The sequence below is a fragment of the Cicer arietinum genome, chromosome 4 (genome assembly GCF_000331145.2).
Source record: "Cicer arietinum cultivar CDC Frontier isolate Library 1 chromosome 4, Cicar.CDCFrontier_v2.0, whole genome shotgun sequence".
Lineage (NCBI taxonomy): Eukaryota > Viridiplantae > Streptophyta > Magnoliopsida > Fabales > Fabaceae > Cicer > Cicer arietinum.
Window position 1 is genome coordinate 11,228,954 of NC_021163.2, and position 106,031 is coordinate 11,334,984.

Consider the following 106,031-nt stretch of genomic DNA (forward strand, 5'->3'; position numbering starts at 1 on the left):
GATTAAAACCAAATGTTGTTTAAATTTTATGAGATTTTACACAAATAATCAATGTCAAATATAAATATATGTGTGCGTGTATCAAACAAAACAATTGCACGACAAAATATAACCTCAATTCACTCAGTTAAAATTCAGCAAAACTTAAAAGGGAAAGAAAGAAGAGAGAGGGAGAAATCTGAGAGAATCTGACCAGCTGACTTCTGAAATGTCACAATCTTCTCCACAGATCCATGGGGAGAAAAAACTTGATATAGTACATCCACCGTTATGGGATAGAGCACATGATGAATTGTAACTAAGAGAATCCGGTTTGGCTGTGCATCCAGAGGGTTCCAAACAGCAGGACAGCATTGACAAAGAGAAGAGATAGAGAGAAAGGAGAATAAATAGAGAAGTACATGGTAGAGAGAAAAGGATAACTATAGAATATCAATTTTACACACTGAACCCACTGAAATGTAACCGCCTTAGATAGCAATACAGAGATGTAGGGGGGTCTATCACGTAAAAAGTTAATAAGTACAAATGCCGAAAAAATGGTTCATCAATTCTCTCTGCTTTTGTAAGCAATCGACAAGATGAAGCATGCACTTTCGGTTCCAAAATATAAACAAAAAAAATCCAACCTCATCTCCCCGTCCTTGACTTTGATCTACTGTTGTTAGCTCTTGATGAGAGGAAAACTGGACATAAACATTCCTCCCCCTAAAATAAAATAAAAAAGATGATTAGCTTGTTCAGGAAACTTTACTAGTCATGGACAAAGATCAAGATATCAAAACAATAAATAGTCATGGAAAAAATGTAAAACAAGCTAACTGTACCTTATGCTAGGCTGAGTGTTTGCATAAAACTGTAAAGCACTAATTGCAGAAGGAACATCTTGCATTTGGATAAGTGCCTGCAAATACGGCACACCAATTGTAATATTGTACAACAGAAAAATGATGAAATGAAGCAAGCACCTTTAAATCTAGGGAAAACAAATAGTTTAATTTAACGGTGAGTAAGAAAAAACCTGATTTTTTGCACGCAACATCACAAGCTTTGTTATGGCTCCAAAACGTTGAAATAGCAGAAATAAATCCTTCTGCAATCAAAGAGGCAAAAGTTATAAATCTTTCAGGAATTTCTGCAACAAGGAGCTAAAAAAGCATTTTAGTGTAACAATGTAAAATTTAAAACAGACGATAATTGTAAATGAAACATGGTTCATGCTCTGCTAATCGCTAAGGCAACACGCTAAAATCTAAAGTCTAAACTTATGAATTTAAATACTAATTTTAACTTCAGTCTTATCCAGTCATGTGGACAGAAATCTGCAAAGGAGTAAAATAAATGGCAATCATGGTCTACGAGAAATGTTCAAATAAAATAAGCACATGCAATGAGATAAACCGGCTTGGTCCATTCAGCGAAAGGACCATGCATCTAGACATAAACTAAAAGCCATAAAAATATCATGTCACCAAAACAAATATGTACAAACAACACAGACATCAAACAATGGAGAAAAAAGGCAAACAAGAGAGAGCCAAGGGAGTACTTCAGATATTTCGTGCCCGACATTTCGAACGTGAATGACCTTGGAAGGTTCAGTCATGATAAATTAACCTGTAAACATCAGATAAAAGATTAACAGTAGTTTAAAGTAAACTAATAAGTAACAATAACAATAATAATACTAAATCACTTCAACTCTTTCTTCTTAATTGTTCAATTTATTGATATCATTATCATCAAACCCCGTAATTCTCAAATCTAAACCAATCTAAAAGTATGCAACTGAACTGAAGTTAAAAAAACAGCCATTTGGCATGCTTGAAAATCTCACTCTAAAACTGAATAAAATAAAAACCCAAAACCTAAATAAAAAAAAAGGATCACTATTTCTGATTTTCTTTCAAAACCAAATTGGACTAAATCACGATGCAAATAAAATTACAATGCCAATAGATAAATATTGAGGCTTCTTCACATACGAAGTATAGTAATTAAAGTAAAATGAAATTTTTATCTCAGACTCAATCAAACTCAAATGATACTCACACACCCAATGGAAAACCTAATCTATGCAAATCAATGAGCAGTTAAAAAATAAAAATAGGGCATGTCGAAATTTCAGCTCAGAGCTCCAAAATCGCTGTAAATTGTGTGTGTGTGTGTGTGTGTGAGAGAGAGAGAGAGAGAGAGAGAGAGAGAGTGAGAAAGAATCTCAGAGAGAGAGAGAGAGAGAGTAATTAGAGAGAAATGTGGCACACACGATGCGTGAATCTGTTAACCCTAGTTAGGTTTGTTAATGAGATATGAGTGAAATAGACAGATAGATAACCTTTGAATTTAAGGCTCAAAAGTTTGAAGGTTTGTCCCTACTTTTGGTACCATCATTTCACCATCATATACTAATAATAATCCACTAATACTTATCCATTTTTTTTTTATATATTCATTGACAAACATGCCACCAACAAATTATATTTATAACCATTTGATCAAAGTAGATATCTAGAATAGAGTTATTAAGAATAAAATTTATTTAAAGAGAGAGAGTAATTAGAGAGAAATGTGGCACACACGATGCGTGAATCTGTTAACCCTAGTTAGGTTTGTTAATGAGATATGAGTGAAATAGACAGATAGATAACCTTTGAATTTAAGGCTCAAAAGTTTGAAGGTTTGTCCCTACTTTTGGTACCATCATTTCACCATCATATACTAATAATAATCCACTAATACTTATCCATTTTTTTTTTATATATTCATTGACAAACATGCCACCAACAAATTATATTTATAACCATTTGATCAAAGTAGATATCTAGAATAGAGTTATTAAGAATAAAATTTATTTAAAGATTGCGGTTGAATGCGAAAAATATGAAAGGATTTATAATTGTATATTTGCAGATACTAAAAAGTTCGAGCTCATAAATGATCCAAAAAAGTAATAAATAATGATGTTAACCTTGTGATAAAGTTTTTAGGTTTGACTTTTAATAATTTTATTTGTAATATTGTGATTGAAAATAGTTGTTTAAATCGATTAACTACTGTTGAACTCAGTTGTCTTTTATGCACATGATCAATTAATCAATCATATTATTGAAATTAACTCTAAGTAAGATTGAACTCGTAAGTCACAGAACGACTTCTTATTAGATTGAAATTGTTTGTTTTGACATAAACGATCATTTGTGTGATGAATCTCTTAGAAGATACCATATATCTATTAGATTTTGCATTATTTGTTATCTTCAAGGGTGAATTAGGCGATGCAGAGATTTCATGAAGTGTGTTAGATTTTAATTTGAAAATAAATGGCTTCACCTTTTCCAAATGTGAGCAATGGAAGGCATGTATGTTAATGTGATTTTTATTTTTTTTTATTATTTTTTCTTTTTCTTTAAATTGTACATACTCATTTTACAAATATTGTATACGGTGTCGATAAATATATATTTAAATAATACAATTCAATTAAAAAATATTAATTTTAGGAGAATTGAAATGGTAAAAATATCGTATGTTCAATTTATTTCTATTAAATTAACAACTATTTAAATATATTGACTATTTAAAAAATATCAATTTTAACTTTTTTAACATCAAACAAGTCAGAATTCTCTTAAAAAAACAAAACTAATATATAATTTATATATTTATATATTTTTTATTAAACATATAATTTATACTGTTTACTATGTATTTTTTATGAATATTATTTGTTTACTATGTTATATTGGTCCAACATAAATTCATTTTTTACACAAACAATGAAAAATGTAATTTAATTTTTTATGTATATATATGGGATCCATTGAGACCTTTGTGTCAAACTTTATGCCATGATATATCTAATAATTATTTATTTTATTATAAAATTTAACATTTAGATTGAATTCTAATATTGGATAGATCATATTTATAAAAGTGTATATCAATTTTAAATTATTTGATATATTATTTATATAATTTTAAATTTATAAAAATATATTAAGGATCAAAAATATATTATTAAAGAGATGTAGTAGATCAAATTTTGTTGACATTTTTAATAATTAAAAATTAGTTTATACAAATCTATTTTTTTTAACTACTAAATTTTTTAGAGTTTAATTGTTATGTTTTGCCGGTATAAAAGATTTTACATTATCAACACATCGCAAATATCCATAAGTATGACTTTAAAAGTAATTATGATAAAAGACAAATTATTTTATTAATGTATCGATTATGATTAATTGACAGTATAAAATATATTTATATTGTATATAAATTAAATTTAAATTTTTATATTATTAATACAAATTTCTTAACTACAAGGACAAAATATATATATAATTATTAAAATACACTTAAAGAAAACACATTATTTAAGATACCAACATTGATAAAGATAAATATTTGATTTGGATATTAGACGATCTATTTTAAAATAACGGTAAACTATATCTCAAATCAATAAAGATTAAATTTATTAATTTAGTTCAAACTCAAACCCATAAAAAATATCAAACTCATTTAAAAAATTGTGGTTAATTTTTTGAATCATATAATTATTTGATTTAACTTTTATATTTATTGATAAAACTCACAACTCACATCTTCGAAATTTATATAGAAAATTTTAGTTAAATTTATAGTTATAGTAGCTGATGTATTTGGTTTTGCGGCCACCGTCTATCCCCAAAAAAACTCCACTGTGGTATTGTGAATCCATTGTTGAGAAATAAAAAAAAAAAAATGCATCCGGAGAGCCTTTTGATAGTTTGGACGATTTTAAATTCATTTAAAAAAATACTTTCAAAATTAAAAATATATTAGTAATAACTATTTTGATCTCATTCCAAGCACCATTCATAAAAAATGAGAAAAAAGTTCAAAAAACTAAATAAATAATGAGAAAAAATTATATATTTCTATTCCTCGGATTCCCTCTCAAGTCCTCCCTTTTTTCATCATAAATTCCGTACAAACTTTTAGAGAATTTAATGTTTCCATCTCCCATTGATTTCTTCCTTCTGGCTAAAATCTCCTCCAAAATCTTGAAGAACGGTCACATTCTCTTTTTTTTCAACAGAAAACGATCACATTATTGAAATCCAAGTAACTGGCCTTTTCCGTTATAACTTTTTTAGATTTTAAAAATCCATCTCAAAGTTAAGAAGGAAAGGACTTGCATCTAAAGACTATAATTGATTGTCTCGTATTTAGGAACCTCGTTCTATTACTGAAACAACTCTGTTTAGCTTTTACTTCCATCTCAAATCGATGTTGCTGATGGTTTTTATATGTAAAAGATTGTCGAACCTTCAAGTTAGAAAAACACATAATTAAATAAAACTACGCAACCAACCGCAAATAATATGACTAAAGAAAATAAAAATTGGTGAGATAAATTTTTTACCATGTCAAAAAAATTAAAACAATTTTTGTTCAACTCACTTTAAAACATAACCAATTCTTACAAGTAGAATTTTTGGATTAGTGTTACTAAAGAACCAAACAAAAATTGCATGTTCGGATGAGTGTTTCTATTTTGTTATTCCCTCGCCAAAATTAGAGTTTCCAAGAATGTTGCTTCCAAGTTCCAATGGCTTGATCGAAAGCACTCACTAGATTGTGACTTCCAAATACCACTTAGGCAATCAGTATATTGCAAAACTGAACATGCAACAGGTAACCACCCAATAGTAACATATTATTCCGGAGTAAATAAGAATTGCCCAATATGAGCTGTGAAAAAGTGATTTGTTTGAAAAGGTTACCAAAATCTATAAAAAGCATTTTAAACCTGTAAGAAGTTTTCCTACGCTTGTTAATAATAAATGTCAGAATCTTTCGAATGTAAATTTTATCTTATAACAAATAAAACCCCTGCACAAAAATATAATTAAATATAATCAAATAATTTACGGAAAGGGAATCATATATCAAAATTGGAAGTATTATAGGTGCAACTCAATCCAAAATGAAAAAAAGTACTGCAAAAATAACCCATGAGTATGCACGGATTACCAAAATAGCTAATGGAAGACACCACTACAGAGTTTAAAAGGATGGCAACAAAAATAACATAAATAACGAGTTCCAACATTTCAAAGCAGCAGCCATAACTAAGCTTTGAGGCGTCCATAGAACTTCTGTTTCTCTTGTGTTGTCTGGAAGCGACCATGCCCAAACTTTGAAGAGGTATCGATAAACTTAAGTTTGATATCCTCCAAAGCATTGCGAGAAGTCTGCTTGAGTAGAGACTGACGCAAAGTAATAACCCTTTTCTTGGGACCAACAACACCTCCCTTGATCATCAGATAATCCTCCTTCACAACACCATAGTGGGGGAATCCACCCATTGGGGTGATGTCTTTCTCAGTCCTGATAACAAAATAGTTGGATTAGTTTGACTTTTAACTTAATGTAATTAACCAACCAAATCATTTCTTCCTTATCTGTAATTCACTGCATGCAACAAATAATCAGTGTTTACTCACCTATCATAATCAGTTTGGGCATCATGGGTCTCTTCTCCAGACTTGCCAAGCTTGTAAATTTTCTTGTTCAGCTCAGTACGGTGATGGTATCCATTCTGACCAGCTCTGGCAACAGTGAAAGAAACCCTAGCAGGATGCCATGCACCAATACATGCCACCTTCCTCAAACCCCTGTGAGTCTTACGGGGAAGACGTGTAACACCCCAACGAGTCACAACACCTTCATAACCCTTACCTTTGGTGACTCCAATGATGTCAATCATTTCATCCTTCTGGAAAACAGCATCAATAGGAACCTGTTTCTCAAAAAAGCTGTAAGCAAAGTCCACCTTCTGAGCAATAGTACCACCATTAACCTGAATCTCCATAATGTGGGCTTTCTTCTGCTTCAATCCCTTCATCTTCTTGATCTGTACGATGAAAGTAGAGAGATACTTATGTTACAAAACTGAATCACATTTAATACTACTGATTATGAATTAGAAGTCAAGTAAAAACTGAATATAAATTACAACTAAAACAAGTTAACATGATACCACAAAACCTTTTTAAAACCTACTACGAAAATTGAAAATAAAACCAACAAAGAGTCAGAAATCTCGTGTGGATGTGCCGCTCATAGCATCTAATTAGAGCTGCGTTTGCACAGGAATTTCATCATTCTCATCACACAGGCAAACAGAAGCAATAATAAAAAAAAGGGACAGTAATTTATAAGATATACTGTTCACATTAAAAAAAAACATATATTGAATTGCAGAAGAGTAAGGAATGGATCACCACATATGGCTGGTACCTGAGTGTGAGCCAGAACACGGATAACAGTTGCATACTTCTTCAGTTTCTCAAGCTGGGTCTGAATGTTCTTCTTTCCTTCATCAGTTTCATACTGCTTTGAATACTTAGTGAAAGCCTTCTTCTTGGACTTGCACCAATTCTTGTAGAACCTACGCTTGATTTCTTCACTCAAATGCTGAGTCCAAACAGTATTCAAAGTTCGAAGACCGCGGGGAGTTTTCACATAACCAACAACACCAACAACAATCATTGGAGGGGTCTCAATGATCGTAACTGGCTCACAGGTCTCCTTCTTGTGAAGCTCTGAGGTAATAAAATTAATCTTTCAACATTTATTTCAAAATATTATGAATACATAATAATATGCACCACAGCAAGAAAGCAATATATATATATATATAGATATATATTTAATATTCATTGATTAAGCAAATGAAAAGCTCCATCAGCATTAGTAATTACAAAACGTAGTTTTGCATGCTTCTTAATACAATCAATTACAATAAAAAATTTATCTACAGTGACAACATATAAATGAATAAAAGCAGGACTGGAATAATGCAATTTTTAATACATGACAATCTTAAAAATAACATATGAGACTGATATCAAGAGGTATAATTACTATCAAATAATTGAATCCTACAAACGATTGCACAATTTTTGGGGAAATTTTACCGTGACAACAATTTGGGAAAACCCACAGGTTACAGTCATGCAATTGAAGATCAATAATTAATTGACTGCAACGTTGACTTCATATTATAAAATCATTTATCAAATCTTATTATTATCAAATATAAAACAAAGTTGAACAATAATGCTACTCACTGGATCCTGGTTTCTCGACTTCTCTGACAATGTGTGTCATACCAGCCTTGTAACCCAAGAAGGCAGTAAGCTTGGGTGCCTTTGTTGGGTCATCCTTAGGGAATGCCTTCACTGCATGAGTCAAAATTAAACAAATAAACAAGTTAAAACTGATGAAAAGCCAATTCAACAATAAAAATTAAAATCTACATATTCATATCCCTAAACGCTAATTTTAGAACAACATGTATACAAATTTGTAAGACGATTAATTGAAGACAAAATGAAACCCCGCTAAAATGACCGTATGACGCTGAATAATACAGGAGTCAACAACATCATTTAAGGGTTTAGGTTATTAATAATAATCATAATCAGGATTTAACATGGGAAATAATATTCTTAGATCAACAAAGCAAAACAATTCTCAAAGCAGTATTCTTATCGATTGAATAGAATAAACAATTGAAAAAATATACCTTTTCCTCTGTGACGAGCAGCACGCTTCCTTGGGAGAAATCCCAATGATCCGTGCCTTGGGTGCTCGAACTTCCTGTGAGACATTTTTCTCCTCCTACAATAACAAATCACAAACAATACATCAATTAGAAAATCAGCGAGTAAACCCTAAAATGAGAACAAAACGTATATGTTGTATTTGACACAATGCTTCCAAAATGAATCATTGTTCTAGCTGCAGTGATTATAATTATCGTTTAAAGTATGAGAAATCGAACAAAGTATCGTAGATTTATGAAGTTTGAAACAAAATGAAGCTAAATAGAGAGAAGAACAACGGAATTGATGGTTGAAAGGGTGAGAAAGAGAGAACCTGAGACTAGTTGATGCCGCTGCTACGCGAGTGAAGAGTGTACTCTGACCCTAATAAAACCCTAATTGCACACACTGTATTTTATAGAGGAGGGCCACGAGGGCTTTTACTCTTTCTATGGGTCTAACTTCTTTTTATGATGGGCCTTTTAATCTAAGTTTCGGCTGTAACCCATATAAGCCCACTTCATTTGTATTTTTTTCCTACCCTCAAAATATTTTCTTTCACACTAATGTCTTTGTTTTTTTTTAATTATATTTTATTATGTTTTTGTGAATTTTTAATTATGAATTATTATTTGTTTATTTATATTTTTTGAAAAATTATTTTTAGTATTTGATTTCAAAAAAAAAAAGTTAGTGTAGATGGGTTTATATTTTTTTTTATATTGACAATAGCTAAAGAGATGGAAAAAAAAAAGTACTACTATGTGAAAATAATTGTTTTTTGATATATTGGTCAATGAATTTTGAAGTCGGAGATAATTAGTATTTGGCTTTTAAATAATTAAATTGATGTTAAAAGGGTAAAATTAGAAGGTGAAAAAGTCAAACCAAGAAATTTTATTGTATTTATCTATTGTTGTAGATATCTATTTTTGTGTGTGTTATCTACATTATGTTTTAAGCTTTCAATAAGTCCAACTAATCATATGTATAGCTTTAGAAGTAAATGTCATTTATAATAAAAAATTGAAGCGGTTGCATTCGAACATTTTTTACAATATCACGTTTTTTTATTTATTAAATGACTATATGGTTAACTAATTGGAATTGAAATATGCTTTTACTTTTGTTATTTGATGTTCTCTTATTGAATTATATAAATGAAACTCCTTTAGCATCTAATCAATAGGGAGAAGACAATTTCATTGCCTTTCCTTTTTCAAGGAATAACTACAATCACTAAAGAATATTTACATTTACAGTGTGTATAAGTTTATATTACTTGTTTGATAACTATTACATAATCAACTTTCATCAGAAGAGAATGTTGGTAGGTGTGTGATTTTTAGAGGAGAGTCCCAACCATGTATTGAAGGTGTGGACACATTGAAGCGATGAATTATTTATTCTTTGAATATCCTATATTTTTCAAAAGTTTGATTTAATTCAACAAGTAGTTGGGATTGCATGTGGTGTTTCAAAACAATAGAAGAAGTCATAGGGGAAGTATTGGAAAAAAGTACAAACACATTGATTTGCTAGTGTTTGTTCTATTTGAGACCATTGTTTAACGTACAAAGATGTTAAGTTGAAATTGGTTACGTGTAAAAATTAACGGTTAATAACTCACTCGCTAGCCTATGTGTCTCTATATAACCCGACGTTGAATGGTGCAATATAAAAGTCCAAATTATGCATGTTTAGAGATATACAAGGCCAATAAATCAAGGGAAATTGCAAAGTTTTGTTTTGTAAAGAGACGCTCCTTGTATATGGACGACTGCAATAGTTTTTGATAGGAAGGATGATTGAGTTATTCATAAAGGGGTGGGACAAAATATATAATTGACTTAAGTATGGTTGTTGTGTGTGTATTTTGCATAAATAGGAATATATATAGTGAGCTCAATAAGTGATATATATGCTCTCATAATGAAGAAACACAATGCAAGTGTTGATTTATAAGCTGTGAAATTGCCAAATCCACAAACAATTAAGAAATCGAACGTGAAACATGAATGTGTACCACTCCAAAGGGTGGATCCATACATTTTTATTGGTGGGATCAACATTATATACTATAATTGGGAAATGCTAACTGAAGATATAATTTTTTATATTAAAAGTGCATTAGAAGTTATGTTTTCAAAGGTTTTTTTTCAAGATAAAATTACGACATTATTAGTATGATCCTAAATATTTTTTTAAAAAATATACCAATGCAAAAGGAATAAAATTACGATATTGTTATCATTTATAAACAACAAATTTAAAATTATAAAAATATCATTGTATATCTAAAAATTTGAAGACACGTCAACATTTACAAGAATAATAATTACTTTATCACACAGTTGCACTTATAGTTTTCACAAATAAGAAGTATTCAATTACTTTTTGTGGATATAATTATTCAATGTGTTAGAACAAAATAAATAATTTAGTGACGGCAACTACCCTAAACAGTTATAAATTGGATTCATCACAAATGTTTAAAGATAATTTGTAATTTACCTTTAAAAGAATAAAAGAAATATACTATATGTATAAAACTGTTTTATACTGACGGAGTCAACAACAACTTACCACAACAACAACCGATAAATAATTTTTAAATTACACAAATATGATGTAACAAATTAAATGATTAAAATATAATTATAATGTAAAATTAACTTACACTATACTATCGTCAAACTCTTAAAATGACAAGATTGAAAGACAACTCACAATTATAAAAATTAAATTAAATATGTTAGTAATAACCAATATGGTTTATGTTAAAATGAGCAATAATAATTTATTATAGTGTTATATTTATCACATATGTGCCTCAAAAAACACATTATCACATGACTCAACCTTCTTCTAAAACAACAAAATAATTTGGGTTAGTGGATTCACTCAAAGCCCGCATCAGGTCGTTTTTTTTTTACTTAACTTGAGTTGAGCCCGAGAGTATACAAAAAAAAAAAGGAGTTGAGCCGAAATAAGATTGAGTTCAAAATTTTGCAATTCAACATATTGGACTGAGGATTGATTATACTATGAATTATGGGGTTATATTACCGGCGGCCGGTCCATTTGGACAATATTTTGAAGGTAGTTCATTTTCTCAACTACAACGTGGTCAAAAATTCTGAAAATATATATTTAGATTGATCAAATTAAATATATTTTTTGGTCAAAATACACACTCAGATCGATCAGTTTAGAGAACATTAAACGTGAAAGAAAAAATTATCTATTATGAAATTCGATCTTAAATGTTGTTTTTCTTCGGCCTTGCTTCTAAAAATTTATAATGGACATTTGAAACGTAGCAATGGTTCATAAATATGCACCCGCATAACAAATTTTGACGATGTTTTAGATGAATACGTTCAAACCGACGTTGAGTGTGGTAAAATTAATGGATGACTAATTAAGCCAAACTAATCAATTTACTTGAGTAGACTTCCAAATATAATTTCGATTTTTAGAAATGTTAGGTGAGGGGGGAAGAAATTCTCTAATAATATACAATCATTAAATTTTTATCATATAATTTATAAATTTTAGTAATAACTATGCATAATATACTACATTATACTCATAATAAAAGTGTAAACATTTAAGGCTGCCCCTGAATTTGTTAAAGAAACATATAGTGCCGACCCTAAATTTGTTATAGAAAGAGGCTTTACCTTCTCTCTAACCTTTTCTCTTTGTCAACCATGTTTTGTCCCTCTAGATCTATAGAGTTTCACTCTCTCTTTCATGGAGGTTAGCTTCTCCAACGTGGAGGCTTTTCTCTATTATATGAAGGCTTATTTTATCTCTCTAGAGGCCACATCGTTCGACCACAAACGCAATGAACCTACCTCCTCCTCCACCTACACAACCACCATGTTTGTTGGAGCCGTAACGCTTGATTTTTAACATGAATAAAACAAAAATGTACACAATGCAGATGAAATTGAAATTTTTAATTTATAAATATCTAAATACTTGCAAACTTTAAAACAACTTTTAAGTGATACTTAATTAAACTATGACTCTAATCTAGACTCAAGACGTGATTCGACTCCGACTCTTGACATTAAAGGACTAGTGAACAAATTCGGATACCCCTTAAACTTCAACGTTTACCTGTTACCTGAAAAATATCACCCTCAACACAATGAGCATAAAACTCAGTAATATAGATTTAATAAAAACAATTATTGATCTTTCTCAGTCATGTCGGTGTGCTAAGTATGAAAAATCATCTCGGCAAACTATACTTCAATTTAATATAATATTATTTCTTCGTAAGCTATATTCAAACAAATACCTCTTTTATCTCTCACCTAAAATATTTCAAACACTTTAAGCCACTAAACATAAGTAATCTGGTAACTTAAACTCAACATAACAAGTAAGTCATAAAGACTATATTGATTTCACCCAATATTCTCTACTTGAATAACATCTTTTGATAAAATTTGACATAATTAAGTCAGTAAGTGGTGTCTCACTTACCCTCGTTTACTCTTTGCTCTCGTCGAATATAGACGGAGAGTTCGTTTAGCTATAATGAATCATATATATATATATATATATATTAAAAATAAATAATACTAATAATAATAATAATAATAATAATAATAATAATAATAATCTAGTTATTATCTAATCATAACATAAGAGTAATCTTCATTCACACTACGGAACATGCGCTTAACATACAAACTTACAGAAAAGAGTGTTATATTTAAGCTTTCAAATGCAATTGGTTTCGCTCAAAAAACGAGTTTCCTAGCTTAAGATCTATAAATTTCAAGATGACTAATGCAAAGAAACTCATAATATAGAACTATCTACTTCATAAAATCACGAAAATTTGTAAATTTAATATAAACTTATAAAAAAAATTACAATAACAACGTAATAGGAATAAGCTTTCCAATCCAATTGATTTCACCCAAAACCGATTCATATTGCTTATGTTATGATCATCTTGACTTAGTTACGTCATAATCTTTTTATGCAGAAATACTATAACTTTGATAATTTAATTAAAATATCAAACGATGTTCGATTTGAATAAATGATAACATTTTGGAAAGCTTAAAATGTCTAGTTTATAAATATAATTTTTATTTTGCTTAATATATATTCAATTAGTACAGTTTAATAAAATAAGGTATACATATACAAAAACAGAACAACAAATTATTTTTCAACTTGTAACTCATTTTTCTCTATCAATTCTCAATGAAAATTTGTGAAATTAGTGCCTATTTAAAATATAATTAAGTATAGTTTCTAATGGGACATAAACAAGTTCAAAACACTATATATGGATAAAGTTATGAATAAAACATTGAAGGTATACCTATACGGGTTCCGATACAATATTATATTATTTTCATTTCAAATTTTATATTATCAAGTTCATATGTCCAACTAAGTAAAGTACATTCAAAATTAAGCATAAATCAATTAATTACCAATACTAAATAATTATCATCTCATCATCAACTCAACCACAACAATCATAATAAAACAACAACTCTTCATAGTAATTAATAATAACACCTAACATGCATTATTAATAATCAATGTTACTAAATCAAATAGGATTATCTCAATATCCAAACATGTAAATCATGATCTCTAAGCATATCTAAGAGATGTTTTAAGAGGATTTTCTATGTTACCTTAACTTATGGATGTGGGAGAGTTGTGTCTTTGTCTAAGGTTGAGTTTTAATTCCCTTCATTGATAATAATCTTCACTTAACTTCCATCTTCAATCTTCTTTTTGTTTCTTCAAGAGTGAAACCTAATACTCTTTCTTTCTATCTTCCTCTCCTCATTTGTATTCAATATTGTTGAAAGAATAATATATTGTAAAGGAAGGATGTGGGTAAGCTTGGAGGTAGAACATGCAATGGAGAATGGTGATGTTTTCTCTCTTATTTTTTCTTCATTTTCCTTATTCTTTTAGATTATGTCCTCCCTTCCTCTTTTATTTCTTTCATTCATATTTTTTCTCTGTCTAACAATTGAGTTTTTAGTAAAGGGGAGTGTGATGAGAATTATCAATCACGCCCCTCAAAAATTCTTACTAATGACAAGTTTTGTTTGACTACGAAATGAGTTACTAGAAGTTGAACTTGAGATTTCTATTGAGTTTATTTCTAATTTATTCCCTGATTATAACAAACACATTAGCATGAACTTTTTAAACTAAACTTCACTTGAATAACTAACAATCACTTATGATTAAATAAGATCTAATGGATTAGTATAAATATATGAATTACGACAATAAAAATATAAATAATAGAATTAATAGTAAAAATAAGAATAAATGGAATATATAATTTTTGGGATGTTACAAGAGCGACCACCACATGAACCATCACTATTGTCTCCCACTATAATGAAAGTTTTGCAAAAGTTGTGTCTCCAACCACCAAAATCATCGGACACGTTTCGCAGTTTGACCTCGTATGTGTTATTTGATTTATGTCTTATAGTTTGTGTGTTTTTGGTGCTTCTGTGTTTTTTGATATGTGTTTAAGTTTAGTTTGGATTAAGTTTGTTCCTATGGGTTTGGTCGGAAAACATCAACAATGCTGGACCTTTTTTAAATAATTTGTTATTTGTGAATCTTATTGGGATAGTCACATATTTTAGTTTCTATCACCCTTCAAATAACTTTTCAACATGTGAAGAAATTGTCTAAAACTAAGACTATTTTATAATCGATAAGTGCTTGTAGAAGTCAAAAAAATAATCAGTAATTGGATATAACTAAAGATTGTGAGTTGTCTTATCTCCCAAGTCAAGATCCGTGTTTAGAAGACTTTAGTTTGATTATTAAGATTCAAATATGGGTTTGATAACTTTGTTTGCTAGTAGTTATGTATGGAAAATGTCCATCACAAACATTTCAATTATCCATGAATAATATTTTCCCATAAAAAATTGTAAACCTTTAATTTATTGTGGAAGATGACTTCTCTATTAAAAGTTTAATCATCAAATGTATATGTAAATACAATTTTTGGTTATAAAAACAAATAAAAAATTAAAACTTTATCAAGTTTAATTTTTTATATATACTATATAAACATCCATTATTTTTTTTAAAAAAAATTAGTAATATAGTTAATGTGTTTATTTTATGTATTAATATATTTAAAATATTTTTTTTTTTGAATTTGTTGAACTTGATTTTTCGTATTTTAAAATAAATCAATAGTATTAATAAATACACCTAATAAATTAAAAGAATATTTATATTTAGTGATAATTTTTGTTTCAAAAAAGGTACAGACACCATATATATTACCCAAAAACAATTCAATAGAAGGGCTTTCACCAAGTTCTTCTGTTGTTTTACTTTCACTTTGCCTTTTACTACTTAGTACATGCACAAAAGGACCATACAAGATGCATGTCTTCAAAAAAATAAAAAGTGACTATGTTTCAGACTCCCACACCCATGTGGCTATGTTGTATTGTATATGGTCATTTTAATTCTTATAATGGGACCCCATAATTATCAATAAAGCAAAAAGGGGATATAATTAGAGGGATAAAAAAAAAAGAATAAAAAGCAAAAGCAGCAATCAATATTACTCCTAACATTGCAATTTGCAAATCCAAAGAACAAAAAGTGGTAAAAACTCTAAAGTAGAATGCAAGAGCATCTTAATACATGGTATAATCATCACTCTTAAAGCTACTTTAGATACATTTCACCAAAGTTCATGGTGTGTGTCGGACACCATTGCCCTACAACTCTTTCTTCTTACAGCAGCAGTAAAGCCATAATGTGCACACCAATATGAAATCCAAATGATCCAATCATCACCTGCAATCAACCACATTACAAATCAACTCCCAATCACTAATTCATCAATCTCACTACTCATCAATGTCTTGCATCAAATACATTGTTGTCCATTGCAAATCAAATTTGTTCTAAATTATGCTACTTTATAGTGCTATAACATTGTTATATATATATATATATATATATATATAACATTTTTATATATATATATATATATATATATATATATATATATATATATATATATATATATATATTATTTCACACTACTTTATATTAAATAGTATATCGTAGAACGATATAAATTTTTAGATTCTACTACACTATAGCCGTTAATTCACACTACTAAACACATTTATGATTCATATTCTTGTTTGTTTGCAAATCAATCACATCAAGGTGCTTAGCACAGAACACACATTTTAGTACTACCTTGCTAGCTATAATATAAACCACATAAGGTGCTTAGCTTGCCATACCACAAAACAAACACATTTTATGTGTTTGCTTGCTACCTAATACATCACATTAAGGTCCTTAGCACGAAAAATACATTTAGGTGCACCCATCAATTGAAACTTTTATTACAAAAGATCTATTAAGGTCTATAATCAATGTAATTATAGTTTTCTACATATCATCGAGACTTCAAATAGAAAGTGTGTCTATATCAGTATTTCATAATTAAATTATGTAATTTCATAAAAGTGCACATAATCAATCTTTAAAACATCAACACTTTTAATTGAAGACATGATGTCCGACACACTCGATGTGTGACATCCACACCATATTGACACGTTAAAATAAATTTAATAATTAAATAATTATTTTAAATAACTTAATAAATAAAGAAATGCTACACATTAATGAGTGCATAGTTTAAAAAAGAAAGAGTGAGAGAAGGGTATGGGAACCTGTCCTCGATTGGCAGACCCAGAAGTGGGAATGGGTCGTATGGTAGCAGAATCAACTTCACCAGTAGGCAGAGGAACTGCAGGGTTACTGTTAATAAACGGCATGCCACCATTACCACCACCACCACCTTTAAATGGTACCAATGGAACTGTTATAGGTGAACTTGCTTCTGGTGTTGGTGCTGGACCTGGTGAAACAACTTGGTGAGGACGAAAAGGCCATGGAAATGAAGGTGAATATGGTACATCTCCACCAGAAGAAGGAGCTGGTGCTGCTGCTGCACCTTTTGTTCTTGAACTAATAACCTTTATGGCTAGTTTTTGAGAATCTTGGCAAGATTTGAGTGAGTCGTTGTAGAAGGTGAAGTAGAAGACACCAACACGAGAAGGGTGCCACTGAAAATTGAAACAGAAAATAAAAAATGTAATTTTTTTCACTTGGTTATGCAGAACACAGAAAATAAAAAAGAATGAATTTTTATGGTGTTTTTGAAGAACCCAGATGAAATTTGAAGAGTGTTACCGTGTAGGAGGTATTGTTTGGATCTGTGAGAAGATTGGCTTCAATGAAATTGCAGAGATTGAAGGCTTTCTGGTTTTTGAAAATGCAGAGGTTGTAGTGTTGTTTGGGTTTGAAAACTGAAACAGAAACACAAACAGAGTAATGTTAGTAACTAGCTGAAATTGTTGAGCATTTTTGTTGTTGTGAAGATTCAAGTTTGTTTTTTTGTTTTTGTTTAATTGTGTTTATACTTACTGATTGAATCACCAATGTGAACAGTGGGGTTGTTCCACTTTGAAGATCCATCTACTAGAATTGTGGTGGAATGTGAAAGTTTAAACAGTGAAGTTATAACAAATAAAAAGAAAATTGGAAGAGACATTGTGAGTTTGTGATGAATGTGCTTTGTGTGTGTGTGTTTTTTTCAAGGAAAATTGTAGAGAGAGGCAAAATCATAAGAGGTTTTGTGGCTTTTGTGATATATATTTATCATCACTGGCCCATCTCTTTGAGTAATAATGAAATGGAAAAAAAAATTAAAAAATTAAAAAGGAAAAGAATTTTGAAAACTGTGTGTTTTTGTGTGGGGAAAAGAGAGAGAGAGAAAGTGGGGAAAGAGACTGTTAAAGTGTCAGGGGTGTTTGGCTTTTGATAAGGAAGAGTTTGAATGGATGCCAGACATGGCTGTTGGGGATGGTGTGAACATAATACTCTTATGGCATATAATTGAATTAAAATTTGTTTAAAAAAAATTGATATATTTAATTTACATGAATTGAATAAATAAAGTTGATATATCTAATTTATATAAATTAAATATATCAACTTTTGTTAATTAGATTTAAATTCATCAAAAGTTTGCATGATTTTGTTTCTTGAAAACTTACATTAAAAATTATAAGGTAACAAAAAATGCCAAGGAAACACAATCACAAGAATTTTTTTGGTTATCTCAATTATGATGATGGGGATTACTATTATTCTAAAATGATTAGTCCATTGATTATCGTCTGGAGTGAGTGAGTCAATACATTACTTTCATTTTTCAATTCAAAACCCTTTCTTTTTTTTCTTGGTTTGGGAGAAATAAAAAATGCCTTTCTTCTGTACCCCACTTATTAAAAAAAAGTTTTCTTGGTCCTTACTTTGTACAATGCAATGTTGCTCATATTTTGATGCAGAAGGGAATGAATTTTTCAAGGTATCATTTTTTCTACTTGTAATGTAATTATTCAATGTGACTCTACTGAAAAGAGGGAATTCAATTACCTAGCCCCATTTTTTTTTATACACAAGTATTCCTATGACCAATTGCAAAGACTATTTTATCAAAATAATTAAGATCAATTTCAAGAGTTCATATCTCTCGACATATTTTCTATTTTCATACTTCTTGAGTAAGGACCAAACTCTAAATCAAATGGTTAAAAAATTCGATCATCTATCACTTGTGTGACATTATATTGATTCTACAGAGATATTTTAATTTTATATAATTCAGATCCTATTTTATTGATATAAATTAGTTAATTGATAATGCACTGCAATTTATGTTTTGTTTTCAAGTTTGAATTGTCAGCTCCAATTTTTGTGTACATAACGAACTTTCCATAAAGCTTCCAACTACAGATATGAAGTTATGATATCCGTAGTAATTGTTGTCCATACGTGGTGGGATAACAGTACAATGAAATAACTAATAGCCAAAGGAAAACCCACACACGACAATTACTTGGAAAATAAAATGGCAATTACAATAAATACAAAGAATATTAAAATTAAGATCCAGTCAAAGTATAATATGCTTAATTCTCACTTTAAACACTTAATCGACTTTATTTTCTTCCCCTTTTGGGGATTAGAAGACTTAATATATGGCCTTATTATTTATCTATGACATTTATAAGATTATATTAAGATTTTTAAGTATTTGATAGTTGGTGACGAGTGTTATTTGCAGCAGAAATGGTTATTAGGTTCCATGCAAGGAGAGACAATTAGACATGGAGCTCGATGACTTTCCTAAACTCAATAAGTGGTCCCACTTAATTACAGATAAGAAACAACAAGGAACAAAACGACGAGGAAGAATCCTATGTCTAGTGAATCTTCTCTCTTCTCCCTCCCTCGCAAGCTATCTATGTATAATTTATAATAAGCTTTTTATGATTTACGTTAGTGTAATAACAATCACAGACATTTTTTTTGACAGCAATAACAATCACAGACATTTTTTTTGACAGCAATAACAATCATAAACATGGCAACCAAAATATTAAAAAAACCACCCACGCTCACAAAATACATAAGGTAAAAAAAAATTAAATTCTATTTGAAAGTAAAAAGTTTGAATTTTTACTATTTTATCATATTGGCCTTGAATGCAGAAGTTCAACAGCTTAACTGTGTTAGCCTAAGATACCAAAACCAGGTAATGATCTGTTAAAATTTTGTTCTAAGGCAGCATAGATACTGCACAATTTGAAGCTTTCTCTCTTAACACCTTTTCTATATTCCTTGCAAACTATTTTCACAACCTTTATATCCGCAACAAGAGCAGCACTAGTTTTGAGATCTTAAAAATCGAGGACTATTAAGTAATACTGAATTACTAATGGTTCTCCACATATCAGTGATCATTATCTTTCACACGCACAGAAGTTTCAAGAATGAATGGCACCGACAGATCACATAAACAATTGCTATTATACTTTTTTTTCTAAATAATCTCTCTAAGCCGTGACTACATTATATACTCGTCCACAAATCCCCTTTGCTCTGTTCTATAGCTACCTTTGCATTCTGCACAGGGGTGAGACCAGGACGACTACTTTGTAATCTAAACTACATGGTCCAACTCCATACTTCTGCTTTTCTCCTTATAATTAGCAAAAGCTGTTCCTTATGCAATAGCTATTTCCCATCACCATTCAGATTCTATTTCCTTCTATCTCTTCTTATCATTAACTGCAGTTACCCTTGAGACTAACCATTTTGTTTGAAAAGATAATGATTAATTTGCCTATTTTTTATTATTTCCAACACCTCATCAATGGTGGATCTTCAGTTCTCAACTGCATTACTAGCAAATATGATCTACCACTGCCAGGAGCGAATCCTACGGAGTAACCGTGGCGGCTTTCGCTGCTCCACGACAGGAATCACTTTTTCCATAAGCTGCACACAAATAAACCAGGTCAGTTGTCATCCAATTACTATCTAAAGCTAGCACCTATTCTACATTGACAACACTGTTACAGAGATGATAGGCTGGTAGCTAGAAATACAATACTAACAACTAACAAGCTTCATGAAATGATGAAACAAAATGCAGTTGAAAATCGTACTTGCCAAACTAATTCTTTTGCATCTCTTAAATCTTTCAGCATATGAGAATCGAGTTGACTTCCTATTCTTGATTTTCCATATCATATACAAGCAACCTTCAAGAATCAATAAAACATGTGCATTCATGATTAACTACATAGTTTATAGTTTATATAGTACACTGTACTGTATTTTTTTCAATTTAAAATAATATTAAAAGATAAAATATTTAAGGGATAGAATATTCAGTTACAAAGATAATATGTGTATGTATAAATAAATGACAGACAAATTATTTTGTTTTTGCAAACACCCAAAAAAGTAACAGACAAGACTTTTCAAATCATAAAGAAAATTATGAATATATATATATATATTAAGTGAGTTAGAATGCACCATATTATCTAGTGTGTCAAAAATTAAATGTGAGAATTCTAAATTTTTAGTTATGCATTTGGACATGGATGATTCAAAATTAACACAACCACACCAAAATCTTTTCCTACTATGTAATATTGGTTACATTACATGGATAAAAAAATGACATAAACCATACTAAAAAAAGTTGTAAATCATCAAGTTCTACGATGTGATGCAGTCCGCAATTTAACACCCTAATCAGTGCACGTAATTGACAGTTTTTTGTTGGACGAAATCATTAAAGATCTCTATGAGTTTACATCTTGGAATATGATTACGCCTCTACACATTTTTTGCTGTTTGTTAGAATTTTTAGTACCCTGTTTGATGCCTCCACGTCAAATAGTGATTCAAAATTTATGCTTTACTGATAAGTAAGCAATACTACCTGCATTTTTGTAAGTGCTGGTTTAAAGTTTTCGCGCATACTAAGCAATACTACCTGATAAAATTATTTGCCTATTTCATGTGATACCGTTGACTATTTATTATCTCATTCTACATATTTTTTCACGCATTTTATTGACAAACAATTAGATTAGGTCACTTTGAAATTTAAAGCTAAATAGTAACAAAAAATTCTAAAAAAACAACACTTAAAAAATGAATGGATGGATTAGTATTTAAGAAATGTAAAAATAATAATATAGAGAGTCACAAGATTCTTGATGTAGAAGAAACCAATGTCATATTGAAAATTATTGTAGAAGTTGATTTTCAGATATCAGCCAAGACAACATATTCATCAGTAACAAACAACATTCGGCTATGGTATCAAATGGGAAAGAATTTCTTTGAAGAATAGGTGAATTATCAGTTATATTATTTTCCAAAAGGTCCAATAACACAAACCAACAATAGAGCTAATCAGTACCTGCTTGAACCTCTCCTTCGTCCTCTCAGCCTGCAAAAGAATATTTTCTGTTAGATATCAGGGGTAAAATCATAATAGTTAATAAACTCCAAAACTGAAAATGCAGAAGGGCTATAGCCCACAGAAGGTCCACATAGATTTAGTTATTCTTTTCTTTTGTCTTTTTTTTCTTATGTGATTTCGTTGTTGTCTTAGTGTAGCGGTTTTTGATGTTCTTGTCTTGGTGCGGAGCTTTTTGGTGTTCTTGTTTGTCTTGGTGCGTTGTCTGTTTGGTTTAGATCAGCAAAGTAACATTGATCCATTATAGATTTCTCAATGACTTTGACGTAATCAACGTTACATATCCAAAGGCATAGATATTCCGAACACTCAAATTTTGTCGTTTTATGCTATTAACCCGGATGTTTTGAGTTTGTTCACAAATTCATCCTTTTTGGTTTTATTGATTTTGAATTTATATTGTATCGATATATTTTATCGATTGGAATGAATGAATATCATCCTTTTTTTAATTAAAAAAAAAAATCTTAATTCTTGTTTGCACCCTAACCCTACTCATAATCCTACCAACAAAGTTTCACAATCAGTGTCAATTGAGGAAAAAAAATTAATTCAAGATAAATATTATTTTTTATTTTCGATGTAACTTCAATTATTTTCTCCATTTGTACCTTTCAATTAATACTAATACTATGTATATTAATTCCAAAGCATTAATTTCACTTTATATTTAAGACAAGGGAAAACACCAACAAGTTGATAAAGATAATTTGATAAAATAATTATTCTCTTTCAATTAATTATTGCATTTCAAAATATACATAGTAAAAATCCTAGATGACTTTCATTTTGAAAGTAAATGACGATTTTCAGATTAAAGGATGAAAAAATTGTCGGGACTAAATTGCCTGATTTTTCCAATTTTGAGGATCAACATGATCATTCAATGATTGTGAATTTGAAAAATATGGTGGGAAGAACAAAGATAAATGACCTTTTCCTTCAACAACTTGTCATTTTCCTCCTCTAGTTTCACCGCCAAGGACTCCAATTCCACTTGGTAAGCCTAAAATTCCACAAAACAGAACAAAAGTCAAAAACCCACATCACAAAAAAAAAAATACATATCACATACACAAACAAAAACAAATTTATACCTGTTTGCGTTCCCTAGACCTAGCAGCAGATTCTCTGTTTTTGATCATTCTCCTCTGTCTCTGTTGAGCAGCCTTATCCAACTGCTCTAAAACGGGTCTTCCTCTCTTACCCCTCGCTCCTTCAACTACCTCCACTCCATTCCCAAACCCTATCACCGAACCTTCAACACTCTCAATTCCCTGAAACGTAGGATCAACCGCAAACATACCGCTTCCGCTTAGCGTCTCCGTGAGCGGTATCGTCATCTTGACATCATCACCGTCGTCTTCATCATCGACGGCGCCGGCTTTAACGAGGAAATCCTCGAGTGTCATCATCTCGTCGGGGATCTCCTCTTTGCAGTCTCTGCGATCGCCGGCGACGATCTCTCGCCAGACATCGTCCACGGTTCTGGGAGTGGAGACGGCGTCGGCGAGGGAGATTTGAGAGTCGAGGAGGGTGGAATTGTCGAGGAAATTGGTGGTGGTGAATTGGGATTTGGAAGAAGGAGAAGAAGGTGGATCAGAATTTATTGAATTGGAAGAAGCCATCAATTTTGAAGAAGCCATAGATAGAAAGTGAATTGTGAAGTAATTAGGGTTTTTGAAATTGGGAATGTTGGATTGTGTGGATTTGTGTGAAATTGGCTTCTTGTGTCTCAGAGAGTAGAAGCTGCAGACTGAAAATCCCAATGTCCTCTCGCCACCTGTACCAATTGGAAACCGATTCTCTAACTTTACCCCTCAAATGTTATTTTACCGTCAGATAAATCAAGACATGGAAATTATGCCACGTGGCAATCTTTCACATTTTTTAAAAACAAACTAAAGCAAAACTCACAAATGTTTCATCTTTCCTTTGTTGCTGACACTCCATCTTTGCCATGCCGCCGGCAGCCTTCATCTCCACTCTACGGCCTTTGTCACCGCCACACCGTCGGCCGTCGTCAACCAGAATTCATCCTCACTTTGTCGTAGCTGCAGAACTTGAGACTTGATATGGAGTTGTGTGTGTCAAGTTTCTTTTGTTTTTATTTTTTCAATTGTTAACGGAACACGTGGCACATTGTCACTATAATTATTGCTTTATTGAGAGAAGGTGTCATATCCTACTTCATTCTATTTCTAACAGTAGCATGTTTATTGCAAAATAAATAACTTTTGTTATATATAATTGTAAAATTATTTATATACTAAAAATTTATATTTATTAAAAAATATTTATGATTTTATCACAAAATAATCATTTTATAAAATGAGTGATTAAACTATCTTTTAAATATAAAATTGCATAATTATATATTTTTACTTAATATTTAAATTTTTTTAATTAAAATAACAAGAATAAAAACAAGAACAAATATTAAACATTTATGAATTCAAACATTACATAGCTTTTCAAAAAACACTATAAACTCATAAGTAATATCCACGGCAATTGATTTGAAAAAAAAAAACGAATTGCGAAGTTGCACACTTAAATCTATAATTTATCCGCTACAAAAGTAACAATTTAGGCTTATTAAAGCCACCCTAAACTCAATTGTAAAACATAGCTTATGGTTTAAGATGGAACATGAGATGTTCGGAGGTCGTTGTTAATGATATTCGTAGTAGCATGATGATTCACTATTTGACAAGCTTAAGACATTAATGGACGTCGCAATTTCAGCCAACAAAACTGTCTCTGTCCAATAGTTGACACATGCCATCCCTGCAATTGTTCTAAGATTTATTATAGTTTTGTACCACTAAATAAAATTTAATGTGGAAAAGGTTTAATTTTTAAAAAAATTAATCTCATTTTAAAATGATTTTATTTGTATTATTAAATTAAATTTATTATTAATTATGGTAGAAATTTGGTAAAAATAATTCAAATGTATACACCTTAATTTTATTTTTAGTCAAAATAAATTATAACAAATAGAATTATAATTTATTTTTAGTCAAAATAAATTATAACAAAAAGAATTATAATTTATTTTTAGTCAAAATAAATTATAACAAATAGAATTATAATTTATTTTTAATTAAAATAAATTATAGTTCAAATGTATCACTTTCACTTTAATTATTTTTTATTATATAATCGTTCTATTGACCTCTCATCAATTTAAAATTGTCACCAAATTAATGTTTTTATATTACTATTTTATTCTGTAGTTTGTAAAAAATGTATTTAAAAAAAATATAATTTAGTGTCAATAAATAAAATAAGTAATATATTTATTAAAAATATATTTTAAAGATTTAATTATTTTTTTATACGTGTTAAATGTTCAATTATTATGTACATTCTCCAACTATTTAGATATTTTTAATAGAAACACAAACTAAAGTTTAATTAGATATCTAAATCAACCCATGTTTTTGCATTTTTTTAAGAGGCTAAAAAAATAAAATAAAACAAAAAATTATATTATTCAAAATATAAGATGTGTCCGGAATAACGAAAAAAATAGTTTACATATATAGCAGTACAAGATAATCGTTCAACGAATAAACGATACAATAAAATTACCTAACTCATAGTTGACACCTAAAATAGTAAATCAACAAAAATGAAAGCAAATATTTGGATTGTTTCTTAAATGACTAACTTTTGCGGATAAGACTTTTTGTTACACTTAAACTAACGATGGACTAACAATAACATAAAAATCCAAATATAAACATATATATTAGCTTAAATACTTGATTATAAAAAAACAATAGTTCATAAACTCATTTAAAAATAGTCAAATAATTTAAGGACAAAAAAAGCATTGCAGCTTTTATATACCTGTGAAACTGTTATTAATATGAATTTTGATCCTCTCAATTTTATGTTATTTTTCTTTTAATTTTTTTAATTTGAATTTAAAGTATATTTCAAATGTGTAAAATTTTATATAAATATAAAAATATTTGATATATTATCAAGAAATATCAAAATTAATATTTTATGTACTTTTATTAACTACCATCCTCATGAGTTTTAATAACATAAAAAATAATTGTATATGTGTGTAAAAAGTTTGTGTATAATTTTTATGATATCAAATTTTCATAAAACAGATTACTTTTATAAAAAAATTAAAAGAAAAAATTGTCAAAGATTAAGAAAAATTTATACATAGAAAAATCCAAACCACCGTTAACAATGGCTACCATCTTTTTGTTCATCACATGCATTGGCCTCACGTGCTTGGTCGTGAGATGGGGATGCTCACAAGTGTAGATAATTTGTAGTCCACTATAAATTATTTATGGTTACGGTTTTGTTTTTTATTTTATTTTAGAAGATAAAAATTGAATTTCCGAATTTGAATTTAAGACAAAAAGTATTTAATAATATTGCTATTTATTAGTTGAGTTACAAAAAAATACACTTTATATTGAAATACTTTAAAGTATATATTTTTTTTTTAATTTTGTTCTTCTAAAATCAACAAATAACTCTAGAGAGTAATAAACTGAACGATATCAACATTAATGATCAATTAATAATTGATATTATATACACATATATAATTAATTACGAGTAATTATTAATTTAATAATTATTATTAATATTTTGAAAGATACACGCTATCATTATTATTTATTAATGTACAAAAGTTTTAATATAAATTTGCAAATAAAAATAAGAGCCAATTTATTTTTTATTGATGAAATAACAATTTAAATTAAAAGAAACACACATTTTTATACTATTTCAAATATAGCTATTAGAGCTAATTTAATATCAAAACTAGTAAAACAAGGGCTTCGTGGATCTGAAAATAATTTTGTGTGTGTGAATATTTAAGTCTAAAATACAAATATTTAAGAATAAAAGATAAAAGTTGTAGTAAATATAAAAATATTTCGTTAAATTAAAATATCTTGCATCTTAAACAATAATATAAATAAAAGTATATAAAAATAAAATTTAAGTATTCAAATAGTCTTTATTTTATTTTTCATTAAAGTTTTATTTTAGAGTTTGATTTAGGTTTCCATGACTACTGACATTTAGATATAGTTTTCTAAAGTAGAATTTCAAACTTACATACAAAGCTCGACAAATGTAAGAGAAAAAACCAATTAATAATATATTTTGCGATCATAATTTATTTTTCAAAATGATAATAAAAAAACATACTTTTAATTTAAAATTCTTTAATACACGATCAATAACATTCCCTACAACACAATTAATAAAATAATTATCTTTATAAAACCATGTAATTGTACTATCTTTAAACTCTTTAAAAATAATGTCAAATCATTAATTTTTGAAAGGTATTTTTAACAATATTTTTTGTAAGTTATTAATTTATTATTATATTTTGACACATGTAGTCTTATAAAATATAAAACAACCACGTTTTCACTAAAATAAATAAAAAGAAGAAATAAGTAACCTTTTTATTAAAATATGAAAAAAATCAATTATCTGTGATACTTAAACTCAATTAAAAAATGAGACTATAATTTAAATTGAAGAATTATATACAAATTTTTTTATCTTTTTTATTTATAGAGTAAAATATTTATAAAAACTAATATTTTATTTTATTTTTGAGCGAGAGAACAATATATATCTTTATTAAAACCGAAAAATGAAAAAAAACAAAGATGAAATTTTTTGCACCATAAGCGATTCAATTTGTGGAGTTTTGTTGTTAACCCAATTTAGACAGCGAAGAACAATTTGTAGGAAGCAACTAGAATTCGAAACTCGTGAATTTCTATCTTAGTGTTGACATAACCATAACAAAGTCAATTACTTTGCTTCTTTTTTATTGATTTGAACAACAACAGCTACACCTTGAGTCCTTGAATTGGGATGTGGGGGTTATAGTTGAAAATTAAAAAAAGGTTTGAACTTTAAGTTCACCAAACGTTCTTTCTGCTTGAATGACTGTTGGGTAGTTGTGTTATCAGTAAATTCTTTGAAAGGAATTGCTACTGTTCAGAATCAGATTCCAAGCAATTTGTTTTATATGCTAAGTTTTTCTCAACACTGTTTACAAATGAATCTTAAGGATTCTGAAGCTGAGAACTGATTATTGATGATGGGTTGTAATGGGATTGAACATTTGTGTAAAGAAGTTTTAGAAGAGAAAAAGGGTGTTAGACAAATGGAGGATGATGAATTGGTTAGTGTGGCAGTGGAAGTTGCGTCTCAACAAGATGATGATTTAGCTTCTTCTAATTTGGAACACCAATCATTGCAAGTTACTTCTTTGTCACATAGAGGTTTGTGCTAAATCAGTTTATTCTTTCAGGCTTTTAGATAATTGATGATTGTGAAATATTGTTGCTATTTTTTATGGCGTTGTTAATAATGAAGAATTGAAACCTTATTGTATGTAATAGCACAGTTCATATTAAGTATTCAATAATATTAAGTTTGAAGTATGGTATAATAGTTCTATAGAATCTTGTGGATTTAGGTACCTTATCCTCTAAATTGAGCAAGGAAGAAATGAAGAATCATATATATGGCTAATAAATATGTTCTAGGTCTATATGATCAATGTGAAGACTTAGGGTAAAATTATTTGTGCTTCACTGAAACTCTTCTTCAAAAGCCTTTATGCTTAACCTTTGCCTTGCTGAGTTACTTACTTTTTGTGAAATGCCTTTTCTTTTTGATAAAGTACATACTTTCGAATTTCGATTGGCTTTTAGGTTCACAAGTTCAAATCTTAAAAAGCCAATTTTATTGAAATTTTTGTCAACATGAATATATTTGATTCATTGTACAAATAATTAGGTGTGTGCTTACCTCATTCCTTGGTTAAATGCTATTGGTTTTGTCCCCAAGGACTATTGTTTCTAACTTGCCTTTGTTAAGAGATTGATTTCATATGTTTGGTTTATTAGATTCTGTTCATGAAGGTTTGGAACATTGCATCACAGCACCTATTGGTGCTGAGAGAAATCCACTAATAGGTGAAGACGAGGTTATGATTTCTCGGTCGATGACAGAAAAGAGAGTGCTTCGAAGGCATGACCTAATATTGGACAGATTGTCCGAGCACGAGAAGGTATATGCAAGTATTTTTTGTACTAGGATGACCTGAAATTTCAAAGTTGTGGTTGTGTATATTGTGGTATGTATTGTCATCTATCTATGAAGCACTAAAACAAACACTAGACATGACATTGACACGATGATACCAGTAATAATTTGAGAAAATTATTTTTTTTTAATGTAACTACATGCGTCGGTGTCGGAGACCGGACATGCCTTTTCATAACGCTTGACTCTTTTGCTTCTCAGCAAAAACTGATTGCTAACCTAGTGAAGATACAAAATGATGGGACTGTTGAAGTTGATGTAGAAAGGAGTGCAACAGTAGCTTCAGAGTTGTTAGAGCTCCAGTCTTTTGAAGAGTCAACAGTGAGCGGAAGTTTTATTTCTGATTCTAAAAAGTTAGTTCCAAGGTTACAAATTGTCATACTTGTGGTTGGAACTAGAGGCGACGTACAACCTTTTGTGGCAATTGCAAAGAGACTTAAGGCATGTTTGAGTATTTCATTTCAATTCACGTTGATACACTGGAGAATTGCACCGATCTATTTGCAAGGATGCAAAATCTTGATTTCCACTACTGTTTGTGAATTTTACATTATGAAAGTTAGTTTTGTTGAGTTTGTACTTCCATACGTTAACTAATATTTACTTGCAGGAGTATGGTCATCGTGTTAGGCTAGCAACTCATGCTAATTTCAAGACATTTGTAAGGTCGGCTGGTGTAAATTTCTATCCTCTCGGAGGTGATCCTCGAGTATTGGCAGGATGTAAGAGGTTCCTTTTAATAATTTGTTAATATGTAATAGTTTATTTTTCAGTCAACTTGTACTTTGTGCTTATCTTGACTGTAGCCAGCCCTCTTTTAGCTCATTTATATCGGTTCACCTGTTAAATTTGGTGTTTGTGTTAGAAAACGTTCCGGCATACACTGATATATCATGGTGTTTAAATATACTCAATTTCTCTTGTATATTTCTGAAAAGGATGACTAGATGATTTTACAAATACTTTTCAAGAAGTATATAATATCTTGTTTCTATACCTCAAGCTGTTACTATAAAATGAATTGTCCAAATTTTCAAGTGTTCTCAACTCCTTATATATGCATATAGTGATAAACTAAATGAGTTATTGAAATAATAGATATGGCAAGGAATAAAGGTTTGATCCCTTCTGGTCCAACTGAAATATCTATCCAACGAAAGCAGCTGAAGACCATAATTGATTCTCTTCTTCCAGCTTGCACAGCACCTGATTCCGAAACCGGTATTCCCTTCACAGCTCAAGCTATTATTGCCAACCCTCCCGCATATGGTGAGTGATTAGAAGATTATTGTATGGTGCATTTGTATTTCTCCATCCCATGGATGAAAACAATTTTTGTTTTATCTTCGTCTAATGCCTTAACTAAATACATGTTAGAGATAAATTTAAATAAACAGTAGTAAAATTGACAACAAATAAGTAAAAAGGTAATGATGTATTTATGTGATGCAAACAGTTAGATGTTCAATTTTTGTTTTTTTCTTCCAAAATACACTCTCCATGAATATTGCACTCGTATTTACTTCAAACAAAAATAGTGGATTCAAGGACCAAAATACGAACGTCCTATATTTTCAGGGACTAAAATGGTGGTTTACCCTTTTGTTTTTCTATCGTGTAATGTTTGCAAGTTTTCCTAGCACACGATTTTTTATAGATAGAGGTATATATTTGATTCCGGCTTGCAGGGCATGTACATATTGCTGAAGCACTTGGGGTACCTATTCACATCTTCTTTACGATGCCATGGACGTGAGTTTAATTTGTTATAATACTTTATTCATATTTTATATGTTAGCAAGATAATAAAGTTTCATGTCAAGATATAAGTTACTTTCAGAGTCTTGAATAATATTCATACATTACATAAAATGTTTTAGTTAAAACTAGGAACAGCTGCATGCTCAGATATTCAGATAAATGCAATATATTTTTAATCATCCCTTTTTTCAGTGCTTTTCAAAAATTCATTTTGAGTTGTAACATTTTTCAAAAATATGCAGGCCAACCTATGCGTTTCCACACCCTTTAGCACGTGTTCCTCAAGGTGCCGGTTATTGGGTATGTCCCTTGGCTGAAACAATATTTCATAATCTGATTTTCATATTTTTATGAAAAATTATTGGACTTCCTTATGGACAAACTTATTTCAATATTTCCGTGCCATTTCCAGCTGTCATATATAATTGTGGATCTACTGATATGGTGGGGAATGCGAGGAATTATTAATTCCTTCAGGAAAAGAACATTGAAGCTTCCTCCTATTGCATACTTTAGCATGTACCGTGGATCGATATCTCATTTACCAACTGCCTATATGTGGAGTCCTCATGTTGTTCCGAAACCAAGTGGTATGAGCAAGGATGCGGTTATTAACCTCATTATTATAATTTTTTAATTGAGTAATAATTTTATCATTCAAGTTTTTGAAATAGGAGATAAATTCAGTAGTTGTTACTGTCTAGAATAGGCTCAGATGCACAGTAAATTTTGACTTGGATTGTTAGACTATAAAGTTTTTAGCTGAAATCAAATAATCGAATGTTTTTTTATCATAAAATTTTATTAAGGATGACAATGTAATTGTTATGCTTGAAATTAGACTCCACTAAACTATATATTGTTAACTGTCTAATCTTTAAAGAGAATCATATGCATATTGTATGAAATGCCATAAGCATATTTGTGGTGATAAATTGCTTTTTGTAAATGTTATAAGGTATAAAATCAATCACGGCCCTCCATTAAACAACCTAAGCTTAGATGGATTAGTCTTTGGCATGTTTTGCTTAGAGTCTTAAATCTGTTGTTTTACTAGAACTAATGACATTTAACAAATTTGCAGACTGGGGTTCTTTAGTTGATGTTGTTGGTTATTGTTTCTTGAGCCTTGCATCAAAGTATCAACCACGTGAAGATTTTGTCCGATGGATTAAAAAAGGACCGCCTCCTTTATATTTTGGGTTTGGGAGCATGGTATGGTAATTTTTTACACTTGAACTATGAATCCTTTTTATAAACTATATCCAATTAATTCCTTTATTTCAAGCTAATGAAGCATGTTGGGATTTCACTTGCAAGGACTTAGTGTATGTTTGGTATCATAGTGAGTTTGTCTGAATCACGGTGGCTCACCGTGATTCTTGCAAAACTACCTTGATACCACCAAACATACACTTAGTTGTTATAAAATGATTTTTTTGAGTCATCTTAAAGAATTTGTGTTTTACCATGTCAGCCTCTTGAAGATCCTAAAAGAACAACAAATGTTATATTGGAGGCGCTAAAGGAGACAGAACAACGAGGAATTATTGACCGAGGTTGGGGCAATCTAGGGAATTGTAAGCATTCTATTTCAATTTTGTTTTGTGCCCATTTGTTTCACTTTTTTCTGAGGATGTTGAGGAAGTTATTGTTAACTTTTTGTATCATAATCAGTGTCAATGATTGAATGAAATATGTGTTGTTTATTACTACATCATGCGAACTAACCGAAGCTCTCACCTCTAGCCCCCTCCTTGTTGCTTTTATTTTTTTTGTCAATCTTAATTCTAATTAGTTATGAATTCACATGCATAAATTATACATTTTGTTATGTCATTTTAGGTGGTTGACATTAGTTTAACTTGCATGTGTATTCAATTATGCAGTGGCAGAAATTTCTGACAATGTTTTCCTTCTTGAGGAATGCCCTCATGATTGGTTGTTTCCACAATGTTCTGCTGTGGTGAGTTTCAATTTATTCGTCCTTTTCTAAGAGAAAAAGGGGTTGGTGTGGAAAGTTTGCTCAAATCTAGGCATGAAATTGCAGGTACATCACGGTGGAGCCGGAACAACAGCTACAGGATTAAAAGCCGGGGTAATTATTATTCAATAGCATCTTCACCGTGATGTTTTTCTTTTCCATAATGTCTCAAAATATTTTTTTATAGACAAATGTTAGTAAATTAGTTGTTATGTTGGTTTGTCGAACTATTTCTTAAAACACTTTCGGTACCCCTTAGCTCACAAGCCAAGCTATAGAAATTAAAATTAAAATAGTGAGTTAATTTATTTTCTCGCCTAATTTGAATACCTTAATTTGCAGTGTCCAACAACAATAGTTCCCTTCTTTGGAGATCAATTCTTTTGGGGAGATAGAATACATCAGAAAGAGTTGGGACCAGCCCCTATTCCAATATATGAACTCAATGTTGAGAATTTATCAAATGCTATAAAATTCATGCTCCAGCCAGAGGTAAATTTGGCATTTCTACCATCCTCTGTTATACATCCAAAGAGTAAGGATCGTAAATATGTAGTCATCAGATGTGTTTGGTTCTACGGTGACAAATTAATTTTGAATAAATTGATTATGTAAAATTAATTTTGGCTAAAAGTGAATTGGGTTTAAAGTGATTTACATTTGAATCCATAAACCAGTTCTAGAGGCAAAAGCTACATGTGTGTATGGTTTGCGGCAGAAAAAAAAATGATTTTTAATGAATGGATTTTGTAAAATTGAATTTAGTTAAAAGTGAGTTGAATGTAAAGTGATTTTTGTTTGTATACATTTACGTAAAAGTGAAGTGAAAAATAGATTTGAGTGTATTAGAGTTTAAGTTAGAATCAATTTTGGAGACAAAATCAATTCTACTTGATAACAAACAAACATGTCAAAATCACTTCTACATTTCTAGAATTAATTTTGACTCATCTAAAAGTGGAACAAATATTCATCACTCACTGACACGACTTATCCAATAAAATTGACCGTTAAAGGGTTTCAGGTGAAATCTCGGGCGATGGAAGTTGCTAAGTTGATTGAGAATGAAGATGGCGTTGCTGCGGCAGTTGATGCGTTTCATCGCCATCTGCCGGAAGAATTACCACTGCCAACTCCATCTCATGTGGAAGAGGACAACTTAAGTCCTCTTGAGTGGTTTTTTGACCAACTTGCAAAGTGGTGTTGTGTGCCTTGTGGTGGTGTGTAGATTTCTTACATGCATATACTTTTTCTTACTTCTTTTTTTCATTATATGTAATATTTAGGTTTCATAGGAACTTTCTGTTTTTTTTCAGAATGGTAGCATAGAGTTTTTATTTGGTATTTCATTCATTATGTCAAGTCTCTTATGTGAGACCTTGACCTTGACTAACAATAAATGTTCAGCTATATTAGATGTTAGATTTCATTTCACCCCTCCCCCATAAAACAAAGAGGTTCTGTCATTTGTGATAGATTGAGACTTGAGAGTGTTACATATATAAAGAGCTCTGCTAGGTGCTGTGCTGTGTTTTTGTATTTGATAGTATCATGCAATAGTTTTATGTAACTTGAGGTTCAAATTGTTATTGTGTTTTTTTTCTTTCTCGGTCTCATCTCTCCTATTAATTTATCATTGGCCTTAAAAAGTTTAGAGATATTTTTTGTGTGTTTATATATGAATGAAGTTAACGTTACTGATTTCTTGTTGTAGAGAAGTAACAAAAAGTAAAGAAAAATTTGTGAACAAAAAAAAGCAACAATGAAAATCATGCTTTTGACTTTTTAATTTACATTGACGCAAATAAAACGAGGTGCAGCATAGTTGGTAACTAATTTGATCTGATATGTCAACCTCTTGCATGTATATTACAACCTCATTGCTTATATTGTAAGAAAAGGAAGCAAAATAAGAGTTAAATATTATAGTTAATAATAGTTGAATGTTACATAATGAATTCATTGATATTGTTAATGATGATAGTCAAACAACACTTGAAAATTAGTTTCTTATAATCGTATGTAAAAGAGATTAATACCGTCAATATATGCATTAATTCATTGTACGAGCAAGCAAAGAAAACACAAAAAGACATCGAATGGCATAAATATTTTGTAAAAATTGAAAGTTATATTGATTAGGTAAATGTTAAAAGAAAAAATATGTATCAAAATAATATTTTTCCTTTTTAAAAAGGAAACCTTTTGTAATATTTTTTTTAGAAAAAATATCAAATTAATTTCATGACACTGAAATTACTGTTTTTTGTGTGTGAAAACTTTGAGCTTATTTTGAATGACAAAGTCAGACAATGCATAAGATATACTTCATCTGTTTTAAAATAAATGACTTATTTATAAATAAAAAAAATTATATCAAAATAATTGACTATTTCAATTTTTAATGTACTTATTTTTAATTGTTCCTTTTAATTAATATTATTTGTATAAATGCAATAGTTTTTATTATACATTTATAATATTGATAATGCACCAATACCTAATAAAAATAACATTCTCTTTTTTCATCTAGACACTTTTTTTATTACATGTGAAATGATCAATTATTTTAAAACGAAAAGAGTAGTTTATTATCTTGAACTCAAGACAATTTAAATAGATTTTGCTAAATAGAATCAAATATATTAGTAATAATTAATTTTTAAAGTGTCGACACTTGTTATTAGTAATAATTTTTAAAATAATTCATCTAGTAGAAAAATTAAAATTGGCACTCTTAAAAATTGAATCCTATTTTAGATTTTGAAATTTGAACTACATTTTAAAAAAAGTAAAATACTTGTTTTAATATTACAGAACTATATTTAATTAATATTTTCAAATTCATATGATCCGTTGGTTGAACTAATTTAACCACCCTATAAATAAATATTCTTATCTTTTACGGGACACAAAAATAGAGTAACAAACACTCAAAAGTTAAAAATAGTGAATTTTTTTAATTTATTTATCGACATACTAAATAGTACAAAACTAAATACTAATACATAAATGAGTTTTTATATATCAAATCATGACGTAGTTCATACGGTCATAACAAATCTGCTTCCAAGTTAACTACTATTTTTTTAATTATTTCTAGCAGGTTAATCTTTAAACCACTTTCTGGTAATTTTCCTTAAGGCTGCTTCTGATGTACATGTGTATGATATAATATGATATTAGGATGTACATCAAAGTCCGTAATAAAACGATCTTCTTTTCTTTTATTTGATACAATTGGAACTTGAACAAGGTTTTTAATTGCTTCTGGCATAGCTTGCTCATTCATCATATTCATCCAATAGTCTCCCACATCTTTTCTTCCATAGCTCAAGTTACCAACCTATTCATTTCACCAGATATATAAAATTAAAAGAAAAACAAAAAAAAGTAGCATCACAAACATATTCAATTAAATTTCAAAAAATAATAACAGAGTAAATTAATTACTTAATCGTAAAATAAATTTAAGTTCCATAGAGAAAAACTTACCATGAGAAGAGAGAAGACAAGAAACAAGGCAACAATATTGAACTTCATTTATTTCCTTGGTAGTTTGATTTCTTTTTGACATAGTATACAATAGACATGGTGTGTCTATTTATATTGATAATAATATATGTCAAAGTTGGTACACGTTCACCTTCAAAGTAACCAATTTAAGAGTACTCTCGTTAAATTAAATCAAGTACCAAGGAAAGTCATATCCGCATGTGGACAAAAAGATATATCACCGACCAAATATAACACAATGCATTTCGCAGATGATTGTTGTAGATGTCGGTCATGAGACCATAATCTAAGAAAGTGTCCTCAATCAGGAGATTAAAATCAAAATCAACTAATGGTGATAAAATTGTCACACTTAGAGCCACTTATTGTCACGAAATTACAGCTCTCGAGCTGCCGATTCGTGTAAGTATTTTTTTTTTTTTTAGTATTTTCTCCTTAATAAAATATAAACAAAAATTATAGTTAAAAAAATAAGATAAAAATATTAATTTTTTAATTGTGTTTTTTGCTATATTTTAAGGGTGTATGTTGGTATAAATGTTTAGAGATATTAATTTTTTTTAATATATATATATATATATTGCCATATAAAATAATTTTAAATAAAAAACTATTATATTAAGTTTTAATTTTTGTTGATTTAATTAAATAAAAATATTTCATTACGTTATAGTATAATATGCTTTGATACTCCAATCTAAATTAAACTTTTTACATATTTTATTCACCAGAAAAATTCAACCCAAATTTAACACATTCTAAAAAATAGACCCTAAAAAAAAACAAAAACAATTACTCACCATTATTCATTGGCAAAAGAAAGATTTGTTTCTTAATTTTAATAGAAAATTCATTTTTGAGTGAACATAATTACTCACATTTGATTTTATATATATATAAGATGTATTTTACAATGAGATAAATAAATTTTGACCACACAACTATAAAATTAAACAAGAAGTCTTGTGATTTTTTTAAGTGGTCATATAACATCTAAATAACTCTTAATTATGACTATCTATACATAATTGTAAAGTCAAAATTTAATCATTTCACCATCTCATTATAAAACTGATCTCATTTAACATTATATATATGTGTGTGAGTGAGATGTATAAGTGAAAGGAGTTTTAATACCAGAGAATTAAATATTCACCGACAAGCATATATAATAATCATAATTAAAAGTATTAATGACCGTTTAAAAAAATTATATGACTTTTTATTTTAATTTTAACCATTTATAATTTAATTAATGGTTAAGAATTCACTTTCGGTAAACTTTTATTATAAAACCTATCGCATTTAAGTGTTTTTCATATATAACTTGCTCAAAATCAGAAGATTCCTGCCAAATCGATGTACATGGTATAAGACTGCCGAGAAGAGAAGAAAAAAAAATTCAATTTTTAAATTTGCAGTTGCCGTGAAGAATGCCAAATTCAATAGAGACAAAGTAGTTGTTGTCACAAAGCTAACAATCTTAATGATATTTTATACCAAATTCTGATTTTTTTTTTTAAGATTTGAGATAACTTAATGGATTAGTAAGATTTCAATAAATTCAATAATTTTTAGCCAAATTTTACAGACAAGCTATGTACTCTTTAATATAATATTTCAACGTATCTTTTTTTTAAATTAAAATTAAAATGGACTGTGCTTGATTTTAGATGTTCATATAAATTTAGTAGAACACAATAATATACAATGAAATATTAAAACTAAAAAAAAAATATTTTGATAATTTAATATAATCTTTATTGCAATTCTTCAAAGGAAATACTATGTTTGATAGTTGATAAGATAAATTGATTATATATATATATATACATATATATATATATATATATATATATATATATATATATAATATTTTTCAAAAAGATTAAAGATAAAATAGATAAATGAACATAAGATAGAGAAACATAATTAAAAAAAAAAAAAAGATAGACAAGAGAAGAGGGTATTTAAAACACAAAAGATTGACATATAAAAATTAAACAAAAGAGAAAGTAAATAATAAAAAGAGAAAAAATGAGATAAATGAATGGAGAAGAAAACTACATGATTAGAAAAGAAACAAAGAAAATAAGAGAAGGAAATTTATCATTAAAAACTAACTAAAATAGTAAAAAAAAACCATAAAATAAAATCTTTTGTACAAGACAATCCATGGAAATTTGAATTTTTTTTTAAACCAAGAGAGTTTGTTTGATGTGATACAAATTTTTCATTAAATTACTAAAAAAATACAAATTCTTCATTAAATTACTAAAAAATATCCTGATTAAATACTCTTAGATTTGTAGATCTAGTTTAAAAAAAATAATTGAATAGTAACATCTTTTAAAATCTTAAATGCACCGCCACTTAATTCATTAGACTATCGACAAAGTGTAAATATCATATATGCGAAAACTAACTTTCTCCAAATAGCATGCCAGCACCCGAATCCCGCTACTTCAACTCACTCTCAGATATTCTTCAATGCGAAGGCCGGAAAAAAGTGCCGGCCTCCGCGTCGCTGCAATGTTTTATGTGGCTGTTGACTACCTCCGCCACCTATCCCTTACGTGGCACACATGGCATAAATATTTTGTAAAAATTAAAGTTATATTGATTAGATAAATGTTAAAGAAAAAAATATCAAATTAATTTCATATGGCACTGAAATCACTTTTTTTTTTTGTGTGTGAAAACTTTGAGCTTATTTTGAATGACAAAGTCACACAATGCATAAGATATATTTCATCCGTTCTAAAATAAATGACTTATTTATCATAAAAAAAGTTATATCAAAATTATTAACTATTTCAATTTTTAATGTACTTATTTTTAATTGTATTTTTTAATTAATATTATTTGTATAAATACAATATTTTGAACTATACATTTATAACATTGATAATGCACCAATATCTAATAAAAATAATATTTTCTTTTTCATCTATACAATTTTTTTGCTACATGTGAAATAATCAATTATTTTAAAAGGAAAAGTGTAGTTTATGTTCTTGAACTCAAGACAATTCGAATAGGTTTTGCTAAATAGAATCAAATTTATTAGCAGTAATTTTTAAAGTGTCGGACACTTGTTATTAGTAATAATTTTTAAAGTAATTCATCTAATAGAAAAATTAAAGTAATTAATCTAATTTTTAAAGTAATTCATCTAAAAGTAATTTTTAAAGTAATTTTTATATTTTGAAATTTGAACTACATTTTAAAAAAAGAGTAAAATACTCATTTTAATATTTTAAAAAAAATACTCATTTTAATATTATAGAACTATATTTAATTAATATTTTCAAATTCATATGGCCCGTTGGTTAAACAAACACTCAATGTTAGAAATAGTGAATTTTATTTATTTATTTATCGACATACTAAATAGTACAAAACTAAATACCAATACATAAATGAGTTTTTATATATCAAATCATGACATTGTTCATACAGTCACAACAAATATGCTTTCAAGTTAACTACTATTTTTTTTAATTATTTATAGCAGGTTAATCTTTCAACCACATTCTGGTAATTTTCCTTACGGCTACTTCTAATGTACATGTGTATGATATAATATGATGTTAGGATGTACATCAAAGTCCCTAATATAACGATCTTCTTTTCTTTTATTTGATACAATTGGAACTTGAACAAGGTTTTTAATTGCTTCTGGCATAGCTTGCTCATTCATCATATTCTTCCAATAGTCTCTCACATCTTTTCTTCCATGGCTCAAGTTACCACCCTGTTCATTTCACCAGATATATAAAATTAAAAGAAAACCAGAATAAATTAATTACTTAATCATAAAATAAATTTAAGTTCCATAGAGAAAAACTTACCATGAGAAGAGAGAAGACAAGAAACAAGGCAACAATATTAAACTTCATTTATTTCCTTGGTAATTTGATTTCTTTTTGACGTAGTATACAATAGACATGGTGTGTCTATTTATATATTATACTATATGCGTACATTGATAATAATATATGTCAAAGTTGGTACACGTTCACCTTCAAAATAACCAATTTAAGAGTACTCTCGTTAAATTATATCAAGTACCAAGGAAAGTCATTTTTTTGTTAATTGGAGGATTATACTTCAATTTATGCCCACTATAGAGTCATATCCGCATGTGGACAAAAAAATATGTCACCAACCAAATATAACACAATGCATTTGGAAGATGATTGCTGTAGATGTCGGTCATGAGACCATAATCTAAGAAAGTATCGTCAACCAGGAGATCAAAATCAACACCAAAACCAACGGTGATAAAGTTGTCACATTTAGAGCTACCCATTGCCACAATGTTATAGTTGCCGACTCGTGTAAATTTAGTATTTTTAGTATTATCTCCTTAATAAAATATAAAAAAAATTATAATTTAAAAATAAGATAAAAATATTAATTTTTCGATTGTTTTTTTTCGCTATATTTTAAAGTTGTATGTTGGTATAAATTTTCAGAGATATTAATTTTTTTAATATATCAAATTCATTTTTTAGACTAAGTTATTTAATATATATATATATATATATATTAACTTTAATTGTTGATTTGTCCATAATACTAGTGGTTTATTCTAAAATAAATCAATACTAATAGTTTTTCTTTTGGCTTATAATAATACCAATAGTTCTAATTATTCACTCTTTTTTATCTTAATTATTCACTCTCTTTATCTTATAATAAATATCTCTCTTTTTTATAATGAATGTTTAATTTAAAATAATAATGTCGGTTTCATTATTAATTATTTTATATTATCAATGAAGTGTTAATTATGGACGTTTTACCCTCTCTTTATAACAAAGAAAAACATAATGCGTTAATATTTTTCACTCATATATACTTAATATATCTGACTATTTTAGTAACTTTTTATTTTTCAATAGTACTTTAACGATGAAAGTAATTTTGTATTATGGAAAATTGTACAGTTAATTATTTTTTATGATGTATAACTTAAATGATATATTTAATGTGAAATAGTGAAGTAGTTAATATTACAAAAAAATATAAATAAGATGAGATAATGAATAATTAAAAGTATTATAAGAAGAAAAATAATTATGACGTTCATTCTTTTCTTTTGGCAATTGTGATAAGATAATTTATCCGCCAAATTTGCAAGTTTGTGCTACCATGGTCCATGTTTTTTCAATTGAGGGGAGGAAGAAAAGAGAGAGGGTGCAGGAAGCTAGAGATATATATGTGTGTGTGTGTGTATAATGTATAAGTGAAAAGAGTTCCCATATAAATAATACGAGAGAATTCCTACCAAACCGATGTCCATAGTATAAGATTGATTTAATTAATGGTTAAGAATTCACTCTAAATAAACTCTTATTATAATATCACATTTAACATATTTTTCATATATTTACACAAAATCAGAAAATCTCTACCAAACCGATGTCCATGGTATAAGATTGCCGAGAAGGGAAAAGAAATATTCAATTTTTAAATTAGTAGTTGCCGTGAAGAATGCCAAAGTCAATCCAAACAAAAGTAGTTGTTGTGACAAAGCTAACCATCTTAATGAGATTTATACCAAATTTTTAATTTTTTTCTTTTTAAGATTTGAGATGACTTAATGGATTTGTAAGATTTCAATAAACTCAATAATTTTTAACCAAATTTTACCGATAAACTCTGTACTCTAGACAAATTATGTACTCTGTAATATAATATTTCAACTTATTTTTTTTTTATAAATTAATATTAAAATGAACTATGTTTAATTTTAAGGGTTCATATAAATTTGGTCGAATACAATAATATACAATTAAATATTAAAACTAAAAAATATTATTTTGATAATTTAATATAACTTTTAAAAAAAATTCAAATGAAAGACTGCATTTAATATTTTATAAGAAATTCAAAGATAAAAGTAGATAAATGAAAATAAGAGAGAAACAAAATATTAGAAAAAATAAATAAATAAATAAAAGAGAGACAAAAGAGTAATTAAAACACGAGAGATAGACATATAAAAATTAAATAACAGAAAAAGTATATAAATAAAAAGAGGGAACATGAAATAAATAAATCGAGAAGAAAATTGCCTAATTAAAAAAAATAAAGAGAACAGAAAAAATAAGATAAAAAAATTTATAATTCGAAACTAACTAAAAATAGTAACAAAAGTCCATAAAATAAATTTTTTGTACAAAACAGTCTATGGAAATTTGAAGTGATACAATGTCTTCATTAAATTATTAAAAAAAAAATCCTGATTAAATACCTTATTCTTAGATTTGTAAATCCAATTTTTAAAAATAATTGAATACTACATCTTAAATGCAACACCACCTAATTTATTAGACTATGGAGAAAGTGAAATGATGTAAAAGTGTAACTATCATAGCGGGTCCCACCGAAAACTAACTTTCTCCAAATAGCAGGCCAGCACACTTCAACTCACTCTCAGATCTTCTCAATGCGGTGGCCGGCAAAAGGCGCCGGCCTCGGCGTCGCTGCAATATCCTACGTGGCCGTTGACTACCTCCGCCACCTATCCCCTACGTGGCACTCACGTCTACAACCGGCTCTATGGTCCCTACTCGCCCTCGCCGCCGTCGTCCGCGTTCCCTCTTACCGCTACTGGTCCGCGGAGTTCCGCGCGGCTATTCCGTTCGTCGCTTCAATGCTCTTCATGCTCGCTGCTCTCCTCTTCGAAGCCCTCTCAGTTCGCTCAGTCACCGCGGTTCTTGGCCTCGACTGGCACCGGTAACTACTGTTATCACCATTTCTTTTTTTGGATTAATTTTCACGAAGTAGATCTAAGCTATTATACTATATTAAGCACAGTATGCCATGATTCTCGGACATTAAATTCGTTTGATTTAATATTTTATTTTACTTTGCATCCAACGAAGACTTTTGAAGTTTAAGATCTCTGTTTTGATAGTTTTGATGGTAATTTATAGTGTATGGTTGGTCAATTAATGATCGTGTTTATACACTTTTTAACCGGTTCATAATTACCACTAGTTGCTACTAACCAATGAAACACTTGACACTAGCACCAGACAAGACACTGACACGTAGACACCTCTTATAAACTGAGAAAATAGAATTGATGGATTATAAAGTGTTGGCGCTACATAGCTACTAGCTGAAATATTTTCCTTTAACTAGGGTTGTTTTGTGTTAATTTAAATTATTGACATAAACCTAATTTAAACCTCCTGTTAATTTTATTTTATGTTTTGAAAAAATATGGAAACATATACTTAACTTGTTCTGACAGGAAGACAGCTCCTCTGCCGGACACTGGTCAATGGTTTCTCTTGGCATTAAATGAGAAACTTCCGGCTCCAATTGTTGAGATATTAAGAGCGCGTATAATTGGGCTGCACCATTTTTTGATGCTGTTTATGATGCTGGCATTTTCTGTGCTATTTGGTTCTGTAAAAGCTCCTGGCCTTGGATTAGGTGCTAGATACATGTTTACCATGGCAATTGGCCGCCTTCTTCGTGCCATAACTTTTCCTTCTACAATTCTTCCGTCAGCTCGTCCTTGGTGTGCTAATTCTCGCTTCAGAGTTCCCGCATATCCTCATCGGTGGGCTCAGAAATATTATGCTCCTTATGCTTCGGATAATAGTGCTATCAGCCAGTTGTTAAAGCTTGATCAAGCTTATGGTATGCAGATTGTTGTTTCACTGGATTTTTGTCGTTGCTCTTATTAAATTTTGTTCTCAGACCTTATACTTATTTACTCCAGGGTATATATATTATGGCTCTTAATATTAACATATTCACAGGACTTGTAATGTTCACTTAAGACCCTTTTCAATTTTTTTCCGTCCACTCCTTTGCCTTGAAAGAGTAACTTTGAATTGAAGTTGAAAAATATTAGCTTTTCTACTTTGGAATTATTGGAAAGCCACTTTACGTTTCTTGATGACATTTTATGTAGAAATCTGAACATGACATTCTGTATGATATTGATCATATGAATTTTAGATTTTGCTATTTATGTATCATTGGTAAATACAATGTTGAAAGTTTTTAGGCTAAGTTTTTAAAAGCTGGATAATAAGTATGTCTGTAACCTAGGCTCTCCTCTACATTATATGAACCTGTCCACGTTTATAGATATTTTGCTTGTTAGAAAGTCCGGAAAATAACATACTTTTCTTTCTTAGTTGACATTGGAAGACCGGTTGAAGATTACCAGCCAGATTGGGGTTTGATGAACTTTCTGATTGATTTTCTGCGACCCACTGCCTCCGAAGGAACTTCATGGTTCAGTCTGTTAAAGAAAGCTGGTGGTGGCTGCAATGACCTCCTATACAGTGGCCACATGCTTGTTGCTGTACTCACAGCTATGGCTTGGACAGTAAGATTTGAAGTCCATTACTAGACTCTGTTGTCTTATCATCTTGACGTTATTTGCATCTGATTTAAAGTGGCAGCATAATTTGTGACTTCTAATTGTTAAAAATGGTTGCAGGAAGCGTACGGAGGTTTCAGTTCAGCTCTTGTATGGCTACTTGTAGCGCACAGTGCCCAAAGAGAAGTACGAGAACGCCATCACTACTCTGTAGATTGCATTGTAGCCATCTATGTCGGGATCCTTTTGTGGAAAATGACAGGTTTTATCTGGTCAAAAGAAGTTACATCTGGGAATAGGAGTCTGGCTAAGTTTGAGAAGATTAAAAGTAAACTTGTCCAAGCTTCAAAGGATTCGGACATTAATAAAGTGAGAGATCTACTCAAAGAGATTGAGGTAGGCAGTGAAGAGAGCAAGAATCAAACTACAATTAAGTATGTACGGTTATTTCGTGCTGCCACCATTGTCTTTGCACTAACCATTGTTGTTCTGGCTTTCATACTAACAAGTGATGGATGATCTTCTCATGGACCTAAATTTTCACACGGTGCCACACGGTTTTGAACTCTGTTTGTATGTAGTTTTCTGTGTATTCTGGTGTTTGTGGAAGTAGTTTTTGAGTCATTTATTTAAATTTAAATTGCAAGGCTGGCCATGTATGTCTCCAAGGCGAGGATTTCTAGTTTTAGCATTGTAACTGTTGTTTCATCTTGTATCACTAGACATGTAAGTTATTCTGTATGAATGATTTTTGTACAATAAATTGAAAACTTATCATTGAAGGAAAATAGAAATTATAATATTACCTTTGTTTGTTCTTTTTTAATGAAAAGATTTAGACGAGTCCTCCACCAACCTTCGTTGGCTCAACTTACCTGACTTTAACTCTGTTTGGGAGTAAAAGCATACACCGATGACAAGAATAGCAGGGGTTTTTGCAATTCAAATGAAAATTCAAGAACTCATTGAATGTGTTTTCTTTTTATGAGATGTGTGGTTGAGATTCTCTGCTGAATACCGCTCGACCAATTCACAACTTTGAATAGTGAATTAAATTTCACCATTGAGTACTTTTTATTTCTTTCCAACGATTGGTCGGTTACTTTCAAAAGTGGTAAGTTTGTTCAATGCACTATTACACTTAAAGTTTGCTACCATGTCAAGATGTTTTAAGAACCGGTATAACAAAATGACATAATAATTAGAGTTTAATTTGCACGTACTAACCATAACAAAGTGACATCATAATTAGAGTTTAATTTGTATGTATTTAACCATGTAAATTGAAATTGAGTAACACCAATTTGTTAAATTATTTCTTAAAATATATCTGCATCTATATGTTAAAAAAATTACACCTGTGGATAAAAAAACAAATTAATTTCAAATACTGCTTAAAAAATTCAATCCAAATAAATATAAATAAAAAGTATAAAGATGTGAGATAATTTATGAAATTTATTTTAAATTCTCAAGAAAATATACTGTTGGAGTAAAAAGAAAAATGTTAATTTTCCCTTTAATTTAATAAAAGTAATTGGATTCCAGTGATAGGTTGTCAACAAAGTTGAATTCGGTACAACATAGTAAGGCTAGACTAATAAAAAATGAGTTGATGGACACAAAATTTGATTCACCAGCCTTGGGTATGCTAATTCTGTCTTAATTAAAGACATGCGGAAAATGCATAGATTATTATTTTATTAAAAAAAAAAGACGGAAAAGTAGAAGCGAAGGGAGTCTGGTGAGCAAAGCTCACAAGTCCAGACTAGTTAATTGCTTCGTTTTCGTCGTTGAGATATTACTAGTAATTTAATTGAATTGAATATCTCCGTGGATTCCAAACAAATAGAAATATAAAATATTTAACAATTTTGTGATTATTATCCAAAGTCCAAACAAATAGATACATTTTTGTGCTTCTCGCTGCATTTTGACTTTACCATGGCCGTTTCCATTTCAGCGTCTTCCTCCTCCTTAATCCTCAATTCTTTCAACTCTTCTTCCACACGTGTGGGAACTTCTTCTGCATCGAAGCTTCAATTCCCTATCGTTCGAATTGGTACTCGCCGCCTTCGCTCTTCCTCCCGCCCTCGATTCCTCCCTCTGGTAACTCATCAACTATCCTCCGCTTTCATTTCCAATATCTATTATTCATTCATTCATTATTATTATTATTATTATTAGAGGCGTTGGTTTGTTGTTGTTATTGGTGGAATATGGAAGCTGTTTGTGATTTTTTTTTTTTAATTCTCGAAAACCCTCCTCTCATGCATTTTTTTTTATTTCTCTGTTATTATAGGATAATTTTGTATTAGGGAGTTTGTTTTCGATTATCTTTTGAAATATGCATTTGTTTAGGTGTTTCCAAGAATTAATAGAATTACCTTATTTTATGCTTACAAGCTGTTTTGCAGTTTATTTTCAAAGTTCCCTAAAATTGTTTATGCTTACCCTTTCTCCCTCTTTGATTACCATCCACCCCAAATCTTATTTTACGCTGAAATGAAAACAATTTTTGAAAAGGCGAATGGTTTTTCAATGTTTATATTCAAACATAGTATATACTTATTGAATTTGAGCACTTATGACATAAATTATCATACGGTTCAATATGGAGTGTTGGACGGTAATGAGAATGTTGTGTTGGATGTGTGGAAAGAATAGACGAGATTGGCTTTAGAATAAAAGCATTGGAAAGAGAGTTGAGTTAGAACCTATCATAGTAAAGATGTTGGAAACTCGGATTAAGTAATTTGGTCATGTGGATAGGAGACCTATAGATTCTGTAGTAAAGAGAGTAGATCAAATGGAGAGTTCTCAAATCGCTAGAGGCAGAGGAAGACCTAGAGAAGTTATAAGAGAATCTATTAAGAAATGCTTATAGATTAATGAATTGGATAGAGATATATGCTAAATGACAAAACATTATGACATCGTTTGGTCCATGTAGCCGACCATATTTAGTGGGATAAGGCTGGGTTGCTGTTGTGTGGGCGAATAGACACTCATTTAAGTTAGTTTATCCAAATGCTTTCTATACTGGATTTGTTGCCCCCTCATTGCCAGATTTTGCATTCATTTTAAGTACCTTAAAACTATGGCTTTAAGGGTGATGGGCCATGTCTTGTCTATGCTTGCACTCAAACCTGTTAATCACTTAATCTGTACTTTTCTGCTTCTGTAAAAATCAATTAACATTGACCAGCATTTTTGGATATTGTTTTCTATAGGTTCAAGCAAAGAAACAAACCTTTTCCTCTTTTGATGATTTGCTTGCTAACTCTGAGAAGCCTGTACTTGTTGACTTCTATGCAACCTGGTAACTTTTTCTTTCTTCCCACGTGTTTTCATTTTCTTCCTATCTATTCGGGTATATTTGGGTTGGTTGTATAGGGTGAAATGTTTAAACTGTTTTAATTTGTAACTATTTATATAATTTCATCTAATCTGTTAAACTGGTAATATTTCATGTTTAAACTGTTTTCACTTATAACTATTTATATAATTATATCTTATCAGCTAAACTTTCATGTTTAAGCTGTTTTAACTTATAACTGTTTTTATAATTACATCTAATGAGTAACCCAATGCCGGTTTACAGGTGTGGTCCTTGTCAATTTATGGTTCCCGTACTCGAGGAAGTAAGCGCTCGTCTTAATGATCAGATACAGGTAGTTAAGATTGATACTGAGAAGTATCCTAGCATTGCCACCCAATACCAAATTGAGGCATTGCCAACTTTCATCATCTTTAAGGATGGAAAACCCTTCGATCGCTTCGTAAGTTCGGTTATATTTTCCTGTTTTTTTCCTTCTGAATATGGTGATTAATCATTTGACACACTTTATAATGCGCAGAAGACTTATCTGCTTTTTTTGCAATGACTTTAAATTAGATGACATGGCACTTAATTTAAATCATGAAACTGAATATAATGTTAATATATATTCAAAATTAATATGCATATGATGAATTCATAGACAGCTGTCTTGTGTGCTCGATATGTTATTTTTTTATTTTTAAAAAGTTCATCGTGTGCACTATCTACCAAATATTGTGAACCTATATTGATGTTTTGTATATTTTACAAGACAAAAGAAAACTGGGATGTTTGCTGCTTGGTTAGCATCTATCTTCTTCAAGATAAAATTTTGGTTTTCATGATTTTCAGGAGGGAGCATTACCAGCAGATAAGCTAATTGAACGTATAGAAACCAGTCTCAAAGTTACGCAATAACCCCGGTAAGTCTTTATTGTTAAGTAATTAATTAAGTAACCATTTTTAAAAAAAAATATTCTACATTTGGATTCTTAACAAGTGTATTTGCTCCAAGAGCACGTATTAGCATTTTCCTTTAAAAATACTTGTTTGGGGACATCTTTATGAGACTTGTCCATCTCTTCAAAATTCTCTCCCCGCTAAATATGTTACTACTTTTTTCAGTTAAACTGAAGACACAGAAGTTTGTCTATTGGATCACATACATGGTTGGATAGGAGGATCAAAGTGCTGCTTCAACTTCATTTGGACTGTCGATTGTAGTTTATTACATTATTTATGCCAGAACTCAGGCTTACAAAAAAATTTATTGTTTAATTAGAAGTAGCAATATTAAACAATTCACAAGTAAACCCAGTTTTGTTGAGTTCTTCAATATCTTTGATTTGTCACTTGAATTCATCAAAATATAAATTCTCTGACATGATGTATGCTTCAGTTTATTCTTTGGGGTTTCAAAAATAAATCGCAACTGTACGAAAGTTGGAGTTGGTTTCTAATTTGCAAAGCACAAATTGAATCTAACCACTGGTGCTGTTTGGCATCAATTTTTAAGTCACATTACGGCTCATATACATAGCCAGTGCGATGCTGCCCATAATTCTTGTCCTCACATGACTAGCACTTGTTATTAGTCAATAATAATTGATTATGCTTCTGTGGTTATAGGTATAACTAACACATGTATCTTCCATTGTCAAACAATCAACTGTAACACGCACCATACAGTGTCTAAATATCCTGAAAGAGCAATCAAGCTTGAGAACACTTGCAAGTAATAAGCATTATTAATGACCAACCTATCATAAAAGTTAGTTGAGTTTGTAACACTGGCCACTAACCAGTGTTTTAGCCTTCAACTCGCATTACCAACTGAAAAAATAGGGAAATTGCAGGACTATAATGGAATGACTCTGTTCATTTTAAATACAAGAGCATTAATGAATGTTATTTGAAAATGTGACACTGGTGGAAAATATTTGTCTTTATGTTGATTTGCGAGTGACTACTTAAAAGAAAGTCAAGTTAATATCCAACAATTTTTCTTAATAATAGAGCTTAGGGTTCAGCGTCAGAAGTACCATGTCAATAATCTGATAAACTCAAACTAACTAAAATAAACTGTTTTTTCAAAAAGCCTCTTCTGTTATCAACATGATATGGCAATCTTTATTCATTCAAAAAGTGTTGGATTCGTCTGAGATAGCCTTTGGATAATGAATTCATTAGACAATCCCAAGTTTTATTACCTCTAATTCGTCAATTCAACAAGAACTAATTTTGAAGACCAAATTGAGTAGTGAACATACATCAATATTGCTCAGCATTCGACAACGGTTTTTGCAAATAAATAGAACCTCCAAGACATGTTAGAGCTATAATAGTGATCAATTTTAAAATAATATCAACGAAGCTGGCCACAATCCATATTCAGATGCAACAAAATTCGAATACATTCTCAGAGGAAAAGATAAACAAGTCTTTAACAGAATAACATAACTCATTCTTCAAAAATCAAAGAAAGAAATACAAAGATAAAAAACATAATAACTCAGCGCTTCTTTGAGACACCAACTGTTTTACCCCGACGACCGGTAGTCTTGGTATGCTGACCACGTACACGAAGACCCCAGTAGTGTCTCAAACCTCGGTGGTTCCTACATGCAAATTCAAATGTCAGGTTACAGACTTATGTTTCACTTGCCAAAATCTCATTAACAATCTTGTACAAAATCAAGGTCCATAGATGGTTGATTCCCTTGATTCAAGAAACCATTCACATGCAGAATAGAATTGAAGGCATAATTTATATAATATAACCTCAGACATAAAGCACAACAATAGCAAAATCACATTTATTAGCATCGAGTAGTTTTGATTTGTTTATACAAACTTATCTGCAGTATGGGTTTTAATTTTATATCATCAAGCATAACCTAACGGTAGATGATAATGCCTCTAGGCTGAAACTAAGGTTTGCAAAAGATAATAATTATGCATGAATTTAATTTCAAATGCAACATTTAACAACTTAGCAGCTTATATGACATATCTGTATTTGATGATAGATAGAACAAAAATAAAGCTAATACAATTGTGCATACCACTTTACTTTAGAAATTGCAGAGTGAATCAGTGGATTCAATATATTACAAGCATTTGTTTCTATACTAATTGCCATGTAATATTAATAAGCAGCAGAGTATGCACCAAACTAGATATCATTAGAACAGCTATAGGTAAAACTTTTTTCACTACAAATTTACAATCCAAATGATAATAACCTGATTTTCTTGAGTCTCTCCAAGTCATCCCTCAACTTCATATCCAATGAATTTGAAACAACCTGAGAAAACTTGCCATCCTTGTAATCCTTCTTTCTGTTCAAAAACCAATCAGGAATCTTGAATTGCCTAGGATTGGCAACCACAGTCATCAGATTGTCCAACTCAGCAGCACTAAGCTCACCAGCTCTGTCAACAAAAACTCATTTCAATACAAACCATAAACATAAAAAATAAACAAATCCACAGGCATATGCAAATATCAAGTTAATCATAAACACTTTAATGTGACATAAATCAATTAAAACTGAAATTAATAAAACAAAATTAAATTAAACCTTTTGTTCATGTCAACATCAGCCTTCTTACAGCAAATATTAGCAAATCTCCTTCCAATACCCTTAATTGAGGTAAGGGCAAACATTATCTTCTGCTTGCCATCAACGTTTGTGTTCAAAACACGAAGAATGTGTTGAAATTCTTCATTTGCCACGAGAGACTACAGATCCCCATAACAAAAAAAAATACATTACAACATAGACAACTCTAAAACACAACAAGGGTGAGTTTCAAAATTGTTGATTTCAAATCTGAAAGTAAAAAAGTTTAAATGTGTGGTAGTTCTAGAAGAAACAAACTGAAAACTTTGAAATCGAAAAAGAATCAGCGTAGATATTAATCATAAAAAGAAGAACGGGAAGAAGGAAGAGAGGGGAAAGAGAAGAACTGCATACCATGTTGAATGCGGTGCTGCAGGGAAGAGGTCTGCGGCGGCGGCACTCGCTGAAAGGGTTTCTTCGACGACTCAAAACCTCGTTGATGATAGAAAGAAAAGAACAGGGTTTTCTAACCTTTTTATGGGCTTGGTGTGGGTTTACATATGGGCTTGGCCCATTGGGAAAACTGGATACCATTTTGTAAATAGTTTACCCCAACACAACAATTATACCCCCACTTCCAATTAATCCTCCAAAAATCTACATTTGCCATTCTTTTATAAAAAAATCACTGAAAATATCATACACCACGAGATTTCAAATATATTTCATAAAACTTAATTCAAGGGTATGTTTAATTTGTAAAAATATTTCTTATTTTTATTTTATAGAATTTGTTTATTTGATATTGTTAATGAGATGTGTCAATATGAATATACTAAACGATTTTATTAGATAATGTCAGTAATATATTAAATGAATTTTTTTTTTAAATTTACATAAAAAATTATAATAATTATCTATATGATATAAAATTGTTTTTTAATTGTTAGTTTTATTTTTATAGGTGAATGTTAAATGTTTATTAAATTATTACTTTTTACATCTTGACCAAAAATTATCCAACCCATTTTCAATTGTTAGTTTTGTAATTTGTAATATTTTGGTCACTTCAACTTCTCCCAACTATTTATCTTATAATTCCCAGCTTGAAATGTTACTGGATTTAGAAGAGCCACGAGACAACTAAGGGGCCTACATAGATGATTAGATATATATCAATATGTTTAATTAACAGGAAAACATATATAAAATTTGTGTTTTGAATTTTTTTTAAAAAAATATTATTATTTTAAATGTAAAACTTTAATTTTTAATTCATTATCAAATGTAAGTCACTTGTTAACGACGCTTTCTTTATATTGACTGGGACTATCCACCAATCAGGAAAGTCTTGGAAGGAATTGAATATCATCTACTATGAAGTGTATATGTTTGCTTTTACGTCCATGTTCATGTACTCTTGTTTGTTAATATGGGACAATTGTATGTTGTGTATGAAAAATAATGTGTTGAGAGAAATCAATTAAAAAAAACAACTAGTACAATATATAACTAGAAATGGAATTGCAGTTTCTCTTAGATATCAAACGCTCTAAAAGAAGGATAAGAACTCCCATCGGCAAAGCTTGAATAAAAATATTAAGGATGTTGAATTTTTTAAATTTTAATTTATAAACTAAATACAGTATTCTACGATGTAAGTAGAAACAATTTTATAAATGCACTAATGAAGGGACGGAAAATTAGAGTGATAAGCTACACAGATTAAGGAGAGGTGGAATTATAGGTTTTATACCTTTTGTTGAAATTTCAGACTTTGAAAGAAAATAATATTTAGTTTAGTTGAGTTTTTATATTTTTTCTTACAAAATTTGAACAAAACGGGCGATTTGTTTTTAAATATTTTTTCTTACAGGTTGATATTTTTTTAAATTAGGACAATTATTTAAAAAATAATAATTTGTTTTTAAATATTAGATTTTTTATACTATTTTTTGTGATGACAAAATTTTAAGATGAATGATGGTGTTCACGTCAAAAGTAAGAAAAACTCTAAGACTCAATAAACACTTACAAATGAATTTATATTTGTCTCCCTCCAATATCACTAAAGTGGATATAACTCGCAACATATTGAATCCAATATATATTTTTTTATCATTAGATCAAACAATTAAAACATTTACATAAATTTTGTTTATGAAAGGAATTCATAAATTATGACCAGAAAAATAATATAGAGATGATTAAAAAATACAACACAAATCAACAAAGATTGAGTATATATAGTTTGATTTAATTTGGATTCCAACACATGAAGAAAAAAATCAAACCAACTTACTTGATTTCAAATAAATTTTTTAGTTTATCGGATTTGGTTTAATTTCAAATGAACCCTAATTCCTTTCTTATTTGCTTGATGGTTCCTTCCTATGCACTTGGTTCCAACTACACAATGACTTCTCTTAGGTTTGCGAAATATTCTCCTCAATCAACCAGTTGCCCCGAACATGACAACTATGTTACCACCTAGAACTAGATGTCGTAAAAACTAATCTTCTTCTTTGAACGACTTCACACTAGGTCCTAACTTGGATGGGACATCTATTTACAACCATTGCAGCAAGAAGCCTAAGTGTGATAATGAGACGAGTTCAATGATACAACATTCAAAGGGATGCAAGAAAAATCTCAATAGCAAATTTAACAAGAGGAATAGAACCTTGTATGCATTGAATGTTGATGGGCATATTATTTCTTCCCCTTTGGTGTATAGGTTTGATCAAGAAAAATTGTGGCATTTACTCGTGAAAATGTTTATAGGCATGGAATTGCCTCTTCGACAAGTGGAGCATCCGGATTTCCAATAATTTGTAAGTAGTTTAAATCCAAAATTCAATCTTATATCACACATTACACTTGCATGCATGTGATACTTTATTATTATGGGATATAGAAAAGTTAAAATTAAAAAATTATATATCCCAACACTACCAAAGGGTTTGCCTCACTACCGATACATGGATGTATATCCAAAATCTCTAATATGTGTGTGTCACTGCTCTCTTTGTTGACAATAACCGGAACTTGCAAAATAAGGTTCTGACATTTTGTCAAGTCCAAGACCACACAATAAATGTTATGACGAACACAAATGGTGTGTGCTTGACTGATTGGAGGTTGAATCATGTTTTAATTGTGACACTTGATAATGCCCCGTCAAATGATATTGAAATCAAACAATTAAAGAAAAGACTAATGTCTTGTAACACCTTAGTTTTTTATGGATAGTATATGCATATGCATTGTTTTGTACACATCTTAAACCACATTGTTAGTGAAGGGTTAAGTGATTTGAACACATCAATTTTAAGAATTCATGTTGCTGTGAAATATGTTAGGTTTTCTCCTCTTAGGTTTGTGAAATTTAAAGCTTGTGTAGAGCGTTCAAATATTGAATACAAATGTCTTGTTTTCCTTGATGTGGAAACTGTGTGGAAATCAACATATTTAATGTTAGATTCGACTTTAAAGCAGGAATTTGAAGTTCTTGAAATTCATGAACTCAAGTATTGAGGAACTACTTGAGGGGAAGGGTGTGCCTACAGATTTAGATTAGACGAAAACACAGTCAATCATGTCATTTTTAAGAATATTTTACGAAAGCCTGTGTAGAGGTTTTTGGAATAGGTGAAAAAGATACTTCAAATGCGCAATTCAAATGATATATGTTTAAAAGTAATGGTTGATAAGATTAAAACAAAATATGACAAATATTTAGAAAAATATGAAAATTTGAACATATTGATTTCTTCTATCTTAAACCCTATGAACAAATTTTAATTTGTGAATCGGTTGATCACTCAAAAACTTTCATTCATTGCATTTAGAATATTGGAATCAATTTAGTAATTAATTAAAATAAAAATACTAGAATCAATTTTAGTAATTAATTTATTTTTCTAAAGGAAATGATTTAGACTCTTATAAAAGTAAGTTAAATAGTGGATATTTTGTTTTTATATCTGTTTTTTTATATAAAACTCTCTATTATATCATATACTGAAATTTATATATTAAAATGTTTTATTTTTATTTTTGATAATTTATATACAAAAGATACATTAAAGTTAATGCGGTTGAAATGGTGTATCAAAACAAACATGTTATATTATTTTGACAATTCTCTCCTATTTTATAAATATATTAGTAATTTCATTCTAAAATTAACCTCTTTGTAGATACTACTCCAAAGAAATTGGCATATTAAGAGGGAGTTGTTAAATATATACCACAATGAAATCGAATTAAGAGAGAGTTATTAAAATAATATAATATTTTTTTAGTACATCTCGTCAATTGCATTAATTTTGATGTAATTTTTTTCTATTAAATATTTTTTATTTGATTTTATTAATATAATTTTATTTTAATTATTATTTATTTATTAAATTAACCATTATTTATTTGTTATATAAAAATAAATAAATGATATAGACGATCGTATCTTTAAGATTCAATAGATAAAAAAAAATTATCTTTATGTGATTGGATGGGAATGCCATATTCGAAAAATAAAAATAAAAATTAGAATAATATATAGATTTTAATTTTAAATAAAAAGATATATAAAAAACAAAATATCATAAATATGCACGGGTTGAATTCAATACAAGCACAAGACGCACTTAACGCGTTGCAGCAACGTTATTTTACGCTGAACTTACACTATCAATACACAACACATTACGTGAACAAACTGCAATGAATCAGTTTTTCTGTCATTAGTCAATTTATTCATATAAACGTGGCGTCACGACGTGGTTCCATTTTAGCCACAGCTACATCCAAAAATAACCAATAAATTAATTCAACTGTCGCATTCACTATAAATATCCCACAAATATTAGGAGTTTACTATTCTCATCTTAAATATAGATAAAAATTAATTAAGATATTTAAAATTAAATATAATAAAAAAAATTGATTATAATAAGAATAAAATACACTTATCAACTAATAAATTTTAATGATCAGTAAAAAACTAATAATTTTAATATATTTGCAATTAATATTGATAAATCTTTACTACTTTAACAAACTCTAAATATATCTAACAAATTTTCGTAAAAAAAATTAATAAATCTCCATATAAATTTATTTTTAATAAATAAAAGACACTGTAATTTAAAATAAAAATTATACATAAATTTATATTTATTTTCACATAATAATATTAACGGAGACTAAACTTTCAACATGTTTTTACTACTAGAATTAATAGACTATTAGAGTTAATCTTCTGGTGTATCTAACACTTGTTTAATTATCATCGTACCCACTTTAAAAAAACACTATTTTCTTATCACGATAAATTTCTTTTTGTTAAGTATCCACCACCAGTTATTATTTTTAGTTCAACTTTTTTATTTTCAGCCTTGTAATTTTAGTTATTCAGTTTATACACTACCTTTTTTCTATCTCGCACAGTAATGATAGCAATGCATAGGATGAGATTTAAATTTAAGATTTCATTTAGACTTATTTGGTAAAAAAAGTAAAAAGTAAATGACGGTGGATAAGATAACAAATGAGCTTATATTTGAAAACATAATAGATGAATAAGTTGATAGTAATCAAGTAACATATTAAATTTAAAGTATTTAATAAATTAATAGTAGAATTAATTTATAGTGTCGTAAGCTTAGAAAAATAAGGAGTCAGTATAATATTTTTTTACAATTACCATTTTTCTTTATACTAGTATTTTATTTCAGAGGTGAAGCCTTAAAAAAATTATATAAGGAGGTGTATTTATGAATTGGGGGAGTAGATTTGAGTGAGCATGGAATATTCTTAGGTGCCGACACTAATAAACGGATCAACTAGCAACTACCATTCAAATGGGTCCCACCAGACCCCAATCACCGCCCATATTATCCACTTCCTTTTTCTTTCAATTTTTTTTCTCATTGACATTATTTTTCAACTTATGATTATTATTATTTTCTAACATCCTGCTCCCTTTGTTTTGGATGCTGATACTATAATTTTTTAGGTATTTTGATACAAAAATATTTATATAAAAGTATTAGAAACATGTGATTATGCACGAGAGTCTCATTTCAGATCTCACATCCTTAATTGTCATTCCTCAATTCTAGATGTATTAGCTCTATTTGAGTCTAGTCTAGCATAGTGGATTGGGTCTAATGTAATGAAATAAGTTAAACTCTATAATAAATTACGGCTCAAATAAAAAAATAAAAAATATATTAATATTTAGTATTCAATACTTATAATAATAATAATAATAATAGTAGGATAACTATGATTGTATAATTAAGTTCGCTTAATATATATATATATATATATATATATTAAATTTAAAATAATAATGATACGCTTTATTAAATTTAAATTAATATATATATATATATATATATATATATATATTACTATGTTTAAAATATATATATATATATATATATATTAAATTTAAAATATAACTTTTATAATATGCTTTATTGATAAATACATATAGAGTAGAAAGATAATAATATTTTAATAAAAAATAAAAATATATTTTTAATAATTTATAGTTAAGACAAAAAATTATCTCGTAATTTAATGAGAAGTAATAATTTATATTTGTCTAATTTCATAATCAATTTTCTAATCAGACAGACTACAACAACAATAATCACGTTCAATCTCTTGTTTCTTGACAAATAAGTAGTCTTATAAATTCTCATAATTCTCATTTTCCACTAATATTAACTACTCCTTGTGTCAATCACCTTCATAAAAAAATGTTGATTGTATCTTGTATATTTTTTTTACTCAATTGTATCTTGAATTCATATAGAACACTAATTATTTTGAAATAAATCCGAAATACTAAAACTGCCAAAAATATGTAACTGAGTAAGTAAATTTTTTGGTTAAATTCAATATGTATAATAATTTATTAACATATGTGTATAGTATTTCAGGTCAAAGTTGTTAAAGTGGTCAAAATAATTTTTTTCCTTTAGTAATTTTAGCATTTTGTTTTTATAAAACAAGATTTACTTTATTTTTCAACTAAACACTATATAATAACAATGATTTATTTTTACGAAATTGTTTATAGTGGATTTTATATTCTCTCTGAAATAGTAAATAGAATTCGTGAAACAATCAATAATAAGAAATATTTATTTTGACCAAAAAATAATTAAATACAAATATATGATTAAATGATTCATTAATTTGTGTAAAAGAATATCAAACCACAAAATTTAGAATAGAAAGAGTACTTGATCGAGTGCATGTTTGATTGTGAAATGTCAAAATTTAATTTTAACTAAATTGATTTTAATTAAAATGAGTTGAATGTAAAGTATGTTAATTTAAATATATTTATGTAAAAAATAAATCGGTCAATAAACTTAATTGTTAAAATTGTATTTGAAGTCAGAAGTCACCAATCTAATTTTTAATTTGAATTGATTTTAAATGCAACATTAATTATAATTGAGAACGATTGAACTTGTCAAAATTAATTTTATTTATTTAAAATCAATTGAATCACCTAAACCTAAACACCACAAATTCTCTCTAATTTTAAATATTAACAATTTTAGAATAACAAAAATTGATGTATATAATCAGAAATTTAAATACAATAAATAATTTTTTTATTGATATAAAGTTATTTATATTAAAGTGGGAGGGAATATCTAATAAAGATGATAAGTAATAATAATATGATATGGATACCCGACATGTTAATAGACTTTATGTATCTCTCGTGGAGCTTTACGCCTTTACCATCGAGCTTCTGTCTTTAATGACAAAACACGGATAAAATTTTCATCCATTCTTATCAACAATTAATTCAAAACTAAAAATGAACAAGAAAATAAGTCATTTAATCAAATTAGGTCTATATATACTTTATTTTAAGCATTGAGCAAACTAAAAACATGCTTTAATAATTTTTTAGATATAAAAGATTTATCCATGTGAACACGTATTTTTAGTCTAATTCATGTATTGGTACTGCAATTAAAAAAGTTAATAAAAATTATAGTAATAATGGAAAATTAAAATTAAAAAAGAATGAGAAATAACAGAATAGTAATAATCATAATATAAAAAATGGAGGGGGTATTTTTTAAAATACCGTGAATTAAATCTAGTTAAACAAAAATAAAACCCAACCCATTCATCTTAATTTCTAGTAGCAAGTGAGACTAGGGTGGGTCAAGGGTGGGGAGGCCTTAAGTAGTGGAGGTGACTGGTGAGATAGATAGATAATGTGGTTATTTCCTATTGACCAAAAAAATATATGTGGTCATTTCCTTAAAAAAAATCAGTTTCACTATCAATGCCATTCCATTTTAACAAATTAAATTAATAAAATTGTGTCAAAAGAAAAATATTATTTTAATTAATATTACATACATTATTTTAAAAAAATTATATTGTATTTTATTTTGCAATAGGCTAAAATACATTAATTATTAATAAAATTAATTTGATAAAATTATTACCGCAAAAATGAAACGGTAATATACAAAGAAAAATTTAATGCAGAAGAGAAATTGTACAATCTTCAAGGTCAAGCAACCATGAGAAAATGAATGAAAAAAGCAGCATGAATGGTAATTCACTAATTAAAATAAAAAGAAAAGGAAATATCTTAAAGCAAGATGGGCCCATATTTTTTAATCTTTCATAAGATCATTTATGGCCTACCAAGAAATAAAAAATAAAAACTTATCATTTAACATGTAACATTATCATATTCACTTTATAAATAGGGAACTAATCCTTTCCAAAAATCATATCACTTCATCATTATAATTTCATCCATTTCTCTATATCAATTACCATGTCTGAAGAGAAACATCACCATGGTCTCTTCCATCACAAAAAAAATGAAGATGACAATCCTATAGACACTAATTCTGATTACAACAAAACATCATCCTATTCCAATGATCAATTTTCTGGTGGTGACTATGGTGGTGGATACTCTGACAACCAAGGAACCACCGGTGGTGGCTATGGTGGAGGATACTCTGACAACCAAGGAACCACCGGTGGTACCTATGGTGGAGGATACTCTGACAACCAAGGAACCACCGGTGGTGGCTATGGTGATGGATATTCTGACACCAAAGCAACCACTGGTGGTGGTTATGGTGGTGATGGATATGGTGACAAATACTCCAACACCCAAACCACTGGTGGTGGCTATGGTGACGGATACTCTAACACAGCCACCGGTGGTGATGGCTATGGTGACGGATACTCCAACACCAAAACATCGACCGGTGGCGGCTATGGTGATGGTGGTTATGGCGATAATACCGATCGACGTGACGATGATGAAAATTATAAGAAGGAGGAGAAACACCACAAGCGTTTTGAGCATGTTGGTGAATTAGGTGCTGCAACTGCTGGTGGTTTTGCTTTGGTAATTTTCTTTCATTTTCACCAATACTACTAGCTATTTCACTTGCAATTATTTAGATTAAACTAACAATTGTAAAGTGAGAGACTCTTTTTAAATAAGTTCATTTTCAAATCATGTTTTAACGTGACACTAATAATTTATTTGATTTTTCAAAATTAAAATGAAGAATTTCTATATAACCATTCTAAAATTTTAAATTTACATGTAATTAATGTTTCGTTTTAGTTCTTCATGGTTTGGAAAATTCTGTCCTAGAAAAAAATCAGCCGTTAAATTTATTCATTAATGAATTTTTTATCTATGATTTTTTGTTTTTAATTAAGATACATGAATGATTGAATCTCTAAAACCACTTGTAGAGTATCCCTTTTAACACAACCACTTAATTTAATTTAGTTTAGTAAGATTCATATTCAATAATAAGTGGACTAAGTGAGATTCTGGGAACAAATTAAGGATAAATATTGTAATTGCATAATAATAGAAAAACTACTAATAAGGAATCAAACTCTCCGGATCTATCATTTATGTACTTGTGTGTGATAATTGCTTGATATAATATATATATAGTATGAGAAGCACGAGTCAGAAAAAGATCCAGAGAATGCTAGGAGGCACAAGATAGAAGAAGAGGTTGCAGCAGCAGCTGCAGTTGGATCTGGTGGGTTTGCCTTTCATGAACATCATGACAAAAAGGAAGCAAAGGAAGAAGAGGAGGAAGCTCATGGAAAGAAGAAACACCATTTCTTTGGCTAAATTAATTAATTAATATAAGCACACAAGCATTATGGAGATATTCATTATGCTTTTGGCTTAATATGTTTTTATTGGTGCTAAGTTCGTTCATCTTCCAGTTTATTTTGAGTGCTTTGGAGAATGTTTTCAGCTTCGTGTTGCTTAATTATATTATATATAAATATGTATGTATGTATGGATATGTTCAGAATATTGTTGTAAAAGAACGTGAGATGATTTCAATAAAATTACTTGTTCTGTGGTGAAGCATAAGCACTTAGCTCAATATAATCGATTAGGCACTTTTATTTATTTTTCCTTTAACCCATTAAACATTTACTTGTTTTGATTCTACACAGCAAGTAATCAATTACGGGAGCAAAAATAAGGGCAATGATAGAACTTAAAGTTTTGAGTTACAAAATTAAATTGGATAAAATTTGATTGGTGGGCAGAGGTAGTATGGATTTATCATTAAGTTATTTATGTTTATTTAAAACTTGTTGTACAGTACAGTAGTACTACCTCAGCCTCTCTAATTTATTATAAGCGCTCTTTGTAATTTTTATATATAGTAAGAAAAATAGTTTTATCGAAATTTAAAATTACCTTTGAAGATTTGTGGAAAGTATACCCATCAATTAATAAAAATTTGCAAGGGAAAAAAATATCAAGTTGTATTTATTATTTACAAATTTATTTATGTGGTCAATTTTTATTATGTAATAGGTAGTTTTAAGATCGTTAAAATCGTGAATTAACTCTTAAACTAGTACGATTTTACGAGTTTAGATAGCAATCTCGAGATAACTTGATAGTAAACTCGAAATTTTGTAAACTCATAGATCTAACAAAGTTTAGTCAGCTGAAATCGCGAGTTAACTTGTAAACTCGGTTAAAATCAAATATTACTATCACACTAAATGTTTGAACTAATTATTTAAAAAATGATGAAATTAAACCATTTAACCAATAAAAATAAAAATACTCATTAAATGCATATCATAGATATCACTTCAATTCAAGTTCCATAGACATTATCATAGATATCACTTCAATCCAAGTTACATAGACATTATGCGTTGGTTTTATGGATAATATTTTTCTCCATTTTGCACGAAGACACTAAATGTTTGAAATTTTAAACAATTTTTTTTGAAGTAAACAGTGAAAGACAAAAGTGGTCAAGCTTGAAGCCACTCACATAAAACAAGTGTATTGTATCAACTCAATAATAAAAGAATTGAGGAGCTTAATTCATAAATATAAATATGATTGTCCTCAAGTCGATGATGATCATCGCAATATATTATGTTGCATCTCAATGACACATAAAATCTATTGGAAGAAGTCGAGAAAAATTATGGGTCAAGATGTGTCTATATAAAAATTAGAGGATAAAGAATCTATATCCGATGATGAATATTTTTCATTATTTTATATCCCAGGATAAACCCGGGGATGAACATTTATCACAATATCAGGTCCGAGGATGAACATTCTTCATAATCTCAAATATGAGGATATCGAAATTTTCATCTCACAATCATTGAAAAAGTAATTATCATAAAAATACAAAAGGATAAAAGTTGACAAGTTGTTCACGCTATTCAAGGTTTACAAAAAAAAGGGACATCACATCAATTAGGGGTGAACATGGGTCAGATTTGGACGGATTCAGGCCAAAAAACCAAAACCGATTGAATCTGTGGGTTGTAACTCTAGGCCCAATCTCGTCGATTTTTATTTCGGGCCCAGCCTGGTTCGGGTCACCGGTTGACGGTTGTGCGCGGGTGGGTTAAATCGGATTAGACTTTATTAGGTTTTTTTTTTTATCTTTTAAAAAAAAACATAAATAGTTAGCCATGAAAAATAACTTGGTCCAATATATTTGCTACATATAATAATCTATGGCCCATTAAAATATCTGGCCAAACGTGCCAATCATACATCTTTGTTTTATAACTTCAATTTTTTTAAATCACATTATTCAATCACAATTTTTTATAGCAATATTATTCAAAATCTAATTCAATCAAAGTTTTGTGTTTTATAACAATATTAATCAAAATCTAATCCAATCAAAGTTTTTTTGGATTATCCTTCACAAGGACATAGCATTTGCCATTGGCCAAAAAGTTTAAGACAAATACTAAATCACAAATTTATGGGCAACATCATGTCACATTCACAAGACAACACAACCAATACAAATTACAGTCTCAAATTACATTCTCAAGTAAAAATTACATAAATTACATCATAATCAACCTAATTAAAATGAAATTAATCAAAAGAATATTGCTGCATCATGGGGATTCACCGAGTGATTTTAGTAGCTTATGTACACCTAATACAAATTAGAAGAAAAACATAACGCGGTGGAATTGAAATATGTTAAAAAAAGATTATGCTTGGTAAAACTACTTACTCTTCTTCAAACCAGCAGGCTTTGTTTGCAATACATCGCCAATATTCTCTGGCAAAGATTCTGCTTTCTAGCTTACCTGTGATTATTATTGTAAGCACATGAGAATATTTCACAAAACAAAATATTTCCCTTTTGTATGGAAATCTATAAGGAGTTGTAAGAAAACACAAAAGTACCTTTCCAACTCCACATGCAAAATTGATTTACTTTCCATTTTAAACTCAAAATTGATTTACTGTGATATATGCATATCAATTCATAAAAGTTTTAGAATATGAAACCATTAATTTAGATGATTGAACAAGAACAAAGCATTTAAAATTCAAGATACCTTTCCAAGACGAGGTTCCATTTCAAGAGTGGAAAACCACTTGTCAACTTTAAGCATGTTATTACTACCTATAAGAGTATAAATTCTATTAGATATGAATAAGTAGTTTAGAGTTTAGGGATTTAACATTCTAAGTATATAGAGGGGAATCTATAATTGCTAAGGCAATTTAAATACCCATGGTATAAAACAGAGCAAAAGATAAAAAATAGCAAAAAATTTAGACATAAGCACAAAATAGAACAAAAGATAAAAAGAAAAAGATTTATGGAAAGCTAGCATTAACCAAAAATGAATACGCATATATTGAGAGAGAATAATATGCATCTAAGACAAGCAAGCATAGAACCACCAAGAGAAGTATTGGAAGAAAAAAAAGGCAATCAACAGAAACATCATAATTGCTTGAAGACATATATACATGGAACCCTAAGTTATTGCAACAACAGTAACAAAAAAAAAATCAAATAAAACATTAACTATTTCTTTATAGACTCTGTAGAGAAAGCAATATGTGGCTGAATAACCCTGTACCGGTACCTATAATAGTATGATAAAATCAAACTAAACCCTAAACGAAAATTGAACACAAACGACAATGAAGATTAAGGTTAAACTTACATTAGGAACAAAGGAGAGTGAGAGGGAAGCTGAGAGACGAGAAACGAGAGACGAAAGTGTGACTAAGCGGCGAAAGGTTGATGCGGCGATAGTGAGGGTGAGCAAACCCTAACAGAACTTCTAACCTAAAATTTTCAACTTTTCATTCATATATTTGGGTAATTGGGCTTGTGGTGGCTGGGTGAGTAAAAAACAATCCAATGCTTTTTTTTTTTTAAGGTCAGATAACAAATATTCAATAATATAAATAATAATAACATGGGTGGTCGGGTTCGATCACCGATGGATCTAAATAACCCATCCGAAACTAACTGACTTAACCTTTATGAACCCATTTTTTCTTTCACGCATACCCGACCACCCGCCCCAACCCGACCGTATTACCCAAAATCAACATGGGGTCAGGCGGGTTTTATTGGGTCGGATCATCTTGTCCACTCCTAACATCAATCACATACTCTTATATGGAAGACAAGACTTTTCATCCTCACACTTAACATAACTTCATGATGGACTCTCAAAAAATCATCCTCTCATATATAAAAAAAAAGTATTAACGTGAACAATGCAAAAACACTATGTCAACATTGTTCAAATTTGTACAAAAGTCTTTGAAGTAAGACAAACACATCAACTGTGATTTTCAAAGTATTGGAAACAAGAAAGAAATTTCTCATCTATAATAGATTAGGAGGATAATAAAAATGTCTTTTATAAATTATTTTCTAAAAGGTTACCTAACAAGTAAAAAAATATGTCAACATGTTTACACCAAATTTCAACAGTCACATATTGGAAAGAAAGACATACAATCATTTCTCAAAGACTTACATAGATTCTTCGATAGTCATCCATGAACATCCTTAAAATTAGGTACATCAGATGATGAATACAATCTCAAGATAAGGATAGACATAGAGGATATCCTCATAACAAATTTGACACAAACAGAAAAGTACAAATGTACAAAAAGGTGAAGTACTTGACATGAATGACACATTAGTCAAAGTAGTTGGAAAAAGGAATACAAAAAGCAATGTTCACATCAAGACTCAATAAAAAAGAAACTTCATCCTCGTACTTAAATCATATGTGAGGACAAATGCAAAGGATAAACAACACTTACGAGAGGATGAATTTATGTCTTCTATATATGAGGATAAAAAATACTGAAGAGATGATGAATTTATGTCCTCTTTGTAAGAGGATAAACATAATTAAAACAAGGATGAATTTATGTCCTTTATGGCAGATAATAAACAACACAAAAGAGAAGATGAACTTATATTGTCTATTCATCATTATACATGGGGAAATGAATAAAATACCAAATTACAAAAAGTGATGTCTTTGACTTATAAAGCAAGACATTACAGTTGTTAGGAAAGAAAAAAAAATCAAAAAGCAGAAGTCGCATCAGAATTAATGAAAGTTTAATCCTCATACAAACCAGATTCGAGGATGGACCACCGCAGTCTTCCTCTCAGTATACTTAACATAAGGATAAAAGTTAAATGACAATTTTGCAAATAAAGACAAGTATAAGGAAACTTAGCAAAGCCTCCAACAACTATATTTTTCTAACCCATGTGTTTGAAGCTCCAAAGGCACCTATAAATAGAGAAGTATTAATCTTCAAACATCAAGAAAATCATCTATAAGAAAATATCTAAGTTATTCAAACTTATCATCATTCTCTTCATTCTACATATTCTTCCAAACTTAAACAGATCTAATGATCATTTTTATTGAGTGTGTTATATACAACTTCACAACACTATCTTATCTTAGAAAGTTATAATGTGATGTCAAACAAATCAAAGACATTACTACTTGTATATCCTCAAGTTGATATAACTTGAGAGTTATTTTGTAAGCTTGTCGAAGCTAGTAAAAATACAACATTGTAAGCCTGGTGAGACTAAGAAAATACATTGTTAGAAATGTGCAGATCAGAGGACAAGTTTTTGAGTACTAGTGAAAATCTCACAAAGTTGTGAGGACTGGAGTAGCCTATATTAGATGAAACAATATAATTTTTTTTTTGTGAATCTTCTTAAGCTTCACTCTCTTTATATTTGTTTTAGTCATATTATTAGCACACTTATCATACTTATTTCAAACTCATACTATTAGCATATTATTTTCATCTAATCATCTTTACTCCAAAGACAACTTGAGATGATAATATTAATGTAGGAACTAAAGTTTAAAAAATGTCACAACTCAACCCCCTTTTCTAGACATTCACTTTTACTTTTTTTTTTAAAAAAATTATGATTTCTTTTTTATTTTATATTGGTTAATTGAATTAGTTTTATTAATTTATTTTAAAACAACGTAGATGAAACCTTGTTTAACTTTCATAATGTCTAATTTAACACAAATTTACAAGTATAACACTTTTATTATGGTGATTTAATATTTTTTCTATAATTGAGTTAAAATTATGTATTAATGGTGACATATAAGTATATATGTTATGTATATATTATTTTTAATTATATTTAATATAAATTAAACTCTTACGAATTTATGATTCAACACATAAATAAAATGAGTTTATTTAAACTCTTAAGTTTGACAACATTGAGTTTACCGACAAATAAAAAAATTCACAAACTAGTTGTTACCAATAGTCAATATGTATGTATATACACCCCTTTATATGTATATACCATATACCCCTAATTCCTATACACCCATATGTATATGTAGGTTTTGTGTGTGCAAAATACATTGTTAGAAATGTGCAGATCAGAGGACAAGTTTTTGAGTACTAGTGAAAATCTCACAAAGTTGTGAGGACTGGAGTAGCCTATATTAGATGAAACAATATAATTTTTTTTTTGTGAATCTTCTTAAGCTTCACTCTCTTTATATTTGTTTTAGTCATATTATTAGCACACTTATCATACTTATTTCAAACTCATACTATTAGCATATTATTTTCATCTAATCATCTTTACTCCAAAGACAACTTGAGATGATAATATTAATGTAGGAACTAAAGTTTAAAAAATGTCACAACTCAACCCCCTTTTCTAGACATTCACTTTTACTTTTTTTTTTAAAAAAATTATGATTTCTTTTTTATTTTATATTGGTTAATTGAATTAGTTTTATTAATTTATTTTAAAACAACGTAGATGAAACCTTGTTTAACTTTCATAATGTCTAATTTAACACAAATTTACAAGTATAACACTTTTATTATGGTGATTTAATATTTTTTCTATAATTGAGTTAAAATTATGTATTAATGGTGACATATAAGTATATATGTTATGTATATATTATTTTTAATTATATTTAATATAAATTAAACTCTTACGAATTTATGATTCAACACATAAATAAAATGAGTTTATTTAAACTCTTAAGTTTGACAACATTGAGTTTACCGACAAATAAAAAAATTCACAAACTAGTTGTTACCAATAGTCAATATGTATGTATATACACCCCTTTATATGTATATACCATATACCCCTAATTCCTATACACCCATATGTATATGTAGGTTTTGTGTGTGCACCAAAGATTTGGAAAGGTGTTGTTCAACCAATAAGCATCCTATAGGTGTGGGATGGATGTGGATATTAATAAAAAGTTGAAAGCAACATGAAGCTTAAATATGGAGGAACCCCTACACTATATATAGAGTGAGAGGGAGGTTACTCTTGGTTGAGGGTCTCTCTCACTCATTAATTGATAGGATTAGGATATAATCCCACGTATTAGGTGGGGTTGGGAACTTGCACACCTTTCACATTTCTATCTAATCTAATCTAGTGCCCATGCAATGCTTCTACCAAATATGCCTTGTGGACTTCAAAATCAACTAGCTCACATTTCATTCAGTTAGTATAAAATTTTATGGAATCTATTCATTCAATAAAATTTCATTCAACTTAGAAAAGTCGTATCCTAGTTTGTAGGTAACATTCACGACAAATAAATTTGTCAAGCATAGGCACATGATGTTTAAATACAACACATCAATAATGCAACTGTTATAGGTAGCTGAGATCCAAAATCAAGGGCATTTTCCATAGGATTTTTTTTTACCGAAACTCTTATACTCTCCTATATACTTTGAGAGAGAAAGAAATAGAGAGGATGATAAGATAAATTTGATAGAAAGTGAGACATAAAGAGAAAATAAAGTGTTAAATATGTATACAGAAATTATGAGTATATAAATATAGTTATCGTTTTTGTATGGTCTTTTCAGATATAAGAGAAAAAAATTTGTTTTTTCTTTTTTAAACTAAGTTAGTTATAAAATATTAATATTTTAAAAAATGATTGAAATGTTATGCGATAGTAAATTATGTTATTTTTTAATTTTTAAAATATTTTAAGTCTATATTAAAATATACACTTAATTAGTTCTCAAAAATTTCCTTTTTAGACAAAGGGGAGATTTGGAAAGATTTGTATTTTTTAAAATTAAGTTAGTTATAAATATTTTCAAGAATGATTAAAGTGTAATCAAAATGTTATATAATCATAAATTAAGTTATTTTAAAAATCTCAAGTATAAATTTTTTATATTTAATTATCCAAAACGTTGTAAAATACTCCTCTTAAAGATACCCTTAATGTTTTACAAGTCGGGTCTTTAATTAGTTAATGGGCTGATCTAAAAATAATTGTTTTGGAAACATAGGGAAAAGAAGCCCAATCGAATGGGGGTCAGTCTACCCTGCAGATGCATGAAACAAATCCACCAGTAAAAGTGCATCCATATATATGATACAATATTATGATTACAACAATTAGTGTGATTTGAATTAGTGATTTCTTTTTGTTTAGACTAAGTACCCTCAATTGGAAGGAATGAATATGTGCTTTACTTGCACAGTAGTGTTCTCAAGACTACAAAATTGTACTAGTATACTCCCAAAGAAAATACTTTCACAAAATGTGTGTTTAAAGAAACACAAAAATTTGAAACATTTCCTTTTCATATGCTTTCATTATTTTCATGAAATATTAAGGATCAAGTGTTATGGAGGTTGAGTTGGGACTCAAAATCACAAGAACAATAGATGACACCACTTCCATTTCTGATTTTCATTTTGCTAAAGATAGAGCAGGACCTGTTTTCTTATCTAAAGAAACTGATGCAACTTTCATCCTCACCACACATCTTAAAGGTTTCTTTAACTCTCAACTCTTTGGAATACTCTCAACTCTTTGGAATAATGTTACTCTCTTAGATACTAATTAGATAAACAATTTAATTAAATATTTATAGCATAAATTTTTTATCATATAAATATTTATATATAAATTATTTTTATAATAAAATTTAGATAAAGTTAAATTATATTTATACGCTATATTGAAATATTTATGAAAATAAATTAAAAATAACTTATAAATATGTGATAAATTGTTTTCATAAACTCTTATAGTGCAAAATTATGACATGTGTGATTAAACGAAAGATTTTTCTTAGAATAGATAGATACAATATTTTGTTTTGTTCTTGTTTTTCCTATGTTTATGATGCCATGTTGATGTGATACACAAACGCAGGTTATAAGAAAGAGAATATAAAAATAAATATTAACAAAGATGGTACAAAGATTTCAGTGAGTGGTGAAAAGGAGGTGCAAGAAATGCAAATGATACCATTCAAGAAAGAGTTCAAATTAAAAGGGTTTAGAAAGAAGTTTAAAATTCCTAATGGGGTGGTATTGAATAAGATCAAAGCAAAGTATAATGAAGAGGAAGGAGTGTTAACAATATTGATGCCAAAAACGGAAATAACAAAAGGAGTTTTGAGTGGGGTTGGAATAGAAGAAGTGAAGGAAGAAGGGGGTGCTAATAGTAATAGCATGATATCAGAACAAGAACAAAGTGTAGAAAAAGAAGAAAAGGTTTTAGATCATAAGACTGAAGAGGAAAAGGTTAAGGTGAAGAAGAAACGTCCTAAAAAACCATGGCAACCTTGTCCTCCTTTGATGCTTGGAGGATCAACTTTGCTTGTTTCAATTATCTTTCTTGTAATGCATTATATTAGAGTTAAAAAGAGTTGATTTTTTTAAGTTGATTCAAATTAGATGTTTTGTTTTGTTTTTTATTTATTTGGGAGAATACATTAAAGTTTTCTAGATATATTAGTTCAATGCCCTTAGCTATGAGATTTATTACAAATTCTAGAAGCATCTTAGTTATGTCACGTGGCATTTGCAATACAAATTTAAATGAGCAGCAGAAATTTTATAGTTTGAAAGTAGATTAGAAAACATAGAGTAAATATTTGACCATCTCTCAGAACTCTAACAGAAAAAATTGTTACAAAAAAAAAATCTACTAGAAAACGATTTACATTAGCTTTTGAATAATTTATTAATTTTTAAAATTTAATTGAGAGAAGCATAATTGAAAATATAAACTTTGCAGATACCTGATTTTGATTTGAGATTTTCTTTTAAAAAAGGTTGAAACCAAGATTAAAAATATAAGTGATTGGTTCGCTTTTCATGAGGATCATGACTAAAAAGAAACTTGAGGAAAGAAGTGCCACTATCTATTTGGCTAAACAAATGCATAAGTAAGCATGTGGGTGTTTGTTTGAGTGAGCATTTGTTAAATGTGACTTAATGATTTGTGTATTAGAATTTATGGTATAGAGTGAATAAATTGATTTCAATCCATCTGAAATTATTTTACAAAAAAATCTAGATGTTTAGTTTGAATCAATTTGACTCAAAGGTTAAAACAATATTTCATGAAAATCAATTTATTTTTAAAATTAATTATCAAATGTTCACTTAAATTTTTTTACCAACTCTTTAAAGAAAAAAAAAAAGCTTTTTATGCATAGCAGCAATGATCTGATATCAAACAAAATTAATTTAGTTGAAGAAAAATTAACGATCAATAAGAATAATTAATATTATTAATATTTTAATGAAAATAAATCGATCTTTTATTACTTGTTTGAAATATATCCTTCACAGAGATAAAACTAAAATAAATATTCTCACTAAATAACGAATCCTCGATTTAATTGCTAGCCTGAATTATTGTAAAAAAAATTAATCTAGCTTCAATTGTTTTATCAATAAAAAAAGAAAAATTGTCAATAAAAAATTGTTTTGGACCACTATGGTACTTAAATAATGGGTTTTTAAGTGATTGTTTCATCAAGCAACTTCCAAGCTTGAGTGGACCTAGTCTTAACCACTACATGCAAAACAAACTCTATGGTTGGCACTTGGCACTATGCTACTCCATCTTAGTCCTGTCACTATAACCAAAAATAAATTATTTAACGATTAAAAAAATCAGCTAATTAATTCAACCAGTATAATTAATTGTTTAAAATTTTTACTTAAATTTAATTTCATGTTAAAATATTCAAACATCTATTTTTGATAATATTAAACAATTCAAAAAGAGTTGACATTTACTTATAATATTAGTTAAAATTTGAGATTTTTTATTTGCAAAATATAATTCAATTGATAAATAATTAAATTGTTATGTTTAACACAAATTTGAATTCGAAATTTCTCGGTACCAAAATTAATATTTTATTTTCCCAAAATTTATTATTTTATTTAAGATTCTAGATGATGAATAGCATACAGTTACCTTCTTTAAATTTCTCCATGTGTTGAGCTGGAAAGACAATAGTTTGCTAGGGAAGCAAAAATCATTTATTCTTCAAAACCTACCTGCACACACAAGTTGCAGTAGACACAGCATGTGCATACAGATAGATAAAGAGATACTTACATAAGTTAACATTAAGACACTATCCACATATACTTACTTGAATATTTTTCCAATTCTTAAAAGTAAACTTAAATTATTTTTAATCATAGAGTTGAGTACATATGAATGTGTGATTGAAATTTTAATGTTAAATAAAATAGTAAAAAAGCACATTTTATATGTATCCACAAAGCATTACAGCAGTGGAAGGGTTCAGATATTAAGTTTGGTTAATTTAAGGTTTCTAATAAAATCAAAATTTATTTGAAATTTATGCAATTGGAAATCGATAGAACGATCACACAGTTAAGGGATAGAAGGAATCTGATTTCCTAAAAAATGGCTTTTAGAAGAAGTCATAAAAAAATAAGCTGATATTAGTCAACAAATTTTATCTTGACTAGAAACAAGCAGTGTTACATTATTGCCAAGAGATTAAATTCTGAATTACTAAAAGCCAAGTCAAAGTCCACCTAATCCAATGGCTTGACTTGAAATTCAATCTCACTCATTCTGCTTGACTGCATCCAAGAATCATCTATAACATTCCCAGTTCCTAGATTTGAGGGTTCACATTAGATTAAGATTGGACGGTTTCAACTTTGTATTTTGGATTCAATATACCAAACATGGAACTTGAGTCGTCAAATCATGATCCAATATAGCATGACTATGTCAAATGCATGATTCTCTGTACAACATTAGAACGTTATTCCCTGTGATCCTTTAAGATTTGATTACATCAATTGCATTTTAAGACCAACTGCTAGAACAGAATATTTGTCAAAAGCATATTTTCTAAACACAGATTGTAGTGCTGGAACCACAATTTTAATGAAGGAATGATAATGGAAAAAAAATGAGAAATACTTATAAGTATATGAACAAAGAAGAGATTTATCTAATAGATATTCATAAACAAAATCAGCTACAATAGCAAGTTATATATAGAGAAGATTGATTATACAAAGCAACATCATAAAACAAAAAGCAAACAGCATAGACCACAAGGATCCAATTCAAAAATATTAACCCCTAAACTCTATACATTTCACAAGGTTTTGAAGTACAAGAATTCTCCCCCCTAAATTCAAACCAACAATCTCCATGTACAATCCCTTGATACTTTTGTAGTCTTCTAGTTCTATGAAAACAAAATCAAGCTATATGTTATCACAAGTTATAATTTCAATTCCATCACAAGTTACTCAGCATTGCTTGGCCTGCCAAGAGAGTCAAGCCCTTCGGTTCGACTGCGCACGATTCTATGGAAAACTTCCCTCACTTGGCGCTCCAAAGGGTCAAGTCCATCTTTCAAAGCATCACAAACTTGTGAAACCTCGTGAACTCTTTCTCTAACTTCCCCTTCCTTCTCCTCCGTAATTGGAAATTGAACAGAATCAACCAATTCGCTCATCACTCTAGCACATTTCTCAATCTGTTGAATCTCTCTAAGCAAGCCGCAGGTATTCTTCCTGTCACGCTTCTTGGACTCCTCAGTAATCCTCTCATGAAGAGAGAGCAATGGAATAGCCCAAGTGAAACTCCTTGGAATGGTGAAATGAGCGTGCAACCCGCGGTCTTGGCAAGGAATGGCAGCCACAAGAGCCCACATAACAAACAACAAGATCGAATTCATGATGTAAATTGGCATTGCAAGACCATTAGTTGCAACAAGATCATTAGCTCTTGGTGGACAAATGTTGTTCCCAATTGCTTGGAGCTGTCTAGCAGCTGACCAAGTACGAGAAACACTCCATGAAAGTGACCTAAAATGCCCCAAAGACCGATGATGATAGTTGTTATGATGATGATTTTGATCTCTATCTCTACCAGCATTGTTCCTACCAAAAGATCGATTTCGATGTGCAATATTAGCATTGGAAGAATCCTTATTATCATCAAGCATACTAATTGACAAATCAATAAGAGCTTTCTTAGCTCTACGAAATTGACCTTCACTAATAATACTCCTTTGATTCCCCAATGCACAAAGCACAATCTCTAAAAGCTTCTGCCATAGACGAATCTGTTCGATACCGTCACGAATGGCATTACAAACATCCAAAGCCTTAACACTTCGTTCAAAATATTCAGAAACCATTCGATCCAAAGGGGGTTTCAAAACCTGACCTTTGTGTGTGTGAAGAATGGCTTTGAATTCTTCTTGACAAATGAGGAAACAATCAAGAAGCTTACCAACCCATTTGAGTGAAAGCAAATCATCTTGAACAACAGAAGATATATCAAGAAACCGATCAGTCACATGTTGTTGAAAACAATCAAGCTCAACCTCTAAGGTTGACCCTTCCATTGAGTGAACTTGTTCACGACGAAAGCTTAGAATTGAACGGCCAAAATGGGATAACGATGAAGGAGGCGATCCTTGATAGTCCGTCGCTGGCATTCTCAACAACCCAGTTGCCAAAGATCAATTAAAACCCAAAAATTCTCTCAAATTTCTAAACTTTTTATCCTCAATTACAAAACCCAGATTTCAAAATGTTGAATTTTCAAAGTTTAATTTTGACCAAAAAAAAAACCCTGAAACACAATCAATTTTTTGTCTTCAAATTGAAAACCCAGAAATCAAAAATCAAAATTTCCCCCAAGAATCTATAATTGAATCCCTTCCAATTTGATGAAATATTTGACCTAATGATACCCGAAAATGAATTGTACCCGAGAAACAAAACCAAAAAACAACGAATTGAGAATATAGAACAAAAGTGAGAAACTTTTAAACGATGAGAGAGAAAGTGACAAAGGTAGTGAGAGAGAGAAATAGAGGAAGAGAGAGATGCGGGAAGAAGTGAGGCATGGAACCTGAGTAGGAAGGTGAGGGTATATATTAGGGACAATTGGACCGTGTTTTATGGTGGTTGGAAAATAAGGAAAAAAGCTAAATACGCTAAAACAAACAAAAAAACTAAAAAAAATGGAAAATTCTTTTCCTTAATTAGGAGTAATGAATAGTTTTAACTTTTAATCTTTGGGTAATTAAAGAAAAAATTAAGATTGAGCGAGTATTATGACACGTACCAAACACGTTTGAGACACGGTGTAAAGAACCAAGATTCTGAGTTTAGCGGCGTAGATCTCGATATGAAAATACGGATTATATCCGAACCGTTCGTTTTGTTTATTTTGGGACAAAGACTATTCAGTTGTTCCCTAGTAACACAACACCTCGAGAAGATTAATAAACCGTAAACGTATTTTTATTTTTTGTTTCAGCTATACAAAAATTATATTGGTGAATTTAATTTTGTCTTGAGAGTGGGAAAAAATTTGTAACTGTTCTTATTTCTTATAGAGGTGAAATTTAAATATCTAACTCTGCATGTGATGGGACTCGAATTTTTCGTCCATATCTATTTATATATATAAAACCATAAATATAAAATAATAAATTTAAAAATTATATTTATTATAATTAATATAATAAAATAATTAATATTATACAGTAATAAAATAAAAAATATTAAAATTATATTTTTTATAGAATAAAAATATTAAATATATTAAATATGTATATGTGCATGTGTATATAAAATTTAAAAATAAAAATAATATTATTAGTAGAACGGGTTTGGGTCCAAAATGAATATCAACACTGTCAAATTCATCTATGTTCTTGAGTTTTAATTTCATAAAAAATTTGTATTTAATCAAATTAGAGTAATTTTTGTCAAAATGCAGGTTGTATTGTCATATTTACTTACGATGCTTTTGCGTTTTTCATTTTTCATTTGCATGATTTGTTCGCAATTTATCATCTAGTGCTCATTACAGCTACAAAAACAACTTTAAAAAATATATATATTTTTAGTAAATTTACATTTAAAAATATATTTAATTATATAATCCAAATAAAATTATTTTATAAAACAAATCTTATAAAAAAATATTAAAACATAAATTCCATTTGACCAAACTTAAAATAAGTAAAAGTACATTTATAGAACAAAGCTTTTTTATAAATTACTCCTTCTTGTCTTGTAAACATAAATACATTAATTATAACATTGAAAATAAAAATAAAAAATTTATATCAAATGAAATGTATTATAAAAATAAATATATTTAATAAAATAAAATTTATTGAAAGTTGCTTACATTTCGATCTATGAATTTTATTTTTTTTTATTTAAATTTAAAACTGAACAAAATACATTTGCGTACATTAATTCAAACATATAATTAAAACTATTGGCATCTGTGGTAGAAGTTATGAAACTATCAAAACTTAAAACTATTGGCATGTGTGGCAGAAGTTATGAAACTATCAAAAGCAACACGTGGTGGAATGTCATGATGTGGTGTATTTTAAAAACGACCAACAAAAACCCTAAATTATTTATCTTCATAAATTTTGCACATCATATTTTCATGTTTAGTTATGTCTTTTTTTATTTTTACTTCTTACTAAAAATGTATCTTTTTTTCATGAGAAAAAAAGAACAAAAGCAAAAGAAAAATAACTAGATTATTTGAGCTTTAAAAAAAATACATTCATAACATCGGTTAAAAGAGTTAAAAATCAATTATAAAGAGGTTCATCAACCACATTTAAGGAATTCATAGTGATAGTTTCTATTTTCATAAATAAATCTGCACAATCATTTATTTCACGAATAATATAATGGAGGAAAAATATCAAATTTTTATCTATATAATCTCGAATGCTTTCTTACATATTTGTATAATGATAGTAATGAGTGTTTCGTGTAATCACGAATTAAACTGCATTGATTTAATCGGAGAAGTAAATAATCTTCCTATAACGTACTTGTCAATTCAACTAAATATGTCTTTTGATTTTATCTATACATTCTTTATTATTTAATACAACATTGATTGATAAAGGTAATTTAATAAATATATTATTATTTATCTTTTATTTATACACTTTCTGAATGTATGTAAAATGACGAAATAATTATAAGACAAATGAAGTAACATAATAATGTAGTATAATAATGTAGTTTAATAGTGATATTTGAATGGACGGATGTGTAATTATGTTTATAGTGTTTCTCAATTAAATATTTTTTATTATTAAATTATTGGCTAAAATGTATTTTTATATGAATGTCTTTTAATTTTAAGATAACATTTATGATTATTTTAATTTATTTGGATTTAAAATAATTAATATTATTTTAAAATAATAAAATATAAATTGAAAATAATTAAGAAAACACAATATTATTATGTCTTTGTTTATATTGTTCTTCTTCTTCATTCAAAGTTCCTCGTCAACTTCGTATTTAAAATCAAACTTATAACTCAAAAATTATAATATTTGAACAAAACTCATCCTTCTAAACAATAATAACATTGAAATCGATTCATCTTATGTAGAATAAATAAATTACAAATTAAATATAAATAAATATAAAAATTAAGGAGTGAATGAAGATGATAGAAATAAATATTAGTTCTACAGATTTATTTCTCACCTTTAATCTTTGTAAATGTCTTCCATTTCTTCCTCATATTCCCTTCATTTGTCTTCCTTCTCTTGATTGATGAAATTATAGGTTAATGGTTGAAATTTTTGGAATTGATTTGTGTAAGTGATTTTAATTGTCAAGAATGAAAATTCAGATTGAAAATGAAGACTACTTAGTTTTTTTATTAACTTGATAAAACATTTATTTTTAAATTTAAGAAATGATTTTTTAATTAAAGATAAATAAATTGTTAAAAATATTTAAATAATTAAAAAATGTCCCACGGATATTATGTGCCGATTATTGTCATTAAAAAAGAGTAATAGTATTCGGTTAGCTAACGTGGCGGATACAATACAACCGAGTCTATGTTGGCGCGTGAGAAAGAGAAAGGACTGAGTCTCATTTTAATATTTAACAAGGACCGGGTCTCTAATCGTTATTTTTTATTTCGTTTTTGGGGAAAATTTGTTATTATTCTTATTTTGATTTTTTATGGTATTGTGTTGCGGTATGCTGTTTTTTCTAGTTTCTAGAAAAGAAAATGGCCAGAATGATTCTTTTAATAAATTGACATATATATCCATGTTGGAAACATTGGTTATTGTATTTATCTTTAGTTTTTAAAATAACTAGCATAAGAGTCCGAGTTAATATTAATATTTTTTTATATATATTTAAATATAATCTGACGCGATATCAATAATAATAAATTAATAAATATTGATAAATATTAATTCATATTAAAAATTTTCACATCAGTGTGTTTTATTATGTAACGTTCAATCTTATTAATTCGTAAAATTAAGAAATTAAAATTACTATGTAGATTATTATTTGCTCAGGTAGATTACTATTTGCTTAGCAAGATTAATTTTGTAAAATTTAGTAAAATCATTACTTTGACTTTGCTTGGCCAAAAGATTGGTTGCTCAACGAACTTTATTTGTCCTATTTAATCAAATTTTGGCTCTAATGATCTTAATTGCTCTTTTCTTTAATTGCTTACTCCCGTTTTACCTAGAAAAATAAGAAAAGATAACATATCACCATTTCTTATATCTCAAATCTTAGTTACTAAAAATATGCAATAACTTAGGGAAAATCATATGTTTTTAATGAATTCAAATTAGTAAGTGTTATGAAATATACATTGAAAACTATGTAAATTTGACACTTATCACTAGAGTACTTGTTGGCTTGATGCAAATTAATATCTTAACATATATGATTGCATGTTCTCATAGTAGAATTTAGAAGTTATGATTTCATAAGTATTAATCACATAATTAACTTTAGACATCTAAATAATTGATATTCAAGTTCATTTTTGTGTATGAACATATGTTATAAGATGTTCAATATCAAATTCAATGCATTTACTACTTTTCAAATTCTTTCAAGATATTTATGAAAGTTTACTCTTAGTCAAATTAGTTGACACAAAAATTTCACAATATTATGGTTGTCAGTTAACAACAAACATACACAATACCATTTAATTTATGATTGGTGTGTTGATCCACATGATCGGTGTATTGATTCACAAATACAACCACTTATATTTTGGAAATATGAGAGATTCATTCCCTCAAATTATGAACTTCATTTGGAAACTAATAACGCAAAAAAATAATTCGTACATGTTGACATAAATAAAAAATTATATTTTTTACATCATAATAGATCCGGAATGGTCCAATCGATTTTGCTAACAATAAACTTTAATATGATTTGTCAATTTTTGATCTACCAATAATATACATATTTCGATTGTTCAAACTCATTCAAATCAATAATGAACAGACATAATTTGTAAAATTTTGCAACCAAATGAAATAAATTAATACGTATTTTTAAGATTTAATTTCTCTTTTACACTATCGTCTTATATATCAAAGATTATCATTTATATAAATATAGAAACATAATTTTATTCGAAAAATAAAACTCTATAAATCACATGACATATATTATTTAAATAACTATAAATTAAATTAAAAAATAAAATACACATATATATAATTCATATGACATTTATAAACCATATAATAATTTTTTTATCTTCTTTAGAAATTGCAAAAAATGAAAATACACATATATATGTACAAATTTTTACAAAAGTCATTTAGCAACATATATTATCACTTATATGTCATAAATAACTTTATCACTTTCACTTATAATTCATCAATATCACATCAGTGGTAATCTCTAGCACACCAATGTTTTTTCTTTTATTTAATGATAATTTACAATCAATCTCTCAAATATTCTTGAATTTTTTTTTTCAATTTTACTATTTCTGAAAAATATTTGAGTGACATAAAAATATATGCATTTTCTTTTATTTCATTTCTTTTAACTTAATACTAAGATCAAATATATCTTACATATTTTAATCATGGTCTTAACGTGTAGTTCTTCATGAATTTAATCACAAATCTTTATAAACGATTACTATTGAAAATCACATATTTTGTAATCTTATAAAGATATCTAATATTAAATTATTAGTTCTTCAAAAACTATATCAAAATTCAAACGATGGCCAATGAAAGGTATTTTGAGCAATCATAGGGATGCTTGAATATTAGTTAACTATATCACAATGGTCTCCATCAACAATTATCAAGAATAATTCATTCTTTAAGCAATCATTCAAATATGATTTTTTTAGTTCTTCAGCAATTATATTGCATATGATCTTTATAAACAATGGTCACGAAAAATCATTATTTGAACAATCTATCGAAATGCTTTTAATGTTAAATTCCACAATAATTTAATAATAATAAATAATGAAAAATATGACAAGTATATAAGATAACATTTATCTATAAAATTTATATGTAAAAACAAAAGATTGATATGAAATAAGATGAATAAAACTTTTATGAAAGAATATAATAATGAGAAGAAGTAGATAATATTAAGAAGAAATATTATTGGAATAGAACTTCCAAGATGATTATGTCATCACTCGTGTGGTATCTAATCATGCTTATAAATGATAACATGTTATAAAATTAACTAAAATGAGAGTAAGATATAGAAGATGATAGAAAAGAGAACAATATAATATTTGTATTGTGTTCTTCGAGTGGTAAATTTTACAATGATACATGACTTCTATTTATAGTTCACAAGTCATATAACTTACAAGAACATTAAGAGTTTAATATAATATGCAATTAATATATAAAATTAAAGAACACTACCAAAATATAAATACCCTTTAATCATAAAAGTTATAATCCAACTATGAAATACGAAAGTTTAAAAAAAATGAACATTCATAAATATTCATAACACAACAACTTTCTTCAATTATTCCTTTTTGACATTAATTTGCATCAATGGAATTTTCTTTTTTTTTACGGGCCTTATTTATTTTTGGGATTTGGTTTCATCCTATGGTTGCCATTTAATTTCATTTGTTTCTTACTATTCTTTCTTGTCTCCTCGGTTGGTTTTTTATATTTTTCATTTCTTTCTCTTTATTTACACACACACACACACACACATATATATATATATATATATATATATATATATATATATTTGTGGTAGATATAATAAACTTTACATGTTTATATTTTTTGTAGTGACTTTAATTATGAAGTAGCTAAAATATTTGTTTGGATATATTTAACAATTTATTATATATGTCTAGAATGTGACATAATATTTTTTATAATTTTATTTTAATAAATGTGATAGAGTTCTTGAATATAAATTGAAAACAAAAATATATTCTTCGATATAATAATTGTAATTAGAGTAAAGATAATAAATATACCGTTAATATACAATTATTTTATATTGTCTTTTAATTACAATTCGTCATGACATCAAATAGTTATGTAATTATTGTTGATTAAAAATTTGTTGTCTAATTATAATTCGTTCCGACATCAAATAATTAAATAATTATTGTTGATTAAAAATTTATACAATAAGATGTAACATGTTGAATAATTAAAATTGGACTATTAGTGCATTATTTTTACATTCAATTGTTATGTCGCTAAAAATAAAATTTTATATTTTGTGGATTTAAATCAGTGCGTGAACATGACAAATGTTCCCACAGTTTTTAATCATTTGAATTGTCCTTACAAAAAATACGAACAAGACAAATGTTCCCACAATTCTTAATCATTTGAATGGTGTTTATGAAAAATACGTATTTAATAAAGATGATCTTTCATAACTGTACCAACATTTATATACATTATGTACTTCCTTTTAAATTTGTAGAAAAAAACAATTAAGACGACATTTGGAAGGCTTGAACGATATATTTTATTCTTCCAAAATTTGAAAGTGCAATGAATATTTCTCTTGGAGAATGACACTGCCTTAGAGTCGAATCAACCAATAAGAAGGTTTGGACCCTTACATATACATTTTGTCCCTATTCTTTCTATTGACAGATGTGACATAAATTAAAATTGCAGATATCCAAATTTTGTTTTAAGCTATTGGATTTTTTCTAAGACTCATATTCGTCATCGTTTTTATTTTATTTTTTAACGTATTTCATTTTTGTTATTAGTTTTTTTAAAAGAGAATCTGTATCCTTAAAATATGCAATTAAAATTTGAGTCCTTTGTAACACAGGATTCTGCAACAGTGTTCCTAATTATTACGCTAAAATAATAAAAGTCTTAAAACTCAAACTATCTCATACATAAAATTACAAGTGTTTGTCCCAAGTTCAAAATTAGAAGTGTTTGTCCCAGGTTCAAATTCAATAACTCACAATTATGTGAGCTAATTACAAAAAAAATTACTAAAAAAATAAAATTCTGCAAAACACTTGTTATAGTCAAATTTCCGTTGATGGGATGCTTAACCATATATTTACTTACCTTTTTAAAGTACAATATAGGATAAATTTTAACATTGCCCAATAGTAAAAATACATACAAAATATTCTACCATATACATTTCAATAGTCACTCCATGCAAGAGTAAGACTTTGTTGACTATCCCATATACATTTCAATAGCCAGTTGGTTAGTTACATTTCAAATACAGGTCTTAATGGTGGGACCCATCTAACATTGTCTCCTACACAACCACCAATAACCACCTATTCCCTATATTTAGTTCCCCAACAAGACAGCATTCTTGACCTTTTGACCTTTAGAAGGATTCTAAAATTGAAGCACTCAATTGCAGTCTTGAATTTATTTGCAAAAGTCATGGAGAATTATTGCCATATGTAGAAAAGGAGATTAGGAGAGGAAAGGTAAAAGTTTAGAAACAGAAGAAATTCAATGTTATGCGGTAATAAAAAAAAAAAAGACACCAAAAGAGAAAACAAGGGGAAACTTAAATAATATACACTGTCCAACTTCAAACATTACTACCTGTGGCTCTAATTATAAACACACTTAAACAAAACTTGAAAATTTGGAGTTTACATAAACTTATCACAATCATTCTCTCCAACATGGGCGGCAAATACATGCAAAACTAGAATTAACAAGACAATACAATACTAGCACAAAAAAACAGGAATGATGATTGTCATGATTCATGAAATTATCGTATCAAAGAAATATCACAAAGAAATCACTGACAGTTATTCAAATACAAGATAGCAACTGTGCCCTCAGATAACAGTAGATTAGTACTTTTTCAACATGCATAAAAGCCTCCCGCCATCCATCATGGTAGTGCACATAATTAACAAGCACACAACCTCTATCATCTCCACCCACTGTCAGTAGTAGTAAATGACAACAATGATGTTGAAGAAGAAGAAGAAGAAATAGTAGTAGTACAACAACAACAACAGCAGCATAGTTAGTGATGACAGATGGGAGAAAGGCACAATGGATGGAAAAGCTTTGATTGATTATTTAGTGGAGTATATCTAGTAGTGAAAATTCGTCATCGGGCATATCCAAAAGGAATTATATGCAAATTTATCCCAAGGCAATTGAACAAGCAAAATTGATTGTCTTTGATTGTATTGCAGCAAATCTACAAGAAATGAAAATTGAAAAGTAGGAATAAACAACTTAAGGAACTAATCAGTAGTTTGAGATAAAAGAGAAAGAAGGAAAAATTTGATGCTGACAACTATTATATATTTAAAAACCAAGTAGTTAATAAAACACAAATGCCAAAATACAACCAAAAGTAATATGATATCTAGAGTATAACTGAAGATAGCACCTCAGCCCTCAGATATTGATATGTTTGTACTTTTTCAACATCCATAAAAGCCTCTCAGCATCCATGAAGGCAGTGCACACATCACAAATGCCCGCAACCTCCGCCATCTCAACCCACTGTCACTAAGAATTAATTAATAATAATAATAATAATAATAATGATGATGATGATGATGATGAAGGTGATAGTGACAGCAATGATGAAGAAGAAGAATAAGAAGAAACTTAGTGATGGCAGTGTGAAGAAAGGCAGAATGGATGGAAAGACTGTGAATGATATTCAGAGTACAATATCACAACAAGCAGTCATCATTGGGCATATCCAGAAGAGGCAATATGGAATAGAGTAAAAGCAAAATATGCAGTCACCAATTACAAAGAAAATCCACAAGAAATTAGAAGTAGTAATATACAACTTGAAGAATTGCTCAAAAGTTTAAGATAGCTGATCACCATTTTAAAGCCCGATATGCTATAGTGCTGTAGAGTTACTCTAGCTGCTATTAGACAGCACTGAGATAAAGGAAATAGAAGGGTAATACATTGGAAAATCAAATACTAATAATTAATAAAGATTATAAAATTACAAACTACTCGTTATGTAGTCATTACTTACATTAACATTAACATGATAAGTCAGCTTTAAAAGAGAACTTTCACACATTCATTCTGGAGTCAGCATTGAAAGTAACTCTATGACAAGTAAAAATAAGCAAATGGCAAAATAAAACTTGGAGAAAAACTCGGACAGAGGCTGCTGGTAAAAGAAAAATTGCAGATAACCAACACAAGTTATTATACTTCAGGTCTATCTCTGGGCCAATAAAACTAGATATTTTGAGCTTCTGCGACATCATACTATTATTTTACAGTATGGATTTCTAAAGCATAGCAAAAAAACCTCATGCAATGACACCATATTTTTGTTAAGCAGTATGTATTTCTTAAGCATAACAAAAACCCCTTTTGCAATAGCAATGAATATCAAGATATAGACATGAAATAAATAAATAAATAACACGAAGCCCTCAGATCTCATAGCTAATAAAAATCATTTACGGCATTTTCAATGGCTTCATTCACAAACTTCTTGCACCATAGATAGACAGAAAGAAAGAGAGAGCCAAAGCTATATACATACATACACACACACACACACACACATAGAGAGAGAGAGAGAGAAAGAATGGTGCAAATCCAGTTATGAACAAAACCATGAAGCCGATCAATAGTCTACTTTTACATCATTGGGCATCATAGAAGACAACATGCTACATTCAAGGAGTAAAAATTAATGCGACTAATATAAACCTACTATTTTCCTTTGACAAATAAATAACAACACTTGTTGAACATAGATAAATAAAATAAATCATATAGAAAGAAAAAAAGGTCAATGATAAATACCAAAAAAATCAGAGATTTTACCATCTCATAGATTTACAAGGTCATTGGTATTTTTACCGTCAAGCTGTTGTCTCTGCACATAGTAGCCACTGTGAACATAAAGAAAGAAATGTAAAAACTAAACAAATTTAGCAATAAAATTAAAATCATGCACTTATTGAAAACCCTAAATCGTGGTGTCGTTTCATTTCCGTCGATAATGCAAGAATACTAAAACCTGCTTTGATCGTAGGATTGCATGCATTATGATTCACCTAAGGTGTTCTAAAATTCGTGAAGAAAAAAAAAAGAGTCAAATTAAAGCATCTGAGAGTCCATCGCGAAAGACGAAAGGGTTTTACAGAGGAATAAATAGGACAATCACGCTTTACTTGCAGCCATTTGGGCTTTTAGATTTGGGCCATTAGTGCTAGGCTTTAGGTTGTTTTCTTTTGGGCTCGTCAGTCTAGGTAAATAGAGGGCTTTTGAGTTTTGATAAAAGAAACAAACAATATTCGCACCTCCATTTTTGCCAATGCACCACATTTTAAGCTATAAAAGCATCTACAATAGTGAGTGTTTTACCCAGCACCAAATTAAATAAACACTATCACTATAGAGGAAATATTGATGTGTGAGACAAGTGGTTATTGATATTGAAGCCATTTCTTTTCACATTTTGTATACTTCATTTAATTAATTGTACTAAATAAATGAATGTATTAAAATATAATAATATAAAATTATTAATATAATTTATTTAGTGACTTTTTTAGTTGTTGGGTATGAGAGATTGAAAGTTTATTAAATACAAACATTAAAAAAATTTGAAACAAAATATATGTCAACGGAGAATCCACCTAAATATGCAAACCAAATATAAAAATATTGTGGTTGCTATGGGTTCTTAAAAAAGAAATACGCTTGTTATATTTAAAATAGAGAATTATAGATTCATTTGCTTAATATATATATATTACCAAATGAAGACAACCTTCAAAATAAAAGATATGCAAGAAGCTATTCATTAACTATTTTAATACATCCTCAAGCGAAATAAAATTTTGTGAAAAGATTTAAATATTGCATCAACGTTGAAAAGTTCTCAAATATTTTATTTTTTACATGATTTATTTTATGATTTTTTACTTTTTTTCTCCATTTTTATTTTATCAATCAAACAAATTTTAAAGAAAGTAAATATTAAGTTGTTACGGTTTAATTTTCTTAAAAATTAACAAAAATTAAAAGTTACTTATATTTTTTTAAAAAATTAAACTGGATCTCACAATTCTTTCTCAAAAATTAAAATGAAACTTAGTTCAAAGTGTTATAATTAGTATTAAAAAGACCGCTTCTCTTCAATGCTCTTTAATGAATATATTTTCTTAAAATTTATTTTAGATATTTAGACGTGTACAACCGACTATGGATATATATATAATAGTGTTTCTTCTTTCATTTTTAAATGTTGTTAAATATATAAAATAAATATTTAAATTTATCAATTAAAATATATAAAATACACCTCTTAAGTAATCTATCAAAATAAAATTTGAAGGTCTTAGTCATGAAATAATACGATTAGTTTTTTAATCAATACATGATGCACTTGTGTTTTTCACCATGTGGTTTTAGACGGAGTGACATACATGTTTTCTTCTTTTGTCCCGTTATTGGGATCTTGTTATTGGTGGAAAGTGTCAATTAATAGTGAAGGATAACGTTATCTTTCAAATCAGCACTACAGAAGAATAGAGGCTAGACACCACTATGACTATCTAATCCAAATGCAATGCAAATTGGGGTGTGTTGAACTCGATTCAACCCTACTCTCTTCGTCTCGTTTTCTTGCTAAACTTTATTCATCTCATATTTATTGTTTGTTGTATTTGAAATATTTATTTGTGCTATACTATTATTTATTATTTCAAACTATCAATAAAATATTGATATGTTTTCTATTAATATATTATTATTAATTGTATATTAATTGTATATTAATTCACTTAATTACTACGAATAAAAATATTTTTATAAATAAAATTTATTTTATCATATAAATTAGTATGTATAATAATTTTCTTAAGAAATATACATAATTTAAATAAAACACTTAATATAATACCGGTGCAGAAATTATAAATATGTGATGAACAAATAATAAACAAAGTACAACATTTTTGCATTAAAATTAATATAATCAATTATTTTTTTAATAAATATTCATATTATAAATGAAACACTCAAATATAAACAAAAATAATCATATTCACCAATTAAAAATCTTAATTAACTTCATTTAATTTTCTTGTAGTAATCAAAATTATAATTGTATTCTCCAAATTATTATTACTATTAATTTATTTCTCTATGATATTTTTGTTTTGCATAAATATTAATTGAAGGTTATTTTTGGAATCATAAAATTAAGAGTTGTAGTAATTAGTGTATTAAGGACATTGATTAAAAACTTGAGAAAAGAAATTTCTATCTTGAAAATAAAAATCAAACACCTATTAAATAATATATGCATCATTTTTCACACTAAAATGACATTTTTTGCTTCCTTAAACAATATTTTAGAAACACTTGTTAATATTTTTCTAAAATTAATTTAATATTACCCACAATGTCTTATTTTATTTTATTTTATATTTTGAGTTTTGATGGATTACATAAAATATGAGACCAAAGGTGTATAAAATCTAGCTCGAAACATAGTGCTCCACAACCAATTAATACTATGCGCATTTGTGTGCGCATGACACTCTTATGGGTCCACGAAATATTTGAAGATCCACTAAAATATGGTTTACAAGATTATCTTTTTGAGAATTGTACCGTGTACCCTTCAATTTTTTTTAATGATCATTTTATCTTTTTTTATCATGAAAAAAAAAAATTTATCCTCTCTTTTCTCACCCCCCACATTCGAAACTTACAAAAAATTTCTTAATATTCGAAAGTTTCAAACTTTTGAAATAATTAAAAGTGAGTTTTATGATCTATTCGGAACTTTTGTTAAATTAAAAACTTTCGAAATATAATTTTACAGAAATAATTACCAATTTCAAAATTTTTGATGAATATGAAAATTTTGAAGTTAACATTTTCAGAAAGCTTCAAAAGTTTGGAATAATTTGAAATTTCCGAAACACATATCATTCGGAACTTTGGTTGAATTTGAAACTTCCAAAATGAAAATTTCTAGAAAATTTCAAAAGTTTTGATGAATGTGAAACTTATGAAAAACATATTCTTCGGAAATTTCAAATATTCGAAGTAAGTCAGTTTCGAAAGTTTCAAAAAATTCCAAACTTTCGAAATTTTCAATTTATTTTTGGAAAATCTGAAAGTTTCGAAATGATATTTTCCAGATCATCTGAAACTTTAGATAAATTTTAAAGTTCCGAAGTATGATTTTCTAGCAAACATCAAAACTTTCGAAAATTTTGATGAATTTGAAACTTTCGAAATTAGATATCAAACTTAATACTATTAATTTATTACTATAAATATATTACTATAAATTTATTATTATAAATTTATTACTATTCATTATTATTAATTTATTACTAATAAAAATGCATTTTGGAACTTTCCATGAATACCTCAAAACTGAAAAATTTTATGTTTATGAATTTTATATTTCGAAACTTTCAGATTGTTAGAAAGTTTGAAGGTTTCTGCATTTCGAAAGTTTCATATTCATGGAAACTTTCGAAAGTTTCAAAATTTTGAGAAAAAATGAACTTCGAAAATTTCATGTTCATGAAAATTTTCGAAATTTGGAAAATTAATATTTTGAAAATTTCAAAGTTTTGAAGTTTATGTTACTTTTGAATTTCGAAAGTTTCAAAGGTTCGAATATTTGCAAATGCGATTCGGACAATTCAAACTTTCGAATAAAATGGATGGAAAAAAAAAAGGAGAATTTTTTTGGGGATTTTTACTAATAATATTATGGGCAATCTGATATTTTCCTTGATGATGGGAGTGAGAAGTACAAGTGGAAGGGTGCACGATACAAAACTCTATCTTTTTTGTTGTTTTGAAGTTGAACGAGAAATTTGGCCTTTAAATTTGGCCCATGATCACCTAAATATTATTCATCTCTCTCATAAGTGTCTTATTTTAATTGTGTACATTCTTTAAGAAAATAAATATATATGTTAGTTTTAATGATAGAATAATTTTCAATTAGTAAAATTTTATATTAATAGTAGTTAATGGTTGAGTTAGATTGATTGAAATGCAATAAATAAAAATATATTAACGTTAAAAAATCATTAATATTTTATTAATATTTAATATAAAGATATATATAATTTGAGACAAATAAATATTACTACATATCAGGCACTTAATATAAGATAGAGAAACATATGAGACAAATCAAGAAGAGATTTCTATCAGTGATGTAGATCATACGATGATGTCGAGAGTAATTGATAAACTAGTACATCAATTTCGTACACCTCTTGTTATAATTTTTCTACCAATAATGTTGACGAAAACAAATATAAGAATCAAACCACATTAAATATCAATGAAATATTTTAATAAAAAACTTTTCAAACTATAGAAAAATGTATATTCTATAGATCTAAATGTTCACAATAAAGAAATTCTATTGAGACTTCTTGGGATGTGATTTTTGCATTTGTTCTCGTTGACATTTGTTAATAAATAACCGTTAATAAAAAATACACGAAGAATAACTTTTATTGTCAAATTCTATTATTACAGTTTTCTACTAACAATGTATAAATAACTTTACGATATGTGTATAAATAATATTCCGAGAGACAATAATAAAAGTTGATTTCGACATTAATAATAATAAACAATGTAATTTATGTGTTATATACACTAGACTTGAGAAGCTTTTCAGACCAAAATAAATGAATTTGCTTCGGTAAAAAATTATTAACATTTAAGTTGGTTGTCAGAAAAAACTTATTTAAAATGTACAAAAATGTGTTTTTAACGTTAATATAGATTTGTTTGGTTTTTGGTCGCTAAGTTCCTTTTAAGATAAGTAATTTTATTTAAAACGCATCGACATTAAATGTGCAAAAATGTGTTTTTAATATTAACATATATTTATTAAGTTTTTTCATAGTTAAATTTATTTTAATAGGAATAATGTTATTTAAAACGCGTCGATACCAAATGTGAGTATCTCACAACTCAAATGTGAATTTTTATTCGTAACATTTTGAGTGTTTAATTACTTTCACTAAATTCAACCTATATTAGCTTTTAACATAAATATTTAACAATTATTAAGCAATTATTTTTTAAAAAAATCTTTAGAGCCAATTATACAATAAGTCAAGACAATTGAAAACACTTTTGAAATTGGGTCAAAAGACTAGTTTGTTATAGCTTTTTTTTTAAATGATTTTTTTATATTGTAATTTTTTTGTTACATTTTAAATAAAAAACTATCATCTAAGAATATTTAATAATGAATATCTAAGCTATTAAATGTTAAAATTATTATTTTTTAACCTGTAACAAAGGAATCGAAAATAACTTCTATTATTTTTAAATAAATTTAAAAAAAAAACATTTTTAAAAATATAAACTTAAAAATCACTTTTTAAAATTTAAAACAAACGGGTAAAATCTCTTTAAAAATGGTTTATTAAAGTATTGTCTAGATGGGTGTATATTAATTAGATCCTTAATGAGGAGGCTCTTATAGCTATGGTACACATTTATACTTTCAAGTTTCAACGGCATCAAACCACGTGGCCTTATGAGCTCTATATAATTGATCTATGTGCTTGGCATACACTTTGGGGAGACAAGGGAGTATGGAGCTCATGCTAATTTATCCCTCCCTCTTACCTTTAATTAACTTCAACAACTGCAAGTATCAAGGTCAAGATTGAGCACACCAACTTATGAAATCATCATGTTATTTTCTCTTTTCTTTTAAAGGTAAGATTAATTAATATCATGTATTATTATTAATTAATTATACTATAGTGGTCAAATGTATGTAAGCAGTGCTCACTTCTCGTAACTCTGTCAAGGGCTTTAATCCCATGGGATTAACAAATTAATAGATCCATATAGTATTATACATCAAACTGCTTGTACAAGTATAAATATTACTATTCCTAATCCTAACTATATGGCATTTTGATGTGTGTTAATCTGCTGTAATTAGAGACACTACTTTGATGCTTCAATGGATTTTGAATATGTTGTCATATTAATTAGCTCATTAATTAATTATAGGAATACCAGCTAACGATTGAATGGTTTCGATTATGAGTGAGATTCTACATTATTAAATTTAATTTGTATACAAAGTACAATATCCAAGCAATAAAATAAGAGTTGGGTGTTATTATAGTCTCTAAAGATTACAAAAATAAATTTGAATGTGTTTTTTTTAAATTAATTTTGTACTCAAACGTAACTTCTATTAGTTAGTTTGATATTCTATTTTACTTTTCGTTTATTAATTTACTCAATAAAATTACTAAAAAAACATAATGAAATATGTCTGAAATTTCGATGGGATGTATTTATAAATTATAACTAGTGCTAGGTGAAGATGTGTCAACTTCCATTAACCGTGTTTAATAACTTCGACAAAGATTGGCCTGCTTTTGATAATGTCGCAAATTTCTTTAAATTTTTATAAAAGAAAGGAAACCATTCTAGTTTGTGTGTCTCGATCATATTAATGGTGATGATCATTTATAGTAAGAAATAGAGAGGATTCCACTTCATAGAGGGGTTACTTGCATTTTTTTGGGGTCATATTTATGACAATTATTATGCCAAGTTGTGTTATATTTTCTTCATCTCATAATAATGATTGAACTTTTTAAAAATGTTGTCTCAAAATTATTGTATTTTTAATTTTTTAATGTAACTTTAATTTGTTTTTATCAACTATATAATCTAATTACTATTATACGTGTAACTTTTAATTTATTATCTCTATCATTTGCATTTATAATAATTGTTATTAATAAATAATTTGTAAAGATAATTTAAAAAAAAAATTATTTGTTTATTATAATTTTTTTAATACATATGAAATTGTCAAATATAACAATTACTTGAGAGGCATTGAATAAGTTTTTCATCACGAGATTATAATATTTTTTATATATTACTTTCAATAATATTTGAGTTTATAATCTAAAATCATTCATTTTTTTCATCAGTTTCTATCTTCGTTATCATAATAAAAAATCTAAATATTGAATAATATTTGTTAATTTAATTGTCAAATTTATTAAATATTAATTCATATATCCAATTAAATATGCGTTGTTTTTAAGGTTACTAGAACATCTATAGAATGATGATTATTAATATACATAAATATTTATTTGAGTATCGTGTAGATCTCACCAGAATATATAACTTGTTTGTATTTTTTATATAGTAGTATTTAATAAATACTCGATTATTACAACTCAACACTATTAAAAACTTATTAAGCGAATCACATCTATAACTATACATCATTTTATTTCAACAATAATTTATTGTATTTTAAGTTTATTCATTTTGTAGCTAGTTAAAATATATAATTTTTTTTCTTTTATTTATTTATTAAATCATAATTCAAATATCAAATGTCAATATTAGTAAATAGAGTGTGTTATTTTAAGTTTGAATTCAAAATATTACATTTGATATGAGTTAATTACGATGATATTTATTATATTTTTTTAAAAGTATTGACTTAAATGCATATTTATCTTATATTTTGTCCAAAATAAACTTTTAATCATCTCTTTTTTAAAACTGATATTTTGCTTTCCTATTAACTAATTCGTAAGATATTTTATTCTCCATCCTTTTTTATGATGTGACACTCTCGTTAATTATGTGACACTTAAATATCATTTGTAAATTGGATAAAATATTTTCCATGTCTTGTAATTAATTTTATTTATCTATTAAATTTTTTTAAATTTATTTATTTTATTTAAATTTTTTAATAATATAAAATTTTAAATATATTTATGTAAATTATTCAAAATTTATTAATTTTAATATTTCAATATTATGTTTAATATCTATTTTATTTATATATTAAACTATTAAAATCAAATTTATGTTATTTTATTTATAAGTTCAAATATTTAAAATTAAAATTTATTTATTTTATCCAACAATAATATAAAACTTTAAAATATTTAGAAATTTATTTATTTATTTTACGTTTAAAATTTTAATATATAAATAAAGTAAATAATAAAATTAATTGTAATAATAACTAATTATTTTATATAAAAACAAAATTTCATTTAAATATCATTGCATTAATAAAAAAAAATTATATAATAAAAAATGGTGTAAATCGAAAAAGAGAGAGTGCTTTTAGAAGCTTTTCTTTTTAATAACTACTCTTATTTATCACTCCTCAATTCGGGTATTAAATTATAAAGATGTTTAATACTAAAAACTAATTGATGTATTTAGTTTTACGTTAGGTCAAATATATTAATCGTAGTTGATATTTTTTTTGTTTATATTGTAAATGAAAGTAACAATTTATTAGAATTAAATAATTTTTTAATTTTCATAAAATATCACAATTTTGTCTGCAGTACAATATAAAATTTTTATTTTTGAATCCCTACTAAACTATAATGCAAAAAATTTAGTTGTTGTTGGAATGTTAGTATATAATTTTGAATATTTTTTAAGTATATTTACAATATTATCAAAAAACTATATCAAAAATAATATTAAAATTCAATTTTTAAATTTATATTTTGTTATATTTATTTTAAGTTTATGACGTTTAACAAAAATTCTATTTAATTAATTTGAAATTAAAATATTTCAATTTTTATGAGAATTTTTTTAATAATATTTTAAATATATTTATAAAAACTATTTCAAAAGTATAAATATTAAAGGATAATTAAATATTTTTTATCAATAATTAAAACTATTTTTAAAATAACTGGAAATTAAAAATTGTAATTTATTTTTTCATAATTGAACATAAAATTTAAAAATTCATTTAACCTAATTTAATAGATTGGCAAAATGTCATCAACGTTAGACAAGTGGCGCTGAACTCTCCAACCCTTTAGCTTGTTCAACGATATAGTTATGACTCACATTAAATGTTTGTCAAATTTTGAACCACATTTTCCATGAGGGAGTAGGCATCAAATAAATGGACAATTTATTGTGTAACAACTTTCAGTAGAGTTCTCCTGAAAAAAATAAAATCAATGACAGTAGAGGGAAAAAATAGGTCGAGATAGTAAAATTTATGAGATTTCAAATTTAAATTTAAGTTATTATATACAACATAATAATATATTTATAGTTCAGTTAAAATTTAAGAATATTTTACTCTTTAAATTTATTATTCGTCTAATATTTAAATATGTTTGGTCTGAAAGATAAAAGATACATAGTCATATAACATAAAATTTTGAGATATGAGGGGGAAAAAATTAAAAAGATATATAACATTAAATAGATAATTAATTTTTGTATTCTTTTAACTTTTCGAGGTTAGGTACCGTTAGCATCATTTGTATTAAATTTCTATCTTCTTTTTCTTGACTGAATTTAGAATCAGAAAAATTAGCATTTTCAACATCATCTATAGGTGATTGTACTTCTATCACTTTTTACTCAATTGAACTTGATTCTCAATCATTTTCGGTAACAAATTTATCGAGAGCACTATATTGAGATTGAATTAATTTTTTTATTGGTTAAAGAACCTATACAAGAAAATTTAATCATTTTCTATTCTGCTGAATATTTTTCAAAACTTTATTCATACTTTCGGTTGAACAGTTTCTATTACTACAAAGTATAAGAACAACTCAAAATAATAAATAAAATAAAAAATGATAGGAACTTAAATTAAAAAAATGGGATGTTGATAGTATATCTCACATATTGTTGATATCAATTTCTTTTCTTTTATACACTCTTTTATATAAGAACCTATTGGAAAAGTTTATTTATCTCTTTTTATAAAATTCTACGTAAATTTTTAATTACATGAATTATTTTTTATTAACATATTCCTAATTAATTTTTATAGTTTTTTTAATAAATACTATTATGAAATTATTAACAATAAATATATCATGAAATCATTAAGTAACTCAAAACATAAGTTTACAAATATATAAAAAACAATGATGCAAAAAGTGTTAAGATTTTATAATATGCAAATATAGATTAAAAAAACACAACAGTTGCTTTTTGAAAATGTAGTTATTACAAATACAAACACAATTAAACTGAAGAACTCAACAATTATATTACGAAGTTTTATCTACTTTTATTAAATACTTAAATGTTTTATTTGACGACATAAATAATTAGGCAAAGTGCTCGTAATATACTCTTTTAATAATTAAGATGTAATTTTTGATGCAATTTTTTCTAATTTTATTTGGGCCTACTGCCGAGGCTTTGATGGCCTTGCACTATACATGGTAGAATGTGATAAAATAATTGTATCATACTCTATTTCAATTTAATGTTTTATGAGATAACATAATATAAAAAGTTAATCTTGTAACTTGTAAATTATCATATTATATGTCTCTAATTAATTAATTTATTCTAAATTTATGTTGGACTAAAAATTAATAAGATATGATAAAAGTTTAATTTATTGATTTATTCCTATAAAATATAAATAATTAAAAATATAATTTGATATTAAATTATAAAACATTAATAATTGATTTTGAAAAATATGTATGATTTTATCAAAATAGTAATTTTTTAATTGACATAGAATATTTAAAAATACAAAAATATGAATATGAATTTAAATTTTTGTAACATTAAATATAATTGTTTTGTAAGGACAGTTTTGTCACTTAGATATAAAATATCATTGTCTTTATTTAACTAATCTAACATATAAAATGAAATTGCTTAATTTGTTGTGATTTATTTAAATTGAAATTATTTATTTAGTAATGTAAATAATTTTTTAAAATTATTTAACATTACAAAATTAATTTTTTTTAAACATGCAATTGTTTCACAAAAATAATTTTTTTATTTAAATATTATATCATGTTATTATACTCATCAAGTATATCCCAATACGAATAAAGGAATCGATTCACTATAAAGTGTTTTTGTTTTATATGATTGGACTTGTTTTGTTGGGTTTAAGATCAAGCCTTTCAATCCTATATAAACATCGGCAATGTTAGGGAAAATTATGAAACTTTCGAGAAATAGTAAATATTATAAATTTTAAAAAAACACTTCTATGTAGAGACATATGAACTAGAATCACCATTAATACATTTAGATTTTTCTAACTTAATGGACTAGAGTATATTTTCTAGATTATACATGAAATCAATTACGTGTATTAAATGTTTAGAGCTTTCTATTTAATAAATCCTTAAAGACATATAGATTATTTAGACTATAATATCATTTATGTTAAATATTTTAAAATTATATAAAATTTTGATATCATATTTCAAATTAAAATTGTAAAATATTAAAGACTCGTTTTATATGAGAATATAACATAAAAAACACAATAAGATATAAAATTGAACAAGGATAGAATATGAAAGTGAAATTTAACACAAAAACTAAATTCCTATACCTTGCTGATATAGTGAATTTCACAAAAAATTGACAAGAAACATCAATAAAGTACCAGTAGTTTATATAGTCACAATAATGAGTTTGATATATATGCCCCTTAAAACTTCTAACTTGGTATGATGAAAAAACCATCCCATCGACTACGTAAAACGTGAACTTGATGGCCATAAAGTTACTATTCATAATATTACTTTCACAAATAAAAAAGAAAAACTTTCTAATGATTACAAAATCAATTAATGATGAAAACTTTAGGATTAAAATAGTATAAAAGTAACTATTTTGAGTAGGAAAATGTTGTATGACAACGAAGTGAAAGTAACGGAAAAATACAAAGGTCTGAAATCAACTTTTTTTCGTATTTTCTATTAAACAGAACGACTTTTTAACTAACTTTTAATAAATTGAAATTCATTATTTTTATGTCTCCCCAAAAATTTATTTCCTACTAAATAGCATCACCACTATTTTGAGTATGTATAGTTTAAATTCTGTTTTTTTCATTAAAAAAGAACCATTTACAAAGCTTTCAAATAAACCAGTCCAGAATGTAGTTAATGGAAAATAAAAAAATATTTATGTTACTTCACTCTGGTCAAGGGATTAAAGGTACATGCAAGTAATTAGACTTAAATATTTAATAAACTTTAATTAATAACGAATTATTTAGAAGAACATGAATAAACATTACACAATTTTTGACTTTTCAATTATATGATATTATGCTTTTATATAAATTCGTCAATTTAACAAACCTACTAATTATTGACTTCAGTCTACATGTTAGAAGGATCAAAAAATTTCATAATTAAAAAGGCCCCAACACTAAAAAAACTTCTAAAATTTTGTAGGTTTAATGGACTTATAGATCCACTTTTTCAAAGAAAAAAATTGACATTTTTTTTTGAGAAATAATTTTTTTTCTTAAAATTCACCTATGAAAAGGTTTCTATTTTTTTGTGATAAAGATGGTTTACAATTTTTTTTCGTAATTTTTTAAATTTTAGAAAAAATAATAATTTTTTTCTAGATTTTTTTAAAAAAAGTTTATGAAAAAATAATAATTTAAAATTCTTAAAAAAAAATTATTTAATTTTTAAAAAAAAAATTTCAAATTTTTTTCAAGAATAAAAATCTTAAAATTAACAAAATATTAAAAATCTATAACTCCTGAACCCCTCTATTAAACCCCATAAAATAAAAATATTATTTTAATAAAAATCTAATATTATGGATTTAATAAAAAAAAATTCCCCTCTATTAAACTCCATAAAATAAAAATATTATTTTAATAAAAATCTAATATTATGAACTTAATAAATAAAAAAATTAAAAGGACTTTAGAGTTTTGGAGCTTTTAAACAGCCCTACTCCTACACCATAGTTTTTCGGAATTAGGCATTATTATGAATTAATAGCCAAAAAGCAATTAATATTCTTAAACAGACCAAACAAATATTGAATGCTACTATATTTTTTATTACATCTTTAAACATACAAAGTAAGGAATGAAGTCTACATCAACAAGGCTTAAGAAAGATAGTTTAAACTCTAAAGCATACTAATATGTTATGAATCAAAAGAAAAGGGCAATAACAAAAGAGAAAAAAAAGAACACTGGGCACAGATTGTTTGGTACTTTACATTAACTATGAGGCATACAATGACTTAATGCAGCTTCACTATGCTATGAATTCCTAAAATGGAGATTACATCCTACTTGTCTTAGTGCATGTTTGGATTCATGGTAGTTGGTAGAATGACGGGCCGCCGCAATTTTATCAAATTTATCATGATTCCAAACATGCACTTATCACATATATCTCTTGTCATTATTCACATGCAAGCTTTGTGTCAAAGCTAGTCAAGCATATGGCGAAAGCCTGAAATGCCGAGATAGGGTATCGATAGTCCATTGTGAACATATCCTTGCCAACCTTCCCAAACTGAAGAATAATCTTGTCATGGTCAGACTGTGTCGGCTGAGAGCGTGCAGGTGCAGGTCCTGTTGTCGTAGGAGCCGCACTAGCTGCAGGCTGTGTTGCAGCAATCAGCTGAAAATTCTTAACCGACGCGACTGTCACCCTTCCCCTAAAGTTAAGGCACCAACACTGCAGCTGTTCGTGCCATCTTGGAGACTTGTTCTTAAGAACGAGAGGCATCTCCTTCCCCTCGTCATCTTCATTGCCAGCTCCCATTATGTCAGAGAACCTACAGCTGCTAAACTCAGTTGAAGTGTCGATTGATTTTGCAAAGGATAAACTCCGAAAAGAATCCTCGAGTGAACGGGGAACAAGCTCTGGCTCGCCTGGGACGATGCCACCGGGCTCAAGGGACGATGCGGGGATTGAGTACATAGCACAATTCATCCTTCGTGGGCCTCTAGTACCTAGGACATTCAACTCATAAGTGACTTGGGCGATATTGTAGCTGCCACTAGGTACCTTCGGAGAAACTTTTTTCGAGTAGAATCTACGGCTGCGTCCAGGTGGAGCCAGCTGAGCATTATTATACGGAGGCTGTGTATCGTAAATTATAAACTTGGTTCCGAGAAAATTAGACCTGAAAAGGCGAAAGTTAATACAATTGAAGTACATATTGATAGGAAAGAACAAAAACGATATCTCGCAAACTAAATTATGCATAACCTTCAATTGTTTACAAGACAATCAAAACAGAAAGTTGTGATATACCGTGACTGATGGCGTCAACACGAATGTTAAACAGATGGAAAACAACAAAGTACTCAAAAAAGCCGTACCTAAGCTTTCCGATGTAAGTGCTACTAGATCTTGATATGTTATCTGCATCCATTGATATAATATACTCCGTGCAAGTCGTTCTTCTAGTACGTTTCGCAGAGAGAAGAAACTTTCCATTTTCAACAAGCAAGGCTGCACAAACACGGTAAACAGTTCATAGACTGACAACCAGGATCTTAAAATTGTTAAATGCATATTTATTAAACTACAAAGTTGAGGTTATGGTTTCGTAGTTTCATATGCCAAAGACCATATGAATTATTAGACTTATAAGGTTTCCTAAAACAAATAAAGGCTATATGCATTTCAGCAGAATAAAAAATCAAAGTTAAAAAATCATATTGTAGAAAAGTTCAAATAAATCACATGACAAGATGATCAAATAAACAACATATTAGATATCGACAAAGTAAAGCTTACCAGGACTAAGGCAAAGGAAGAGATGATATGTCAGCTTAGATTTGTCTCTCTTGATGAAACACTGAATCGGTCCATCCCTATAACCGGGCTGTAAAACAAAATCAAACCGAACACAAATACATAAACTTAGACCAAGTTCCAAATTTATATAATAATTGGAACATCTTTCAAACAAAGGATAGAAGATTAATATCTCACCTGCTTCAAAGAAACAGGGAAAGTAATCTTCCCACAGTATTCAAGACTGTTAATAATTTCTTTGCACATTTCTCTCCAAGACTTGCACACAGCAGCACAAGCAACCACGTGCTTCCGACCAGGCCAAGTACTCTCATTTGCTTCCAGTCTCTTAATGACATCGCGAAGAAGCTCTGGTGGAAGGCTAGCCCACCGGCTATTCTGTATAACTGGTGGCTGATCATGCAATTCGTGGACCGAACTACGCGATTTTCCCCTTTGATTTCCAGGAAGCCTTACCTCGAAACTCCGCCTCGATAAACTTCCAAATCCATCTCTCACATCACGAACTATACTACGGAAGGACATTGATTCCCAATACACAGATAGTCCCGGAACTTAATATATCACCAAAGCAACTTATAGATTAAATTTTCCACTCTAGTTACAAGTCACAAATCTTATATGAGTGAACAGCTGCAAATAAACCATACTTTAATTTAAATTTAAATTCCATCTTCAATACTTAATGATCAAGAAATAAAAGAGAAGGAACACATATAGGGAAAAGCACAAAGTGTTAAAAAACAAAACAAATAGATTCTTATCAAACGAAGCCCCACATGGACTTAAAGGTTAAAGAAGACTAAAATTCCATACTTTTGTCAGAAACAATTTTCTGCTGGTTTCAAATCTTAAATTGAACCTCATCGATAGTCAATCAAATTTCTCAAAGGACCAATCAAATCAAGATTAAGCAACTTATCCAGGGCTCAATATTATATTAACTTTATGTGAGAATAATAACTTATTATAGAATAGAATCTACCAGCCCTATTTTTAGTTTACCTTTTTTCTCTTTGCTTTAAATTTGTTCAAGAAGTTAAGAGACAAAGAATCGAATGAAATACCTCACACACCCAAAGAAGCATACACATAACACACGAGCACATAATAATAAAACGAAGAGAAAATAACAAACCTTAAACACCAAACTTCAGTGATAAATAAAGGTCTTCACTCTAAAACTCTGAGATCAAAGAACATGTGAGATCTGTCAAGAGCACAAAAGTAGATCAGAGTTTTCCACTACAAACCAAATATAAGAAAGAACCTAGAAGATTCCTACAACAATAAAACATTGATTTTTTTGTTGATGCAAAATACCAAAAATCACACAATAAAAAACTGCAAAAACTTGAGATAACCCAGATTATAAAAATGGAAACTTTTGAAAGATGCAAAGAAACCCAGAAGAAAAATATTAAAGATCATTAATCATACCCCACAAAAAAAAATGGGTCTGGAAAGTTTATTTTTCATACATCAACCATATAATCAAAGTGAAAAAATAAAACAAATGAACAAGTGATGCATTCGAAAACTGAGTATATCAGAAAGTAGCATGATAGATTCGATTAGATGAAGAAGAGGTTGGTGCTGACCATGATGTTTCAAAGTCTTATCAAAGAACACGCTCTAGATCCTCGGTGTTTATAACACGACACAGTTTCTCTCTCTAACAACTTTTTTTCCTCTCTCTTTTGATAAACAAAGAAGCTGACCCTGGAGGAGACAGTGTTAGTTAAATCCAACCGAAGAAACAAGGTAATAAAGCTGATTAATTAACTACCCAAATATCAAAATAAATTATTAACAACAAGTGTATATTAAAAATTAAAAGTAAATATTTTCTATTAAAAAACATAATGTTTAAATTTTTAAATTAAAACACAAGTTTTAAAATATAATTTTTATGTTTGAATCATTATCGATGTGTTTTTCCTGTGCATGTAAATTTTTTCTTTATTAGTAAGTGTTAAGACGAAATATTTATTAATATATCTTTTCTTTTAATATCCCCATCTATTATTATAAACATTTATATATTTTTATTTTTATTAAGAAAAATTGATAAATTATTTTATATATTAATAATGTTAAAATAATTTTTATATTTAAATATATTAAACTTAATTTTTTATTCAAAAATAAATTAATAATTTTAATAAAAGATATATTTAGAAAAATAATAATTAATATATAAATTGAAAATGTACTTGTATTTAGGAATAAATATAAATTTGTGTTTATTAATTAGAGTATTTATAATGTGTATCCTTGAAGGCTTATTGTTAAATCTTAATCGAATAAAATAATCTAGCACCACTAGTCCAGTGGCCCACTTGAACTGAAATAAACTAAACAACTTTCTCCCATCCAGTTATGGGTGGGCAGGCATAAATACGAATCTGACCTTATATGATGCAATTACGAATTTAACCTTGACGGTTGACTTGTTACAAGAGTTGCGACACCTACCAATGATGTGTGGTGTTTCTATATATAAAATTTGATAATCTAAACTGAATAGTATCAATTATACTTAAATTTATATAATTATACAATCATTTATTGATTTATTAATTTTTGCCGTAAAAGTCAAATTTGGGTATGTAAACTGTTCACAATTCACGTCTTTCCTGCGAGTGGTTAGATAGCGTGCGGAGCGGTGCACAGAAGTTGAGGATAACGACGCAAGCATTTCTGTTTGGTGCAGCTAGTAGAATTACAAAAAGCATAATGATTTTTTTTATAAATTAGAAAGAGAAAAAAGTATAATGATAACAATTAGACCCGAATATGAAGAAATTATGATGTAAACCCACACATTAAACTGATTAGAGTGGTCCGACGTCTGCAAACGATGACAAAATATTATGTTAGTATGAGCCTCTCATGCTTTAATTAACGACTATAGTGGGTTAATCTAGGATGATAATTTTATGTATAACATGTAGGTTTTAAGTTTTAAGTAAGAATACTACAAAAAATATTTAAAAAAATTACAAAAGTCAAAATCAACATTTAAGAGTAATAAGAGTATAATAAAAACATGATAATATATATACATGAGAAAGATTCAAATTACATTTAAAAAATAACACTCATTTAATATTATCGTTTTTAATATATTTTTAAAATCAACAACGCAGAGTAGAGACGGATTTTGCCTCTCCGACTCCGCATCTAAATAATCGGGGAAAACACGCATCCGCATCCGTTTTTATTGGATGTAAAACTTAAATTTTTGTCTATGACGGGATTCAGGTTTTCTCTCTCGCACCGCACCCATTCATAAAATATAAAATAATAAATTTAAATTTAAATTTATTATAATTAATATAGGAAAAATAATTATTATTATATAATAATAAAATTAATAAAAAATATTAAAATTATATCTTCTATAGAGATAATATTATAATTTTTAATTATAAAAAAATATTAAATATATTGAGTATATACATATACATAAAATTTAAAAATAACAATAATATTACTAGTAGAGTATAGGGTCTAAGGTGGATATCAATACCCCAAACCTACCTCGCCCCTACCTCGAGTTTTAATATCGGGAAAAAATATGCATCTGCGTCCAATCAAAATAGGTTTTTCTCACCCAAATCAGGATGTGTTTCAGTGGATGTTCACGGGTTGTGTTGCCATTCCTAGATATGTTCTATAAATTTTGACAATAATCTATAATCATTTCATATGTTATAAAGATGCGTCAAGATTAATGTTATATATAATTACATCGTTTATGTTAATCTTAATGGACATAAGAAATTATCATAGGTTAATGTCAAAATTTATAAATATAATTTATATATTTACTAGTTTGTAATTTAATGGTTGATTTTGAAAAGTATTTATCAAATACGATGTTGTTGAATGAGGGTACTTTTAATGTAAATTTTCGAATGTAATTGGATTCTTCTTTTTCGAATGTAATATATACACAACTATCACAATAATTAATTAGTACAAATTATAGTGGACATGAAGTAGTTACTGTTTTTTTAAAAGTTACGCAAATTGAAACCGTAATACCATAAGTTAATTGTCTAGAATATAACTTGAGCATTAGTATAATTCGATAAAAGAGATGATTAATACAAATATCGACACAAAGTCATGCAAAAATGTATTAATACACATACTAATACTTCAAGGAAAAAGCAAAATAAAAAAATAGAGTAAATAACACATCCATGGCTTAAAATAATTCCCCAGAAAATTTAAGCAAACTATAGCATAAACTGATATGTTTCATTTCTCCAATTATTGATCTAAGCCTTTTTACCTGTAAAATATTTAAATAACGTGGAATGAGATTACATCTCAGTGGGTTCTAATGAATAAAACCAAATCAATTAACATTCTAATTCAGAGATATATTTATCTTTTGAGTTTATTTTTTGTGTATTGTTTTGACTATTTATTTAAGCACGTGAATAATCTAATTACTTAAACTCTAACTAACAAACATGTCATAAAGACTACATTAGTTTTACTAATGTCCTCTTCTTGTTAGTAACTTTATTTTGGTAAGATTTGACATAATTACGTCCGTAAGTGGTGCCTCATTTATCTTCGCTTACCCATCGCTTTCGTCGTATATAGATGGAGAATTCATCTAGCTATGATGAATCCTATACTTCTCACCTTAATCAAATATTTAGTAATTGTATATAACAAT

General features: G+C 28.3%; 12 protein-coding genes and 3 long non-coding RNA genes across 23 annotated transcripts in view; 5 read left to right on the top strand and 10 right to left on the bottom strand.

The window, feature by feature from the left end:
- Positions 1–2,348, bottom strand: part of LOC101489407 (polypyrimidine tract-binding protein homolog 3) — a 6,678-nt gene extending 4,330 nt beyond the window's left edge. Inside the window, exons 1-6 of one of the 2 annotated variants that reach the window (XM_073367561.1) lie at positions 2,207–2,348; positions 1,550–1,618; positions 1,022–1,093; positions 828–904; positions 630–708; positions 194–317 (exon numbers count right to left, since the gene is read on the bottom strand). In XM_073367561.1, the coding sequence (XP_073223662.1) occupies positions 194–317; positions 630–708; positions 828–904; positions 1,022–1,093; positions 1,550–1,606 (409 nt within the window). In that variant the 5' untranslated portion in view covers positions 1,607–1,618; positions 2,207–2,348. Of the gene's footprint in view, positions 1–193; positions 318–629; positions 709–827; positions 905–1,021; positions 1,094–1,549; positions 1,619–2,052; positions 2,161–2,206 lie in introns of those variants that run through there. The other variant, XM_073367562.1, reaches the window with a different exon arrangement.
- Positions 2,349–5,914: 3,566 nt separating this feature from the next.
- LOC101490160 (large ribosomal subunit protein uL3z) lies at positions 5,915–9,069 on the bottom strand. Its single transcript, XM_004496398.4, has 6 exons — positions 8,935–9,069; positions 8,582–8,676; positions 8,124–8,234; positions 7,291–7,595; positions 6,495–6,904; positions 5,915–6,378 (listed from the first exon to the last, which is right to left on the bottom strand). The coding sequence occupies exons 2-6, from the start codon at positions 8,664–8,666 to the stop codon at positions 6,120–6,122; spliced, it is 1,170 nt and encodes a 389-aa protein (XP_004496455.1). The 5' UTR covers positions 8,667–8,676; positions 8,935–9,069; the 3' UTR covers positions 5,915–6,119.
- A 7,118-nt stretch (positions 9,070–16,187) lies between these two features.
- Positions 16,188–18,398, bottom strand: LOC101490484 (uncharacterized). The gene is made up of 4 exons (XM_004496399.3): positions 18,108–18,398; positions 17,874–17,989; positions 17,351–17,746; positions 16,188–16,451 (listed from the first exon to the last, which is right to left on the bottom strand). Exons 1-4 carry the CDS (start codon positions 18,232–18,234, stop codon positions 16,389–16,391), a joined length of 702 nt encoding a protein of 233 aa, XP_004496456.1. The 5' UTR covers positions 18,235–18,398; the 3' UTR covers positions 16,188–16,388.
- Positions 18,399–20,340: 1,942 nt separating this feature from the next.
- Positions 20,341–24,670, bottom strand: LOC101490808 (G-box-binding factor 4-like). 4 transcript variants are annotated; one of them, XR_012162782.1, is made up of 6 exons: positions 24,451–24,670; positions 23,631–24,344; positions 23,468–23,539; positions 22,474–22,503; positions 21,204–21,295; positions 20,341–21,029 (listed from the first exon to the last, which is right to left on the bottom strand). XR_012162782.1 is itself a non-coding variant. In XM_073367874.1 (5 exons), exons 1-5 carry the CDS (start codon positions 24,511–24,513, stop codon positions 20,949–20,951), a joined length of 960 nt encoding a protein of 319 aa, XP_073223975.1. In that variant the 5' UTR covers positions 24,514–24,665; the 3' UTR covers positions 20,341–20,948. The 4 variants fall into 4 exon arrangements, 2 of the variants coding, with proteins under 2 accessions (XP_073223975.1, XP_004496458.1); XR_012162781.1 differs by having other exon boundaries at positions 21,200–21,295; XM_073367874.1 differs by lacking the exon at positions 21,204–21,295 and having other exon boundaries at positions 24,451–24,665.
- A 3,530-nt stretch (positions 24,671–28,200) lies between these two features.
- LOC101491663 (sterol 3-beta-glucosyltransferase UGT80B1) lies at positions 28,201–34,951 on the top strand. 3 transcript variants are annotated; one of them, XM_004496403.4, is made up of 14 exons: positions 28,201–28,838; positions 29,469–29,632; positions 29,869–30,108; positions 30,278–30,389; positions 30,766–30,936; positions 31,356–31,419; positions 31,671–31,728; positions 31,841–32,018; positions 32,513–32,643; positions 32,906–33,008; positions 33,318–33,394; positions 33,479–33,526; positions 33,755–33,904; positions 34,437–34,951. In XM_004496403.4, exons 1-14 carry the CDS (start codon positions 28,652–28,654, stop codon positions 34,638–34,640), a joined length of 1,887 nt encoding a protein of 628 aa, XP_004496460.1. In that variant the 5' UTR covers positions 28,201–28,651; the 3' UTR covers positions 34,641–34,951. The 3 variants fall into 3 exon arrangements, with proteins under 3 accessions (XP_004496460.1, XP_004496461.1, XP_027189811.1); XM_004496404.4 differs by having other exon boundaries at positions 34,429–34,568; XM_027334010.2 differs by lacking the exon at positions 29,869–30,108.
- Positions 34,952–36,352: 1,401 nt separating this feature from the next.
- On the bottom strand, positions 36,353–37,040 carry LOC105851890 (uncharacterized). The gene is made up of 2 exons (XR_001143667.3): positions 36,908–37,040; positions 36,353–36,758 (listed from the first exon to the last, which is right to left on the bottom strand). It is a non-coding gene; the product is annotated as an uncharacterized lncRNA (long non-coding RNA).
- A 6,241-nt stretch (positions 37,041–43,281) lies between these two features.
- Positions 43,282–46,095, top strand: LOC101492422 (protein PHLOEM UNLOADING MODULATOR). The gene is made up of 4 exons (XM_004496406.3): positions 43,282–43,678; positions 44,202–44,596; positions 45,103–45,296; positions 45,411–46,095. Exons 1-4 carry the CDS (start codon positions 43,389–43,391, stop codon positions 45,807–45,809), a joined length of 1,278 nt encoding a protein of 425 aa, XP_004496463.1. The 5' UTR covers positions 43,282–43,388; the 3' UTR covers positions 45,810–46,095.
- A 997-nt stretch (positions 46,096–47,092) lies between these two features.
- LOC101492753 (uncharacterized) lies at positions 47,093–49,996 on the top strand. The gene is made up of 5 exons (XM_004496407.4): positions 47,093–47,399; positions 48,524–48,612; positions 48,895–49,072; positions 49,465–49,535; positions 49,738–49,996. Exons 1-4 carry the CDS (start codon positions 47,235–47,237, stop codon positions 49,528–49,530), a joined length of 498 nt encoding a protein of 165 aa, XP_004496464.1. The 5' UTR covers positions 47,093–47,234; the 3' UTR covers positions 49,531–49,535; positions 49,738–49,996.
- A 946-nt stretch (positions 49,997–50,942) lies between these two features.
- LOC101493087 (small ribosomal subunit protein uS13z/uS13y/uS13x-like) lies at positions 50,943–52,796 on the bottom strand. The gene is made up of 4 exons (XM_004496408.4): positions 52,592–52,796; positions 52,196–52,356; positions 51,858–52,046; positions 50,943–51,230 (listed from the first exon to the last, which is right to left on the bottom strand). Exons 1-4 carry the CDS (start codon positions 52,769–52,771, stop codon positions 51,125–51,127), a joined length of 636 nt encoding a protein of 211 aa, XP_004496465.2. The 5' UTR covers positions 52,772–52,796; the 3' UTR covers positions 50,943–51,124.
- An 8,175-nt stretch (positions 52,797–60,971) lies between these two features.
- LOC101493413 (putative ABA/WDS induced protein) lies at positions 60,972–62,618 on the top strand. Its single transcript, NM_001364810.1, has 2 exons — positions 60,972–61,607; positions 62,178–62,618. The coding sequence occupies exons 1-2, from the start codon at positions 61,020–61,022 to the stop codon at positions 62,361–62,363; spliced, it is 774 nt and encodes a 257-aa protein (NP_001351739.1). The 5' UTR covers positions 60,972–61,019; the 3' UTR covers positions 62,364–62,618.
- Positions 62,619–64,455: 1,837 nt separating this feature from the next.
- LOC101493735 (uncharacterized) lies at positions 64,456–65,855 on the bottom strand. Of its 2 annotated transcripts, XR_012162597.1 has the most exons (4): positions 65,726–65,855; positions 65,105–65,172; positions 64,774–64,849; positions 64,456–64,692 (listed from the first exon to the last, which is right to left on the bottom strand). It is a non-coding gene; the product is annotated as an uncharacterized lncRNA (long non-coding RNA). The 2 variants fall into 2 exon arrangements; XR_001143666.3 differs by having other exon boundaries at positions 64,456–64,849.
- A 4,623-nt stretch (positions 65,856–70,478) lies between these two features.
- Positions 70,479–71,855, top strand: LOC101493944 (18.1 kDa class I heat shock protein). Its single transcript, XM_004496410.4, has 2 exons — positions 70,479–70,890; positions 71,276–71,855. The coding sequence occupies exons 1-2, from the start codon at positions 70,743–70,745 to the stop codon at positions 71,776–71,778; spliced, it is 651 nt and encodes a 216-aa protein (XP_004496467.1). The 5' UTR covers positions 70,479–70,742; the 3' UTR covers positions 71,779–71,855.
- Positions 71,856–74,380: 2,525 nt separating this feature from the next.
- Positions 74,381–76,312, bottom strand: LOC101494271 (protein BYPASS1-LIKE). The gene has a single exon (XM_004496411.4). The coding sequence runs from the start codon at positions 75,870–75,872 to the stop codon at positions 74,670–74,672; it is 1,203 nt and encodes a 400-aa protein (XP_004496468.1). The 5' UTR covers positions 75,873–76,312; the 3' UTR covers positions 74,381–74,669.
- A 7,938-nt stretch (positions 76,313–84,250) lies between these two features.
- Positions 84,251–86,981, bottom strand: LOC101494579 (uncharacterized). Its single transcript, XR_012162820.1, has 2 exons — positions 85,120–86,981; positions 84,251–84,924 (listed from the first exon to the last, which is right to left on the bottom strand). It is a non-coding gene; the product is annotated as an uncharacterized lncRNA (long non-coding RNA).
- Positions 86,982–99,582: 12,601 nt separating this feature from the next.
- LOC101494779 (tubby-like F-box protein 8) lies at positions 99,583–103,072 on the bottom strand. 2 transcript variants are annotated; one of them, XM_004496414.4, is made up of 6 exons: positions 102,931–103,072; positions 102,468–102,539; positions 101,507–101,962; positions 101,309–101,396; positions 100,888–101,020; positions 99,583–100,688 (listed from the first exon to the last, which is right to left on the bottom strand). In XM_004496414.4, the coding sequence occupies exons 3-6, from the start codon at positions 101,852–101,854 to the stop codon at positions 99,959–99,961; spliced, it is 1,299 nt and encodes a 432-aa protein (XP_004496471.1). In that variant the 5' UTR covers positions 101,855–101,962; positions 102,468–102,539; positions 102,931–103,072; the 3' UTR covers positions 99,583–99,958. The 2 variants fall into 2 exon arrangements, with proteins under 2 accessions (XP_004496471.1, XP_027189564.1); XM_027333763.2 differs by lacking the exon at positions 102,931–103,072 and adding an exon at positions 102,770–102,847.
- Between the last annotated feature and the right edge of the window lie 2,959 nt (positions 103,073–106,031).

Bases quoted from the DNA above. Each gene is read 5' to 3' on its own strand.
- LOC101494779 (XM_004496414.4), bottom strand. From the start codon at position 101,854: ATGTCCTTCCGTAGTATAGTTCGTGATGTGAGAGATGGATTTGGAAGT. The intron at 101,397-101,506 runs GTGAGATATTAA...TTTGTTTTACAG, and splicing joins TCCCTGTTTCTTTGAAGCAG to CCCGGTTATAGGGATGGACC. The intron at 101,021-101,308 runs GTAAGCTTTACT...GTGTTTGTGCAG, and splicing joins CTTCCTTTGCCTTAGTCCTG to CCTTGCTTGTTGAAAATGGA.
- LOC101493087 (XM_004496408.4), bottom strand. From the start codon at position 52,771: ATGGTATCCAGTTTTCCCAATGGGCCAAGCCCATATGTAAACCCACAC. The intron at 52,357-52,591 runs GTATGCAGTTCT...GGGGATCTGTAG, and splicing joins GCAGCACCGCATTCAACATG to TCTCTCGTGGCAAATGAAGA. The intron at 51,231-51,857 runs GTTATTATCATT...ATTTGCATGTAG, and splicing joins GAGAGACTCAAGAAAATCAG to GAACCACCGAGGTTTGAGAC.
- LOC101493413 (NM_001364810.1), top strand. From the start codon at position 61,020: ATGTCTGAAGAGAAACATCACCATGGTCTCTTCCATCACAAAAAAAAT. The intron at 61,608-62,177 runs GTAATTTTCTTT...ATATATATATAG, and splicing joins CTGCTGGTGGTTTTGCTTTG to TATGAGAAGCACGAGTCAGA.
- LOC101490484 (XM_004496399.3), bottom strand. From the start codon at position 18,234: ATGTCTCTTCCAATTTTCTTTTTATTTGTTATAACTTCACTGTTTAAA. The intron at 17,747-17,873 runs GTAACACTCTTC...TTCAATTTTCAG, and splicing joins CAAACAATACCTCCTACACG to TGGCACCCTTCTCGTGTTGG. The intron at 16,452-17,350 runs GTTCCCATACCC...GGTTGATTGCAG, and splicing joins GGTCTGCCAATCGAGGACAG to GTGATGATTGGATCATTTGG.
- LOC101493944 (XM_004496410.4), top strand. From the start codon at position 70,743: ATGGAGGTTGAGTTGGGACTCAAAATCACAAGAACAATAGATGACACC. The intron at 70,891-71,275 runs GTTTCTTTAACT...ACACAAACGCAG, and splicing joins CCTCACCACACATCTTAAAG to GTTATAAGAAAGAGAATATA.
- LOC101492753 (XM_004496407.4), top strand. From the start codon at position 47,235: ATGGCCGTTTCCATTTCAGCGTCTTCCTCCTCCTTAATCCTCAATTCT. The intron at 47,400-48,523 runs GTAACTCATCAA...TGTTTTCTATAG, and splicing joins GCCCTCGATTCCTCCCTCTG to GTTCAAGCAAAGAAACAAAC. The intron at 49,073-49,464 runs GTAAGTTCGGTT...CATGATTTTCAG, and splicing joins GAAAACCCTTCGATCGCTTC to GAGGGAGCATTACCAGCAGA.
- LOC101490160 (XM_004496398.4), bottom strand. From the start codon at position 8,666: ATGTCTCACAGGAAGTTCGAGCACCCAAGGCACGGATCATTGGGATTT. The intron at 7,596-8,123 runs GTGAGTAGCATT...TTATTACCTCAG, and splicing joins AGTCGAGAAACCAGGATCCA to AGCTTCACAAGAAGGAGACC. The intron at 6,905-7,290 runs GTACCAGCCATA...TTCATCGTACAG, and splicing joins GTGTTCTGGCTCACACTCAG to ATCAAGAAGATGAAGGGATT.
- LOC101492422 (XM_004496406.3), top strand. From the start codon at position 43,389: ATGCGGTGGCCGGCAAAAGGCGCCGGCCTCGGCGTCGCTGCAATATCC. The intron at 44,597-45,102 runs GTATGCAGATTG...TTTCTTTCTTAG, and splicing joins AAAGCTTGATCAAGCTTATG to TTGACATTGGAAGACCGGTT. The intron at 45,297-45,410 runs GTAAGATTTGAA...AAATGGTTGCAG, and splicing joins TCACAGCTATGGCTTGGACA to GAAGCGTACGGAGGTTTCAG.
- LOC101490808 (XM_073367874.1), bottom strand. From the start codon at position 24,513: ATGAAGGCTGCCGGCGGCATGGCAAAGATGGAGTGTCAGCAACAAAGG. The intron at 24,345-24,450 runs GTGAGTTTTGCT...TGAGGGGTAAAG, and splicing joins AAAGGAAAGATGAAACATTT to TTAGAGAATCGGTTTCCAAT. The intron at 21,030-22,473 runs GTACTGATTAGC...ATTTGTGTGCAG, and splicing joins CGAAGGAGAGGTTCAAGCAG to CTTATGGAAAAAGTGATTCC.
- LOC101494271 (XM_004496411.4), bottom strand. From the start codon at position 75,872: ATGCCAGCGACGGACTATCAAGGATCGCCTCCTTCATCGTTATCCCAT.
- LOC101491663 (XM_004496403.4), top strand. From the start codon at position 28,652: ATGATGGGTTGTAATGGGATTGAACATTTGTGTAAAGAAGTTTTAGAA. The intron at 31,729-31,840 runs GTATGTCCCTTG...TGCCATTTCCAG, and splicing joins CTCAAGGTGCCGGTTATTGG to CTGTCATATATAATTGTGGA. The intron at 33,009-33,317 runs GTAAGCATTCTA...TCAATTATGCAG, and splicing joins TTGGGGCAATCTAGGGAATT to TGGCAGAAATTTCTGACAAT.